Raw genomic sequence first — 110,483 nt, forward strand, 5'->3', positions numbered from 1 at the left:
CAAGAAATACAAATCCGGCGAGATTGTTTAAAAACATCAAATGATTTCCAAAGGCTACTGGGAGACATTAACTGGATTAGACCTCAGTTGCGGTTGACAACCGGTGAATTACAACCTTTGTTTAAAATGTTACGTGGGGAAGCTGATCCTACTTCTCCCCGCGAGATAACACGGGGAAGAGGCTTTGCTTGTATTTCTCCAGGTCCGGAAGAAAAACCTTTGTGAATTCCTGGTCGGTGTTAAACCATACCATGAACGACAGCCCACAGAAGAGAAGACATCTAGAGATACCCATCCACGCCCCTAGGGTGTGGAAAAGCTCTCACTTTCCGCAGCCGCAGAAGGACTGTCCACTTCAGACCCTGTTAAATGGATAAAGACTTTGGGTAGAGGGTTTTTGCTGGGGATATTGCTCTTCTGTTTATTGTTCTGTTTATTTTACATAGTCCTCAGATGTGGACAAATAGCCCTCCGACGGGCTGTAAGTGAAACAACTACACGTTCTGTGTTTCTCATGCTTCAAAAACAAAAAAGGGGGAGATGTAGTCACACAACAGCCTAGCCGACTGTCCCCCCATGTCTTTCCTTAAGGAAAGAAGAGTCTGTAAGACTGTGCCTTTCTGGGACTCTGTTCCATTCTTGTGTTTACACCTTATGTCTCTCTGTCTGGTCCCCCAAAAGATGGTTTGCAGCCAAAGACGGGTAAGATATCTCACGGGAGATACAACCTAAGCCAGGCGGAACCGAGTGGGGACCCCCAATGAGCTGCCTTAGAAGACCCAAAAAGGAGCCTTTCCTCCCCTTCCCCCTGCCTGGCAAAAGCCACTGCTGTCTCTGGCTTTCCTCTCTCACCTGATTGTGAGAGAAGTCATGAGGGCAATGAAGATCAGTTCTCTCCACTTATCTCAACAGAGCTGTTACAATATGAGTGACTTGACCCTGAGAAGGTAAGACATCATGGGACTTTATGCTTCGGCTGTTAACAGACAAAGGGTGATTGGAATAAACATTTTTTCTGCTATGAGGTATGAGTCTCACAGACCGTGTAAGAAAAAATGTTACTCTTGATCTTATCCAGTTTCATAAAGAGGTCTTGACACTGCGAGAGACCTCTCCTTTAAACACCGATATAGCTGATACTCTCAACAAACTTGTCTCTAGTTTTCACAATGTATTTCCATCATACTCTTCAATGCTTCGAATTATGGCCCCCCTTGTAATTCCGCTTGTTGTGATCCTCCTGATACTATGTTTCCTCCCCTGCATCACAAAAGCTGTGATGGGGATAGTCACAGATATTTATGGAGAAATTCACAAAATAAGGCTCCACATGGCTGATAGACCAAAAGCCACTGCCCCTGTCTAACCCCAAAGGAGATCGGTAGCCAATGACGGGTAATGATCAGTGGATGTCTTACGACCTAAGACAGGAGTCGATCGCTTTGCTGAAGGATATCCAATGACGGGTAAGTGAGAAGGTCTGTACTGACCACCTAAGCCACGCACGATCTCAAAAACTAAAAAAGGGGGAATTGTGGGGAGCTGGAGCATCAAGCGTTAAGAAAATGTAACTACAAGCAGAGGTTGGGAGGATGGCTGAGGGGAACTCCGCTAAGCATAAAGAACAAACAGACACCTGCTGTTCTGGGAATGGGACAATATCAAAAGGTCTAAAGACAGTCAGGGCCAAACTTTGGAAAAACGTAACTAATCTGTCCTTGCTGCCTCAGCCGCTTTATGTAACCTTCTTGTTTCTGTCTGTATAAAAGCATGCTGAAAAATCAAGCAGGCGCAGCAGTCTAGTCAGAACCGCTCGCCCTCCCGATCCCATCTTTGTCTCTTGTCCAATTTTTTCTCAATCCTCACTCCGCACTTCAGGAACCGTTCGTCTCGTCGGCAGGCTCCGACATGGTGGTCTCTCCTGGAGTCCGAGGGCGTGCGGGGTGTTGGGGTGCTGCTCCCTCCGTCCCCTGGTTTGTCCCGGCTCTTTTTCCCCTGTGTGTCGGGGCCACCGCGGCCGGCGGGAACGGAGGGCTCCTGGCTCTTGTGGGAGACGTGAGGGGGCGCGCGCGCGCGCGCGCGGGGGTGTGGGGCGAGGTGCCGGCCAGCAGAGACAGAGGCCTCCGGTGGGGCGGGGCGGGTGGGCATCCCGTTTGCCGGAGGACACGCCGATCCTGTGTCTCGGGGCCCAGGTGCAGGCACAGGGATGGTCGTCCCCTGGGCTCGGGCCGAGGTGCGAAGGACCGGCACGTCCTGGGATGGAGAAAGCCTGGTGGAGGCCAGCGCCGGCAGGCAGCCCTGGGCTTGGGCTTTGGGGGCGGCGGGGGCGGGGAGCGGGAGGGAGCGCGGCGATGGCAGCGGCGGCGGCGACCGCGGCTCGGTGAAGGGCTGCGGGCTGTCGGCCTGCGGGAGCGAAGAGGACTGAGAAGAGGGTGTGGGGGGGAGCCGGGGCCGACGGGCCTGGCGTGCGGCCCGGGCTGCGAGCTTGTAGTGCCGGGCGGCTGACCCGCCGCTGGCCAGGGGGACCTTCGGCGGGCTGGGCGGCTGCAGAGGGGCAAGGGGCGCCAGGGGTTCGGAGGGAGCCACGCCGGGGCGGCGGCGCAAAAGGAGAGGCGAGCAAAAGCCTACAGCACCCGGTATTCCCAGGCGGTCTCCCATCCAAGTACTAACCAGGCCCGACCCTGCTTAGCTTCCGAGATCAGACGAGATCGGGCGCGTTCAGGGTGGTATGGCCGTAGACGCTGGGACCCGGCTCCCGGCGCCCCAAGAGCCTGCTCCGGGCCTGCCTCGTGAGCGCGCGCCATGCAGCTGGGTCGCTCGGGTGGCGAGCATCTCCCTGCTGACCGGCTCCGCCAGCGCCTCACCTCCCGCCTGCTCCCCGCCTCCTCCGGACGAATCTGGCGCGCGAGGCCCCTTCGCGCCTTCCGTGGCTCCACGGGACTCTGCCATTACCCTGATGGTGACAGAAGTCGTGGAACTCTGGCATCCTGGGACTCCCCGGGACCCGACCGGAATACACCCCGCCCCGCTACCGCCACCAGGCCCACCCCGAACGCATCCCCAACGCTGGTCGCCAGCAGGCAGCCCTGTGTTTGGGAGTTGTGGGAGGAGCCCGCGGCAGCGGCGGCGAGGGCAGAGCTGGCGTCGACGGTGGGGAGAGCGGTGATGGCGGTGGCGGCGGCGGCGGCGGCGGCGGCGGTGGGGCGGGGAGCGGGAGGGAGCGCGGCGATGGCGGCGGTGGCCGCGAGCGAGGTGAAGGCGGCGGCGACGGGGGCGGGGGCGAGGGCAAGGGCAGCGCTGGCGGCAGTAGCGGGCAGCGCGGTGCTGGCGGCGACGGAGACCGCGGCTCAGCGAACGGGTGCGGCCTGACGGCCTGCGGGAGCGAAGAGGACTAAGAAGAGGGTATGAGGGGGAGCCCCGGCCGACAAGACTAGCGTGCGACCTGGACTGCCAGGTTGTACGTCCGGGCGGCGGACCCGCCGCTGGTCAGGTGGACCTTCGGCGGGCTGGGCGCCTGCAGAGGGGGAAGGGTCGCCAGGGGTTCGGAGGGAGCCACGTCGGGGCGGCGGCGCAAAAGGAGAGGCGAGCAAAAAGCCTACAGCACCCGGTATTCCCAGGCGGTCTCCCATCCAAGTACTAACCAGGCCCGACCCTGCTTAGCTTCCGAGATCAGACGAGATCGGGCGCCTTCAGGGTGGTATGGCCGTAGACGCTGGGACCCGGCTCCCGGCGCCCCAAGAGCCTGCTCCCGGCCTGCCTCGTGAGCGTGCGCCGTGCTGCTGGGCCGCTCGGGTGGCGAGCATCTCCCCGCTGGCCGGCTCCGCCGGCGCCGCGCTTCCCGCCTGTTCCCCGTCTCCTCCGGACGCCGCCGGCGTAGGCGGCGGGCTACTCTTGGCCGGCAGCGAGGCCCCTTCGCGCCACCCGTGGCTCCACGGGCCTCTGTCACTTCCCTGACGGTGACAGAAGTCTCGGCGCCCTGGCATCCTGGGACTCCCCGGGCCCCGAACGGCTTACACCCCGCCCCCCCACCCCAACCCCGCTCACCCCCACCCCCAGCCCCACCTCCCCAGACTCGCCTGGCTGCTCTGCGGTCCCCCGCTCATGGCAAGCGAGGGCGTCGCAGGGTCCTCTCAGGCCCCTCCGGCCCTAGGCACGCGCGGCCCTGGCCCTGGCACTGGCCGGCCCCACCGACTGGCCCAAAGCCACGGGGAGCCACCCGTGCCACCAGGGTGCAGCGGCTCCAGTCTGCCGTCACCCTTCGTCACACAGCCTTCCGTCTGGGCCCTCGCCCCTCGTCAGCGACCAGCGGCCCACCCGATCTCCGGTCCCTTCACTGGCTACACGTCACCTCGCCTGACCCAGGGAGGTGAGAGAGAGGATGAGAGAAGGCCAGAGACGGAGCAAGAGAGAGGCGGAGAGAGACAGACGGGGACTGTGGGGACAGAGTCCCAGAGAGCCGTTTCCAGGCCCTGGGCCTCGCGTGGAGGGGTGCTGCCTCGGGTGGTACACGGTCATCAGCTGTGACCGCTTGGCCGTCAGCTGTTGCCAGTTGGCCATGGGCCACCCGTACAGCGGCGGTGGCCAAGCTAGGAAGCGCGGATGGTGGACTGCAAATTGCAGAGGGGCGCGGATTGCAGTTGGCCGGCTTGGTGTGTCGGTCGGTTGGTGGGTCGGTTGGTTGGCAGAGAAGCGGCCGGCAGGTTGGGGATTGTGCGGCTCCGGCTTGCTGCGTCTCCGAGCCAGCCGCCCGTGAGAAATGGTGCTATGAGCCCCCTATCCATGGCTCCGTTGGTGTTTCTTCTTGGCCTGGCCATATCCTGCGTTCTTGTGCGGGCAGAGGGACTAGAGTCCCCGCAGGACAGGGACCGACAGACAGAACGGGAGGAGGAGGAGGAGGCAGCGCGATGGAAATATACACGTATATGTGCATGTATGTATCTAGACATACAGAGAGACTCGGACAGAGACAGAGAAAGAGGGGGCTGGCACGCGGGGAGAGAGCTCCTGAGCGAGAGCCACAGCCCAACAGGCATGTCACAGAGCCAGACGGACAGGGGGTGGAGGTTGAGGGGGAGGGACGCACAGGCTGGGACACGGACTGGGACGGACGCACTGAGGCTGTGTTGAGGTGGCAGCTTCTCCACCGGTGTGTGGTCGTGCCCGGGGCTGGGCTCCGCTAAGGAGGCAGTGCCCGGGCTTTGGCAGTCACCCTCGAAGCCCCCGGGGCGGGCCGCCAGGGTCTCCGGAGCACCGGTGCCGGTGGGCTCCGAGCCCCGCCCAGGGTCCCGCCCGCGGGAGGAGAGTGGCAGCCCTAGGCACCCTCGTTGTGAGGGTCGTGTGCCTGCGTGCCTGCTCTTCCCCTTGTGGTGGTGTGGGGAGCTGGAGCATCAAGGGTTAAGAAAATGTAGCTACAAGCAGAGGTTGGGAGGATGGCTGAGGGGAACTCCCATAAGCATAAAGAACAAACAGACACCTGCTGTTCTGGGAATGGGACAATATCAAAAGGTCTAAAGACAGTCAGGGCCAAACTTTGGAAAAACGTAACTAATCTGTACTTGCTGCCTCAGCCGCTTTATGTAACCTTCTTGTTTCTGTCTGTATAAAAGCATGCTGAAAAATCAAGCAGGCGCAGCAGTCTAGTCAGAACCGCTCGCCCTCCCGATCCCATCTTTGTCTCTTGTCCAATTTTTTCTCAATCCTCACTCCCCACTTCAGGAACCGTTCGTCTCGTCGGCAGGCTCCGACAAGTGGCGCCCGAACAGGGACCTGAATACTGGGGAATCAGTGAAGGACTCCGCTTGCAAATGAGACGCGTCGAATAAGGTTAGTGAAAGCGGTGAGATACCATAGTCGGGAGTAAAATAAAATGGGACAGGGTCACAGTAAAAGGCTGTTTACTCACATGTTAAGGAGCATGCTAAAAGCTAGAGGAGTTAAAACCAGTGAAGCACAGTTGCTTCGATTTTTAGAATTTGTAGTACAAATATGTCCCTGGTTCCCCCGAAGAAGGGACTTTAAACTTAGAAACTTGGGAAAAGGTGAGAGAGCGTTTACAGGGATATTATGATGCTCATGGACCCTCTGAAGTACCAGTAGATACTTTTTCCTTATGGAATTTGGTTAGGGATGTGATCGATCCTAGACACGAGGGAATCACATACTCTGAAAATGATCAACCCAAACTGGATCCCCCTTGGAAGCACAGGGGCAAAGATTACAAGCTGCACTCACTTCCCTCTCTGTTCAAATGCAATTAGTCCAGGCTCAACAGACTGGGCCTTTATTAGAATCTCAATCAGAATAGAAGCCTAGGTTACAATTAAGCTCTCCTCCAAGTGTAGTTGCAGGGCTAGATCCACTGCCCGAGGCCCCTATCAACAGATAAAAGATTCAAGCCGCCAAGCTGCTAGTACAGGAGCAACTTAAAAAGGGACACATTGCCCCCTCCAATTCTCCCGGGAATTCTCCCGTGTTTGTAATTAATTAAAAAAAAAAAAAAAAAATCTGGCAGATAGAGATTATTACAAGATTTACAAAAAGTTAATAAAACCATGAAATTAACGGGAGCCTTACAGACAGGCTTGCCCTGTCCTGCAGCCATACCAAAAAACACATATAAAATTGTTTTGGACTGCAAAGATTGTTTTTATACTATACCTTTAAATCCTGATGACTGCCCCAGATTTGCTTTCAGTGTTCCTTCCGTTAATTTACAAGAACCTTTTAAGAGATATCATTGGCTAGTGCTACCTCAGGGAATGGCTAGTAGCCCTACACTATGTCAAAAATTTGTATCAGCTGCAATAAAACCTACCCGAAGGACATTTCCAGATATTTACATCATCCACTACATGGATGACATACTTCTTGCCCACTCTTGTGAACCAAAGTTGCTTGCTGCTTTTGCTCATTTACAAAAAAAGCTCCACGATTATGGGCTAGTTATAGCCCCAGAAAAAATTCAGCAAGTGCCTCCTTACTCTTATCTGGGATATTGCTTAATGCCTCAGGCCGTTGTGCCTCAAGAAATACAAATCCGGCGAGATTGTTTAAAAACATCAAATGATTTCCAAAGGCTACTGGGAGACATTAACTGGATTAGACCTCAGTTGCGGTTGACAACCGGTGAATTACAACCTTTGTTTAAAATGTTACGTGGGGAAGCTGATCCTACTTCTCCCCGCGAGATAACACGGGGAAGAGGCTTTGCTTGTATTTCTCCAGGTCCGGAAGAAAAACCTTTGTGAATTCCTGGTCGGTGTTAAACCATACCATGAACGACAGCCCACAGAAGAGAAGACATCTAGAGATACCCATCCACGCCCCTAGGGTGTGGAAAAGCTCTCACTTTCCGCAGCCGCAGAAGGACTGTCCACTTCAGACCCTGTTAAATGGATAAAGACTTTGGGTAGAGGGTTTTTGCTGGGGATATTGCTCTTCTGTTTATTGTTCTGTTTATTTTACATAGTCCTCAGATGTGGACAAATAGCCCTCCGACGGGCTGTAAGTGAAACAACTACACGTTCTGTGTTTCTCATGCTTCAAAAACAAAAAAGGGGGAGATGTAGTCACACAACAGCCTAGCCGACTGTCCCCCCATGTCTTTCCTTAAGGAAAGAAGAGTCTGTAAGACTGTGCCTTTCTGGGACTCTGTTCCATTCTTGTGTTTACACCTTATGTCTCTCTGTCTGGTCCCCCAAAAGATGGTTTGCAGCCAAAGACGGGTAAGATATCTCACGGGAGATACAACCTAAGCCAGGCGGAACCGAGTGGGGACCCCCAATGAGCTGCCTTAGAAGACCCAAAAAGGAGCCTTTCCTCCCCTTCCCCCTGCCTGGCAAAAGCCACTGCTGTCTCTGGCTTTCCTCTCTCACCTGATTGTGAGAGAAGTCATGAGGGCAATGAAGATCAGTTCTCTCCACTTATCTCAACAGAGCTGTTACAATATGAGTGACTTGACCCTGAGAAGGTAAGACATCATGGGACTTTATGCTTCGGCTGTTAACAGACAAAGGGTGATTGGAATAAACATTTTTTCTGCTATGAGGTATGAGTCTCACAGACCGTGTAAGAAAAAATGTTACTCTTGATCTTATCCAGTTTCATAAAGAGGTCTTGACACTGCGAGAGACCTCTCCTTTAAACACCGATATAGCTGATACTCTCAACAAACTTGTCTCTAGTTTTCACAATGTATTTCCATCATACTCTTCAATGCTTCGAATTATGGCCCCCCTTGTAATTCCGCTTGTTGTGATCCTCCTGATACTATGTTTCCTCCCCTGCATCACAAAAGCTGTGATGGGGATAGTCACAGATATTTATGGAGAAATTCACAAAATAAGGCTCCACATGGCTGATAGACCAAAAGCCACTGCCCCTGTCTAACCCCAAAGGAGATCGGTAGCCAATGACGGGTAATGATCAGTGGATGTCTTACGACCTAAGACAGGAGTCGATCGCTTTGCTGAAGGATATCCAATGACGGGTAAGTGAGAAGGTCTGTACTGACCACCTAAGCCACGCACAATCTCAAAAACTAAAAAAGGGGGAATTGTGGGGAGCTGGAGCATCAAGCGTTAAGAAAATGTAACTACAAGCAGAGGTTGGGAGGATGGCTGAGGGGAACTCCGCTAAGCATAAAGAACAAACAGACACCTGCTGTTCTGGGAATGGGACAATATCAAAAGGTCTAAAGACAGTCAGGGCCAAACTTTGGAAAAACGTAACTAATCTGTCCTTGCTGCCTCAGCCGCTTTATGTAACCTTCTTGTTTCTGTCTGTATAAAAGCATGCTGAAAAATCAAGCAGGCGCAGCAGTCTAGTCAGAACCGCTCGCCCTCCCGATCCCATCTTTGTCTCTTGTCCAATTTTTTCTCAATCCTCACTCCGCACTTCAGGAACCGTTCGTCTCGTCGGCAGGCTCCGACATGGTGGTCTCTCCTGGAGTCCGAGGGCGTGCGGGGTGTTGGGGTGCTGCTCCCTCCGTCCCCTGGTTTGTCCCGGCTCTTTTTCCCCTGTGTGTCGGGGCCACCGCGGCCGGCGGGAACGGAGGGCTCCTGGCTCTTGTGGGAGACGTGAGGGGGCGCGCGCGCGCGCGCGCGGGGGTGTGGGGCGAGGTGCCGGCCAGCAGAGACAGAGGCCTCCGGTGGGGCGGGGCGGGTGGGCATCCCGTTTGCCGGAGGACACGCCGATCCTGTGTCTCGGGGCCCAGGTGCAGGCACAGGGATGGTCGTCCCCTGGGCTCGGGCCGAGGTGCGAAGGACCGGCACGTCCTGGGATGGAGAAAGCCTGGTGGAGGCCAGCGCCGGCAGGCAGCCCTGGGCTTGGGCTTTGGGGGCGGCGGGGGCGGGGAGCGGGAGGGAGCGCGGCGATGGCAGCGGCGGCGGCGACCGCGGCTCGGTGAAGGGCTGCGGGCTGTCGGCCTGCGGGAGCGAAGAGGACTGAGAAGAGGGTGTGGGGGGGAGCCGGGGCCGACGGGCCTGGCGTGCGGCCCGGGCTGCGAGCTTGTAGTGCCGGGCGGCTGACCCGCCGCTGGCCAGGGGGACCTTCGGCGGGCTGGGCGGCTGCAGAGGGGCAAGGGGCGCCAGGGGTTCGGAGGGAGCCACGCCGGGGCGGCGGCGCAAAAGGAGAGGCGAGCAAAAGCCTACAGCACCCGGTATTCCCAGGCGGTCTCCCATCCAAGTACTAACCAGGCCCGACCCTGCTTAGCTTCCGAGATCAGACGAGATCGGGCGCGTTCAGGGTGGTATGGCCGTAGACGCTGGGACCCGGCTCCCGGCGCCCCAAGAGCCTGCTCCGGGCCTGCCTCGTGAGCGCGCGCCATGCAGCTGGGTCGCTCGGGTGGCGAGCATCTCCCTGCTGACCGGCTCCGCCAGCGCCTCACCTCCCGCCTGCTCCCCGCCTCCTCCGGACGAATCTGGCGCGCGAGGCCCCTTCGCGCCTTCCGTGGCTCCACGGGACTCTGCCATTACCCTGATGGTGACAGAAGTCGTGGAACTCTGGCATCCTGGGACTCCCCGGGACCCGACCGGAATACACCCCGCCCCGCTACCGCCACCAGGCCCACCCCGAACGCATCCCCAACGCTGGTCGCCAGCAGGCAGCCCTGTGTTTGGGAGTTGTGGGAGGAGCCCGCGGCAGCGGCGGCGAGGGCAGAGCTGGCGTCGGCGGTGGGGAGCGCGGCGGTGGAGGCGGTGGCCGCGAGCGAGGTGAAGGCGGCGGCGACGGCGGCGGCGGCGGGGGCGAGGGCAGCGCTGGCGGCAGTAGCGGGCAGCGCGGTGCTGGCGGCGACGGCGACCGCGGCTCAGCGAACGGGTGCGGCCTGACGGCCTGCGGGAGCGAAGAGGACTAAGAAGAGGGTATGAGGGGGAGCCCCGGCCGACAAGACTAGCGTGCGACCTGGACTGCCAGGTTGTACGTCCGGGCGGCGGACCCGCCGCTGGTCAGGTGGACCTTCGGCGGGCTGGGCGCCTGCAGAGGGGGAAGGGTCGCCAGGGGTTCGGAGGGAGCCACGTCGGGGCGGCGGCGCAAAAGGAGAGGCGAGCAAAAAGCCTACAGCACCCGGTATTCCCAGGCGGTCTCCCATCCAAGTACTAACCAGGCCCGACCCTGCTTAGCTTCCGAGATCAGACGAGATCGGGCGCCTTCAGGGTGGTATGGCCGTAGACGCTGGGACCCGGCTCCCGGCGCCCCAAGAGCCTGCTCCCGGCCTGCCTCGTGAGCGTGCGCCGTGCTGCTGGGCCGCTCGGGTGGCGAGCATCTCCCCGCTGGCCGGCTCCGCCGGCGCCGCGCTTCCCGCCTGTTCCCCGTCTCCTCCGGACGCCGCCGGCGTAGGCGGCGGGCTACTCTTGGCCGGCAGCGAGGCCCCTTCGCGCCACCCGTGGCTCCACGGGCCTCTGTCACTTCCCTGACGGTGACAGAAGTCTCGGCGCCCTGGCATCCTGGGACTCCCCGGGCCCCGAACGGCTTACACCCCGCCCCCCCACCCCAACCCCGCTCACCCCCACCCCCAGCCCCACCTCCCCAGACTCGCCTGGCTGCTCTGCGGTCCCCCGCTCATGGCAAGCGAGGGCGTCGCAGGGTCCTCTCAGGCCCCTCCGGCCCTAGGCACGCGCGGCCCTGGCCCTGGCACTGGCCGGCCCCACCGACTGGCCCAAAGCCACGGGGAGCCACCCGTGCCACCAGGGTGCAGCGGCTCCAGTCTGCCGTCACCCTTCGTCACACAGCCTTCCGTCTGGGCCCTCGCCCCTCGTCAGCGACCAGCGGCCCACCCGATCTCCGGTCCCTTCACTGGCTACACGTCACCTCGCCTGACCCAGGGAGGTGAGAGAGAGGATGAGAGAAGGCCAGAGACGGAGCAAGAGAGAGGCGGAGAGAGACAGACGGGGACTGTGGGGACAGAGTCCCAGAGAGCCGTTTCCAGGCCCTGGGCCTCGCGTGGAGGGGTGCTGCCTCGGGTGGTGCACGGTCATCAGCTGTGACCGCTTGGCCGTCAGCTGTTGCCAGTTGGCCATGGGCCACCCGTACAGCGGCGGTGGCCAAGCTAGGAAGCGCGGATGGTGGACTGCAAATTGCAGAGGGGCGCGGATTGCAGTTGGCCGGCTTGGTGTGTCGGTCGGTTGGTGGGTCGGTTGGTTGGCAGAGAAGCGGCCGGCAGGTTGGGGATTGTGCGGCTCCGGCTTGCTGCGTCTCCGAGCCAGCCGCCCGTGAGAAATGGTGCTATGAGCCCCCTATCCATGGCTCCGTTGGTGTTTCTTCTTGGCCTGGCCATATCCTGCGTTCTTGTGCGGGCAGAGGGACTAGAGTCCCCGCAGGACAGGGACCGACAGACAGAACGGGAGGAGGAGGAGGAGGCAGCGCGATGGAAATATACACGTATATGTGCATGTATGTATCTAGACATACAGAGAGACTCGGACAGAGACAGAGAAAGAGGGGGCTGGCACGCGGGGAGAGAGCTCCTGAGCGAGAGCCACAGCCCAACAGGCATGTCACAGAGCCAGACGGACAGGGGGTGGAGGTTGAGGGGGAGGGACGCACAGGCTGGGACACGGACTGGGACGGACGCACTGAGGCTGTGTTGAGGTGGCAGCTTCTCCACCGGTGTGTGGTCGTGCCCGGGGCTGGGCTCCGCTAAGGAGGCAGTGCCCGGGCTTTGGCAGTCACCCTCGAAGCCCCCGGGGCGGGCCGCCAGGGTCTCCGGAGCACCGGTGCCGGTGGGCTCCGAGCCCCGCCCAGGGTCCCGCCCGCGGGAGGAGAGTGGCAGCCCTAGGCACCCTCGTTGTGAGGGTCGTGTGCCTGCGTGCCTGCTCTTCCCCTTGTGGTGGTGTGGGGAGCTGGAGCATCAAGGGTTAAGAAAATGTAGCTACAAGCAGAGGTTGGGAGGATGGCTGAGGGGAACTCCCATAAGCATAAAGAACAAACAGACACCTGCTGTTCTGGGAATGGGACAATATCAAAAGGTCTAAAGACAGTCAGGGCCAAACTTTGGAAAAAACGTAACTAATCTGTACTTGCTGCCTCAGCCGCTTTATGTAACCTTCTTGTTTCTGTCTGTATAAAAGCATGCTGAAAAATCAAGCAGGCGCAGCAGTCTAGTCAGAACCGCTCGCCCTCCCGATCCCATCTTTGTCTCTTGTCCAATTTTTTCTCAATCCTCACTCCCCACTTCAGGAACCGTTCGTCTCGTCGGCAGGCTCCGACAAGTGGCGCCCGAACAGGGACCTGAATACTGGGGAATCAGTGAAGGACTCCGCTTGCAAATGAGACGCGTCGAATAAGGTTAGTGAAAGCGGTGAGATACCATAGTCGGGAGTAAAATAAAATGGGACAGGGTCACAGTAAAAGGCTGTTTACTCACATGTTAAGGAGCATGCTAAAAGCTAGAGGAGTTAAAACCAGTGAAGCACAGTTGCTTCGATTTTTAGAATTTGTAGTACAAATATGTCCCTGGTTCCCCCGAAGAAGGGACTTTAAACTTAGAAACTTGGGAAAAGGTGAGAGAGCGTTTACAGGGATATTATGATGCTCATGGACCCTCTGAAGTACCAGTAGATACTTTTTCCTTATGGAATTTGGTTAGGGATGTGATCGATCCTAGACACGAGGGAATCACATACTCTGAAAATGATCAACCCAAACTGGATCCCCCTTGGAAGCACAGGGGCAAAGATTACAAGCTGCACTCACTTCCCTCTCTGTTCAAATGCAATTAGTCCAGGCTCAACAGACTGGGCCTTTATTAGAATCTCAATCAGAATAGAAGCCTAGGTTACAATTAAGCTCTCCTCCAAGTGTAGTTGCAGGGCTAGATCCACTGCCCGAGGCCCCTATCAACAGATAAAAGATTCAAGCCGCCAAGCTGCTAGTACAGGAGCAACTTAAAAAGGGACACATTGCCCCCTCCAATTCTCCCGGGAATTCTCCCGTGTTTGTAATTAATTAAAAAAAAAAAAAAAAAAATCTGGCAGATAGAGATTATTACAAGATTTACAAAAAGTTAATAAAACCATGAAATTAACGGGAGCCTTACAGACAGGCTTGCCCTGTCCTGCAGCCATACCAAAAAACACATATAAAATTGTTTTGGACTGCAAAGATTGTTTTTATACTATACCTTTAAATCCTGATGACTGCCCCAGATTTGCTTTCAGTGTTCCTTCCGTTAATTTACAAGAACCTTTTAAGAGATATCATTGGCTAGTGCTACCTCAGGGAATGGCTAGTAGCCCTACACTATGTCAAAAATTTGTATCAGCTGCAATAAAACCTACCCGAAGGACATTTCCAGATATTTACATCATCCACTACATGGATGACATACTTCTTGCCCACTCTTGTGAACCAAAGTTGCTTGCTGCTTTTGCTCATTTACAAAAAAAGCTCCACGATTATGGGCTAGTTATAGCCCCAGAAAAAATTCAGCAAGTGCCTCCTTACTCTTATCTGGGATATTGCTTAATGCCTCAGGCCGTTGTGCCTCAAGAAATACAAATCCGGCGAGATTGTTTAAAAACATCAAATGATTTCCAAAGGCTACTGGGAGACATTAACTGGATTAGACCTCAGTTGCGGTTGACAACCGGTGAATTACAACCTTTGTTTAAAATGTTACGTGGGGAAGCTGATCCTACTTCTCCCCGCGAGATAACACGGGGAAGAGGCTTTGCTTGTATTTCTCCAGGTCCGGAAGAAAAACCTTTGTGAATTCCTGGTCGGTGTTAAACCATACCATGAACGACAGCCCACAGAAGAGAAGACATCTAGAGATACCCATCCACGCCCCTAGGGTGTGGAAAAGCTCTCACTTTCCGCAGCCGCAGAAGGACTGTCCACTTCAGACCCTGTTAAATGGATAAAGACTTTGGGTAGAGGGTTTTTGCTGGGGATATTGCTCTTCTGTTTATTGTTCTGTTTATTTTACATAGTCCTCAGATGTGGACAAATAGCCCTCCGACGGGCTGTAAGTGAAACAACTACACGTTCTGTGTTTCTCATGCTTCAAAAACAAAAAAGGGGGAGATGTAGTCACACAACAGCCTAGCCGACTGTCCCCCCATGTCTTTCCTTAAGGAAAGAAGAGTCTGTAAGACTGTGCCTTTCTGGGACTCTGTTCCATTCTTGTGTTTACACCTTATGTCTCTCTGTCTGGTCCCCCAAAAGATGGTTTGCAGCCAAAGACGGGTAAGATATCTCACGGGAGATACAACCTAAGCCAGGCGGAACCGAGTGGGGACCCCCAATGAGCTGCCTTAGAAGACCCAAAAAGGAGCCTTTCCTCCCCTTCCCCCTGCCTGGCAAAAGCCACTGCTGTCTCTGGCTTTCCTCTCTCACCTGATTGTGAGAGAAGTCATGAGGGCAATGAAGATCAGTTCTCTCCACTTATCTCAACAGAGCTGTTACAATATGAGTGACTTGACCCTGAGAAGGTAAGACATCATGGGACTTTATGCTTCGGCTGTTAACAGACAAAGGGTGATTGGAATAAACATTTTTTCTGCTATGAGGTATGAGTCTCACAGACCGTGTAAGAAAAAATGTTACTCTTGATCTTATCCAGTTTCATAAAGAGGTCTTGACACTGCGAGAGACCTCTCCTTTAAACACCGATATAGCTGATACTCTCAACAAACTTGTCTCTAGTTTTCACAATGTATTTCCATCATACTCTTCAATGCTTCGAATTATGGCCCCCCTTGTAATTCCGCTTGTTGTGATCCTCCTGATACTATGTTTCCTCCCCTGCATCACAAAAGCTGTGATGGGGATAGTCACAGATATTTATGGAGAAATTCACAAAATAAGGCTCCACATGGCTGATAGACCAAAAGCCACTGCCCCTGTCTAACCCCAAAGGAGATCGGTAGCCAATGACGGGTAATGATCAGTGGATGTCTTACGACCTAAGACAGGAGTCGATCGCTTTGCTGAAGGATATCCAATGACGGGTAAGTGAGAAGGTCTGTACTGACCACCTAAGCCACGCACGATCTCAAAAACTAAAAAAGGGGGAATTGTGGGGAGCTGGAGCATCAAGCGTTAAGAAAATGTAACTACAAGCAGAGGTTGGGAGGATGGCTGAGGGGAACTCCGCTAAGCATAAAGAACAAACAGACACCTGCTGTTCTGGGAATGGGACAATATCAAAAGGTCTAAAGACAGTCAGGGCCAAACTTTGGAAAAACGTAACTAATCTGTCCTTGCTGCCTCAGCCGCTTTATGTAACCTTCTTGTTTCTGTCTGTATAAAAGCATGCTGAAAAATCAAGCAGGCGCAGCAGTCTAGTCAGAACCGCTCGCCCTCCCGATCCCATCTTTGTCTCTTGTCCAATTTTTTCTCAATCCTCACTCCGCACTTCAGGAACCGTTCGTCTCGTCGGCAGGCTCCGACATGGTGGTCTCTCCTGGAGTCCGAGGGCGTGCGGGGTGTTGGGGTGCTGCTCCCTCCGTCCCCTGGTTTGTCCCGGCTCTTTTTCCCCTGTGTGTCGGGGCCACCGCGGCCGGCGGGAACGGAGGGCTCCTGGCTCTTGTGGGAGACGTGAGGGGGCGCGCGCGCGCGCGCGCGCGGGGGTGTGGGGCGAGGTGCCGGCCAGCAGAGACAGAGGCCTCCGGTGGGGCGGGGCGGGTGGGCATCCCGTTTGCCGGAGGACACGCCGATCCTGTGTCTCGGGGCCCAGGTGCAGGCACAGGGATGGTCGTCCCCTGGGCTCGGGCCGAGGTGCGAAGGACCGGCACGTCCTGGGATGGAGAAAGCCTGGTGGAGGCCAGCGCCGGCAGGCAGCCCTGGGCTTGGGCTTTGGGGGCGGCGGGGGCGGGGAGCGGGAGGGAGCGCGGCGATGGCAGCGGCGGCGGCGACCGCGGCTCGGTGAAGGGCTGCGGGCTGTCGGCCTGCGGGAGCGAAGAGGACTGAGAAGAGGGTGTGGGGGGGAGCCGGGGCCGACGGGCCTGGCGTGCGGCCCGGGCTGCGAGCTTGTAGTGCCGGGCGGCTGACCCGCCGCTGGCCAGGGGGACCTTCGGCGGGCTGGGCGGCTGCAGAGGGGCAAGGGGCGCCAGGGGTTCGGAGGGAGCCACGCCGGGGCGGCGGCGCAAAAGGAGAGGCGAGCAAAAGCCTACAGCACCCGGTATTCCCAGGCGGTCTCCCATCCAAGTACTAACCAGGCCCGACCCTGCTTAGCTTCCGAGATCAGACGAGATCGGGCGCGTTCAGGGTGGTATGGCCGTAGACGCTGGGACCCGGCTCCCGGCGCCCCAAGAGCCTGCTCCGGGCCTGCCTCGTGAGCGCGCGCCATGCAGCTGGGTCGCTCGGGTGGCGAGCATCTCCCTGCTGACCGGCTCCGCCAGCGCCTCACCTCCCGCCTGCTCCCCGCCTCCTCCGGACGAATCTGGCGCGCGAGGCCCCTTCGCGCCTTCCGTGGCTCCACGGGACTCTGCCATTACCCTGATGGTGACAGAAGTCGTGGAACTCTGGCATCCTGGGACTCCCCGGGACCCGACCGGAATACACCCCGCCCCGCTACCGCCACCAGGCCCACCCCGAACGCATCCCCAACGCTGGTCGCCAGCAGGCAGCCCTGTGTTTGGGAGTTGTGGGAGGAGCCCGCGGCAGCGGCGGCGAGGGCAGAGCTGGCGTCGGCGGTGGGGAGCGCGGCGGTGGAGGCGGTGGCCGCGAGCGAGGTGAAGGCGGCGGCGACGGCGGCGGCGGGGGCGAGGGCAGCGCTGGCGGCAGTAGCGGGCAGCGCGGTGCTGGCGGCGACGGCGACCGCGGCTCAGCGAACGGGTGCGGCCTGACGGCCTGCGGGAGCGAAGAGGACTAAGAAGAGGGTATGGGGGGGAGCCCGGGCCGACAAGCCTAGCGTGCGACCCGGACTGCCAGGTTGTACGTCCGTGCGGCGGACCCGCCGCTGGTCAGGGGGACCTTCGTTGGGCTGGGCGGCTGCAGAGGGGCAAGGGGCGCCAGGGGTTCGGAGGGAGCCACGTCGGGGCGGCGGCGCAAAAGGAGAGGCGAGCAAAAAGCCTACAGCACCCGGTATTCCCAGGCGGTCTCCCATCCAAGTACTAACCAGGCCCGACCCTGCTTAGCTTCCGAGATCAGACGAGATCGGGCGCGTTCAGGGTGGTATGGCCGTAGACGCTGGGACCCGGCTCCCGGCGCCCCAAGAGCCTGCTCCCGGCCTGCCTCGTGAGCGTGCGCCGTGCTGCTGGGCCCCTCGGGTGGCGAGCATCTCCCCGCTGGCCGGCTCCGCCGGCGCCGCGCCTCCCGCCTGTTCCTCGCCTCCTCCGGACGCCGCCGGCGTGGGCGGCGGGCTACTCTTGGCCCGCAGCGAGGCCCCTTCGCGCCACCCGTGGCTCCACGGGCCTCTGTCACTTCCCTGACGGTGACAGAAGTCTCGGCGCCCTGGCATCCTGGGACTCCCCGGGCCCCGAACGGCTTACACCCCGCCCCCCCACCCCAACCCCGCTCACCCCCACCCCCAGCCCCACCTCCCCAGACCCGCCTGGCTGCTCTGCGGTCCCCCGCTCATGGCAAGCGAGGGCGTCGCAGGGTCCTCTCAGGCCCCTCCGGCCCTAGGCACGCGCGGCCCTGGCCCTGGCACTGGCCGGCCCCACCGACTGGCCCAAAGCCACGGGGAGCCACCCGTGCCACCAGGGTGCAGCGGCTCCAGTCTGCCGTCACCCTTCGTCACACAGCCTTCCGTCTGGGCCCTCGCCCCTCGTCAGCGACCAGCGGCCCACCCGATCTCCGGTCCCTTCACTGGCTACACGTCACCTCGCCTGACCCAGGGAGGTGAGAGAGAGGATGAGAGAAGGCCAGAGACGGAGCAAGAGAGAGGCGGAGAGAGACAGACGGGGACTGTGGGGACAGAGTCCCAGAGAGCCGTTTCCAGGCCCTGGGCCTCGCGTGGAGGGGTGCTGCCTCGGGTGGTGCACGGTCATCAGCTGTGACCGCTTGGCCGTCAGCTGTTGCCAGTTGGCCATGGGCCACCCGTACAGCGGCGGTGGCCAAGCTAGGAAGCGCGGATGGTGGACTGCAAATTGCAGAGGGGCGCGGATTGCAGTTGGCCGGCTTGGTGTGTCGGTCGGTTGGTGGGTCGGTTGGTTGGCAGAGAAGCGGCCGGCAGGTTGGGGATCGTGCGGCTCCGGCTTGCTGCGTCTCCGAGCCAGCCGCCCGTGAGAAATGGTGCTATGAGCCCCCTATCCATGGCTCCGTTGGTGTTTCTTCTTGGCCTGGCCATATCCTGCGTTCTTGTGCGGGCAGAGGGACTAGAGTCCCCGCAGGACAGGGACCGACAGACAGAACGGGAGGAGGAGGAGGAGGCAGCGCGATGGAAATATACACGTATATGTGCATGTATGTATCTAGACATACAGAGAGACTCGGACAGAGACAGAGAAAGAGGGGGCTGGCACGCGGGGAGAGAGCTCCTGAGCGAGAGCCACAGCCCAACAGGCATGTCACAGAGCCAGACGGACAGGGGGTGGAGGTTGAGGGGGAGGGACGCACAGGCTGGGACACGGACTGGGACGGACGCACTGAGGCTGTGTTGAGGTGGCAGCTTCTCCACCGGTGTGTGGTCGTGCCCGGGGCTGGGCTCCGCTAAGGAGGCAGTGCCCGGGCTTTGGCAGTCACCCTCGAAGCCCCCGGGGCGGGCCGCCAGGGTCTCCGGAGCACCGGTGCCGGTGGGCTCCGAGCCCCGCCCAGGGTCCCGCCCGCGGGAGGAGAGTGGCAGCCCTAGGCACCCTCGTTGTGAGGGTCGTGTGCCTGCGTGCCTGCTCTTCCCCTTGTGGTGGTGTGGGGAGCTGGAGCATCAAGGGTTAAGAAAATGTAGCTACAAGCAGAGGTTGGGAGGATGGCTGAGGGGAACTCCCATAAGCATAAAGAACAAACAGACACCTGCTGTTCTGGGAATGGGACAATATCAAAAGGTCTAAAGACAGTCAGGGCCAAACTTTGGAAAAAACGTAACTAATCTGTACTTGCTGCCTCAGCCGCTTTATGTAACCTTCTTGTTTCTGTCTGTATAAAAGCATGCTGAAAAATCAAGCAGGCGCAGCAGTCTAGTCAGAACCGCTCGCCCTCCCGATCCCATCTTTGTCTCTTGTCCAATTTTTTCTCAATCCTCACTCCCCACTTCAGGAACCGTTCGTCTCGTCGGCAGGCTCCGACAAGTGGCGCCCGAACAGGGACCTGAATACTGGGGAATCAGTGAAGGACTCCGCTTGCAAATGAGACGCGTCGAATAAGGTTAGTGAAAGCGGTGAGATACCATAGTCGGGAGTAAAATAAAATGGGACAGGGTCACAGTAAAAGGCTGTTTACTCACATGTTAAGGAGCATGCTAAAAGCTAGAGGAGTTAAAACCAGTGAAGCACAGTTGCTTCGATTTTTAGAATTTGTAGTACAAATATGTCCCTGGTTCCCCCGAAGAAGGGACTTTAAACTTAGAAACTTGGGAAAAGGTGAGAGAGCGTTTACAGGGATATTATGATGCTCATGGACCCTCTGAAGTACCAGTAGATACTTTTTCCTTATGGAATTTGGTTAGGGATGTGATCGATCCTAGACACGAGGGAATCACATACTCTGAAAATGATCAACCCAAACTGGATCCCCCTTGGAAGCACAGGGGCAAAGATTACAAGCTGCACTCACTTCCCTCTCTGTTCAAATGCAATTAGTCCAGGCTCAACAGACTGGGCCTTTATTAGAATCTCAATCAGAATAGAAGCCTAGGTTACAATTAAGCTCTCCTCCAAGTGTAGTTGCAGGGCTAGATCCACTGCCCGAGGCCCCTATCAACAGATAAAAGATTCAAGCCGCCAAGCTGCTAGTACAGGAGCAACTTAAAAAGGGACACATTGCCCCCTCCAATTCTCCCGGGAATTCTCCCGTGTTTGTAATTAATTAAAAAAAAAAAAAAAAAAATCTGGCAGATAGAGATTATTACAAGATTTACAAAAAGTTAATAAAACCATGAAATTAACGGGAGCCTTACAGACAGGCTTGCCCTGTCCTGCAGCCATACCAAAAAACACATATAAAATTGTTTTGGACTGCAAAGATTGTTTTTATACTATACCTTTAAATCCTGATGACTGCCCCAGATTTGCTTTCAGTGTTCCTTCCGTTAATTTACAAGAACCTTTTAAGAGATATCATTGGCTAGTGCTACCTCAGGGAATGGCTAGTAGCCCTACACTATGTCAAAAATTTGTATCAGCTGCAATAAAACCTACCCGAAGGACATTTCCAGATATTTACATCATCCACTACATGGATGACATACTTCTTGCCCACTCTTGTGAACCAAAGTTGCTTGCTGCTTTTGCTCATTTACAAAAAAAGCTCCACGATTATGGGCTAGTTATAGCCCCAGAAAAAATTCAGCAAGTGCCTCCTTACTCTTATCTGGGATATTGCTTAATGCCTCAGGCCGTTGTGCCTCAAGAAATACAAATCCGGCGAGATTGTTTAAAAACATCAAATGATTTCCAAAGGCTACTGGGAGACATTAACTGGATTAGACCTCAGTTGCGGTTGACAACCGGTGAATTACAACCTTTGTTTAAAATGTTACGTGGGGAAGCTGATCCTACTTCTCCCCGCGAGATAACACGGGGAAGAGGCTTTGCTTGTATTTCTCCAGGTCCGGAAGAAAAACCTTTGTGAATTCCTGGTCGGTGTTAAACCATACCATGAACGACAGCCCACAGAAGAGAAGACATCTAGAGATACCCATCCACGCCCCTAGGGTGTGGAAAAGCTCTCACTTTCCGCAGCCGCAGAAGGACTGTCCACTTCAGACCCTGTTAAATGGATAAAGACTTTGGGTAGAGGGTTTTTGCTGGGGATATTGCTCTTCTGTTTATTGTTCTGTTTATTTTACATAGTCCTCAGATGTGGACAAATAGCCCTCCGACGGGCTGTAAGTGAAACAACTACACGTTCTGTGTTTCTCATGCTTCAAAAACAAAAAAGGGGGAGATGTAGTCACACAACAGCCTAGCCGACTGTCCCCCCATGTCTTTCCTTAAGGAAAGAAGAGTCTGTAAGACTGTGCCTTTCTGGGACTCTGTTCCATTCTTGTGTTTACACCTTATGTCTCTCTGTCTGGTCCCCCAAAAGATGGTTTGCAGCCAAAGACGGGTAAGATATCTCACGGGAGATACAACCTAAGCCAGGCGGAACCGAGTGGGGACCCCCAATGAGCTGCCTTAGAAGACCCAAAAAGGAGCCTTTCCTCCCCTTCCCCCTGCCTGGCAAAAGCCACTGCTGTCTCTGGCTTTCCTCTCTCACCTGATTGTGAGAGAAGTCATGAGGGCAATGAAGATCAGTTCTCTCCACTTATCTCAACAGAGCTGTTACAATATGAGTGACTTGACCCTGAGAAGGTAAGACATCATGGGACTTTATGCTTCGGCTGTTAACAGACAAAGGGTGATTGGAATAAACATTTTTTCTGCTATGAGGTATGAGTCTCACAGACCGTGTAAGAAAAAAATGTTACTCTTGATCTTATCCAGTTTCATAAAGAGGTCTTGACACTGCGAGAGACCTCTCCTTTAAACACCGATATAGCTGATACTCTCAACAAACTTGTCTCTAGTTTTCACAATGTATTTCCATCATACTCTTCAATGCTTCGAATTATGGCCCCCCTTGTAATTCCGCTTGTTGTGATCCTCCTGATACTATGTTTCCTCCCCTGCATCACAAAAGCTGTGATGGGGATAGTCACAGATATTTATGGAGAAATTCACAAAATAAGGCTCCACATGGCTGATAGACCAAAAGCCACTGCCCCTGTCTAACCCCAAAGGAGATCGGTAGCCAATGACGGGTAATGATCAGTGGATGTCTTACGACCTAAGACAGGAGTCGATCGCTTTGCTGAAGGATATCCAATGACGGGTAAGTGAGAAGGTCTGTACTGACCACCTAAGCCACGCACGATCTCAAAAACTAAAAAAGGGGGAATTGTGGGGAGCTGGAGCATCAAGCGTTAAGAAAATGTAACTACAAGCAGAGGTTGGGAGGATGGCTGAGGGGAACTCCGCTAAGCATAAAGAACAAACAGACACCTGCTGTTCTGGGAATGGGACAATATCAAAAGGTCTAAAGACAGTCAGGGCCAAACTTTGGAAAAACGTAACTAATCTGTCCTTGCTGCCTCAGCCGCTTTATGTAACCTTCTTGTTTCTGTCTGTATAAAAGCATGCTGAAAAATCAAGCAGGCGCAGCAGTCTAGTCAGAACCGCTCGCCCTCCCGATCCCATCTTTGTCTCTTGTCCAATTTTTTCTCAATCCTCACTCCGCACTTCAGGAACCGTTCGTCTCGTCGGCAGGCTCCGACATGGTGGTCTCTCCTGGAGTCCGAGGGCGTGCGGGGTGTTGGGGTGCTGCTCCCTCCGTCCCCTGGTTTGTCCCGGCTCTTTTTCCCCTGTGTGTCGGGGCCACCGCGGCCGGCGGGAACGGAGGGCTCCTGGCTCTTGTGGGAGACGTGAGGGGGCGCGCGCGCGCGCGCGCGCGGGGGTGTGGGGCGAGGTGCCGGCCAGCAGAGACAGAGGCCTCCGGTGGGGCGGGGCGGGTGGGCATCCCGTTTGCCGGAGGACACGCCGATCCTGTGTCTCGGGGCCCAGGTGCAGGCACAGGGATGGTCGTCCCCTGGGCTCGGGCCGAGGTGCGAAGGACCGGCACGTCCTGGGATGGAGAAAGCCTGGTGGAGGCCAGCGCCGGCAGGCAGCCCTGGGCTTGGGCTTTGGGGGCGGCGGGGGCGGGGAGCGGGAGGGAGCGCGGCGATGGCAGCGGCGGCGGCGACCGCGGCTCGGTGAAGGGCTGCGGGCTGTCGGCCTGCGGGAGCGAAGAGGACTGAGAAGAGGGTGTGGGGGGGAGCCGGGGCCGACGGGCCTGGCGTGCGGCCCGGGCTGCGAGCTTGTAGTGCCGGGCGGCTGACCCGCCGCTGGCCAGGGGGACCTTCGGCGGGCTGGGCGGCTGCAGAGGGGCAAGGGGCGCCAGGGGTTCGGAGGGAGCCACGCCGGGGCGGCGGCGCAAAAGGAGAGGCGAGCAAAAGCCTACAGCACCCGGTATTCCCAGGCGGTCTCCCATCCAAGTACTAACCAGGCCCGACCCTGCTTAGCTTCCGAGATCAGACGAGATCGGGCGCGTTCAGGGTGGTATGGCCGTAGACGCTGGGACCCGGCTCCCGGCGCCCCAAGAGCCTGCTCCCGGCCTGCCTCGTGAGCGCGCGCCATGCAGCTGGGTCGCTCGGGTGGCGAGCATCTCCCTGCTGACCGGCTCCGCCAGCGCCTCACCTCCCGCCTGCTCCCCGCCTCCTCCGGACGAATCTGGCGCGCGAGGCCCCTTCGCGCCTTCCGTGGCTCCACGGGACTCTGCCATTACCCTGATGGTGACAGAAGTCGTGGAACTCTGGCATCCTGGGACTCCCCGGGACCCGACCGGAATACACCCCGCCCCGCTACCGCCACCAGGCCCACCCCGAACGCATCCCCAACGCTGGTCGCCAGCAGGCAGCCCTGTGTTTGGGAGTTGTGGGAGGAGCCCGCGGCAGCGGCGGCGAGGGCAGAGCTGGCGTCGGCGGTGGGGAGCGCGGCGGTGGAGGCGGTGGCCGCGAGCGAGGTGAAGGCGGCGGCGACGGCGGCGGCGGGGGCGAGGGCAGCGCTGGCGGCAGTAGCGGGCAGCGCGGTGCTGGCGGCGACGGCGACCGCGGCTCAGCGAACGGGTGCGGCCTGACGGCCTGCGGGAGCGAAGAGGACTAAGAAGAGGGTATGGGGGGGAGCCCGGGCCGACAAGCCTAGCGTGCGACCCGGACTGCCAGGTTGTACGTCCGTGCGGCGGACCCGCCGCTGGTCAGGGGGACCTTCGTTGGGCTGGGCGGCTGCAGAGGGGCAAGGGGCGCCAGGGGTTCGGAGGGAGCCACGTCGGGGCGGCGGCGCAAAAGGAGAGGCGAGCAAAAAGCCTACAGCACCCGGTATTCCCAGGCGGTCTCCCATCCAAGTACTAACCAGGCCCGACCCTGCTTAGCTTCCGAGATCAGACGAGATCGGGCGCGTTCAGGGTGGTATGGCCGTAGACGCTGGGACCCGGCTCCCGGCGCCCCAAGAGCCTGCTCCCGGCCTGCCTCGTGAGCGTGCGCCGTGCTGCTGGGCCCCTCGGGTGGCGAGCATCTCCCCGCTGGCCGGCTCCGCCGGCGCCGCGCCTCCCGCCTGTTCCTCGCCTCCTCCGGACGCCGCCGGCGTGGGCGGCGGGCTACTCTTGGCCCGCAGCGAGGCCCCTTCGCGCCACCCGTGGCTCCACGGGCCTCTGTCACTTCCCTGACGGTGACAGAAGTCTCGGCGCCCTGGCATCCTGGGACTCCCCGGGCCCCGAACGGCTTACACCCCGCCCCCCCACCCCAACCCCGCTCACCCCCACCCCCAGCCCCACCTCCCCAGACCCGCCTGGCTGCTCTGCGGTCCCCCGCTCATGGCAAGCGAGGGCGTCGCAGGGTCCTCTCAGGCCCCTCCGGCCCTAGGCACGCGCGGCCCTGGCCCTGGCACTGGCCGGCCCCACCGACTGGCCCAAAGCCACGGGGAGCCACCCGTGCCACCAGGGTGCAGCGGCTCCAGTCTGCCGTCACCCTTCGTCACACAGCCTTCCGTCTGGGCCCTCGCCCCTCGTCAGCGACCAGCGGCCCACCCGATCTCCGGTCCCTTCACTGGCTACACGTCACCTCGCCTGACCCAGGGAGGTGAGAGAGAGGATGAGAGAAGGCCAGAGACGGAGCAAGAGAGAGGCGGAGAGAGACAGACGGGGACTGTGGGGACAGAGTCCCAGAGAGCCGTTTCCAGGCCCTGGGCCTCGCGTGGAGGGGTGCTGCCTCGGGTGGTGCACGGTCATCAGCTGTGACCGCTTGGCCGTCAGCTGTTGCCAGTTGGCCATGGGCCACCCGTACAGCGGCGGTGGCCAAGCTAGGAAGCGCGGATGGTGGACTGCAAATTGCAGAGGGGCGCGGATTGCAGTTGGCCGGCTTGGTGTGTCGGTCGGTTGGTGGGTCGGTTGGTTGGCAGAGAAGCGGCCGGCAGGTTGGGGATCGTGCGGCTCCGGCTTGCTGCGTCTCCGAGCCAGCCGCCCGTGAGAAATGGTGCTATGAGCCCCCTATCCATGGCTCCGTTGGTGTTTCTTCTTGGCCTGGCCATATCCTGCGTTCTTGTGCGGGCAGAGGGACTAGAGTCCCCGCAGGACAGGGACCGACAGACAGAACGGGAGGAGGAGGAGGAGGCAGCGCGATGGAAATATACACGTATATGTGCATGTATGTATCTAGACATACAGAGAGACTCGGACAGAGACAGAGAAAGAGGGGGCTGGCACGCGGGGAGAGAGCTCCTGAGCGAGAGCCACAGCCCAACAGGCATGTCACAGAGCCAGACGGACAGGGGGTGGAGGTTGAGGGGGAGGGACGCACAGGCTGGGACACGGACTGGGACGGACGCACTGAGGCTGTGTTGAGGTGGCAGCTTCTCCACCGGTGTGTGGTCGTGCCCGGGGCTGGGCTCCGCTAAGGAGGCAGTGCCCGGGCTTTGGCAGTCACCCTCGAAGCCCCCGGGGCGGGCCGCCAGGGTCTCCGGAGCACCGGTGCCGGTGGGCTCCGAGCCCCGCCCAGGGTCCCGCCCGCGGGAGGAGAGTGGCAGCCCTAGGCACCCTCGTTGTGAGGGTCGTGTGCCTGCGTGCCTGCTCTTCCCCTTGTGGTGGTGTGGGGAGCTGGAGCATCAAGGGTTAAGAAAATGTAGCTACAAGCAGAGGTTGGGAGGATGGCTGAGGGGAACTCCCATAAGCATAAAGAACAAACAGACACCTGCTGTTCTGGGAATGGGACAATATCAAAAGGTCTAAAGACAGTCAGGGCCAAACTTTGGAAAAAACGTAACTAATCTGTACTTGCTGCCTCAGCCGCTTTATGTAACCTTCTTGTTTCTGTCTGTATAAAAGCATGCTGAAAAATCAAGCAGGCGCAGCAGTCTAGTCAGAACCGCTCGCCCTCCCGATCCCATCTTTGTCTCTTGTCCAATTTTTTCTCAATCCTCACTCCCCACTTCAGGAACCGTTCGTCTCGTCGGCAGGCTCCGACAAGTGGCGCCCGAACAGGGACCTGAATACTGGGGAATCAGTGAAGGACTCCGCTTGCAAATGAGACGCGTCGAATAAGGTTAGTGAAAGCGGTGAGATACCATAGTCGGGAGTAAAATAAAATGGGACAGGGTCACAGTAAAAGGCTGTTTACTCACATGTTAAGGAGCATGCTAAAAGCTAGAGGAGTTAAAACCAGTGAAGCACAGTTGCTTCGATTTTTAGAATTTGTAGTACAAATATGTCCCTGGTTCCCCCGAAGAAGGGACTTTAAACTTAGAAACTTGGGAAAAGGTGAGAGAGCGTTTACAGGGATATTATGATGCTCATGGACCCTCTGAAGTACCAGTAGATACTTTTTCCTTATGGAATTTGGTTAGGGATGTGATCGATCCTAGACACGAGGGAATCACATACTCTGAAAATGATCAACCCAAACTGGATCCCCCTTGGAAGCACAGGGGCAAAGATTACAAGCTGCACTCACTTCCCTCTCTGTTCAAATGCAATTAGTCCAGGCTCAACAGACTGGGCCTTTATTAGAATCTCAATCAGAATAGAAGCCTAGGTTACAATTAAGCTCTCCTCCAAGTGTAGTTGCAGGGCTAGATCCACTGCCCGAGGCCCCTATCAACAGATAAAAGATTCAAGCCGCCAAGCTGCTAGTACAGGAGCAACTTAAAAAGGGACACATTGCCCCCTCCAGTTCTCCCGGGAATTCTCCCGTGTTTGTAATTAATTAAAAAAAAAAAAAAAAAATCTGGCAGATAGAGATTATTACAAGATTTACAAAAAGTTAATAAAACCATGAAATTAACGGGAGCCTTACAGACAGGCTTGCCCTGTCCTGCAGCCATACCAAAAAACACATATAAAATTGTTTTGGACTGCAAAGATTGTTTTTATACTATACCTTTAAATCCTGATGACTGCCCCAGATTTGCTTTCAGTGTTCCTTCCGTTAATTTACAAGAACCTTTTAAGAGATATCATTGGCTAGTGCTACCTCAGGGAATGGCTAGTAGCCCTACACTATGTCAAAAATTTGTATCAGCTGCAATAAAACCTACCCGAAGGACATTTCCAGATATTTACATCATCCACTACATGGATGACATACTTCTTGCCCACTCTTGTGAACCAAAGTTGCTTGCTGCTTTTGCTCATTTACAAAAAAAGCTCCACGATTATGGGCTAGTTATAGCCCCAGAAAAAATTCAGCAAGTGCCTCCTTACTCTTATCTGGGATATTGCTTAATGCCTCAGGCCGTTGTGCCTCAAGAAATACAAATCCGGCGAGATTGTTTAAAAACATCAAATGATTTCCAAAGGCTACTGGGAGACATTAACTGGATTAGACCTCAGTTGCGGTTGACAACCGGTGAATTACAACCTTTGTTTAAAATGTTACGTGGGGAAGCTGATCCTACTTCTCCCCGCGAGATAACACGGGGAAGAGGCTTTGCTTGTATTTCTCCAGGTCCGGAAGAAAAACCTTTGTGAATTCCTGGTCGGTGTTAAACCATACCATGAACGACAGCCCACAGAAGAGAAGACATCTAGAGATACCCATCCACGCCCCTAGGGTGTGGAAAAGCTCTCACTTTCCGCAGCCGCAGAAGGACTGTCCACTTCAGACCCTGTTAAATGGATAAAGACTTTGGGTAGAGGGTTTTTGCTGGGGATATTGCTCTTCTGTTTATTGTTCTGTTTATTTTACATAGTCCTCAGATGTGGACAAATAGCCCTCCGACGGGCTGTAAGTGAAACAACTACACGTTCTGTGTTTCTCATGCTTCAAAAACAAAAAAGGGGGAGATGTAGTCACACAACAGCCTAGCCGACTGTCCCCCCATGTCTTTCCTTAAGGAAAGAAGAGTCTGTAAGACTGTGCCTTTCTGGGACTCTGTTCCATTCTTGTGTTTACACCTTATGTCTCTCTGTCTGGTCCCCCAAAAGATGGTTTGCAGCCAAAGACGGGTAAGATATCTCACGGGAGATACAACCTAAGCCAGGCGGAACCGAGTGGGGACCCCCAATGAGCTGCCTTAGAAGACCCAAAAAGGAGCCTTTCCTCCCCTTCCCCCTGCCTGGCAAAAGCCACTGCTGTCTCTGGCTTTCCTCTCTCACCTGATTGTGAGAGAAGTCATGAGGGCAATGAAGATCAGTTCTCTCCACTTATCTCAACAGAGCTGTTACAATATGAGTGACTTGACCCTGAGAAGGTAAGACATCATGGGACTTTATGCTTCGGCTGTTAACAGACAAAGGGTGATTGGAATAAACATTTTTTCTGCTATGAGGTATGAGTCTCACAGACCGTGTAAGAAAAAAATGTTACTCTTGATCTTATCCAGTTTCATAAAGAGGTCTTGACACTGCGAGAGACCTCTCCTTTAAACACCGATATAGCTGATACTCTCAACAAACTTGTCTCTAGTTTTCACAATGTATTTCCATCATACTCTTCAATGCTTCGAATTATGGCCCCCCTTGTAATTCCGCTTGTTGTGATCCTCCTGATACTATGTTTCCTCCCCTGCATCACAAAAGCTGTGATGGGGATAGTCACAGATATTTATGGAGAAATTCACAAAATAAGGCTCCACATGGCTGATAGACCAAAAGCCACTGCCCCTGTCTAACCCCAAAGGAGATCGGTAGCCAATGACGGGTAATGATCAGTGGATGTCTTACGACCTAAGACAGGAGTCGATCGCTTTGCTGAAGGATATCCAATGACGGGTAAGTGAGAAGGTCTGTACTGACCACCTAAGCCACGCACGATCTCAAAAACTAAAAAAGGGGGAATTGTGGGGAGCTGGAGCATCAAGCGTTAAGAAAATGTAACTACAAGCAGAGGTTGGGAGGATGGCTGAGGGGAACTCCGCTAAGCATAAAGAACAAACAGACACCTGCTGTTCTGGGAATGGGACAATATCAAAAGGTCTAAAGACAGTCAGGGCCAAACTTTGGAAAAACGTAACTAATCTGTCCTTGCTGCCTCAGCCGCTTTATGTAACCTTCTTGTTTCTGTCTGTATAAAAGCATGCTGAAAAATCAAGCAGGCGCAGCAGTCTAGTCAGAACCGCTCGCCCTCCCGATCCCATCTTTGTCTCTTGTCCAATTTTTTCTCAATCCTCACTCCGCACTTCAGGAACCGTTCGTCTCGTCGGCAGGCTCCGACATGGTGGTCTCTCCTGGAGTCCGAGGGCGTGCGGGGTGTTGGGGTGCTGCTCCCTCCGTCCCCTGGTTTGTCCCGGCTCTTTTTCCCCTGTGTGTCGGGGCCACCGCGGCCGGCGGGAACGGAGGGCTCCTGGCTCTTGTGGGAGACGTGAGGGGGCGCGCGCGCGCGCGCGCGGGGGTGTGGGGCGAGGTGCCGGCCAGCAGAGACAGAGGCCTCCGGTGGGGCGGGGCGGGTGGGCATCCCGTTTGCCGGAGGACACGCCGATCCTGTGTCTCGGGGCCCAGGTGCAGGCACAGGGATGGTCGTCCCCTGGGCTCGGGCCGAGGTGCGAAGGACCGGCACGTCCTGGGATGGAGAAAGCCTGGTGGAGGCCAGCGCCGGCAGGCAGCCCTGGGCTTGGGCTTTGGGGGCGGCGGGGGCGGGGAGCGGGAGGGAGCGCGGCGATGGCAGCGGCGGCGGCGACCGCGGCTCGGTGAAGGGCTGCGGGCTGTCGGCCTGCGGGAGCGAAGAGGACTGAGAAGAGGGTGTGGGGGGGAGCCGGGGCCGACGGGCCTGGCGTGCGGCCCGGGCTGCGAGCTTGTAGTGCCGGGCGGCTGACCCGCCGCTGGCCAGGGGGACCTTCGGCGGGCTGGGCGGCTGCAGAGGGGCAAGGGGCGCCAGGGGTTCGGAGGGAGCCACGCCGGGGCGGCGGCGCAAAAGGAGAGGCGAGCAAAAGCCTACAGCACCCGGTATTCCCAGGCGGTCTCCCATCCAAGTACTAACCAGGCCCGACCCTGCTTAGCTTCCGAGATCAGACGAGATCGGGCGCGTTCAGGGTGGTATGGCCGTAGACGCTGGGACCCGGCTCCCGGCGCCCCAAGAGCCTGCTCCCGGCCTGCCTCGTGAGCGCGCGCCATGCAGCTGGGTCGCTCGGGTGGCGAGCATCTCCCTGCTGACCGGCTCCGCCAGCGCCTCACCTCCCGCCTGCTCCCCGCCTCCTCCGGACGAATCTGGCGCGCGAGGCCCCTTCGCGCCTTCCGTGGCTCCACGGGACTCTGCCATTACCCTGATGGTGACAGAAGTCGTGGAACTCTGGCATCCTGGGACTCCCCGGGACCCGACCGGAATACACCCCGCCCCGCTACCGCCACCAGGCCCACCCCGAACGCATCCCCAACGCTGGTCGCCAGCAGGCAGCCCTGTGTTTGGGAGTTGTGGGAGGAGCCCGCGGCAGCGGCGGCGAGGGCAGAGCTGGCGTCGGCGGTGGGGAGCGCGGCGGTGGAGGCGGTGGCGGCGGCGGCGGCGGCGGCGGCGGCGGCGGCGGCGGCGGCGGCGGCAGCGGCGGGGCGGGGAGCGGGAGGGAGCGCGGCGATGGCGGCGGTGGCCGCGAGCGAGGTGAAGGCGGCGGCGACGGCGGCGGCGGCGGGGGCGAGGGCAGCGCTGGCGGCAGTAGCGGGCAGCGCGGTGCTGGCGGCGACGGCGACCGCGGCTCAGCGAACGGGTGCGGCCTGACGGCCTGCGGGAGCGAAGAGGACTAAGAAGAGGGTATGGGGGGGAGCCCGGGCCGACAAGCCTAGCGTGCGACCCGGACTGCCAGGTTGTACGTCCGTGCGGCGGACCCGCCGCTGGTCAGGGGGACCTTCGTTGGGCTGGGCGGCTGCAGAGGGGCAAGGGGCGCCAGGGGTTCGGAGGGAGCCACGTCGGGGCGGCGGCGCAAAAGGAGAGGCGAGCAAAAAGCCTACAGCACCCGGTATTCCCAGGCGGTCTCCCATCCAAGTACTAACCAGGCCCGACCCTGCTTAGCTTCCGAGATCAGACGAGATCGGGCGCGTTCAGGGTGGTATGGCCGTAGACGCTGGGACCCGGCTCCCGGCGCCCCAAGAGCCTGCTCCCGGCCTGCCTCGTGAGCGTGCGCCGTGCTGCTGGGCCCCTCGGGTGGCGAGCATCTCCCCGCTGGCCGGCTCCGCCGGCGCCGCGCCTCCCGCCTGTTCCTCGCCTCCTCCGGACGCCGCCGGCGTGGGCGGCGGGCTACTCTTGGCCCGCAGCGAGGCCCCTTCGCGCCACCCGTGGCTCCACGGGCCTCTGTCACTTCCCTGACGGTGACAGAAGTCTCGGCGCCCTGGCATCCTGGGACTCCCCGGGCCCCGAACGGCTTACACCCCGCCCCCCCACCCCAACCCCGCTCACCCCCACCCCCAGCCCCACCTCCCCAGACCCGCCTGGCTGCTCTGCGGTCCCCCGCTCATGGCAAGCGAGGGCGTCGCAGGGTCCTCTCAGGCCCCTCCGGCCCTAGGCACGCGCGGCCCTGGCCCTGGCACTGGCCGGCCCCACCGACTGGCCCAAAGCCACGGGGAGCCACCCGTGCCACCAGGGTGCAGCGGCTCCAGTCTGCCGTCACCCTTCGTCACACAGCCTTCCGTCTGGGCCCTCGCCCCTCGTCAGCGACCAGCGGCCCACCCGATCTCCGGTCCCTTCACTGGCTACACGTCACCTCGCCTGACCCAGGGAGGTGAGAGAGAGGATGAGAGAAGGCCAGAGACGGAGCAAGAGAGAGGCGGAGAGAGACAGACGGGGACTGTGGGGACAGAGTCCCAGAGAGCCGTTTCCAGGCCCTGGGCCTCGCGTGGAGGGGTGCTGCCTCGGGTGGTGCACGGTCATCAGCTGTGACCGCTTGGCCGTCAGCTGTTGCCAGTTGGCCATGGGCCACCCGTACAGCGGCGGTGGCCAAGCTAGGAAGCGCGGATGGTGGACTGCAAATTGCAGAGGGGCGCGGATTGCAGTTGGCCGGCTTGGTGTGTCGGTCGGTTGGTGGGTCGGTTGGTTGGCAGAGAAGCGGCCGGCAGGTTGGGGATCGTGCGGCTCCGGCTTGCTGCGTCTCCGAGCCAGCCGCCCGTGAGAAATGGTGCTATGAGCCCCCTATCCATGGCTCCGTTGGTGTTTCTTCTTGGCCTGGCCATATCCTGCGTTCTTGTGCGGGCAGAGGGACTAGAGTCCCCGCAGGACAGGGACCGACAGACAGAACGGGAGGAGGAGGAGGAGGCAGCGCGATGGAAATATACACGTATATGTGCATGTATGTATCTAGACATACAGAGAGACTCGGACAGAGACAGAGAAAGAGGGGGCTGGCACGCGGGGAGAGAGCTCCTGAGCGAGAGCCACAGCCCAACAGGCATGTCACAGAGCCAGACGGACAGGGGGTGGAGGTTGAGGGGGAGGGACGCACAGGCTGGGACACGGACTGGGACGGACGCACTGAGGCTGTGTTGAGGTGGCAGCTTCTCCACCGGTGTGTGGTCGTGCCCGGGGCTGGGCTCCGCTAAGGAGGCAGTGCCCGGGCTTTGGCAGTCACCCTCGAAGCCCCCGGGGCGGGCCGCCAGGGTCTCCGGAGCACCGGTGCCGGTGGGCTCCGAGCCCCGCCCAGGGTCCCGCCCGCGGGAGGAGAGTGGCAGCCCTAGGCACCCTCGTTGTGAGGGTCGTGTGCCTGCGTGCCTGCTCTTCCCCTTGTGGTGGTGTGGGGAGCTGGAGCATCAAGGGTTAAGAAAATGTAGCTACAAGCAGAGGTTGGGAGGATGGCTGAGGGGAACTCCCATAAGCATAAAGAACAAACAGACACCTGCTGTTCTGGGAATGGGACAATATCAAAAGGTCTAAAGACAGTCAGGGCCAAACTTTGGAAAAAACGTAACTAATCTGTACTTGCTGCCTCAGCCGCTTTATGTAACCTTCTTGTTTCTGTCTGTATAAAAGCATGCTGAAAAATCAAGCAGGCGCAGCAGTCTAGTCAGAACCGCTCGCCCTCCCGATCCCATCTTTGTCTCTTGTCCAATTTTTTCTCAATCCTCACTCCCCACTTCAGGAACCGTTCGTCTCGTCGGCAGGCTCCGACAAGTGGCGCCCGAACAGGGACCTGAATACTGGGGAATCAGTGAAGGACTCCGCTTGCAAATGAGACGCGTCGAATAAGGTTAGTGAAAGCGGTGAGATACCATAGTCGGGAGTAAAATAAAATGGGACAGGGTCACAGTAAAAGGCTGTTTACTCACATGTTAAGGAGCATGCTAAAAGCTAGAGGAGTTAAAACCAGTGAAGCACAGTTGCTTCGATTTTTAGAATTTGTAGTACAAATATGTCCCTGGTTCCCCCGAAGAAGGGACTTTAAACTTAGAAACTTGGGAAAAGGTGAGAGAGCGTTTACAGGGATATTATGATGCTCATGGACCCTCTGAAGTACCAGTAGATACTTTTTCCTTATGGAATTTGGTTAGGGATGTGATCGATCCTAGACACGAGGGAATCACATACTCTGAAAATGATCAACCCAAACTGGATCCCCCTTGGAAGCACAGGGGCAAAGATTACAAGCTGCACTCACTTCCCTCTCTGTTCAAATGCAATTAGTCCAGGCTCAACAGACTGGGCCTTTATTAGAATCTCAATCAGAATAGAAGCCTAGGTTACAATTAAGCTCTCCTCCAAGTGTAGTTGCAGGGCTAGATCCACTGCCCGAGGCCCCTATCAACAGATAAAAGATTCAAGCCGCCAAGCTGCTAGTACAGGAGCAACTTAAAAAGGGACACATTGCCCCCTCCAGTTCTCCCGGGAATTCTCCCGTGTTTGTAATTAATTAAAAAAAAAAAAAAAAAAATCTGGCAGATAGAGATTATTACAAGATTTACAAAAAGTTAATAAAACCATGAAATTAACGGGAGCCTTACAGACAGGCTTGCCCTGTCCTGCAGCCATACCAAAAAACACATATAAAATTGTTTTGGACTGCAAAGATTGTTTTTATACTATACCTTTAAATCCTGATGACTGCCCCAGATTTGCTTTCAGTGTTCCTTCCGTTAATTTACAAGAACCTTTTAAGAGATATCATTGGCTAGTGCTACCTCAGGGAATGGCTAGTAGCCCTACACTATGTCAAAAATTTGTATCAGCTGCAATAAAACCTACCCGAAGGACATTTCCAGATATTTACATCATCCACTACATGGATGACATACTTCTTGCCCACTCTTGTGAACCAAAGTTGCTTGCTGCTTTTGCTCATTTACAAAAAAAGCTCCACGATTATGGGCTAGTTATAGCCCCAGAAAAAATTCAGCAAGTGCCTCCTTACTCTTATCTGGGATATTGCTTAATGCCTCAGGCCGTTGTGCCTCAAGAAATACAAATCCGGCGAGATTGTTTAAAAACATCAAATGATTTCCAAAGGCTACTGGGAGACATTAACTGGATTAGACCTCAGTTGCGGTTGACAACCGGTGAATTACAACCTTTGTTTAAAATGTTACGTGGGGAAGCTGATCCTACTTCTCCCCGCGAGATAACACGGGGAAGAGGCTTTGCTTGTATTTCTCCAGGTCCGGAAGAAAAACCTTTGTGAATTCCTGGTCGGTGTTAAACCATACCATGAACGACAGCCCACAGAAGAGAAGACATCTAGAGATACCCATCCACGCCCCTAGGGTGTGGAAAAGCTCTCACTTTCCGCAGCCGCAGAAGGACTGTCCACTTCAGACCCTGTTAAATGGATAAAGACTTTGGGTAGAGGGTTTTTGCTGGGGATATTGCTCTTCTGTTTATTGTTCTGTTTATTTTACATAGTCCTCAGATGTGGACAAATAGCCCTCCGACGGGCTGTAAGTGAAACAACTACACGTTCTGTGTTTCTCATGCTTCAAAAACAAAAAAGGGGGAGATGTAGTCACACAACAGCCTAGCCGACTGTCCCCCCATGTCTTTCCTTAAGGAAAGAAGAGTCTGTAAGACTGTGCCTTTCTGGGACTCTGTTCCATTCTTGTGTTTACACCTTATGTCTCTCTGTCTGGTCCCCCAAAAGATGGTTTGCAGCCAAAGACGGGTAAGATATCTCACGGGAGATACAACCTAAGCCAGGCGGAACCGAGTGGGGACCCCCAATGAGCTGCCTTAGAAGACCCAAAAAGGAGCCTTTCCTCCCCTTCCCCCTGCCTGGCAAAAGCCACTGCTGTCTCTGGCTTTCCTCTCTCACCTGATTGTGAGAGAAGTCATGAGGGCAATGAAGATCAGTTCTCTCCACTTATCTCAACAGAGCTGTTACAATATGAGTGACTTGACCCTGAGAAGGTAAGACATCATGGGACTTTATGCTTCGGCTGTTAACAGACAAAGGGTGATTGGAATAAACATTTTTTCTGCTATGAGGTATGAGTCTCACAGACCGTGTAAGAAAAAAATGTTACTCTTGATCTTATCCAGTTTCATAAAGAGGTCTTGACACTGCGAGAGACCTCTCCTTTAAACACCGATATAGCTGATACTCTCAACAAACTTGTCTCTAGTTTTCACAATGTATTTCCATCATACTCTTCAATGCTTCGAATTATGGCCCCCCTTGTAATTCCGCTTGTTGTGATCCTCCTGATACTATGTTTCCTCCCCTGCATCACAAAAGCTGTGATGGGGATAGTCACAGATATTTATGGAGAAATTCACAAAATAAGGCTCCACATGGCTGATAGACCAAAAGCCACTGCCCCTGTCTAACCCCAAAGGAGATCGGTAGCCAATGACGGGTAATGATCAGTGGATGTCTTACGACCTAAGACAGGAGTCGATCGCTTTGCTGAAGGATATCCAATGACGGGTAAGTGAGAAGGTCTGTACTGACCACCTAAGCCACGCACGATCTCAAAAACTAAAAAAGGGGGAATTGTGGGGAGCTGGAGCATCAAGCGTTAAGAAAATGTAACTACAAGCAGAGGTTGGGAGGATGGCTGAGGGGAACTCCGCTAAGCATAAAGAACAAACAGACACCTGCTGTTCTGGGAATGGGACAATATCAAAAGGTCTAAAGACAGTCAGGGCCAAACTTTGGAAAAACGTAACTAATCTGTCCTTGCTGCCTCAGCCGCTTTATGTAACCTTCTTGTTTCTGTCTGTATAAAAGCATGCTGAAAAATCAAGCAGGCGCAGCAGTCTAGTCAGAACCGCTCGCCCTCCCGATCCCATCTTTGTCTCTTGTCCAATTTTTTCTCAATCCTCACTCCGCACTTCAGGAACCGTTCGTCTCGTCGGCAGGCTCCGACATGGTGGTCTCTCCTGGAGTCCGAGGGCGTGCGGGGTGTTGGGGTGCTGCTCCCTCCGTCCCCTGGTTTGTCCCGGCTCTTTTTCCCCTGTGTGTCGGGGCCACCGCGGCCGGCGGGAACGGAGGGCTCCTGGCTCTTGTGGGAGACGTGAGGGGGCGCGCGCGCGCGGGGGTGTGGGGCGAGGTGCCGGCCAGCAGAGACAGAGGCCTCCGGTGGGGCGGGGCGGGTGGGCATCCCGTTTGCCGGAGGACACGCCGATCCTGTGTCTCGGGGCCCAGGTGCAGGCACAGGGATGGTCGTCCCCTGGGCTCGGGCCGAGGTGCGAAGGACCGGCACGTCCTGGGATGGAGAAAGCCTGGTGGAGGCCAGCGCCGGCAGGCAGCCCTGGGCTTGGGCTTTGGGGGCGGCGGGGGCGGGGAGCGGGAGGGAGCGCGGCGATGGCAGCGGCGGCGGCGACCGCGGCTCGGTGAAGGGCTGCGGGCTGTCGGCCTGCGGGAGCGAAGAGGACTGAGAAGAGGGTGTGGGGGGGAGCCGGGGCCGACGGGCCTGGCGTGCGGCCCGGGCTGCGAGCTTGTAGTGCCGGGCGGCTGACCCGCCGCTGGCCAGGGGGACCTTCGGCGGGCTGGGCGGCTGCAGAGGGGCAAGGGGCGCCAGGGGTTCGGAGGGAGCCACGCCGGGGCGGCGGCGCAAAAGGAGAGGCGAGCAAAAGCCTACAGCACCCGGTATTCCCAGGCGGTCTCCCATCCAAGTACTAACCAGGCCCGACCCTGCTTAGCTTCCGAGATCAGACGAGATCGGGCGCGTTCAGGGTGGTATGGCCGTAGACGCTGGGACCCGGCTCCCGGCGCCCCAAGAGCCTGCTCCCGGCCTGCCTCGTGAGCGCGCGCCATGCAGCTGGGTCGCTCGGGTGGCGAGCATCTCCCTGCTGACCGGCTCCGCCAGCGCCTCACCTCCCGCCTGCTCCCCGCCTCCTCCGGACGAATCTGGCGCGCGAGGCCCCTTCGCGCCTTCCGTGGCTCCACGGGACTCTGCCATTACCCTGATGGTGACAGAAGTCGTGGAACTCTGGCATCCTGGGACTCCCCGGGACCCGACCGGAATACACCCCGCCCCGCTACCGCCACCAGGCCCACCCCGAACGCATCCCCAACGCTGGTCGCCAGCAGGCAGCCCTGTGTTTGGGAGTTGTGGGAGGAGCCCGCGGCAGCGGCGGCGAGGGCAGAGCTGGCGTCGGCGGTGGGGAGCGCGGCGGTGGAGGCGGTGGCGGCGGCGGCGGCGGCGGCGGCGGCGGCGGCGGCGGCGGCGGCGGCGGCGGCAGCGGCGGGGCGGGGAGCGGGAGGGAGCGCGGCGATGGCGGCGGTGGCCGCGAGCGAGGTGAAGGCGGCGGCGACGGCGGCGGCGGCGGGGGCGAGGGCAGCGCTGGCGGCAGTAGCGGGCAGCGCGGTGCTGGCGGCGACGGCGACCGCGGCTCAGCGAACGGGTGCGGCCTGACGGCCTGCGGGAGCGAAGAGGACTAAGAAGAGGGTATGGGGGGGAGCCCGGGCCGACAAGCCTAGCGTGCGACCCGGACTGCCAGGTTGTACGTCCGTGCGGCGGACCCGCCGCTGGTCAGGGGGACCTTCGTTGGGCTGGGCGGCTGCAGAGGGGCAAGGGGCGCCAGGGGTTCGGAGGGAGCCACGTCGGGGCGGCGGCGCAAAAGGAGAGGCGAGCAAAAAGCCTACAGCACCCGGTATTCCCAGGCGGTCTCCCATCCAAGTACTAACCAGGCCCGACCCTGCTTAGCTTCCGAGATCAGACGAGATCGGGCGCGTTCAGGGTGGTATGGCCGTAGACGCTGGGACCCGGCTCCCGGCGCCCCAAGAGCCTGCTCCCGGCCTGCCTCGTGAGCGTGCGCCGTGCTGCTGGGCCCCTCGGGTGGCGAGCATCTCCCCGCTGGCCGGCTCCGCCGGCGCCGCGCCTCCCGCCTGTTCCTCGCCTCCTCCGGACGCCGCCGGCGTGGGCGGCGGGCTACTCTTGGCCCGCAGCGAGGCCCCTTCGCGCCACCCGTGGCTCCACGGGCCTCTGTCACTTCCCTGACGGTGACAGAAGTCTCGGCGCCCTGGCATCCTGGGACTCCCCGGGCCCCGAACGGCTTACACCCCGCCCCCCCACCCCAACCCCGCTCACCCCCACCCCCAGCCCCACCTCCCCAGACCCGCCTGGCTGCTCTGCGGTCCCCCGCTCATGGCAAGCGAGGGCGTCGCAGGGTCCTCTCAGGCCCCTCCGGCCCTAGGCACGCGCGGCCCTGGCCCTGGCACTGGCCGGCCCCACCGACTGGCCCAAAGCCACGGGGAGCCACCCGTGCCACCAGGGTGCAGCGGCTCCAGTCTGCCGTCACCCTTCGTCACACAGCCTTCCGTCTGGGCCCTCGCCCCTCGTCAGCGACCAGCGGCCCACCCGATCTCCGGTCCCTTCACTGGCTACACGTCACCTCGCCTGACCCAGGGAGGTGAGAGAGAGGATGAGAGAAGGCCAGAGACGGAGCAAGAGAGAGGCGGAGAGAGACAGACGGGGACTGTGGGGACAGAGTCCCAGAGAGCCGTTTCCAGGCCCTGGGCCTCGCGTGGAGGGGTGCTGCCTCGGGTGGTGCACGGTCATCAGCTGTGACCGCTTGGCCGTCAGCTGTTGCCAGTTGGCCATGGGCCACCCGTACAGCGGCGGTGGCCAAGCTAGGAAGCGCGGATGGTGGACTGCAAATTGCAGAGGGGCGCGGATTGCAGTTGGCCGGCTTGGTGTGTCGGTCGGTTGGTGGGTCGGTTGGTTGGCAGAGAAGCGGCCGGCAGGTTGGGGATCGTGCGGCTCCGGCTTGCTGCGTCTCCGAGCCAGCCGCCCGTGAGAAATGGTGCTATGAGCCCCCTATCCATGGCTCCGTTGGTGTTTCTTCTTGGCCTGGCCATATCCTGCGTTCTTGTGCGGGCAGAGGGACTAGAGTCCCCGCAGGACAGGGACCGACAGACAGAACGGGAGGAGGAGGAGGAGGCAGCGCGATGGAAATATACACGTATATGTGCATGTATGTATCTAGACATACAGAGAGACTCGGACAGAGACAGAGAAAGAGGGGGCTGGCACGCGGGGAGAGAGCTCCTGAGCGAGAGCCACAGCCCAACAGGCATGTCACAGAGCCAGACGGACAGGGGGTGGAGGTTGAGGGGGAGGGACGCACAGGCTGGGACACGGACTGGGACGGACGCACTGAGGCTGTGTTGAGGTGGCAGCTTCTCCACCGGTGTGTGGTCGTGCCCGGGGCTGGGCTCCGCTAAGGAGGCAGTGCCCGGGCTTTGGCAGTCACCCTCGAAGCCCCCGGGGCGGGCCGCCAGGGTCTCCGGAGCACCGGTGCCGGTGGGCTCCGAGCCCCGCCCAGGGTCCCGCCCGCGGGAGGAGAGTGGCAGCCCTAGGCACCCTCGTTGTGAGGGTCGTGTGCCTGCGTGCCTGCTCTTCCCCTTGTGGTGGTGTGGGGAGCTGGAGCATCAAGGGTTAAGAAAATGTAGCTACAAGCAGAGGTTGGGAGGATGGCTGAGGGGAACTCCCATAAGCATAAAGAACAAACAGACACCTGCTGTTCTGGGAATGGGACAATATCAAAAGGTCTAAAGACAGTCAGGGCCAAACTTTGGAAAAAACGTAACTAATCTGTACTTGCTGCCTCAGCCGCTTTATGTAACCTTCTTGTTTCTGTCTGTATAAAAGCATGCTGAAAAATCAAGCAGGCGCAGCAGTCTAGTCAGAACCGCTCGCCCTCCCGATCCCATCTTTGTCTCTTGTCCAATTTTTTCTCAATCCTCACTCCCCACTTCAGGAACCGTTCGTCTCGTCGGCAGGCTCCGACAAGTGGCGCCCGAACAGGGACCTGAATACTGGGGAATCAGTGAAGGACTCCGCTTGCAAATGAGACGCGTCGAATAAGGTTAGTGAAAGCGGTGAGATACCATAGTCGGGAGTAAAATAAATTGGGACAGGGTCACAGTAAAAGGCTGTTTACTCACATGTTAAGGAGCATGCTAAAAGCTAGAGGAGTTAAAACCAGTGAAGCACAGTTGCTTCGATTTTTAGAATTTGTAGTACAAATATGTCCCTGGTTCCCCCGAAGAAGGGACTTTAAACTTAGAAACTTGGGAAAAGGTGAGAGAGCGTTTACAGGGATATTATGATGCTCATGGACCCTCTGAAGTACCAGTAGATACTTTTTCCTTATGGAATTTGGTTAGGGATGTGATCGATCCTAGACACGAGGGAATCACATACTCTGAAAATGATCAACCCAAACTGGATCCCCCTTGGAAGCAGAGGGGCAAAGATTACAAGCTGCACTCACTTCCCTCTCTGTTCAAATGCAATTAGTCCAGGCTCAACAGACTGGGCCTTTATTAGAATCTCAATCAGAATAGAAGCCTAGGTTACAATTAAGCTCTCCTCCAAGTGTAGTTGCAGGGCTAGATCCACTGCCCGAGGCCCCTATCAACAGATAAAAGATTCAAGCCGCCAAGCTGCTAGTACAGGAGCAACTTAAAAAGGGACACATTGCCCCCTCCAGTTCTCCCGGGAATTCTCCCGTGTTTGTAATTAATTAAAAAAAAAAAAAAAAAATCTGGCAGATAGAGATTATTACAAGATTTACAAAAAGTTAATAAAACCATGAAATTAACGGGAGCCTTACAGACAGGCTTGCCCTGTCCTGCAGCCATACCAAAAAACACATATAAAATTGTTTTGGACTGCAAAGATTGTTTTTATACTATACCTTTAAATCCTGATGACTGCCCCAGATTTGCTTTCAGTGTTCCTTCCGTTAATTTACAAGAACCTTTTAAGAGATATCATTGGCTAGTGCTACCTCAGGGAATGGCTAGTAGCCCTACACTATGTCAAAAATTTGTATCAGCTGCAATAAAACCTACCCGAAGGACATTTCCAGATATTTACATCATCCACTACATGGATGACATACTTCTTGCCCACTCTTGTGAACCAAAGTTGCTTGCTGCTTTTGCTCATTTACAAAAAAAGCTCCACGATTATGGGCTAGTTATAGCCCCAGAAAAAATTCAGCAAGTGCCTCCTTACTCTTATCTGGGATATTGCTTAATGCCTCAGGCCGTTGTGCCTCAAGAAATACAAATCCGGCGAGATTGTTTAAAAACATCAAATGATTTCCAAAGGCTACTGGGAGACATTAACTGGATTAGACCTCAGTTGCGGTTGACAACCGGTGAATTACAACCTTTGTTTAAAATGTTACGTGGGGAAGCTGATCCTACTTCTCCCCGCGAGATAACACGGGGAAGAGGCTTTGCTTGTATTTCTCCAGGTCCGGAAGAAAAACCTTTGTGAATTCCTGGTCGGTGTTAAACCATACCATGAACGACAGCCCACAGAAGAGAAGACATCTAGAGATACCCATCCACGCCCCTAGGGTGTGGAAAAGCTCTCACTTTCCGCAGCCGCAGAAGGACTGTCCACTTCAGACCCTGTTAAATGGATAAAGACTTTGGGTAGAGGGTTTTTGCTGGGGATATTGCTCTTCTGTTTATTGTTCTGTTTATTTTACATAGTCCTCAGATGTGGACAAATAGCCCTCCGACGGGCTGTAAGTGAAACAACTACACGTTCTGTGTTTCTCATGCTTCAAAAACAAAAAAGGGGGAGATGTAGTCACACAACAGCCTAGCCGACTGTCCCCCCATGTCTTTCCTTAAGGAAAGAAGAGTCTGTAAGACTGTGCCTTTCTGGGACTCTGTTCCATTCTTGTGTTTACACCTTATGTCTCTCTGTCTGGTCCCCCAAAAGATGGTTTGCAGCCAAAGACGGGTAAGATATCTCACGGGAGATACAACCTAAGCCAGGCGGAACCGAGTGGGGACCCCCAATGAGCTGCCTTAGAAGACCCAAAAAGGAGCCTTTCCTCCCCTTCCCCCTGCCTGGCAAAAGCCACTGCTGTCTCTGGCTTTCCTCTCTCACCTGATTGTGAGAGAAGTCATGAGGGCAATGAAGATCAGTTCTCTCCACTTATCTCAACAGAGCTGTTACAATATGAGTGACTTGACCCTGAGAAGGTAAGACATCATGGGACTTTATGCTTCGGCTGTTAACAGACAAAGGGTGATTGGAATAAACATTTTTTCTGCTATGAGGTATGAGTCTCACAGACCGTGTAAGAAAAAAATGTTACTCTTGATCTTATCCAGTTTCATAAAGAGGTCTTGACACTGCGAGAGACCTCTCCTTTAAACACCGATATAGCTGATACTCTCAACAAACTTGTCTCTAGTTTTCACAATGTATTTCCATCATACTCTTCAATGCTTCGAATTATGGCCCCCCTTGTAATTCCGCTTGTTGTGATCCTCCTGATACTATGTTTCCTCCCCTGCATCACAAAAGCTGTGATGGGGATAGTCACAGATATTTATGGAGAAATTCACAAAATAAGGCTCCACATGGCTGATAGACCAAAAGCCACTGCCCCTGTCTAACCCCAAAGGAGATCGGTAGCCAATGACGGGTAATGATCAGTGGATGTCTTACGACCTAAGACAGGAGTCGATCGCTTTGCTGAAGGATATCCAATGACGGGTAAGTGAGAAGGTCTGTACTGACCACCTAAGCCACGCACGATCTCAAAAACTAAAAAAGGGGGAATTGTGGGGAGCTGGAGCATCAAGCGTTAAGAAAATGTAACTACAAGCAGAGGTTGGGAGGATGGCTGAGGGGAACTCCGCTAAGCATAAAGAACAAACAGACACCTGCTGTTCTGGGAATGGGACAATATCAAAAGGTCTAAAGACAGTCAGGGCCAAACTTTGGAAAAACGTAACTAATCTGTCCTTGCTGCCTCAGCCGCTTTATGTAACCTTCTTGTTTCTGTCTGTATAAAAGCATGCTGAAAAATCAAGCAGGCGCAGCAGTCTAGTCAGAACCGCTCGCCCTCCCGATCCCATCTTTGTCTCTTGTCCAATTTTTTCTCAATCCTCACTCCGCACTTCAGGAACCGTTCGTCTCGTCGGCAGGCTCCGACATGGTGGTCTCTCCTGGAGTCCGAGGGCGTGCGGGGTGTTGGGGTGCTGCTCCCTCCGTCCCCTGGTTTGTCCCGGCTCTTTTTCCCCTGTGTGTCGGGGCCACCGCGGCCGGCGGGAACGGAGGGCTCCTGGCTCTTGTGGGAGACGTGAGGGGGCGCGCGCGCGCGCGCGCGGGGGTGTGGGGCGAGGTGCCGGCCAGCAGAGACAGAGGCCTCCGGTGGGGCGGGGCGGGTGGGCATCCCGTTTGCCGGAGGACACGCCGATCCTGTGTCTCGGGGCCCAGGTGCAGGCACAGGGATGGTCGTCCCCTGGGCTCGGGCCGAGGTGCGAAGGACCGGCACGTCCTGGGATGGAGAAAGCCTGGTGGAGGCCAGCGCCGGCAGGCAGCCCTGGGCTTGGGCTTTGGGGGCGGCGGGGGCGGGGAGCGGGAGGGAGCGCGGCGATGGCAGCGGCGGCGGCGACCGCGGCTCGGTGAAGGGCTGCGGGCTGTCGGCCTGCGGGAGCGAAGAGGACTGAGAAGAGGGTGTGGGGGGGAGCCGGGGCCGACGGGCCTGGCGTGCGGCCCGGGCTGCGAGCTTGTAGTGCCGGGCGGCTGACCCGCCGCTGGCCAGGGGGACCTTCGGCGGGCTGGGCGGCTGCAGAGGGGCAAGGGGCGCCAGGGGTTCGGAGGGAGCCACGCCGGGGCGGCGGCGCAAAAGGAGAGGCGAGCAAAAGCCTACAGCACCCGGTATTCCCAGGCGGTCTCCCATCCAAGTACTAACCAGGCCCGACCCTGCTTAGCTTCCGAGATCAGACGAGATCGGGCGCGTTCAGGGTGGTATGGCCGTAGACGCTGGGACCCGGCTCCCGGCGCCCCAAGAGCCTGCTCCCGGCCTGCCTCGTGAGCGCGCGCCATGCAGCTGGGTCGCTCGGGTGGCGAGCATCTCCCTGCTGACCGGCTCCGCCAGCGCCTCACCTCCCGCCTGCTCCCCGCCTCCTCCGGACGAATCTGGCGCGCGAGGCCCCTTCGCGCCTTCCGTGGCTCCACGGGACTCTGCCATTACCCTGATGGTGACAGAAGTCGTGGAACTCTGGCATCCTGGGACTCCCCGGGACCCGACCGGAATACACCCCGCCCCGCTACCGCCACCAGGCCCACCCCGAACGCATCCCCAACGCTGGTCGCCAGCAGGCAGCCCTGTGTTTGGGAGTTGTGGGAGGAGCCCGCGGCAGCGGCGGCGAGGGCAGAGCTGGCGTCGGCGGTGGGGAGCGCGGCGGTGGAGGCGGTGGCGGCGGCGGCGGCGGCGGCGGCGGCGGCGGCGGCGGCGGCGGCGGCAGCGGCGGGGCGGGGAGCGGGAGGGAGCGCGGCGATGGCGGCGGTGGCCGCGAGCGAGGTGAAGGCGGCGGCGACGGCGGCGGCGGCGGGGGCGAGGGCAGCGCTGGCGGCAGTAGCGGGCAGCGCGGTGCTGGCGGCGACGGCGACCGCGGCTCAGCGAACGGGTGCGGCCTGACGGCCTGCGGGAGCGAAGAGGACTAAGAAGAGGGTATGGGGGGGAGCCCGGGCCGACAAGCCTAGCGTGCGACCCGGACTGCCAGGTTGTACGTCCGTGCGGCGGACCCGCCGCTGGTCAGGGGGACCTTCGTTGGGCTGGGCGGCTGCAGAGGGGCAAGGGGCGCCAGGGGTTCGGAGGGAGCCACGTCGGGGCGGCGGCGCAAAAGGAGAGGCGAGCAAAAAGCCTACAGCACCCGGTATTCCCAGGCGGTCTCCCATCCAAGTACTAACCAGGCCCGACCCTGCTTAGCTTCCGAGATCAGACGAGATCGGGCGCGTTCAGGGTGGTATGGCCGTAGACGCTGGGACCCGGCTCCCGGCGCCCCAAGAGCCTGCTCCCGGCCTGCCTCGTGAGCGTGCGCCGTGCTGCTGGGCCCCTCGGGTGGCGAGCATCTCCCCGCTGGCCGGCTCCGCCGGCGCCGCGCCTCCCGCCTGTTCCTCGCCTCCTCCGGACGCCGCCGGCGTGGGCGGCGGGCTACTCTTGGCCCGCAGCGAGGCCCCTTCGCGCCACCCGTGGCTCCACGGGCCTCTGTCACTTCCCTGACGGTGACAGAAGTCTCGGCGCCCTGGCATCCTGGGACTCCCCGGGCCCCGAACGGCTTACACCCCGCCCCCCCACCCCAACCCCGCTCACCCCCACCCCCAGCCCCACCTCCCCAGACCCGCCTGGCTGCTCTGCGGTCCCCCGCTCATGGCAAGCGAGGGCGTCGCAGGGTCCTCTCAGGCCCCTCCGGCCCTAGGCACGCGCGGCCCTGGCCCTGGCACTGGCCGGCCCCACCGACTGGCCCAAAGCCACGGGGAGCCACCCGTGCCACCAGGGTGCAGCGGCTCCAGTCTGCCGTCACCCTTCGTCACACAGCCTTCCGTCTGGGCCCTCGCCCCTCGTCAGCGACCAGCGGCCCACCCGATCTCCGGTCCCTTCACTGGCTACACGTCACCTCGCCTGACCCAGGGAGGTGAGAGAGAGGATGAGAGAAGGCCAGAGACGGAGCAAGAGAGAGGCGGAGAGAGACAGACGGGGACTGTGGGGACAGAGTCCCAGAGAGCCGTTTCCAGGCCCTGGGCCTCGCGTGGAGGGGTGCTGCCTCGGGTGGTGCACGGTCATCAGCTGTGACCGCTTGGCCGTCAGCTGTTGCCAGTTGGCCATGGGCCACCCGTACAGCGGCGGTGGCCAAGCTAGGAAGCGCGGATGGTGGACTGCAAATTGCAGAGGGGCGCGGATTGCAGTTGGCCGGCTTGGTGTGTCGGTCGGTTGGTGGGTCGGTTGGTTGGCAGAGAAGCGGCCGGCAGGTTGGGGATCGTGCGGCTCCGGCTTGCTGCGTCTCCGAGCCAGCCGCCCGTGAGAAATGGTGCTATGAGCCCCCTATCCATGGCTCCGTTGGTGTTTCTTCTTGGCCTGGCCATATCCTGCGTTCTTGTGCGGGCAGAGGGACTAGAGTCCCCGCAGGACAGGGACCGACAGACAGAACGGGAGGAGGAGGAGGAGGCAGCGCGATGGAAATATACACGTATATGTGCATGTATGTATCTAGACATACAGAGAGACTCGGACAGAGACAGAGAAAGAGGGGGCTGGCACGCGGGGAGAGAGCTCCTGAGCGAGAGCCACAGCCCAACAGGCATGTCACAGAGCCAGACGGACAGGGGGTGGAGGTTGAGGGGGAGGGACGCACAGGCTGGGACACGGACTGGGACGGACGCACTGAGGCTGTGTTGAGGTGGCAGCTTCTCCACCGGTGTGTGGTCGTGCCCGGGGCTGGGCTCCGCTAAGGAGGCAGTGCCCGGGCTTTGGCAGTCACCCTCGAAGCCCCCGGGGCGGGCCGCCAGGGTCTCCGGAGCACCGGTGCCGGTGGGCTCCGAGCCCCGCCCAGGGTCCCGCCCGCGGGAGGAGAGTGGCAGCCCTAGGCACCCTCGTTGTGAGGGTCGTGTGCCTGCGTGCCTGCTCTTCCCCTTGTGGTGGTGTGGGGAGCTGGAGCATCAAGGGTTAAGAAAATGTAGCTACAAGCAGAGGTTGGGAGGATGGCTGAGGGGAACTCCCATAAGCATAAAGAACAAACAGACACCTGCTGTTCTGGGAATGGGACAATATCAAAAGGTCTAAAGACAGTCAGGGCCAAACTTTGGAAAAAACGTAACTAATCTGTACTTGCTGCCTCAGCCGCTTTATGTAACCTTCTTGTTTCTGTCTGTATAAAAGCATGCTGAAAAATCAAGCAGGCGCAGCAGTCTAGTCAGAACCGCTCGCCCTCCCGATCCCATCTTTGTCTCTTGTCCAATTTTTTCTCAATCCTCACTCCCCACTTCAGGAACCGTTCGTCTCGTCGGCAGGCTCCGACAAGTGGCGCCCGAACAGGGACCTGAATACTGGGGAATCAGTGAAGGACTCCGCTTGCAAATGAGACGCGTCGAATAAGGTTAGTGAAAGCGGTGAGATACCATAGTCGGGAGTAAAATAAAATGGGACAGGGTCACAGTAAAAGGCTGTTTACTCACATGTTAAGGAGCATGCTAAAAGCTAGAGGAGTTAAAACCAGTGAAGCACAGTTGCTTCGATTTTTAGAATTTGTAGTACAAATATGTCCCTGGTTCCCCCGAAGAAGGGACTTTAAACTTAGAAACTTGGGAAAAGGTGAGAGAGCGTTTACAGGGATATTATGATGCTCATGGACCCTCTGAAGTACCAGTAGATACTTTTTCCTTATGGAATTTGGTTAGGGATGTGATCGATCCTAGACACGAGGGAATCACATACTCTGAAAATGATCAACCCAAACTGGATCCCCCTTGGAAGCACAGGGGCAAAGATTACAAGCTGCACTCACTTCCCTCTCTGTTCAAATGCAATTAGTCCAGGCTCAACAGACTGGGCCTTTATTAGAATCTCAATCAGAATAGAAGCCTAGGTTACAATTAAGCTCTCCTCCAAGTGTAGTTGCAGGGCTAGATCCACTGCCCGAGGCCCCTATCAACAGATAAAAGATTCAAGCCGCCAAGCTGCTAGTACAGGAGCAACTTAAAAAGGGACACATTGCCCCCTCCAGTTCTCCCGGGAATTCTCCCGTGTTTGTAATTAATTAAAAAAAAAAAAAAAAAATCTGGCAGATAGAGATTATTACAAGATTTACAAAAAGTTAATAAAACCATGAAATTAACGGGAGCCTTACAGACAGGCTTGCCCTGTCCTGCAGCCATACCAAAAAACACATATAAAATTGTTTTGGACTGCAAAGATTGTTTTTATACTATACCTTTAAATCCTGATGACTGCCCCAGATTTGCTTTCAGTGTTCCTTCCGTTAATTTACAAGAACCTTTTAAGAGATATCATTGGCTAGTGCTACCTCAGGGAATGGCTAGTAGCCCTACACTATGTCAAAAATTTGTATCAGCTGCAATAAAACCTACCCGAAGGACATTTCCAGATATTTACATCATCCACTACATGGATGACATACTTCTTGCCCACTCTTGTGAACCAAAGTTGCTTGCTGCTTTTGCTCATTTACAAAAAAAGCTCCACGATTATGGGCTAGTTATAGCCCCAGAAAAAATTCAGCAAGTGCCTCCTTACTCTTATCTGGGATATTGCTTAATGCCTCAGGCCGTTGTGCCTCAAGAAATACAAATCCGGCGAGATTGTTTAAAAACATCAAATGATTTCCAAAGGCTACTGGGAGACATTAACTGGATTAGACCTCAGTTGCGGTTGACAACCGGTGAATTACAACCTTTGTTTAAAATGTTACGTGGGGAAGCTGATCCTACTTCTCCCCGCGAGATAACACGGGGAAGAGGCTTTGCTTGTATTTCTCCAGGTCCGGAAGAAAAACCTTTGTGAATTCCTGGTCGGTGTTAAACCATACCATGAACGACAGCCCACAGAAGAGAAGACATCTAGAGATACCCATCCACGCCCCTAGGGTGTGGAAAAGCTCTCACTTTCCGCAGCCGCAGAAGGACTGTCCACTTCAGACCCTGTTAAATGGATAAAGACTTTGGGTAGAGGGTTTTTGCTGGGGATATTGCTCTTCTGTTTATTGTTCTGTTTATTTTACATAGTCCTCAGATGTGGACAAATAGCCCTCCGACGGGCTGTAAGTGAAACAACTACACGTTCTGTGTTTCTCATGCTTCAAAAACAAAAAAGGGGGAGATGTAGTCACACAACAGCCTAGCCGACTGTCCCCCCATGTCTTTCCTTAAGGAAAGAAGAGTCTGTAAGACTGTGCCTTTCTGGGACTCTGTTCCATTCTTGTGTTTACACCTTATGTCTCTCTGTCTGGTCCCCCAAAAGATGGTTTGCAGCCAAAGACGGGTAAGATATCTCACGGGAGATACAACCTAAGCCAGGCGGAACCGAGTGGGGACCCCCAATGAGCTGCCTTAGAAGACCCAAAAAGGAGCCTTTCCTCCCCTTCCCCCTGCCTGGCAAAAGCCACTGCTGTCTCTGGCTTTCCTCTCTCACCTGATTGTGAGAGAAGTCATGAGGGCAATGAAGATCAGTTCTCTCCACTTATCTCAACAGAGCTGTTACAATATGAGTGACTTGACCCTGAGAAGGTAAGACATCATGGGACTTTATGCTTCGGCTGTTAACAGACAAAGGGTGATTGGAATAAACATTTTTTCTGCTATGAGGTATGAGTCTCACAGACCGTGTAAGAAAAAAATGTTACTCTTGATCTTATCCAGTTTCATAAAGAGGTCTTGACACTGCGAGAGACCTCTCCTTTAAACACCGATATAGCTGATACTCTCAACAAACTTGTCTCTAGTTTTCACAATGTATTTCCATCATACTCTTCAATGCTTCGAATTATGGCCCCCCTTGTAATTCCGCTTGTTGTGATCCTCCTGATACTATGTTTCCTCCCCTGCATCACAAAAGCTGTGATGGGGATAGTCACAGATATTTATGGAGAAATTCACAAAATAAGGCTCCACATGGCTGATAGACCAAAAGCCACTGCCCCTGTCTAACCCCAAAGGAGATCGGTAGCCAATGACGGGTAATGATCAGTGGATGTCTTACGACCTAAGACAGGAGTCGATCGCTTTGCTGAAGGATATCCAATGACGGGTAAGTGAGAAGGTCTGTACTGACCACCTAAGCCACGCACGATCTCAAAAACTAAAAAAGGGGGAATTGTGGGGAGCTGGAGCATCAAGCGTTAAGAAAATGTAACTACAAGCAGAGGTTGGGAGGATGGCTGAGGGGAACTCCGCTAAGCATAAAGAACAAACAGACACCTGCTGTTCTGGGAATGGGACAATATCAAAAGGTCTAAAGACAGTCAGGGCCAAACTTTGGAAAAACGTAACTAATCTGTCCTTGCTGCCTCAGCCGCTTTATGTAACCTTCTTGTTTCTGTCTGTATAAAAGCATGCTGAAAAATCAAGCAGGCGCAGCAGTCTAGTCAGAACCGCTCGCCCTCCCGATCCCATCTTTGTCTCTTGTCCAATTTTTTCTCAATCCTCACTCCGCACTTCAGGAACCGTTCGTCTCGTCGGCAGGCTCCGACATGGTGGTCTCTCCTGGAGTCCGAGGGCGTGCGGGGTGTTGGGGTGCTGCTCCCTCCGTCCCCTGGTTTGTCCCGGCTCTTTTTCCCCTGTGTGTCGGGGCCACCGCGGCCGGCGGGAACGGAGGGCTCCTGGCTCTTGTGGGAGACGTGAGGGGGCGCGCGCGCGCGCGCGCGGGGGTGTGGGGCGAGGTGCCGGCCAGCAGAGACAGAGGCCTCCGGTGGGGCGGGGCGGGTGGGCATCCCGTTTGCCGGAGGACACGCCGATCCTGTGTCTCGGGGCCCAGGTGCAGGCACAGGGATGGTCGTCCCCTGGGCTCGGGCCGAGGTGCGAAGGACCGGCACGTCCTGGGATGGAGAAAGCCTGGTGGAGGCCAGCGCCGGCAGGCAGCCCTGGGCTTGGGCTTTGGGGGCGGCGGGGGCGGGGAGCGGGAGGGAGCGCGGCGATGGCAGCGGCGGCGGCGACCGCGGCTCGGTGAAGGGCTGCGGGCTGTCGGCCTGCGGGAGCGAAGAGGACTGAGAAGAGGGTGTGGGGGGGAGCCGGGGCCGACGGGCCTGGCGTGCGGCCCGGGCTGCGAGCTTGTAGTGCCGGGCGGCTGACCCGCCGCTGGCCAGGGGGACCTTCGGCGGGCTGGGCGGCTGCAGAGGGGCAAGGGGCGCCAGGGGTTCGGAGGGAGCCACGCCGGGGCGGCGGCGCAAAAGGAGAGGCGAGCAAAAGCCTACAGCACCCGGTATTCCCAGGCGGTCTCCCATCCAAGTACTAACCAGGCCCGACCCTGCTTAGCTTCCGAGATCAGACGAGATCGGGCGCGTTCAGGGTGGTATGGCCGTAGACGCTGGGACCCGGCTCCCGGCGCCCCAAGAGCCTGCTCCCGGCCTGCCTCGTGAGCGCGCGCCATGCAGCTGGGTCGCTCGGGTGGCGAGCATCTCCCTGCTGACCGGCTCCGCCAGCGCCTCACCTCCCGCCTGCTCCCCGCCTCCTCCGGACGAATCTGGCGCGCGAGGCCCCTTCGCGCCTTCCGTGGCTCCACGGGACTCTGCCATTACCCTGATGGTGACAGAAGTCGTGGAACTCTGGCATCCTGGGACTCCCCGGGACCCGACCGGAATACACCCCGCCCCGCTACCGCCACCAGGCCCACCCCGAACGCATCCCCAACGCTGGTCGCCAGCAGGCAGCCCTGTGTTTGGGAGTTGTGGGAGGAGCCCGCGGCAGCGGCGGCGAGGGCAGAGCTGGCGTCGGCGGTGGGGAGCGCGGCGGTGGAGGCGGTGGCGGCGGCGGCGGCGGCGGCGGCGGCGGCGGCGGCGGCGGCGGCGGCGGCGGCAGCGGCGGGGCGGGGAGCGGGAGGGAGCGCGGCGATGGCGGCGGTGGCCGCGAGCGAGGTGAAGGCGGCGGCGACGGCGGCGGCGGCGGGGGCGAGGGCAGCGCTGGCGGCAGTAGCGGGCAGCGCGGTGCTGGCGGCGACGGCGACCGCGGCTCAGCGAACGGGTGCGGCCTGACGGCCTGCGGGAGCGAAGAGGACTAAGAAGAGGGTATGGGGGGGAGCCCGGGCCGACAAGCCTAGCGTGCGACCCGGACTGCCAGGTTGTACGTCCGTGCGGCGGACCCGCCGCTGGTCAGGGGGACCTTCGTTGGGCTGGGCGGCTGCAGAGGGGCAAGGGGCGCCAGGGGTTCGGAGGGAGCCACGTCGGGGCGGCGGCGCAAAAGGAGAGGCGAGCAAAAAGCCTACAGCACCCGGTATTCCCAGGCGGTCTCCCATCCAAGTACTAACCAGGCCCGACCCTGCTTAGCTTCCGAGATCAGACGAGATCGGGCGCGTTCAGGGTGGTATGGCCGTAGACGCTGGGACCCGGCTCCCGGCGCCCCAAGAGCCTGCTCCCGGCCTGCCTCGTGAGCGTGCGCCGTGCTGCTGGGCCCCTCGGGTGGCGAGCATCTCCCCGCTGGCCGGCTCCGCCGGCGCCGCGCCTCCCGCCTGTTCCTCGCCTCCTCCGGACGCCGCCGGCGTGGGCGGCGGGCTACTCTTGGCCCGCAGCGAGGCCCCTTCGCGCCACCCGTGGCTCCACGGGCCTCTGTCACTTCCCTGACGGTGACAGAAGTCTCGGCGCCCTGGCATCCTGGGACTCCCCGGGCCCCGAACGGCTTACACCCCGCCCCCCCACCCCAACCCCGCTCACCCCCACCCCCAGCCCCACCTCCCCAGACCCGCCTGGCTGCTCTGCGGTCCCCCGCTCATGGCAAGCGAGGGCGTCGCAGGGTCCTCTCAGGCCCCTCCGGCCCTAGGCACGCGCGGCCCTGGCCCTGGCACTGGCCGGCCCCACCGACTGGCCCAAAGCCACGGGGAGCCACCCGTGCCACCAGGGTGCAGCGGCTCCAGTCTGCCGTCACCCTTCGTCACACAGCCTTCCGTCTGGGCCCTCGCCCCTCGTCAGCGACCAGCGGCCCACCCGATCTCCGGTCCCTTCACTGGCTACACGTCACCTCGCCTGACCCAGGGAGGTGAGAGAGAGGATGAGAGAAGGCCAGAGACGGAGCAAGAGAGAGGCGGAGAGAGACAGACGGGGACTGTGGGGACAGAGTCCCAGAGAGCCGTTTCCAGGCCCTGGGCCTCGCGTGGAGGGGTGCTGCCTCGGGTGGTGCACGGTCATCAGCTGTGACCGCTTGGCCGTCAGCTGTTGCCAGTTGGCCATGGGCCACCCGTACAGCGGCGGTGGCCAAGCTAGGAAGCGCGGATGGTGGACTGCAAATTGCAGAGGGGCGCGGATTGCAGTTGGCCGGCTTGGTGTGTCGGTCGGTTGGTGGGTCGGTTGGTTGGCAGAGAAGCGGCCGGCAGGTTGGGGATCGTGCGGCTCCGGCTTGCTGCGTCTCCGAGCCAGCCGCCCGTGAGAAATGGTGCTATGAGCCCCCTATCCATGGCTCCGTTGGTGTTTCTTCTTGGCCTGGCCATATCCTGCGTTCTTGTGCGGGCAGAGGGACTAGAGTCCCCGCAGGACAGGGACCGACAGACAGAACGGGAGGAGGAGGAGGAGGCAGCGCGATGGAAATATACACGTATATGTGCATGTATGTATCTAGACATACAGAGAGACTCGGACAGAGACAGAGAAAGAGGGGGCTGGCACGCGGGGAGAGAGCTCCTGAGCGAGAGCCACAGCCCAACAGGCATGTCACAGAGCCAGACGGACAGGGGGTGGAGGTTGAGGGGGAGGGACGCACAGGCTGGGACACGGACTGGGACGGACGCACTGAGGCTGTGTTGAGGTGGCAGCTTCTCCACCGGTGTGTGGTCGTGCCCGGGGCTGGGCTCCGCTAAGGAGGCAGTGCCCGGGCTTTGGCAGTCACCCTCGAAGCCCCCGGGGCGGGCCGCCAGGGTCTCCGGAGCACCGGTGCCGGTGGGCTCCGAGCCCCGCCCAGGGTCCCGCCCGCGGGAGGAGAGTGGCAGCCCTAGGCACCCTCGTTGTGAGGGTCGTGTGCCTGCGTGCCTGCTCTTCCCCTTGTGGTGGTGTGGGGAGCTGGAGCATCAAGGGTTAAGAAAATGTAGCTACAAGCAGAGGTTGGGAGGATGGCTGAGGGGAACTCCGATAAGCATAAAGAACAAACAGACACCTGCTGTTCTGGGAATGGGACAATATCAAAAGGTCTAAAGACAGTCAGGGCCAAACTTTGGAAAAAACGTAACTAATCTGTACTTGCTGCCTCAGCCGCTTTATGTAACCTTCTTGTTTCTGTCTGTATAAAAGCATGCTGAAAAATCAAGCAGGCGCAGCAGTCTAGTCAGAACCGCTCGCCCTCCCGATCCCATCTTTGTCTCTTGTCCAATTTTTTCTCAATCCTCACTCCCCACTTCAGGAACCGTTCGTCTCGTCGGCAGGCTCCGACAAGTGGCGCCCGAACAGGGACCTGAATACTGGGGAATCAGTGAAGGACTCCGCTTGCAAATGAGACGCGTCGAATAAGGTTAGTGAAAGCGGTGAGATACCATAGTCGGGAGTAAAATAAAATGGGACAGGGTCACAGTAAAAGGCTGTTTACTCACATGTTAAGGAGCATGCTAAAAGCTAGAGGAGTTAAAACCAGTGAAGCACAGTTGCTTCGATTTTTAGAATTTGTAGTACAAATATGTCCCTGGTTCCCCCGAAGAAGGGACTTTAAACTTAGAAACTTGGGAAAAGGTGAGAGAGCGTTTACAGGGATATTATGATGCTCATGGACCCTCTGAAGTACCAGTAGATACTTTTTCCTTATGGAATTTGGTTAGGGATGTGATCGATCCTAGACACGAGGGAATCACATACTCTGAAAATGATCAACCCAAACTGGATCCCCCTTGGAAGCAGAGGGGCAAAGATTACAAGCTGCACTCACTTCCCTCTCTGTTCAAATGCAATTAGTCCAGGCTCAACAGACTGGGCCTTTATTAGAATCTCAATCAGAATAGAAGCCTAGGTTACAATTAAGCTCTCCTCCAAGTGTAGTTGCAGGGCTAGATCCACTGCCCGAGGCCCCTATCAACAGATAAAAGATTCAAGCCGCCAAGCTGCTAGTACAGGAGCAACTTAAAAAGGGACACATTGCCCCCTCCAGTTCTCCCGGGAATTCTCCCGTGTTTGTAATTAATTAAAAAAAAAAAAAAAAAAATCTGGCAGATAGAGATTATTACAAGATTTACAAAAAGTTAATAAAACCATGAAATTAACGGGAGCCTTACAGACAGGCTTGCCCTGTCCTGCAGCCATACCAAAAAACACATATAAAATTGTTTTGGACTGCAAAGATTGTTTTTATACTATACCTTTAAATCCTGATGACTGCCCCAGATTTGCTTTCAGTGTTCCTTCCGTTAATTTACAAGAACCTTTTAAGAGATATCATTGGCTAGTGCTACCTCAGGGAATGGCTAGTAGCCCTACACTATGTCAAAAATTTGTATCAGCTGCAATAAAACCTACCCGAAGGACATTTCCAGATATTTACATCATCCACTACATGGATGACATACTTCTTGCCCACTCTTGTGAACCAAAGTTGCTTGCTGCTTTTGCTCATTTACAAAAAAAGCTCCACGATTATGGGCTAGTTATAGCCCCAGAAAAAATTCAGCAAGTGCCTCCTTACTCTTATCTGGGATATTGCTTAATGCCTCAGGCCGTTGTGCCTCAAGAAATACAAATCCGGCGAGATTGTTTAAAAACATCAAATGATTTCCAAAGGCTACTGGGAGACATTAACTGGATTAGACCTCAGTTGCGGTTGACAACCGGTGAATTACAACCTTTGTTTAAAATGTTACGTGGGGAAGCTGATCCTACTTCTCCCCGCGAGATAACACGGGGAAGAGGCTTTGCTTGTATTTCTCCAGGTCCGGAAGAAAAACCTTTGTGAATTCCTGGTCGGTGTTAAACCATACCATGAACGACAGCCCACAGAAGAGAAGACATCTAGAGATACCCATCCACGCCCCTAGGGTGTGGAAAAGCTCTCACTTTCCGCAGCCGCAGAAGGACTGTCCACTTCAGACCCTGTTAAATGGATAAAGACTTTGGGTAGAGGGTTTTTGCTGGGGATATTGCTCTTCTGTTTATTGTTCTGTTTATTTTACATAGTCCTCAGATGTGGACAAATAGCCCTCCGACGGGCTGTAAGTGAAACAACTACACGTTCTGTGTTTCTCATGCTTCAAAAACAAAAAAGGGGGAGATGTAGTCACACAACAGCCTAGCCGACTGTCCCCCCATGTCTTTCCTTAAGGAAAGAAGAGTCTGTAAGACTGTGCCTTTCTGGGACTCTGTTCCATTCTTGTGTTTACACCTTATGTCTCTCTGTCTGGTCCCCCAAAAGATGGTTTGCAGCCAAAGACGGGTAAGATATCTCACGGGAGATACAACCTAAGCCAGGCGGAACCGAGTGGGGACCCCCAATGAGCTGCCTTAGAAGACCCAAAAAGGAGCCTTTCCTCCCCTTCCCCCTGCCTGGCAAAAGCCACTGCTGTCTCTGGCTTTCCTCTCTCACCTGATTGTGAGAGAAGTCATGAGGGCAATGAAGATCAGTTCTCTCCACTTATCTCAACAGAGCTGTTACAATATGAGTGACTTGACCCTGAGAAGGTAAGACATCATGGGACTTTATGCTTCGGCTGTTAACAGACAAAGGGTGATTGGAATAAACATTTTTTCTGCTATGAGGTATGAGTCTCACAGACCGTGTAAGAAAAAAATGTTACTCTTGATCTTATCCAGTTTCATAAAGAGGTCTTGACACTGCGAGAGACCTCTCCTTTAAACACCGATATAGCTGATACTCTCAACAAACTTGTCTCTAGTTTTCACAATGTATTTCCATCATACTCTTCAATGCTTCGAATTATGGCCCCCCTTGTAATTCCGCTTGTTGTGATCCTCCTGATACTATGTTTCCTCCCCTGCATCACAAAAGCTGTGATGGGGATAGTCACAGATATTTATGGAGAAATTCACAAAATAAGGCTCCACATGGCTGATAGACCAAAAGCCACTGCCCCTGTCTAACCCCAAAGGAGATCGGTAGCCAATGACGGGTAATGATCAGTGGATGTCTTACGACCTAAGACAGGAGTCGATCGCTTTGCTGAAGGATATCCAATGACGGGTAAGTGAGAAGGTCTGTACTGACCACCTAAGCCACGCACGATCTCAAAAACTAAAAAAGGGGGAATTGTGGGGAGCTGGAGCATCAAGCGTTAAGAAAATGTAACTACAAGCAGAGGTTGGGAGGATGGCTGAGGGGAACTCCGCTAAGCATAAAGAACAAACAGACACCTGCTGTTCTGGGAATGGGACAATATCAAAAGGTCTAAAGACAGTCAGGGCCAAACTTTGGAAAAACGTAACTAATCTGTCCTTGCTGCCTCAGCCGCTTTATGTAACCTTCTTGTTTCTGTCTGTATAAAAGCATGCTGAAAAATCAAGCAGGCGCAGCAGTCTAGTCAGAACCGCTCGCCCTCCCGATCCCATCTTTGTCTCTTGTCCAATTTTTTCTCAATCCTCACTCCGCACTTCAGGAACCGTTCGTCTCGTCGGCAGGCTCCGACATGGTGGTCTCTCCTGGAGTCCGAGGGCGTGCGGGGTGTTGGGGTGCTGCTCCCTCCGTCCCCTGGTTTGTCCCGGCTCTTTTTCCCCTGTGTGTCGGGGCCACCGCGGCCGGCGGGAACGGAGGGCTCCTGGCTCTTGTGGGAGACGTGAGGGGGCGCGCGCGCGCGCGCGCGGGGGTGTGGGGCGAGGTGCCGGCCAGCAGAGACAGAGGCCTCCGGTGGGGCGGGGCGGGTGGGCATCCCGTTTGCCGGAGGACACGCCGATCCTGTGTCTCGGGGCCCAGGTGCAGGCACAGGGATGGTCGTCCCCTGGGCTCGGGCCGAGGTGCGAAGGACCGGCACGTCCTGGGATGGAGAAAGCCTGGTGGAGGCCAGCGCCGGCAGGCAGCCCTGGGCTTGGGCTTTGGGGGCGGCGGGGGCGGGGAGCGGGAGGGAGCGCGGCGATGGCAGCGGCGGCGGCGACCGCGGCTCGGTGAAGGGCTGCGGGCTGTCGGCCTGCGGGAGCGAAGAGGACTGAGAAGAGGGTGTGGGGGGGAGCCGGGGCCGACGGGCCTGGCGTGCGGCCCGGGCTGCGAGCTTGTAGTGCCGGGCGGCTGACCCGCCGCTGGCCAGGGGGACCTTCGGCGGGCTGGGCGGCTGCAGAGGGGCAAGGGGCGCCAGGGGTTCGGAGGGAGCCACGCCGGGGCGGCGGCGCAAAAGGAGAGGCGAGCAAAAGCCTACAGCACCCGGTATTCCCAGGCGGTCTCCCATCCAAGTACTAACCAGGCCCGACCCTGCTTAGCTTCCGAGATCAGACGAGATCGGGCGCGTTCAGGGTGGTATGGCCGTAGACGCTGGGACCCGGCTCCCGGCGCCCCAAGAGCCTGCTCCGGGCCTGCCTCGTGAGCGCGCGCCATGCAGCTGGGTCGCTCGGGTGGCGAGCATCTCCCTGCTGACCGGCTCCGCCAGCGCCTCACCTCCCGCCTGCTCCCCGCCTCCTCCGGACGAATCTGGCGCGCGAGGCCCCTTCGCGCCTTCCGTGGCTCCACGGGACTCTGCCATTACCCTGATGGTGACAGAAGTCGTGGAACTCTGGCATCCTGGGACTCCCCGGGACCCGACCGGAATACACCCCGCCCCGCTACCGCCACCAGGCCCACCCCGAACGCATCCCCAACGCTGGTCGCCAGCAGGCAGCCCTGTGTTTGGGAGTTGTGGGAGGAGCCCGCGGCAGCGGCGGCGAGGGCAGAGCTGGCGTCGGCGGTGGGGAGCGCGGCGGTGGAGGCGGTGGCGGCGGCGGCGGCGGCGGCGGCGGCGGCGGCGGCGGCAGCGGCGGGGCGGGGAGCGGGAGGGAGCGCGGCGATGGCGGCGGTGGCCGCGAGCGAGGTGAAGGCGGCGGCGACGGCGGCGGCGGCGGGGGCGAGGGCAGCGCTGGCGGCAGTAGCGGGCAGCGCGGTGCTGGCGGCGACGGCGACCGCGGCTCAGCGAACGGGTGCGGCCTGACGGCCTGCGGGAGCGAAGAGGACTAAGAAGAGGGTATGGGGGGGAGCCCGGGCCGACAAGCCTAGCGTGCGACCCGGACTGCCAGGTTGTACGTCCGTGCGGCGGACCCGCCGCTGGTCAGGGGGACCTTCGTTGGGCTGGGCGGCTGCAGAGGGGCAAGGGGCGCCAGGGGTTCGGAGGGAGCCACGTCGGGGCGGCGGCGCAAAAGGAGAGGCGAGCAAAAAGCCTACAGCACCCGGTATTCCCAGGCGGTCTCCCATCCAAGTACTAACCAGGCCCGACCCTGCTTAGCTTCCGAGATCAGACGAGATCGGGCGCGTTCAGGGTGGTATGGCCGTAGACGCTGGGACCCGGCTCCCGGCGCCCCAAGAGCCTGCTCCCGGCCTGCCTCGTGAGCGTGCGCCGTGCTGCTGGGCCCCTCGGGTGGCGAGCATCTCCCCGCTGGCCGGCTCCGCCGGCGCCGCGCCTCCCGCCTGTTCCTCGCCTCCTCCGGACGCCGCCGGCGTGGGCGGCGGGCTACTCTTGGCCCGCAGCGAGGCCCCTTCGCGCCACCCGTGGCTCCACGGGCCTCTGTCACTTCCCTGACGGTGACAGAAGTCTCGGCGCCCTGGCATCCTGGGACTCCCCGGGCCCCGAACGGCTTACACCCCGCCCCCCCACCCCAACCCCGCTCACCCCCACCCCCAGCCCCACCTCCCCAGACCCGCCTGGCTGCTCTGCGGTCCCCCGCTCATGGCAAGCGAGGGCGTCGCAGGGTCCTCTCAGGCCCCTCCGGCCCTAGGCACGCGCGGCCCTGGCCCTGGCACTGGCCGGCCCCACCGACTGGCCCAAAGCCACGGGGAGCCACCCGTGCCACCAGGGTGCAGCGGCTCCAGTCTGCCGTCACCCTTCGTCACACAGCCTTCCGTCTGGGCCCTCGCCCCTCGTCAGCGACCAGCGGCCCACCCGATCTCCGGTCCCTTCACTGGCTACACGTCACCTCGCCTGACCCAGGGAGGTGAGAGAGAGGATGAGAGAAGGCCAGAGACGGAGCAAGAGAGAGGCGGAGAGAGACAGACGGGGACTGTGGGGACAGAGTCCCAGAGAGCCGTTTCCAGGCCCTGGGCCTCGCGTGGAGGGGTGCTGCCTCGGGTGGTGCACGGTCATCAGCTGTGACCGCTTGGCCGTCAGCTGTTGCCAGTTGGCCATGGGCCACCCGTACAGCGGCGGTGGCCAAGCTAGGAAGCGCGGATGGTGGACTGCAAATTGCAGAGGGGCGCGGATTGCAGTTGGCCGGCTTGGTGTGTCGGTCGGTTGGTGGGTCGGTTGGTTGGCAGAGAAGCGGCCGGCAGGTTGGGGATCGTGCGGCTCCGGCTTGCTGCGTCTCCGAGCCAGCCGCCCGTGAGAAATGGTGCTATGAGCCCCCTATCCATGGCTCCGTTGGTGTTTCTTCTTGGCCTGGCCATATCCTGCGTTCTTGTGCGGGCAGAGGGACTAGAGTCCCCGCAGGACAGGGACCGACAGACAGAACGGGAGGAGGAGGAGGAGGCAGCGCGATGGAAATATACACGTATATGTGCATGTATGTATCTAGACATACAGAGAGACTCGGACAGAGACAGAGAAAGAGGGGGCTGGCACGCGGGGAGAGAGCTCCTGAGCGAGAGCCACAGCCCAACAGGCATGTCACAGAGCCAGACGGACAGGGGGTGGAGGTTGAGGGGGAGGGACGCACAGGCTGGGACACGGACTGGGACGGACGCACTGAGGCTGTGTTGAGGTGGCAGCTTCTCCACCGGTGTGTGGTCGTGCCCGGGGCTGGGCTCCGCTAAGGAGGCAGTGCCCGGGCTTTGGCAGTCACCCTCGAAGCCCCCGGGGCGGGCCGCCAGGGTCTCCGGAGCACCGGTGCCGGTGGGCTCCGAGCCCCGCCCAGGGTCCCGCCCGCGGGAGGAGAGTGGCAGCCCTAGGCACCCTCGTTGTGAGGGTCGTGTGCCTGCGTGCCTGCTCTTCCCCTTGTGGTGGTGTGGGGAGCTGGAGCATCAAGGGTTAAGAAAATGTAGCTACAAGCAGAGGTTGGGAGGATGGCTGAGGGGAACTCCCATAAGCATAAAGAACAAACAGACACCTGCTGTTCTGGGAATGGGACAATATCAAAAGGTCTAAAGACAGTCAGGGCCAAACTTTGGAAAAAACGTAACTAATCTGTACTTGCTGCCTCAGCCGCTTTATGTAACCTTCTTGTTTCTGTCTGTATAAAAGCATGCTGAAAAATCAAGCAGGCGCAGCAGTCTAGTCAGAACCGCTCGCCCTCCCGATCCCATCTTTGTCTCTTGTCCAATTTTTTCTCAATCCTCACTCCCCACTTCAGGAACCGTTCGTCTCGTCGGCAGGCTCCGACAAGTGGCGCCCGAACAGGGACCTGAATACTGGGGAATCAGTGAAGGACTCCGCTTGCAAATGAGACGCGTCGAATAAGGTTAGTGAAAGCGGTGAGATACCATAGTCGGGAGTAAAATAAATTGGGACAGGGTCACAGTAAAAGGCTGTTTACTCACATGTTAAGGAGCATGCTAAAAGCTAGAGGAGTTAAAACCAGTGAAGCACAGTTGCTTCGATTTTTAGAATTTGTAGTACAAATATGTCCCTGGTTCCCCCGAAGAAGGGACTTTAAACTTAGAAACTTGGGAAAAGGTGAGAGAGCGTTTACAGGGATATTATGATGCTCATGGACCCTCTGAAGTACCAGTAGATACTTTTTCCTTATGGAATTTGGTTAGGGATGTGATCGATCCTAGACACGAGGGAATCACATACTCTGAAAATGATCAACCCAAACTGGATCCCCCTTGGAAGCAGAGGGGCAAAGATTACAAGCTGCACTCACTTCCCTCTCTGTTCAAATGCAATTAGTCCAGGCTCAACAGACTGGGCCTTTATTAGAATCTCAATCAGAATAGAAGCCTAGGTTACAATTAAGCTCTCCTCCAAGTGTAGTTGCAGGGCTAGATCCACTGCCCGAGGCCCCTATCAACAGATAAAAGATTCAAGCCGCCAAGCTGCTAGTACAGGAGCAACTTAAAAAGGGACACATTGCCCCCTCCAGTTCTCCCGGGAATTCTCCCGTGTTTGTAATTAATTAAAAAAAAAAAAAAAAAAATCTGGCAGATAGAGATTATTACAAGATTTACAAAAAGTTAATAAAACCATGAAATTAACGGGAGCCTTACAGACAGGCTTGCCCTGTCCTGCAGCCATACCAAAAAACACATATAAAATTGTTTTGGACTGCAAAGATTGTTTTTATACTATACCTTTAAATCCTGATGACTGCCCCAGATTTGCTTTCAGTGTTCCTTCCGTTAATTTACAAGAACCTTTTAAGAGATATCATTGGCTAGTGCTACCTCAGGGAATGGCTAGTAGCCCTACACTATGTCAAAAATTTGTATCAGCTGCAATAAAACCTACCCGAAGGACATTTCCAGATATTTACATCATCCACTACATGGATGACATACTTCTTGCCCACTCTTGTGAACCAAAGTTGCTTGCTGCTTTTGCTCATTTACAAAAAAAGCTCCACGATTATGGGCTAGTTATAGCCCCAGAAAAAATTCAGCAAGTGCCTCCTTACTCTTATCTGGGATATTGCTTAATGCCTCAGGCCGTTGTGCCTCAAGAAATACAAATCCGGCGAGATTGTTTAAAAACATCAAATGATTTCCAAAGGCTACTGGGAGACATTAACTGGATTAGACCTCAGTTGCGGTTGACAACCGGTGAATTACAACCTTTGTTTAAAATGTTACGTGGGGAAGCTGATCCTACTTCTCCCCGCGAGATAACACGGGGAAGAGGCTTTGCTTGTATTTCTCCAGGTCCGGAAGAAAAACCTTTGTGAATTCCTGGTCGGTGTTAAACCATACCATGAACGACAGCCCACAGAAGAGAAGACATCTAGAGATACCCATCCACGCCCCTAGGGTGTGGAAAAGCTCTCACTTTCCGCAGCCGCAGAAGGACTGTCCACTTCAGACCCTGTTAAATGGATAAAGACTTTGGGTAGAGGGTTTTTGCTGGGGATATTGCTCTTCTGTTTATTGTTCTGTTTATTTTACATAGTCCTCAGATGTGGACAAATAGCCCTCCGACGGGCTGTAAGTGAAACAACTACACGTTCTGTGTTTCTCATGCTTCAAAAACAAAAAAGGGGGAGATGTAGTCACACAACAGCCTAGCCGACTGTCCCCCCATGTCTTTCCTTAAGGAAAGAAGAGTCTGTAAGACTGTGCCTTTCTGGGACTCTGTTCCATTCTTGTGTTTACACCTTATGTCTCTCTGTCTGGTCCCCCAAAAGATGGTTTGCAGCCAAAGACGGGTAAGATATCTCACGGGAGATACAACCTAAGCCAGGCGGAACCGAGTGGGGACCCCCAATGAGCTGCCTTAGAAGACCCAAAAAGGAGCCTTTCCTCCCCTTCCCCCTGCCTGGCAAAAGCCACTGCTGTCTCTGGCTTTCCTCTCTCACCTGATTGTGAGAGAAGTCATGAGGGCAATGAAGATCAGTTCTCTCCACTTATCTCAACAGAGCTGTTACAATATGAGTGACTTGACCCTGAGAAGGTAAGACATCATGGGACTTTATGCTTCGGCTGTTAACAGACAAAGGGTGATTGGAATAAACATTTTTTCTGCTATGAGGTATGAGTCTCACAGACCGTGTAAGAAAAAAATGTTACTCTTGATCTTATCCAGTTTCATAAAGAGGTCTTGACACTGCGAGAGACCTCTCCTTTAAACACCGATATAGCTGATACTCTCAACAAACTTGTCTCTAGTTTTCACAATGTATTTCCATCATACTCTTCAATGCTTCGAATTATGGCCCCCCTTGTAATTCCGCTTGTTGTGATCCTCCTGATACTATGTTTCCTCCCCTGCATCACAAAAGCTGTGATGGGGATAGTCACAGATATTTATGGAGAAATTCACAAAATAAGGCTCCACATGGCTGATAGACCAAAAGCCACTGCCCCTGTCTAACCCCAAAGGAGATCGGTAGCCAATGACGGGTAATGATCAGTGGATGTCTTACGACCTAAGACAGGAGTCGATCGCTTTGCTGAAGGATATCCAATGACGGGTAAGTGAGAAGGTCTGTACTGACCACCTAAGCCACGCACGATCTCAAAAACTAAAAAAGGGGGAATTGTGGGGAGCTGGAGCATCAAGCGTTAAGAAAATGTAACTACAAGCAGAGGTTGGGAGGATGGCTGAGGGGAACTCCGCTAAGCATAAAGAACAAACAGACACCTGCTGTTCTGGGAATGGGACAATATCAAAAGGTCTAAAGACAGTCAGGGCCAAACTTTGGAAAAACGTAACTAATCTGTCCTTGCTGCCTCAGCCGCTTTATGTAACCTTCTTGTTTCTGTCTGTATAAAAGCATGCTGAAAAATCAAGCAGGCGCAGCAGTCTAGTCAGAACCGCTCGCCCTCCCGATCCCATCTTTGTCTCTTGTCCAATTTTTTCTCAATCCTCACTCCGCACTTCAGGAACCGTTCGTCTCGTCGGCAGGCTCCGACATGGTGGTCTCTCCTGGAGTCCGAGGGCGTGCGGGGTGTTGGGGTGCTGCTCCCTCCGTCCCCTGGTTTGTCCCGGCTCTTTTTCCCCTGTGTGTCGGGGCCACCGCGGCCGGCGGGAACGGAGGGCTCCTGGCTCTTGTGGGAGACGTGAGGGGGCGCGCGCGCGCGCGCGCGGGGGTGTGGGGCGAGGTGCCGGCCAGCAGAGACAGAGGCCTCCGGTGGGGCGGGGCGGGTGGGCATCCCGTTTGCCGGAGGACACGCCGATCCTGTGTCTCGGGGCCCAGGTGCAGGCACAGGGATGGTCGTCCCCTGGGCTCGGGCCGAGGTGCGAAGGACCGGCACGTCCTGGGATGGAGAAAGCCTGGTGGAGGCCAGCGCCGGCAGGCAGCCCTGGGCTTGGGCTTTGGGGGCGGCGGGGGCGGGGAGCGGGAGGGAGCGCGGCGATGGCAGCGGCGGCGGCGACCGCGGCTCGGTGAAGGGCTGCGGGCTGTCGGCCTGCGGGAGCGAAGAGGACTGAGAAGAGGGTGTGGGGGGGAGCCGGGGCCGACGGGCCTGGCGTGCGGCCCGGGCTGCGAGCTTGTAGTGCCGGGCGGCTGACCCGCCGCTGGCCAGGGGGACCTTCGGCGGGCTGGGCGGCTGCAGAGGGGCAAGGGGCGCCAGGGGTTCGGAGGGAGCCACGCCGGGGCGGCGGCGCAAAAGGAGAGGCGAGCAAAAGCCTACAGCACCCGGTATTCCCAGGCGGTCTCCCATCCAAGTACTAACCAGGCCCGACCCTGCTTAGCTTCCGAGATCAGACGAGATCGGGCGCGTTCAGGGTGGTATGGCCGTAGACGCTGGGACCCGGCTCCCGGCGCCCCAAGAGCCTGCTCCCGGCCTGCCTCGTGAGCGCGCGCCATGCAGCTGGGTCGCTCGGGTGGCGAGCATCTCCCTGCTGACCGGCTCCGCCAGCGCCTCACCTCCCGCCTGCTCCCCGCCTCCTCCGGACGAATCTGGCGCGCGAGGCCCCTTCGCGCCTTCCGTGGCTCCACGGGACTCTGCCATTACCCTGATGGTGACAGAAGTCGTGGAACTCTGGCATCCTGGGACTCCCCGGGACCCGACCGGAATACACCCCGCCCCGCTACCGCCACCAGGCCCACCCCGAACGCATCCCCAACGCTGGTCGCCAGCAGGCAGCCCTGTGTTTGGGAGTTGTGGGAGGAGCCCGCGGCAGCGGCGGCGAGGGCAGAGCTGGCGTCGGCGGTGGGGAGCGCGGCGGTGGAGGCGGTGGCGGCGGCGGCGGCGGCGGCGGCGGCGGCGGCGGCGGCGGCGGCGGCGGCAGCGGCGGGGCGGGGAGCGGGAGGGAGCGCGGCGATGGCGGCGGTGGCCGCGAGCGAGGTGAAGGCGGCGGCGACGGCGGCGGCGGCGGGGGCGAGGGCAGCGCTGGCGGCAGTAGCGGGCAGCGCGGTGCTGGCGGCGACGGCGACCGCGGCTCAGCGAACGGGTGCGGCCTGACGGCCTGCGGGAGCGAAGAGGACTAAGAAGAGGGTATGGGGGGGAGCCCGGGCCGACAAGCCTAGCGTGCGACCCGGACTGCCAGGTTGTACGTCCGTGCGGCGGACCCGCCGCTGGTCAGGGGGACCTTCGTTGGGCTGGGCGGCTGCAGAGGGGCAAGGGGCGCCAGGGGTTCGGAGGGAGCCACGTCGGGGCGGCGGCGCAAAAGGAGAGGCGAGCAAAAAGCCTACAGCACCCGGTATTCCCAGGCGGTCTCCCATCCAAGTACTAACCAGGCCCGACCCTGCTTAGCTTCCGAGATCAGACGAGATCGGGCGCGTTCAGGGTGGTATGGCCGTAGACGCTGGGACCCGGCTCCCGGCGCCCCAAGAGCCTGCTCCCGGCCTGCCTCGTGAGCGTGCGCCGTGCTGCTGGGCCCCTCGGGTGGCGAGCATCTCCCCGCTGGCCGGCTCCGCCGGCGCCGCGCCTCCCGCCTGTTCCTCGCCTCCTCCGGACGCCGCCGGCGTGGGCGGCGGGCTACTCTTGGCCCGCAGCGAGGCCCCTTCGCGCCACCCGTGGCTCCACGGGCCTCTGTCACTTCCCTGACGGTGACAGAAGTCTCGGCGCCCTGGCATCCTGGGACTCCCCGGGCCCCGAACGGCTTACACCCCGCCCCCCCACCCCAACCCCGCTCACCCCCACCCCCAGCCCCACCTCCCCAGACCCGCCTGGCTGCTCTGCGGTCCCCCGCTCATGGCAAGCGAGGGCGTCGCAGGGTCCTCTCAGGCCCCTCCGGCCCTAGGCACGCGCGGCCCTGGCCCTGGCACTGGCCGGCCCCACCGACTGGCCCAAAGCCACGGGGAGCCACCCGTGCCACCAGGGTGCAGCGGCTCCAGTCTGCCGTCACCCTTCGTCACACAGCCTTCCGTCTGGGCCCTCGCCCCTCGTCAGCGACCAGCGGCCCACCCGATCTCCGGTCCCTTCACTGGCTACACGTCACCTCGCCTGACCCAGGGAGGTGAGAGAGAGGATGAGAGAAGGCCAGAGACGGAGCAAGAGAGAGGCGGAGAGAGACAGACGGGGACTGTGGGGACAGAGTCCCAGAGAGCCGTTTCCAGGCCCTGGGCCTCGCGTGGAGGGGTGCTGCCTCGGGTGGTGCACGGTCATCAGCTGTGACCGCTTGGCCGTCAGCTGTTGCCAGTTGGCCATGGGCCACCCGTACAGCGGCGGTGGCCAAGCTAGGAAGCGCGGATGGTGGACTGCAAATTGCAGAGGGGCGCGGATTGCAGTTGGCCGGCTTGGTGTGTCGGTCGGTTGGTGGGTCGGTTGGTTGGCAGAGAAGCGGCCGGCAGGTTGGGGATCGTGCGGCTCCGGCTTGCTGCGTCTCCGAGCCAGCCGCCCGTGAGAAATGGTGCTATGAGCCCCCTATCCATGGCTCCGTTGGTGTTTCTTCTTGGCCTGGCCATATCCTGCGTTCTTGTGCGGGCAGAGGGACTAGAGTCCCCGCAGGACAGGGACCGACAGACAGAACGGGAGGAGGAGGAGGAGGCAGCGCGATGGAAATATACACGTATATGTGCATGTATGTATCTAGACATACAGAGAGACTCGGACAGAGACAGAGAAAGAGGGGGCTGGCACGCGGGGAGAGAGCTCCTGAGCGAGAGCCACAGCCCAACAGGCATGTCACAGAGCCAGACGGACAGGGGGTGGAGGTTGAGGGGGAGGGACGCACAGGCTGGGACACGGACTGGGACGGACGCACTGAGGCTGTGTTGAGGTGGCAGCTTCTCCACCGGTGTGTGGTCGTGCCCGGGGCTGGGCTCCGCTAAGGAGGCAGTGCCCGGGCTTTGGCAGTCACCCTCGAAGCCCCCGGGGCGGGCCGCCAGGGTCTCCGGAGCACCGGTGCCGGTGGGCTCCGAGCCCCGCCCAGGGTCCCGCCCGCGGGAGGAGAGTGGCAGCCCTAGGCACCCTCGTTGTGAGGGTCGTGTGCCTGCGTGCCTGCTCTTCCCCTTGTGGTGGTGTGGGGAGCTGGAGCATCAAGGGTTAAGAAAATGTAGCTACAAGCAGAGGTTGGGAGGATGGCTGAGGGGAACTCCCATAAGCATAAAGAACAAACAGACACCTGCTGTTCTGGGAATGGGACAATATCAAAAGGTCTAAAGACAGTCAGGGCCAAACTTTGGAAAAAACGTAACTAATCTGTACTTGCTGCCTCAGCCGCTTTATGTAACCTTCTTGTTTCTGTCTGTATAAAAGCATGCTGAAAAATCAAGCAGGCGCAGCAGTCTAGTCAGAACCGCTCGCCCTCCCGATCCCATCTTTGTCTCTTGTCCAATTTTTTCTCAATCCTCACTCCCCACTTCAGGAACCGTTCGTCTCGTCGGCAGGCTCCGACAAGTGGCGCCCGAACAGGGACCTGAATACTGGGGAATCAGTGAAGGACTCCGCTTGCAAATGAGACGCGTCGAATAAGGTTAGTGAAAGCGGTGAGATACCATAGTCGGGAGTAAAATAAAATGGGACAGGGTCACAGTAAAAGGCTGTTTACTCACATGTTAAGGAGCATGCTAAAAGCTAGAGGAGTTAAAACCAGTGAAGCACAGTTGCTTCGATTTTTAGAATTTGTAGTACAAATATGTCCCTGGTTCCCCCGAAGAAGGGACTTTAAACTTAGAAACTTGGGAAAAGGTGAGAGAGCGTTTACAGGGATATTATGATGCTCATGGACCCTCTGAAGTACCAGTAGATACTTTTTCCTTATGGAATTTGGTTAGGGATGTGATCGATCCTAGACACGAGGGAATCACATACTCTGAAAATGATCAACCCAAACTGGATCCCCCTTGGAAGCAGAGGGGCAAAGATTACAAGCTGCACTCACTTCCCTCTCTGTTCAAATGCAATTAGTCCAGGCTCAACAGACTGGGCCTTTATTAGAATCTCAATCAGAATAGAAGCCTAGGTTACAATTAAGCTCTCCTCCAAGTGTAGTTGCAGGGCTAGATCCACTGCCCGAGGCCCCTATCAACAGATAAAAGATTCAAGCCGCCAAGCTGCTAGTACAGGAGCAACTTAAAAAGGGACACATTGCCCCCTCCAGTTCTCCCGGGAATTCTCCCGTGTTTGTAATTAATTAAAAAAAAAAAAAAAAATCTGGCAGATAGAGATTATTACAAGATTTACAAAAAGTTAATAAAACCATGAAATTAACGGGAGCCTTACAGACAGGCTTGCCCTGTCCTGCAGCCATACCAAAAAACACATATAAAATTGTTTTGGACTGCAAAGATTGTTTTTATACTATACCTTTAAATCCTGATGACTGCCCCAGATTTGCTTTCAGTGTTCCTTCCGTTAATTTACAAGAACCTTTTAAGAGATATCATTGGCTAGTGCTACCTCAGGGAATGGCTAGTAGCCCTACACTATGTCAAAAATTTGTATCAGCTGCAATAAAACCTACCCGAAGGACATTTCCAGATATTTACATCATCCACTACATGGATGACATACTTCTTGCCCACTCTTGTGAACCAAAGTTGCTTGCTGCTTTTGCTCATTTACAAAAAAAGCTCCACGATTATGGGCTAGTTATAGCCCCAGAAAAAATTCAGCAAGTGCCTCCTTACTCTTATCTGGGATATTGCTTAATGCCTCAGGCCGTTGTGCCTCAAGAAATACAAATCCGGCGAGATTGTTTAAAAACATCAAATGATTTCCAAAGGCTACTGGGAGACATTAACTGGATTAGACCTCAGTTGCGGTTGACAACCGGTGAATTACAACCTTTGTTTAAAATGTTACGTGGGGAAGCTGATCCTACTTCTCCCCGCGAGATAACACGGGGAAGAGGCTTTGCTTGTATTTCTCCAGGTCCGGAAGTAAAACCTTTGTGAATTCCTGGTCGGTGTTAAACCATACCATGAACGACAGCCCACAGAAGAGAAGACATCTAGAGATACCCATCCACGCCCCTAGGGTGTGGAAAAGCTCTCACTTTCCGCAGCCGCAGAAGGACTGTCCACTTCAGACCCTGTTAAATGGATAAAGACTTTGGGTAGAGGGTTTTTGCTGGGGATATTGCTCTTCTGTTTATTGTTCTGTTTATTTTACATAGTCCTCAGATGTGGACAAATAGCCCTCCGACGGGCTGTAAGTGAAACAACTACACGTTCTGTGTTTCTCATGCTTCAAAAACAAAAAAGGGGGAGATGTAGTCACACAACAGCCTAGCCGACTGTCCCCCCATGTCTTTCCTTAAGGAAAGAAGAGTCTGTAAGACTGTGCCTTTCTGGGACTCTGTTCCATTCTTGTGTTTACACCTTATGTCTCTCTGTCTGGTCCCCCAAAAGATGGTTTGCAGCCAAAGACGGGTAAGATATCTCACGGGAGATACAACCTAAGCCAGGCGGAACCGAGTGGGGACCCCCAATGAGCTGCCTTAGAAGACCCAAAAAGGAGCCTTTCCTCCCCTTCCCCCTGCCTGGCAAAAGCCACTGCTGTCTCTGGCTTTCCTCTCTCACCTGATTGTGAGAGAAGTCATGAGGGCAATGAAGATCAGTTCTCTCCACTTATCTCAACAGAGCTGTTACAATATGAGTGACTTGACCCTGAGAAGGTAAGACATCATGGGACTTTATGCTTCGGCTGTTAACAGACAAAGGGTGATTGGAATAAACATTTTTTCTGCTATGAGGTATGAGTCTCACAGACCGTGTAAGAAAAAAATGTTACTCTTGATCTTATCCAGTTTCATAAAGAGGTCTTGACACTGCGAGAGACCTCTCCTTTAAACACCGATATAGCTGATACTCTCAACAAACTTGTCTCTAGTTTTCACAATGTATTTCCATCATACTCTTCAATGCTTCGAATTATGGCCCCCCTTGTAATTCCGCTTGTTGTGATCCTCCTGATACTATGTTTCCTCCCCTGCATCACAAAAGCTGTGATGGGGATAGTCACAGATATTTATGGAGAAATTCACAAAATAAGGCTCCACATGGCTGATAGACCAAAAGCCACTGCCCCTGTCTAACCCCAAAGGAGATCGGTAGCCAATGACGGGTAATGATCAGTGGATGTCTTACGACCTAAGACAGGAGTCGATCGCTTTGCTGAAGGATATCCAATGACGGGTAAGTGAGAAGGTCTGTACTGACCACCTAAGCCACGCACGATCTCAAAAACTAAAAAAGGGGGAATTGTGGGGAGCTGGAGCATCAAGCGTTAAGAAAATGTAACTACAAGCAGAGGTTGGGAGGATGGCTGAGGGGAACTCCGCTAAGCATAAAGAACAAACAGACACCTGCTGTTCTGGGAATGGGACAATATCAAAAGGTCTAAAGACAGTCAGGGCCAAACTTTGGAAAAACGTAACTAATCTGTCCTTGCTGCCTCAGCCGCTTTATGTAACCTTCTTGTTTCTGTCTGTATAAAAGCATGCTGAAAAATCAAGCAGGCGCAGCAGTCTAGTCAGAACCGCTCGCCCTCCCGATCCCATCTTTGTCTCTTGTCCAATTTTTTCTCAATCCTCACTCCGCACTTCAGGAACCGTTCGTCTCGTCGGCAGGCTCCGACATGGTGGTCTCTCCTGGAGTCCGAGGGCGTGCGGGGTGTTGGGGTGCTGCTCCCTCCGTCCCCTGGTTTGTCCCGGCTCTTTTTCCCCTGTGTGTCGGGGCCACCGCGGCCGGCGGGAACGGAGGGCTCCTGGCTCTTGTGGGAGACGTGAGGGGGCGCGCGCGCGCGCGCGCGGGGGTGTGGGGCGAGGTGCCGGCCAGCAGAGACAGAGGCCTCCGGTGGGGCGGGGCGGGTGGGCATCCCGTTTGCCGGAGGACACGCCGATCCTGTGTCTCGGGGCCCAGGTGCAGGCACAGGGATGGTCGTCCCCTGGGCTCGGGCCGAGGTGCGAAGGACCGGCACGTCCTGGGATGGAGAAAGCCTGGTGGAGGCCAGCGCCGGCAGGCAGCCCTGGGCTTGGGCTTTGGGGGCGGCGGGGGCGGGGAGCGGGAGGGAGCGCGGCGATGGCAGCGGCGGCGGCGACCGCGGCTCGGTGAAGGGCTGCGGGCTGTCGGCCTGCGGGAGCGAAGAGGACTGAGAAGAGGGTGTGGGGGGGAGCCGGGGCCGACGGGCCTGGCGTGCGGCCCGGGCTGCGAGCTTGTAGTGCCGGGCGGCTGACCCGCCGCTGGCCAGGGGGACCTTCGGCGGGCTGGGCGGCTGCAGAGGGGCAAGGGGCGCCAGGGGTTCGGAGGGAGCCACGCCGGGGCGGCGGCGCAAAAGGAGAGGCGAGCAAAAGCCTACAGCACCCGGTATTCCCAGGCGGTCTCCCATCCAAGTACTAACCAGGCCCGACCCTGCTTAGCTTCCGAGATCAGACGAGATCGGGCGCGTTCAGGGTGGTATGGCCGTAGACGCTGGGACCCGGCTCCCGGCGCCCCAAGAGCCTGCTCCCGGCCTGCCTCGTGAGCGCGCGCCATGCAGCTGGGTCGCTCGGGTGGCGAGCATCTCCCTGCTGACCGGCTCCGCCAGCGCCTCACCTCCCGCCTGCTCCCCGCCTCCTCCGGACGAATCTGGCGCGCGAGGCCCCTTCGCGCCTTCCGTGGCTCCACGGGACTCTGCCATTACCCTGATGGTGACAGAAGTCGTGGAACTCTGGCATCCTGGGACTCCCCGGGACCCGACCGGAATACACCCCGCCCCGCTACCGCCACCAGGCCCACCCCGAACGCATCCCCAACGCTGGTCGCCAGCAGGCAGCCCTGTGTTTGGGAGTTGTGGGAGGAGCCCGCGGCAGCGGCGGCGAGGGCAGAGCTGGCGTCGGCGGTGGGGAGCGCGGCGGTGGAGGCGGTGGCGGCGGCGGCGGCGGCGGCGGCGGCGGCGGCGGCGGCGGCGGCGGCGGCGGCAGCGGCGGGGCGGGGAGCGGGAGGGAGCGCGGCGATGGCGGCGGTGGCCGCGAGCGAGGTGAAGGCGGCGGCGACGGCGGCGGCGGCGGGGGCGAGGGCAGCGCTGGCGGCAGTAGCGGGCAGCGCGGTGCTGGCGGCGACGGCGACCGCGGCTCAGCGAACGGGTGCGGCCTGACGGCCTGCGGGAGCGAAGAGGACTAAGAAGAGGGTATGGGGGGGAGCCCGGGCCGACAAGCCTAGCGTGCGACCCGGACTGCCAGGTTGTACGTCCGTGCGGCGGACCCGCCGCTGGTCAGGGGGACCTTCGTTGGGCTGGGCGGCTGCAGAGGGGCAAGGGGCGCCAGGGGTTCGGAGGGAGCCACGTCGGGGCGGCGGCGCAAAAGGAGAGGCGAGCAAAAAGCCTACAGCACCCGGTATTCCCAGGCGGTCTCCCATCCAAGTACTAACCAGGCCCGACCCTGCTTAGCTTCCGAGATCAGACGAGATCGGGCGCGTTCAGGGTGGTATGGCCGTAGACGCTGGGACCGGGCTCCCGGCGCCCCAAGAGCCTGCTCCCGGCCTGCCTCGTGAGCGTGCGCCGTGCTGCTGGGCCCCTCGGGTGGCGAGCATCTCCCCGCTGGCCGGCTCCGCCGGCGCCGCGCCTCCCGCCTGTTCCTCGCCTCCTCCGGACGCCGCCGGCGTGGGCGGCGGGCTACTCTTGGCCCGCAGCGAGGCCCCTTCGCGCCACCCGTGGCTCCACGGGCCTCTGTCACTTCCCTGACGGTGACAGAAGTCTCGGCGCCCTGGCATCCTGGGACTCCCCGGGCCCCGAACGGCTTACACCCCGCCCCCCCACCCCAACCCCGCTCACCCCCACCCCCAGCCCCACCTCCCCAGACCCGCCTGGCTGCTCTGCGGTCCCCCGCTCATGGCAAGCGAGGGCGTCGCAGGGTCCTCTCAGGCCCCTCCGGCCCTAGGCACGCGCGGCCCTGGCCCTGGCACTGGCCGGCCCCACCGACTGGCCCAAAGCCACGGGGAGCCACCCGTGCCACCAGGGTGCAGCGGCTCCAGTCTGCCGTCACCCTTCGTCACACAGCCTTCCGTCTGGGCCCTCGCCCCTCGTCAGCGACCAGCGGCCCACCCGATCTCCGGTCCCTTCACTGGCTACACGTCACCTCGCCTGACCCAGGGAGGTGAGAGAGAGGATGAGAGAAGGCCAGAGACGGAGCAAGAGAGAGGCGGAGAGAGACAGACGGGGACTGTGGGGACAGAGTCCCAGAGAGCCGTTTCCAGGCCCTGGGCCTCGCGTGGAGGGGTGCTGCCTCGGGTGGTGCACGGTCATCAGCTGTGACCGCTTGGCCGTCAGCTGTTGCCAGTTGGCCATGGGCCACCCGTACAGCGGCGGTGGCCAAGCTAGGAAGCGCGGATGGTGGACTGCAAATTGCAGAGGGGCGCGGATTGCAGTTGGCCGGCTTGGTGTGTCGGTCGGTTGGTGGGTCGGTTGGTTGGCAGAGAAGCGGCCGGCAGGTTGGGGATCGTGCGGCTCCGGCTTGCTGCGTCTCCGAGCCAGCCGCCCGTGAGAAATGGTGCTATGAGCCCCCTATCCATGGCTCCGTTGGTGTTTCTTCTTGGCCTGGCCATATCCTGCGTTCTTGTGCGGGCAGAGGGACTAGAGTCCCCGCAGGACAGGGACCGACAGACAGAACGGGAGGAGGAGGAGGAGGCAGCGCGATGGAAATATACACGTATATGTGCATGTATGTATCTAGACATACAGAGAGACTCGGACAGAGACAGAGAAAGAGGGGGCTGGCACGCGGGGAGAGAGCTCCTGAGCGAGAGCCACAGCCCAACAGGCATGTCACAGAGCCAGACGGACAGGGGGTGGAGGTTGAGGGGGAGGGATGCACAGGCTGGGACACGGACTGGGACGGACGCACTGAGGCTGTGTTGAGGTGGCAGCTTCTCCACCGGTGTGTGGTCGTGCCCGGGGCTGGGCTCCGCTAAGGAGGCAGTGACCGGGCTTTGGCAGTCACCCTCGAAGCCCCCGGGGCGGGCCGCCAGGGTCTCCGGAGCACCGGTGCCGGTGGGCTCCGAGCCCCGCCCAGGGTCCCGCCCGCGGGAGGAGAGTGGCAGCCCTAGGCACCCTCGTTGTGAGGGTCGTGTGCCTGCGTGCCTGCTCTTCCCCTTGTGGTGGTGTGGGGAGCTGGAGCATCAAGGGTTAAGAAAATGTAGCTACAAGCAGAGGTTGGGAGGATGGCTGAGGGGAACTCCCATAAGCATAAAGAACAAACAGACACCTGCTGTTCTGGGAATGGGACAATATCAAAAGGTCTAAAGACAGTCAGGGCCAAACTTTGGAAAAAACGTAACTAATCTGTACTTGCTGCCTCAGCCGCTTTATGTAACCTTCTTGTTTCTGTCTGTATAAAAGCATGCTGAAAAATCAAGCAGGCGCAGCAGTCTAGTCAGAACCGCTCGCCCTCCCGATCCCATCTTTGTCTCTTGTCCATTTTTTTCTCAATCCTCACTCCCCACTTCAGGAACCGTTCGTCTCGTCGGCAGGCTCCGACAAGTGGCGCCCGAACAGGGACCTGAATACTGGGGAATCAGTGAAGGACTCCGCTTGCAAATGAGACGCGTCGAATAAGGTTAGTGAAAGCGGTGAGATACCATAGTCGGGAGTAAAATAAAATGGGACAGGGTCACAGTAAAAGGCTGTTTACTCACATGTTAAGGAGCATGCTAAAAGCTAGAGGAGTTAAAACCAGTGAAGCACAGTTGCTTCGATTTTTAGAATTTGTAGTACAAATATGTCCCTGGTTCCCCCGAAGAAGGGACTTTAAACTTAGAAACTTGGGAAAAGGTGAGAGAGCGTTTACAGGGATATTATGATGCTCATGGACCCTCTGAAGTACCAGTAGATACTTTTTCCTTATGGAATTTGGTTAGGGATGTGATCGATCCTAGACACGAGGGAATCACATACTCTGAAAATGATCAACCCAAACTGGATCCCCCTTGGAAGCAGAGGGGCAAAGATTACAAGCTGCACTCACTTCCCTCTCTGTTCAAATGCAATTAGTCCAGGCTCAACAGACTGGGCCTTTATTAGAATCTCAATCAGAATAGAAGCCTAGGTTACAATTAAGCTCTCCTCCAAGTGTAGTTGCAGGGCTAGATCCACTGCCCGAGGCCCCTATCAACAGATAAAAGATTCAAGCCGCCAAGCTGCTAGTACAGGAGCAACTTAAAAAGGGACACATTGCCCCCTCCAATTCTCCCGGGAATTCTCCCGTGTTTGTAATTAATTAAAAAAAAAAAAAAAAATCTGGCAGATAGAGATTATTACAAGATTTACAAAAAGTTAATAAAACCATGAAATTAACGGGAGCCTTACAGACAGGCTTGCCCTGTCCTGCAGCCATACCAAAAAACACATATAAAATTGTTTTGGACTGCAAAGATTGTTTTTATACTATACCTTTAAATCCTGATGACTGCCCCAGATTTGCTTTCAGTGTTCCTTCCGTTAATTTACAAGAACCTTTTAAGAGATATCATTGGCTAGTGCTACCTCAGGGAATGGCTAGTAGCCCTACACTATGTCAAAAATTTGTATCAGCTGCAATAAAACCTACCCGAAGGACATTTCCAGATATTTACATCATCCACTACATGGATGACATACTTCTTGCCCACTCTTGTGAACCAAAGTTGCTTGCTGCTTTTGCTCATTTACAAAAAAAGCTCCACGATTATGGGCTAGTTATAGCCCCAGAAAAAATTCAGCAAGTGCCTCCTTACTCTTATCTGGGATATTGCTTAATGCCTCAGGCCGTTGTGCCTCAAGAAATACAAATCCGGCGAGATTGTTTAAAAACATCAAATGATTTCCAAAGGCTACTGGGAGACATTAACTGGATTAGACCTCAGTTGCGGTTGACAACCGGTGAATTACAACCTTTGTTTAAAATGTTACGTGGGGAAGCTGATCCTACTTCTCCCCGCGAGATAACACGGGGAAGAGGCTTTGCTTGTATTTCTCCAGGTCCGGAAGTAAAACCTTTGTGAATTCCTGGTCGGTGTTAAACCATACCATGAACGACAGCCCACAGAAGAGAAGACATCTAGAGATACCCATCCACGCCCCTAGGGTGTGGAAAAGCTCTCACTTTCCGCAGCCGCAGAAGGACTGTCCACTTCAGACCCTGTTAAATGGATAAAGACTTTGGGTAGAGGGTTTTTGCTGGGGATATTGCTCTTCTGTTTATTGTTCTGTTTATTTTACATAGTCCTCAGATGTGGACAAATAGCCCTCCGACGGGCTGTAAGTGAAACAACTACACGTTCTGTGTTTCTCATGCTTCAAAAACAAAAAAGGGGGAGATGTAGTCACACAACAGCCTAGCCGACTGTCCCCCCATGTCTTTCCTTAAGGAAAGAAGAGTCTGTAAGACTGTGCCTTTCTGGGACTCTGTTCCATTCTTGTGTTTACACCTTATGTCTCTCTGTCTGGTCCCCCAAAAGATGGTTTGCAGCCAAAGACGGGTAAGATATCTCACGGGAGATACAACCTAAGCCAGGCGGAACCGAGTGGGGACCCCCAATGAGCTGCCTTAGAAGACCCAAAAAGGAGCCTTTCCTCCCCTTCCCCCTGCCTGGCAAAAGCCACTGCTGTCTCTGGCTTTCCTCTCTCACCTGATTGTGAGAGAAGTCATGAGGGCAATGAAGATCAGTTCTCTCCACTTATCTCAACAGAGCTGTTACAATATGAGTGACTTGACCCTGAGAAGGTAAGACATCATGGGACTTTATGCTTCGGCTGTTAACAGACAAAGGGTGATTGGAATAAACATTTTTTCTGCTATGAGGTATGAGTCTCACAGACCGTGTAAGAAAAAAATGTTACTCTTGATCTTATCCAGTTTCATAAAGAGGTCTTGACACTGCGAGAGACCTCTCCTTTAAACACCGATATAGCTGATACTCTCAACAAACTTGTCTCTAGTTTTCACAATGTATTTCCATCATACTCTTCAATGCTTCGAATTATGGCCCCCCTTGTAATTCCGCTTGTTGTGATCCTCCTGATACTATGTTTCCTCCCCTGCATCACAAAAGCTGTGATGGGGATAGTCACAGATATTTATGGAGAAATTCACAAAATAAGGCTCCACATGGCTGATAGACCAAAAGCCACTGCCCCTGTCTAACCCCAAAGGAGATCGGTAGCCAATGACGGGTAATGATCAGTGGATGTCTTACGACCTAAGACAGGAGTCGATCGCTTTGCTGAAGGATATCCAATGACGGGTAAGTGAGAAGGTCTGTACTGACCACCTAAGCCACGCACGATCTCAAAAACTAAAAAAGGGGGAATTGTGGGGAGCTGGAGCATCAAGCGTTAAGAAAATGTAACTACAAGCAGAGGTTGGGAGGATGGCTGAGGGGAACTCCGCTAAGCATAAAGAACAAACAGACACCTGCTGTTCTGGGAATGGGACAATATCAAAAGGTCTAAAGACAGTCAGGGCCAAACTTTGGAAAAACGTAACTAATCTGTCCTTGCTGCCTCAGCCGCTTTATGTAACCTTCTTGTTTCTGTCTGTATAAAAGCATGCTGAAAAATCAAGCAGGCGCAGCAGTCTAGTCAGAACCGCTCGCCCTCCCGATCCCATCTTTGTCTCTTGTCCAATTTTTTCTCAATCCTCACTCCGCACTTCAGGAACCGTTCGTCTCGTCGGCAGGCTCCGACATGGTGGTCTCTCCTGGAGTCCGAGGGCGTGCGGGGTGTTGGGGTGCTGCTCCCTCCGTCCCCTGGTTTGTCCCGGCTCTTTTTCCCCTGTGTGTCGGGGCCACCGCGGCCGGCGGGAACGGAGGGCTCCTGGCTCTTGTGGGAGACGTGAGGGGGCGCGCGCGCGCGCGCGCGGGGGTGTGGGGCGAGGTGCCGGCCAGCAGAGACAGAGGCCTCCGGTGGGGCGGGGCGGGTGGGCATCCCGTTTGCCGGAGGACACGCCGATCCTGTGTCTCGGGGCCCAGGTGCAGGCACAGGGATGGTCGTCCCCTGGGCTCGGGCCGAGGTGCGAAGGACCGGCACGTCCTGGGATGGAGAAAGCCTGGTGGAGGCCAGCGCCGGCAGGCAGCCCTGGGCTTGGGCTTTGGGGGCGGCGGGGGCGGGGAGCGGGAGGGAGCGCGGCGATGGCAGCGGCGGCGGCGACCGCGGCTCGGTGAAGGGCTGCGGGCTGTCGGCCTGCGGGAGCGAAGAGGACTGAGAAGAGGGTGTGGGGGGGAGCCGGGGCCGACGGGCCTGGCGTGCGGCCCGGGCTGCGAGCTTGTAGTGCCGGGCGGCTGACCCGCCGCTGGCCAGGGGGACCTTCGGCGGGCTGGGCGGCTGCAGAGGGGCAAGGGGCGCCAGGGGTTCGGAGGGAGCCACGCCGGGGCGGCGGCGCAAAAGGAGAGGCGAGCAAAAGCCTACAGCACCCGGTATTCCCAGGCGGTCTCCCATCCAAGTACTAACCAGGCCCGACCCTGCTTAGCTTCCGAGATCAGACGAGATCGGGCGCGTTCAGGGTGGTATGGCCGTAGACGCTGGGACCCGGCTCCCGGCGCCCCAAGAGCCTGCTCCGGGCCTGCCTCGTGAGCGCGCGCCATGCAGCTGGGTCGCTCGGGTGGCGAGCATCTCCCTGCTGACCGGCTCCGCCAGCGCCTCACCTCCCGCCTGCTCCCCGCCTCCTCCGGACGAATCTGGCGCGCGAGGCCCCTTCGCGCCTTCCGTGGCTCCACGGGACTCTGCCATTACCCTGATGGTGACAGAAGTCGTGGAACTCTGGCATCCTGGGACTCCCCGGGACCCGACCGGAATACACCCCGCCCCGCTACCGCCACCAGGCCCACCCCGAACGCATCCCCAACGCTGGTCGCCAGCAGGCAGCCCTGTGTTTGGGAGTTGTGGGAGGAGCCCGCGGCAGCGGCGGCGAGGGCAGAGCTGGCGTCGGCGGTGGGGAGCGCGGCGGTGGAGGCGGTGGCGGCGGCGGCGGCGGCGGCGGCGGCGGCGGCGGCGGCGGCGGCGGCGGCAGCGGCGGGGCGGGGAGCGGGAGGGAGCGCGGCGATGGCGGCGGTGGCCGCGAGCGAGGTGAAGGCGGCGGCGACGGCGGCGGCGGCGGGGGCGAGGGCAGCGCTGGCGGCAGTAGCGGGCAGCGCGGTGCTGGCGGCGACGGCGACCGCGGCTCAGCGAACGGGTGCGGCCTGACGGCCTGCGGGAGCGAAGAGGACTAAGAAGAGGGTATGGGGGGGAGCCCGGGCCGACAAGCCTAGCGTGCGACCCGGACTGCCAGGTTGTACGTCCGTGCGGCGGACCCGCCGCTGGTCAGGGGGACCTTCGTTGGGCTGGGCGGCTGCAGAGGGGCAAGGGGCGCCAGGGGTTCGGAGGGAGCCACGTCGGGGCGGCGGCGCAAAAGGAGAGGCGAGCAAAAAGCCTACAGCACCCGGTATTCCCAGGCGGTCTCCCATCCAAGTACTAACCAGGCCCGACCCTGCTTAGCTTCCGAGATCAGACGAGATCGGGCGCGTTCAGGGTGGTATGGCCGTAGACGCTGGGACCGGGCTCCCGGCGCCCCAAGAGCCTGCTCCCGGCCTGCCTCGTGAGCGTGCGCCGTGCTGCTGGGCCCCTCGGGTGGCGAGCATCTCCCCGCTGGCCGGCTCCGCCGGCGCCGCGCCTCCCGCCTGTTCCTCGCCTCCTCCGGACGCCGCCGGCGTGGGCGGCGGGCTACTCTTGGCCCGCAGCGAGGCCCCTTCGCACCACCCGTGGCTCCACGGGCCTCTGTCACTTCCCTGACGGTGACAGAAGTCTCGGCGCCCTGGCATCCTGGGACTCCCCGGGCCCCGAACGGCTTACACCCCGCCCCCCCACCCCAACCCCGCTCACCCCCACCCCCAGCCCCACCTCCCCAGACCCGCCTGGCTGCTCTGCGGTCCCCCGCTCATGGCAAGCGAGGGCGTCGCAGGGTCCTCTCAGGCCCCTCCGGCCCTAGGCACGCGCGGCCCTGGCCCTGGCACTGGCCGGCCCCACCGACTGGCCCAAAGCCACGGGGAGCCACCCGTGCCACCAGGGTGCAGCGGCTCCAGTCTGCCGTCACCCTTCGTCACACAGCCTTCCGTCTGGGCCCTCGCCCCTCGTCAGCGACCAGCGGCCCACCCGATCTCCGGTCCCTTCACTGGCTACACGTCACCTCGCCTGACCCAGGGAGGTGAGAGAGAGGATGAGAGAAGGCCAGAGACGGAGCAAGAGAGAGGCGGAGAGAGACAGACGGGGACTGTGGGGACAGAGTCCCAGAGAGCCGTTTCCAGGCCCTGGGCCTCGCGTGGAGGGGTGCTGCCTCGGGTGGTGCACGGTCATCAGCTGTGACCGCTTGGCCGTCAGCTGTTGCCAGTTGGCCATGGGCCACCCGTACAGCGGCGGTGGCCAAGCTAGGAAGCGCGGATGGTGGACTGCAAATTGCAGAGGGGCGCGGATTGCAGTTGGCCGGCTTGGTGTGTCGGTCGGTTGGTGGGTCGGTTGGTTGGCAGAGAAGCGGCCGGCAGGTTGGGGATCGTGCGGCTCCGGCTTGCTGCGTCTCCGAGCCAGCCGCCCGTGAGAAATGGTGCTATGAGCCCCCTATCCATGGCTCCGTTGGTGTTTCTTCTTGGCCTGGCCATATCCTGCGTTCTTGTGCGGGCAGAGGGACTAGAGTCCCCGCAGGACAGGGACCGACAGATAGAAAGGGAACTAGATATCAATTACAAAAAACGTAAAAAAAAAACAAAAACAAAAAAAAACTGGGAGTGGTCGGATGTCTCAGGTGGTTAGATCGTGAGCTCTGAACAACAGGGTTGCCGGTTCGATTCCCGCATGAGTCAGTGACCTGAGCCTTCCACAACTAGATTGATGAACAACAATTTGGAGCTGATGACCCTGATGCTGTTCCCCAATATTCCCCAATAAAACCATTAAAAATAATAATAAGAAGAAAACTGAGTAACATGCTTCTACCCTGTTTTCCCAAAAATAAGACCTAGCTGGAAAGTGAGCTCTAATGCATCTTTTGGAGCAAAAATTAATATGACACCTGGTATTATATATTATATTATATTATATTATATTATATTATATTATATTATATTATATTATATTATATTATATTATATTGTTTTATATTATATTATATTATATTATATTATATTATATTATATTATATTATATTATATTATATTATATTCCTGGTCTTATAGTAAAATAAGACTCGGCCTTATATTAATTTTTGCTCCAAAAGACACTTTAGAGCTAATTGTCCAGCTAGGTTTTATTTTTGTGGAAACAGGGTAAATGAGTCAACAATGAGATCCAGGAAGGAATAAAAAAAATTACCTTGAGCCAAATGAAAATGCAACCACAATGATCCTTATTGGCACACAGTGAAAGCAGTTCTAAAACGGGAAATTCATAGTAACACAGCCCTCAAGAAACAAGAATATTCTCAAATAAACAACCTAATCTTAAACCTGAGGGTCCTAGAAGAAGAGCACCAAACAAAGCCCATAGTGATAGTGAGTAGAAGGAGTGGAAGACCAGAATGGAAATAAATGAAGTGGAGGCTAATAAATAATTCAAAAGGACAATGAAACCAAGAGATGGTTCTTTGGAAGGACAAACAAAACTGGTAAAACCTTTAACCAGACTGATTAAGAAAAAAGAGAGCTCTGATAAATATGAGAAATGAACAGAGAAAAGTGATGATATCACAGACATATAAAGGATTATAAGAAAATACTACAAAAATTACATGCCAAAAAATTGGACAACTTGGAAGAAATGGATAAATTCCTAGAAACATACAATATGCCAAGACTGATTCAATAAAAAACAGAAAATCTGAACAGACTGATAACTACTAATTACATTAAATCAGTAATTGAAAAACTCCCAACAAACCAAAGTTCTCAATCAGATGGCATCACAGGTGAATTTTAACAAACATTCAAGGAAGAATTAATACCTATGCTTCACAAACTATTCCCAAAAAATGGAAGAGGAGGGAACATTTGCAAGCTAATTTTACGAAGCCAGAATTGCTCTGATACCAAATCCAGCCAAAGACATCACACACACAAAAAAGAAAATTATAGGCCAGTATCCCTGATGATCATAGAGGCAAAAATACTCAACAAAGTATAAGCTAACTGAATTCAGCAATATATTAAAATGATCATACATCATGATCAGGTGGGATTTATTCCTGTTGTGCAAGGTGGGTTCAATTTCTGCAAATCATTTAACATGATACATCACATAAACAAAACGAAGGATAAAAAAATGTGATCATGTCAATAGATGCAGAAAAAGCATTTGACTACATTCAACATCCATTTATGATAAAAACTCACAACAAAATGGGAATAGAGGGAACACTCCTCAACATAATCAAGGCCATATATGACAAACCCACAGCTAACATCATACTCAATAGGAAATGGCTAAAAGCATTCTCCTTAAGATCAGGAACAAGATAAGGATGGCGACTTTCCCCACTTCTATTCAACAGAATATTGGCATCCCCAGCCACAGCAATTAGATAAGAAAAAAAAAAAAGAAAGCATCCAAATTGGTAAGGAAGAAATAAAATTGTCATTATTTGCAGATGAAATGATACTATATAGATAGAGAGAACCTTAAAGAGCTTACAAAAAAACGGGAAAAAGAAGTCATCAAAATGGCGGCGTGAGGTGAGTCTCTGTAAATCTCCCCTGGAATTTACAACTAATCGAACAACTAAACTCCAGAAAGGACTCCGTGCACAGCAGACAGGCAAGGCAAAGAGGCCCACTACTGAATTCACCTAAAGGTGGGTAAATCGCACGAGCCGGGGAGGAGGGAATGGAGAAGTGCAGGGACGGAGCCGCGTGGGCGCAGGACGCAGACCTAGCTCAGTGCTCCGAGCTCGCTACATCCCGGAACTACTGCAGCTGCGGGAGAGGGAAGAACTCAGTCTGCTAGGGCTCTGTTTATGGCCCACAGAGCTGAGGGGACAGCATATAACATGGCTGAACCCAACGCTCACGGCAGAGACCTCGGAGCAAAGACTGAGGGAAGAAGGCTGAAAATGGTGGTTTAAGTCCTCTCTGCCGCAGAGAATGGAAGTCATAGGCATTCAGCCTAGCGACCCCTCCCTACCCTCCCAGAGCTCACCGCACCCCCACCTGCCAGTGCAAGAAACGGAACAGTAGCAGTATCTGATCAATAGAACAGAGCATTTGCTGAGAACTGTGGTCCGCAGTCACTGATTTGCAGCCCAACTAGTTCCGGCAAAGAGGAGGGAGCTGTGAAAGCAGGACTGGCTATGGAGGTGGTCGCCATTGCTCTGGGCCACCTCTTACAACCCAGCCTGCCCCTGTCCTCACCTATCTGGGCGGACCCCTGCAGGAGTGAACAGAGCTGCTGAAACACATGGGCTCTGAATCTGGTGCAGGAAGAGCTTTGGAACTTCAAAAGCTCTCTGCATACCCACACAGACACTGCGCCCTGTGACCCGGGTGAACTGTCAACAGAGGAGAAGCCAATCTCCCAAGGAATCCATCCATTGTGTGCGAAGCTGGAATAGTGCAGAGAAAACATAGCACTATAGTGTCAGAGAGAAAAAGGCTGCAGTCGGAGACAAAATATAACATTCTACCAACAAGTACTGGAAAACAAAAGAAAGACCTCTTCCTATCAACCTGTTGCAAAAGCCACTCCTGTAGATGTCTAGGAAGAGAAATAATATGTGACGGGCCAGCCGCCACGAGTCGATCAGTACCTGAATGGGGGAGTGGGAATGAAATAAAAGACACACACAAATGCTAATGCGGCCGGTCTTCAGTCATGCTGAAGCCCTGAGTTTATTATCTCTAACCAATATATACAATTTGAGTACGTGCAGTTAAACGAAGAAGATATGCATTATCTCAGTGAAAGTAAATCTTTCCAGCCTCAACCTTACTTTGACATAGAAGATACAAGGTCACTGAAACTCACAAAAGTAAATATCTCAAGGAGACAGAACCTACCAATTGTCCAGAAAGCCCTTAGTTTTCTGTGTCTGGGAACTGGCCGTTTTCACCACATTCCTCAGCAGCCGTTAGGCGCTTCTCAGATAAGGCAGAGACAATGTTATGGGGGCAGAAACCGAGCCAACTGCAAGGTTCAGGGCTGCAAGAAACCATGGCTCCCCACAATAATAAATTGCCATGAATAACCAAGGCAACAAGACAGCTCAGAAAGAAAGTGAAAAATCTCCAGAAAAGGAACTTAAAGATTTAGGAATATGTGACTTAAATGACAGAGAATTCAAGATTGCAGTTCTTAAAAAACTCAACAAGATGCAAGAAAATACAGAAAGGCAGTTTAATGAACTCAGAAACACAATCAACAAACAGCATGAGCATTTTACGAAACAGACTGAAATTTTTAAAAAGAACCTAATAGAATTTCTGGAGATTAAGAACTCAGTAGAAGAAATTAAGAATGAAATAGCCAGCTTAAGTAGTAGAGTTGACCAGATGGAGGAAAGAATCAGTGACATCGAAGATAGAAACCTGGAAATGACATGGATGGAAGAAGAAAGAGACTTGAGACTTAAAAGAAATGAAAGAACTCTACAAGAACTTTCTGACTCCATCAGAATGAGCAATATAAGAATAATGGGCATACCAGAAGGAGAAGAAAGAGAGAAGGGAACAGAGAATATATTCAAATAAATAGTCGATGAGAACTTCCCAAAATTGTGGAAAGAACTGGATCCTCAAATCCAAGAAGCAAATAGAACACCTAATTACCTCAACCCCAGCAGGCCTTCTCCAAGGCACATTGTATTGAAGCTGTCAAAAATCAACAACAAAGAAAAAGTCCTCAAGACAGCCCGGGAAAAGAAGACAGTAACCTACAAAAGAAAGCTCATTAAAATATCATCAGATTTCTCAGCAGAAACTCTACAAGCCAGGAAGGAGTGGAACCAAATATTCAAACTATTGAAAGAGAGACATTATGAGGCAAGAATAATATACCCAGCAAAGATATCCTTCAGATATGAAGGCGGAATAAAGACCTTTCCAGACATACAGAAGCTGAGGGAATTTTCTAATACCCGACCTGCACTACAAGAAATACTAAAGGAGACTATTCGACTACCATCAACAGTGACAATTTATGGTAACCAAAACATAAAAAGGGGGAGAGTAAAGGCCTGAACCGGAATATGGGAATGGAGAAAGTAAGCATGCTGAAGAAAATGGAATACTATAAATATCAGACTTTCTTTTACATAAACTTAATGGTAACCACTCAAAAAAATGCAAACTGAAATACATATGGTAATAAAAGAAGAATCAGAGGGGAAAATAATAGAATACCACCACACAGAAATGATAGGCAACAATAAAAAGTCAAAGAAACAATGGAGCCACAGCCTTACCAGAAAACTAAATATAGAATGAGAGGAAATCCTCACATATCAATAATCACCCTGAATATAAATGGACTGAATTCACCAATAAAAAGGCACAAAATAGCAGATTGGATCAAAAAACTAAACCCAACCACATGCTGTCTCCAAGAGACACATCTCAGCTACAAGGACAAGCATAGACTCAGAGTGAAAGGGTGGAAATTGACACTCCAAGCAAATGGTATCCAGAGAAAATCAGGTGTAGTCATACTGATATCAGATAAAACTGACTTCAGGGTAAAAAAGTTAACAAGAGACAAAGATGGACATTTCATAATGGTAAAAGGGACGATACAACAAGTAGACATAACAGTCATCAATATTTATGCCCCCAATCAGGGAGTACAGAAATATACCAAGCAACTAGTAACAGAACTAAAGGAAAAAATAGACCAAAACATAATTATACTAGGCGACCTAAGTACATCATTGACAGCTATGGATAGATCATCCAAATAGAAAATAAATAACAAAATAGCAGCCCTAAATGACACATTAGATGAAATAGACATAATTGACATTTATAGAGCACTTCATCCTATAACATTAGACTATACAGTTTTTTCTAATGTACATGGAACATTCTCAAGGATAGACCATATATTGGGACATAAAAGTAGCCTCAGCAAATTTAAGAAGATTGAAGTCATACCAAGCATATTCTCTGATCACAAGGCTTTGAAATTGGATATCAACTGCAAAAGGAAAGCAGGAAAAACCAAAAATACATGGAGATTGAACAACACACTTTTAAAGATTGATGGGTCAAAGAAGAAATAAGAGGAGAGATCAAAAGATACATAGAAACAAATGAAAATGACAATACATCCTACCAAAATATTTGGGATGCAGCAAAAGCAGTTTTAAGAGGGAAATTTATATCATTACAGGCCTATCTCGAGAAACAAGAGAAATGCCAAATAAATAACCTCACGTTACACCTTAGAGAACTAGAAAAAGAAGAACAAATGAAACCCAAGGTCAGCAGAAGAAAGGAAATAATAAAAATCAGAGCAGAACTAAATGAAATAGAGAACAAAAAGACAATAGAAAAAATTAATGTGAAAAAGAGCTGGTTCTTTGAAAAGATTAACAAAATTGACATACCCTTGGCTAGACTCACTATGATAAACAGAGAAAAGACACTAATAAACAAAATCAGAAATGAAAGAGGGAAAGTTATCACAGGTGCCACAGAAATACAAAGGATCATCCAAGAATACTATGAAGGACTATATGCCACCAAATTCAATAACCTAGAAGAAATGGACAAGTTCTTACCAGTTCTTCATGGTTCAGCCTAGGAAGGCTATATGTTTCTAAGAACTTGTCCATTTCTTCCAGGTTATTGAATTTGTGGCATATAGTCCTTCATAGTATTCTTGGAAGATCCTTTGTGTTTCTGTGGCATCTGTTATAACTTCCCCTTTTTCATTTCTGGGGAACAGAGAGGGGTCGCTCCCCAGCAAGCACGACATGAGGTCTGCATTAAGTCTGTAGCTGGGAGGACATGAGGTGAAGCACGCAGTAAAGGATGCGTATAATTCTGTAGCTCAGGGACAGGAACTGGCCTGTTCCACAGTCTGAAACAGGGGACACTCTTCCTTGGAAGAAATTGTAGACACAGGGAATGGAGAGGGGATGCCCTTCTCCCCCGTATCCTGCTCTGTGTTTTCTCATAGATGCATAACCAGAACTCTGTCTGTCAGGAATCCCCCCTCGGCTGTATTCTACTACATTGGAACAAGTTTGACCTGAGACAATAAGAAGAAGAGGATCATCTTCCTCTACAATATGGCTGGGCCGCAATATAAATTAGGGGGCAGGGATAGAGAAAGCTGGCCTGAAAATAGCAGTCTAAACTATAATACCATCTTACAATGGACCTCTTCTATCGCAAACTAGAAAAATGACAAAAGTGCCATATGTTCATGCCTTTATGTCCCTCAGAGGTGACTCAGACCTCTGTCACTCTGGTAAGACAGACCCTTCAGTTCTACCATGTTAACTCATCCACCCAGAGGTCCTGATCTTGGGGACAGCCCAACACATGTCCTCGGAACCCCTCCCCCTAAGGGACCACAGGAGATGGCATCTCCTAACTACCTCTCCTCAGACCCACAAGGACCTTTGCTTCCATGCCAGGGTCCCCTTGTGCTCCAAAGATCTGCCTCCTCCAGGAGGTAAGGGGAGGCCTAACAGGCAGCTCTAGGAGGGTGCAGGTTCCCTTCTCCATCCAGGACCTCCTCCAAATAAAGACAGGCTTAGGGAGCTACTCTGACAACCCTGAAAAATGTATAAAGGGGTTTCAGAGGCTCTCTCTTACTTTTGAGCTCACCTGGAAAAACGTTCATGCCATCATAGTGCATATTCTCTCTGAAGTAGAAAGGAAGATGATTATAGAGGCTGCCACCTGCTATGCGGATGGTCTCTATCTGACTGACCCTAATTATCCAACAGGGGCCATGGCTATACCTAACGCTGACCCCTACTGGGTCTATAACTCCCCAGAAGGTGCTTGCCAATGAAATCATCTAGTTCTTTGTTTAACTGAGGGCATGAGACAAAGTAAGTTTAAGCCAACTAATTACCACAAGCTAAGTACTATTGACCAGAGCCCCTCTGAGAATCCCACAGTTTTACTTGAGTGACTCAGGGAAGCTCTCAATAAATATACAATACAGATCCTGATTCTCCTGAGGGGGAGTCAATGCTCAAAGAATGGTTCATTACTCAGTCTGCCCCAAACATAGGGAGGAAGTTACAGAAACTAGCACTAGGGCCCAGCACTCAGCTGGGGGAGCTCCTTAAGATGGCCTCCTCGGTCTTTTATAGTCGGGACCAAGAGGAGAAGGACAAGGTAAGAGAGAGAGCACAGGAGACAGAAAGGCAAAGGATTACTAAGAGATGGGCTCAATTATTGGCTGATTTACAAGTCTGAGAGCCAACTCTGGCTCACCCAAGGAAGGAAACCCCAGGAGAGGACAACAACCGTGGAAAGACAAGCCACTGGTAACGCAAATTCCCAGAGGAGAGAAAGCCATGAATACCATGCCCCAGCTGCAAGAAGTTTGGCCACTGGGAAAAGGTTTCCCAGAGGACAGAAGGGCCACCTGGTCGGATCCCCAACCCATCATGGTCTTGAACGGAAAAAGCCCAAAGCTTCCCCTGGTTCATAGAATTGCCATTGAGGAGATGAAGCCTAGGGTGACCTTGAATGTGGCTGGTAGGACCGTAAATTTTCTACTTGATTCAGGAGGGGCCTATTCCATGCTGAACTCTTGCTCTGGTGCTCTCTCTCTCTCAAATCCTGCCAAATATTGAGGGTAGAGAGATAGCCCATGACCTGGAAGTTTACTCCTCCTCTATGCTGTTCATGCGGAAAGGCTCTATTTTCTCTCTTCTGGGCAAGGATGTTCTCCAGAGAGTGGGAGCACATCTAATGTTTGGAAGCCCTCTCCCTCATAAACTTATATTACTCTCTGAAAAGGGAACCTCTATCCCTAAAAAACCCAAATGGTTGGACCTAGTAAACCCAGAGGTTTGAGCAACAGAAATCCTAGGATGTGTCAAAAAATGCTACTCCAGCTAAAATTCTACTTAAAGATCTCTCCTTTTACCTCCACCAGAGACAATATTCACTGAAACCCGAAGCAAAAGATGGCCTACGACCCCTTATTAACAGATTTCTCAAGTACAGTTTGTGAAAGCCAGTCTCCTCTCCCTGCAACACACCAATCCTTGTTATATAAAAAAAAGTTTGGGCAAATATAGATTAGTCCAAGATCTAAGGATCATTAATGAAACAGCAATTCCCTCCACCCTGCAGGTCCAAGCCCATATACAAACCTCAAGTAGATATCTCCAGAGATAAAATAGTTAAAATCCTAGATGTAAAGGACACCTTCTTTTGTATACCCCTCAATCCTTCCTGTCAGTTCCTATTTGTCTTTGAACGGGACAGGGCTAGCATTGTCAGCAGCTCACTTGGATTGTCCTCCCACAAGGCTTTTGGGAGAGCCCACAGCTTTTTGCTCAGGCTTTAGCTAGGGACCTAGCCTGCCTGTCCCTTGAGTAAGGAGCACTTATTCAGTATGTAGATGATTTACTCATTTGCTCCCCTAATCAAGAATTAGCACAACTGCATGCAATGCAGACCTTAAACTTTGTAGCTGAACTAGGCTGTAAGGTCTCTGAACCAAATGCCCAGCTAGTCAGTCCAATACCCAGGACTAATCCTTACCCTAGGAGAACAAAGGTTATCCCCTGACAGGGCCAGGGCAACTACTCAGCTCTCCTCTCCTATGACCAAGAGGCAGCCCAGAACCTTCCTTGGAATCTTGTTACTGTAGACTCTAGCTAATAGAATCTGGGCTCAGGGTGCAGCCTCTATATGAAACCCTCAAAGAGATTGAGGAAAAAGGTCCCCTTGTTTGGAGGCCAGAACAACAAGCCTTCAGCAATTGAAGAAAGACCTTCCTCAGGCCCTGGCCTGAGGGCTGCCTCAGCTCACAAAACTGTACCAGCTATACATCACAGAAAATCATGGTGTAGCACTAGGGGTATTAACCCAACAGTTGGGCTGCACTCACGCCCAGTCGGATATTTAAGAGATCAGACCTGGTAGCACAGGGCTGGCCAGGTTGCCTCCGAGCAGTAGCAGCAACTGCTCTTCTAGCACATGAGGCTTCTAAAATCCCTAGGACAGTCCTTAGAGGTTTTCACCTCCCACTTAGGGGGCTACCTTACAGGCCTTCAAGGGTCCCCCTTGGATGACAGATAGCAGGATATTAAAATATCAGGTCCTGCTGTTAGAAAATCCTGACATTGCTGCCCAAATGTGCACTGCCCTTCACCCTGCCACCTTACTACCTTGCCCAGAGGAGGGCACCCCAATACACTCCTGCGAGGAAACCATCAACCTGACTTATGCTAGAAAGAAAGACTTAAAAGACCAGACACTAAAAAACCCTGATGAAACTTGGTTTACTGATGGTAGCAGCTCTGTAAGGGAAGAAATCAGGCATTCAGAATATGCCATAGTCACCTCATTGGAAACCAGAAACCAAAATGATGAGGCCAAAAAAAGGGTTAATAAAAGTGAGCCTGAAAGGGGACTGCCCAGGCCTGCATCCCCTCCCCAGGAACTGCCCAGGCTCATCCCCTAGCAATAAATCAAAGGTGCCAAAACACTCCTAAAAAGAGGAGATAAGACCCAACTGATATCAACTGGTTCCTCACACATTTGCAAACTCTTAAAACCTGTCCGTTACTTGAACTCTAGCCTCATTATAATACAATTAAAATAAAATGCAGAGGGTAAGGTGGGTGGAGGGTGGGAGGTGAGGGTAAGGGGGATCAAATACATGGTGATGGAAGGAGAACTGACTCAGGGTGGTGAACACACAATGGGATTTATAGATGATGTAATACAGAATTGTACACCTGAAATCTATGTAGTTTTACTAACAATTGTCACCCCAATAAATTAAAAAAATAAATTAAAAAAAAAATAAAAGAAAATAAAATGAACATTAGGGCTTGTCCTCCCCCCCTCCATAGATTTTTCTGTATGCATTCTGGGTAAGAGCATGTGCAGAAAGAATCTAGTTATATAACCAACATATGTCAATCAAATCACCCCAGTCTATACATCACATCTGCTATAAAGAAATTTACCTACGCTTTCCTATGTAAGAAAAAGCTAACCTGAAGTTAGGTGCAGTTGTCTGCCCCAGTAACTTCTGTACTGGCATCTTTCTCTTTAACTTTTTGAGGCTGTGAATTCCTTCACCTTTTGTGAATGATCAGGGGTTAATTCCAGTGACACAACACAAAGATTTCCGCCCAGGGCCTTGGCTCATTTAGCTGAACTAATCACCCTAACTAGGACTTTACAATTAGGAATAGACAAACGGATTTTTATCTATACAGATTCTAAATGTGATTTCTTAGTTCTCCATGTTGGAAATAAGAGGCATTCCTCAATGCCAGACACTCCTATAAAACACAAACCTCAGATATTATCTTTCCTAGGGGTCGTACACTTGCCTAAGGAGGTTGCAGTAATCCATTGCCGGGACATCAAAAGGGATGAGATGAAATAACTCAGTGAAATCATCAGGCAGGTCAGGTGGTCAAGGCCACCATTATCTCTAAATAGAAATTATGGGGGCTTTCATCCCTTGTTTATCAAGCACACTCTTTCCTCGTTATATACCTCAGAGGATAAAAACTGTGCCACTCAAAGAGGATGCACTCTTAACTCTCAGGGATGGCATGAGCTAAACCAATGGCTGCCCATTGCCCAGTCTCTCCAATGGAAAGTCATTAAAGAACGCCATCATTTTTGTCACTTTGGGTGGGATAATAGAAACTGTTTACTACAAAAGGCATATATAAGAATTAACCAGGTATGTCATGTCTGTCTGCTTTGTACTTACAACAGCCCCTAGGGGACTACGACTCATCCGCTTATACAACCCATTCAGCCTCAGGAAAGCTATCAGGAGAGGATTGGCAACTAGATTTTACCCAATTGCTCACATGCAGAGGATTTAAATACCTCTTGGTACTTATTGATACCTTCACCAAGTAGGTAGAGGCATTCCCCACCCAGACAGAGAGGACCCAAGAGGTTTCCAAACAACTGCTAAAGTAAGTCATTCCTAGGTTTGGCCTACCCCAGTCCTTACAAAGTGACAATGGGCCTTCTCTTACCTCACATATTATCCAACAGTTAGTTAAGGCCCTTGGGATAAGATACTTTTTACATTTTTCATGGACACTTCAGAGGCCTGGCAAAGTAGAAAGAGCAAACCACATCCTTAAGAACATCCTAAGGAAGCTCTGTCAAGAAACCTTTCAACCATGGCTTGACCTCATGCCAATAGCTCTGTTGTTCAAATATGCCTGCAGGCTTCCCTATAGCTCAGCCCTTATGAGGCTCTATATGGGAGGGCCTTCCTCTCATCTGACATACTTTTAGATTTAGAGGCTACAAACCTCCTTCAATATGTCACCTTTCTAGAGCCGTTCCAGGAAGCCCTCAGAGCCTATGAACAAAAGGGTCTCTGCCCTCGCCTACAGGGAAGAAGCCACCCTCACCAACACAGTAACTTCCTGGCAGCCAGATCTTATCAGATCTTGGAAAGATGGTGCCCCACATCCCAAATAATCCCCAGTTGGAAGGGCCCCTTCACAGTATTACTTTCTACCCCTATAGCTGTCAAGGTACCAGGAGTCTGTACCTGGATCCATCACTCCCAGATAAAACCCTGGAGAGGAGATGTAGGAGAAGATGTGCCAACTGGATCCCAGTGCTCTTGGGAGACACTAGAAGACCTCAAATTATTTTAAAAGAAGTTATCACTAAGTACCAATATCTAACTCCTGATTATTAAATATATTAATTTAATTGTCCTTTACTGTTTAATTTTCTTCTTAGCCCTTATTCTTCTCTTCACCTGTGTCCCTCCCAGTACCCCACTAAAAATCGTTCCTTATACCGTCTAAATCTTCAACATGATATTAGTTCTCTTAGTTCTATTACATTCCCAGCCTCTTCTGGGGGAACAGGAGATTAACATGCTTGTAAACTTTCCCAACAATATTGCAAAGGGCAATGGCCTCTCTGACTGCTGGACATGTCATAGACATCCCCTAAGCCACCATCATATGCTTCAGTCTCAGCCGAGCAGCCTTAACCTCAGCCTCACCTTTAAGCAGGGGCCCCCCAGTGATTTCCCCTCAATCTCACTCCTCTATGTCAGAGTGGATCTAACCGCCAGAAATGTTAGCTCCATACACCTCACCCCCTATTCAACCACAGCACTAAAACCAGAGTTAAATACTTAAACTGCACTTCCATGGAAAGTCCACATAAAAAATAAAGCTTTTTTTTTTTTTTTAGAAAAAGCAGTTACTATTCTGCCAACAACTCTTATATCTACGTCAAAACATTTGACATCCCCAGGAAGCCCCACTACACTCCGAATACTGTCTTCTGGTGCCCAGCCAACCACCCCTTAGTCAGGGAACCAAGCCAGGGCCACAGGAACCAATGTGCATGTTGACAAGTGTTTGAAAAGGAATTTTGGTGACTTTACTACTTATCTCCTAAGACAGGGAAGACAATGTGGGGCCTGAGGACCGGGATCTCGGGGAAGCCTCTCATCTCCTCAGTGCCTCATAGAACCCCTTGGGGTCCAAGTCTAGCTCATGGTTTGACTCCTGTTCTCCACACTGAGCTTGTGCTCCCTCGGGATACTTACTCCTCTGTGGTCCTCCCAACTACACACTGTCCAGCGAGGGGTCTCCCAGTGGGTTCTATCACCTACCTCTCATAGCTTAGCCTACCCTTGTATTGAAACTCTCAGTTTAAATGTCAGTGTACTTTACAGTCTGGGTCCAAAGGCTGTCTCAATCACTATTCACATCACTCACTCCTGAGCCAAACGGGCCATAGGGCTTACTCTGGCTAGTATTGGGGTGCCATTGCTCTAGCAGCCCCTTGGGGAGGGTTTGCCTATCATGAAGAGACTGGATGTACCCTATCGTAAACCACAGGAGATGCCCTTCAACAACTCCAATGCTCATTTGATTTACTCATGAATGACGACTTTGATAACTGGTTAGCTCTTGACTATCTGATAGCCGAACAAGTGGGTGTATGCACAGTTATTAACAAGAATTGCTGCACCTATATAAATACCACCAGTCAAGTAGGGAAAGATATTTAAAATATATATAGTCAGACAGAATGGCTTCATAATTTTGAAAAGGAAAGTCCAATGGCTGAATCCACCTGGGATGCGTAAAACACATTCTACCTTCCATAATTTGGTTTCAACCCTTACTAGGGGCTTTAGTTTGTATATTGCTTCTACTACTATTTGGCCCATGTCTTTTTAATCTACTTGTCAAGTTTGTCCTCTCCAGGTTACAGAAGTTCCACTTAAAACTGATGATTCTTCAAAAATTCCAACCTGTTCCTCTAGAAATACGAGCCCCTATTTGCCAAAAACACAGGGACGACACCTCCTTCATCCTGACAGAGAGCAAGAGAATAGGACCCTAACTACAACATCACCCCCCTCAGCAGAAAATAGATACAGAAGAGACACACTCTCCCTATTCTAAAAGATTTCAGGCTCTCAAACTCTTGAGTAGGGAACGATAGGGTAGGTAGAAAAATAGAAATGAGCAGGAGAAAGAGGGAACTAGCTCTGGTTAGGAGGCTCCTTGCAGCTGCTTCAACTGGGATCACAGACCTTTTCCTCTGCAGGATATTGACAACAAAGTTGGGCATGAACACCTTGCTTAGAAGGATATTGAGAACAAGACACAATTACTATTTAGCCCCCCCGTTAGTGAGCTTTCCTAAGAAATTATGATAAGATGGCAAGCTTGCGCATGCCCATAAATCAAGAAAATATGTAACTAGAAGAGGGAAATTCTGGAAAGGTAGGGGAAACATCCCACTTAACAAACAGAGTGTACATCCTGCTTCCCAGGACCATACATTATAGTTTTTACCTTTTTTGAATGGACTTCTTAAATAAATCAGAAAAAATAGAGAGGTTCATGCTTACACCCTGAAAAACAACCTTGAGAACAAAAAGGGAGGATACTACGTGTTAGCAGACAGAGAGGTAGATAATATAGAGGAAGAGGTGAAGACAATTCTACCCATAGTGATAAAGTATTCACACAACCTAAGGAGAGGCTCTGTCCCTGTCTTGGGTCAGCCCGCTCCATGTCTTTGAGTAGACTCACTTTTACTAATGAACTATTTGTTGCCCTATGCTGCACAAACTCTGTCTCTTGACAGAATTCTTTCCTTTAAGAAGAAAAGAATCTAGGAAAACTTCATTCTTGGTAACAATATTAATAAATATGATTCTTCATAATGAAATGCATCAACTTCTGGAAGATCTACATAATTCAGTGAACCCATAATTTCCAATTAAGCAATGCATGGTGTTACAAAATTATGCATGATAAAATGATTGACAGTGCAAAATAGACCAATAGATTTTAATGTAATAGAGTAAAAAAGCATATCTGTGTAAAAATAACTAAATAAATAAGCCAATAAATAAATCAATGAATTAATAAATTAAATAATAACCTCAAACAAGATTGGAATGGGGAGGGCATATAAAGGGAGCTCTCACTGTTACATGGATGGCAAAGCCCTAGCAAAAGAACTCCTTGGTTATCACAGTCCTCCAAAGTCCTGTATAAAAGATCTTCCTCGGCCTTCTGCTGGGGACTTGCAGCGTGGCTCCCACTATGTGTGAATACGGCTTCTGCATTAACAAAATCTCTCTTTTCCCCAAAACCCTTCTTGTTGGAGGAATATATAGTGAACTTTTTGTTTAAGGTCAATACCTGTAAGATTTTTAGATTATGCACTACAACTCAGTTATCCCTGTTCAGCTTGTCCTCTTTAGAGAGGAATATCTATGATTATCTGATAAGTATATTAAAGTACCCTGCCCTTTTCCAACTACATATCTATGTGTAGCCTGACTTCCTTTATATACTTCCACAAAGACAACACCAGCAGATTGAATGCAGAGGGAAATATTAGAATCCAGCTATTGAATGCAGAGGCAAATATTTTCTATAAAGCCAGAATTTTAAAATTTCCCCTGCAACCCACAAAAAGTGTAAAATGCTACTTACTCCTTGCTAATTTTCTGGGAAAACTGTTTTATAAAACTGTCATTTATGTTTTGACCTACAAAAACGTAAGATAAAAATTTGTGTTGCTTTAAGTCATCGTATGTAATTTGTTCCAGCAGCATAGAAAACAGAAACTGTATGAGAACCTAGGATGTGATAGGTGTTTAACAGATTGATGGACGAAGGATGCTAACTCTACATTTCAGTCTGAACGTTTTAGATTTTTTCTTTCCACATTAATCTTTTTATCTATCTAATATTCATTTTAAATGTATTGTGAGATAGCAATCTTTTCAACAAAAATCAACCAAGTGAAACTGTCAATTCCAAGAAAACAAGTGACAGTAATTTTCTTGCAATAAAAAAGGAGCATTTTCTTTTTTAATTGGGTTGTTTCTTTTGTTGTTGTTGTTGAGTTGCATGAGTTCTTATATATTTTGGATATTAGTCTCTTATCAGAGTTATTATTTGCCAAAATCTTCTCTCATTCAGTTGGTTGCCTCTTTATTTTGTCTATGGTTTCTTTTGCTGTGCAGAAGCTTTTTAGTTTGATATAGTTCCATTCATTTATTTTAGCTTTTACTTCCCTTGCCTTTGAGGTCAAATTCATAAAATCCTCTTTGAACCCAAGGTCCATAAGTTTAGTACCTATGTTTTCCTCTATGCAGTTTATTGTTTCAGGTCTTATGTTTAGGTCTTTGATCCATTTTGAGTTAATTTTGGTACATAGTGACAGATAGCAGTCTACTTTCATTCTTTTGCATGTGGCTTTCTCCCAGCACCATTTGCTGAACGGGCTTTCTTTTCTCCATTGTATGTTTTGGCTCCTTTGGTGAAAATTATCTCTTCATATTTATGTGGGTTAATTTTCTGGGTTTTCAAATCTATTCCATTGGTCTGTATGTCTGTTTTTCTGCCAGTACCATGCTGTTTTGATTACCTGAATAGACATTTCTCCAAAGAGGACATACAGATGATCAATGGACATATGAAAAGATGCTCAACATCACTAATAATCAGAGAAATACAACTAAAAACCACAATGAGGTATCACCTTACATCGGTTAGAATGGCTGTCATTAACAAGACTAATAATAAGTGTTAGAAAGGCTATGGAGAAAATGGAACCTTCATACACTGATGATGGGAATGCAGATTGGTGCAGCCACTATGAAAGGCAGTGTGGAGGTTCCTCAAAAAATTACAAATAAAATCACCATATGACCCAGCAATCCCTCTCCTGGGTATATATCAAAATAACCTAAAAACATTTATCTGTAAAGATATATGTGCTCCGATATTCATTGCAGCTTTATTTATGGTGGTCAAGACATGGAAACAACCAATATGTCTTACAATAGATGATTAGATAAAAAAGATGTAGTATATATACATGAGGTCTGACAATTAAGTTCACGAACTCATCCTAGAAAAAGTGCTACACACTTCATTGCTGAATATCACTACAGTCATCTTCGAAGTACTCCCCTTGGGAAGCTATGCAACAATGCCAGCACCTAGTCCACCCTTCAAAGCAATTTTGGAACTCTTTTTCTGGAATGGCCCCAGAACTGTCATCATGCAAGGTATGGCAATTAAGTTCACCAACTTGCCACCATGCGCTTATATTGGCAGCTGTCATGCAGGGTGTCATGCGAGGTCTCTGGTCCCGCTCCCCACATAAGAACACAGAATGTGGTGAGGACAAAAAGGAACATCCACGGAGCCATAGATAAGGGAGTCATACCACTATATTCTCGCTGACAGCATCCGCCTTTCTGCAATCCGCAATCTACAATCCGCTCTTGCTAGCCCAGCCACCATCTTCTTGCTAGCCCCCCATTTCCTGCTGGCATACCCACAGCAGTTATATTAGTGGCCAATGGCTCACTGGTTACAGCTGACAGCCAACTAGCCACAGCTGATAGCCATCCAATCACAGTTGATGGCCATTTGCTACCTGAGCCAGCACCTTTCCACATGAGGCCAAGAACCTGGAAACTGCACTCCTGGCTCTGTCCCCACAGCAGCACTGTACAAACAGCTCAGTAAGGTTTCATAACCTTGGTATATCAGTTTCTCACAGCTGTGTTCATGGCCACATGTGGCGGTGTCTTGCTGAGTGGCATTTATTGTTGTTGTTGTTTCTGTGCCTGTGGGGACAGAGTCCCAGAGAGCAGTTTCCAGGCTCTCCGCCTCACAGTGGGGAGGTGCTGGCTCGGGTGGTGAATGAGCATCGACTGTGATTGGTTGGTTGTCAGCTGTAACTGGTTAGCCAATTGGCTACTGATGTAACTGCCAGGACTGCACTAATTGGTTGGCTGGTTGGCAGGCAGAGAAGTGAATGGTGGACTGAAGATCGTGTGGATCCTATTTCATGAGTCTCTACTGGCCGCCAGCGAGAATATAGTGGTATGACTCCCCTATCTATGGCTCCCTGGGCATTCCTTTTTGGCCTCACCATATCCTGCATTCTTATGTGGGGAGCGGTGTGGGGAGCCATGGTTACAGGAAACTCTGAGCTTTACAGAATGGCTCGGTTTATGCTACCTGTTTCCTCCCCCTAAGGCAATTGTCTCTGCCTGCACCTGAGGGGAGCTTGAGCTTGTAAGCTGCTGAGGAATTTGGTGGGAGCGGCCAGTTCCCGGACACAGAAGGCTGATGCCTATCAGGGCAATTGATAAGATAATTACTTGTGAGAGTTTCGGTGAATGTTGTATCCTCTATGTGAAAGTTAAAGAATTTACATTTGTTATGTTAATACATACTTGCACGTGCTCAAACTGCTTATATGGGTGCAGTAAAATAAACTTAGTGTCTTCAGGATCACTGAAGTCCGCGATCGCCATCATATGTGAGAGTGTCTTTTATTCATTCCCACTCCCCCATTCGGGAACCTATCGACTTGTGGCGGCTGGCCCGTCACACTTGGCGCCCAACGTGGGGCCTGAATATGGGGGTAACAGTGAGGAACACCGCGTGGAAGGGCCCGGCTCGTATAAGAGCTAATTTCAGTGGATGCACGGTGAGTAAGACACGATCCCCTCGGTCGAATGAATGTGTGAATGATTGATAGTTCCACGAATTTTTGTCACGGAGCTTGATTGGGCCCCAATCCAGAAGGGCACCTGATTGTTTCTTTGTTTGAAAGAAGGACCGAGTTAGGGAAAAGGATGGGTCACGCCAGCAGCAAGGACCTGTATGTTAGAGGACTTAAGAAATTGCTTGCCACCCGTGGCAGTCAGGTGAGCAGAGAACAGTTAGATAAGTTTTTAGAATTTGTAAAAGAAGTTTGTCCGTGGTTTCCTGAAGAAGGAACGGTCAGCCTGGAAACCTGGCAGAAAGTGGGAGAACAATTAAAGGATTTTTACACTGTCCACGGGCCTCAGCAGGTTCCGATTGAAACATTTGGACTGTGGACTTTGATCCGGGACTGTTTGAACTTTAAACATGAGGAATGCAAATTAGAGAAAGTGAAACAAGCCGGCGATGAGGAGGGAGGGGGCGCAAAGTTGTTAGAGGGAGTTCTTAAGGTTAATAAAGAGCCTGTTTATCAGGAAACTCCGGTCGAGCACCGGGAAGATTTAAAACCTCAGGATCAGGAAAAATTAGAAGATGAGGCAGCCAAATATGATAGGGACAAAAACCCTCCTTTAGTGGCTGTGGCTCGGGAGGACGAGCAACTTGCAGATACTGCACTTTCTCTTGCAGATCAAATAAAAAAGATTCAGGGACAGTTGATAGAACTTAAAGTTGCTGTAGACGGAGGAAATTGTCCTCGGGGTAAAGATCCCCCCATAGTTGATCCCTCTGCACCACCTCCTGAGGAGTCCTGTAGGTGGGGACCTCCGCTGCAGTCCCCAGTTTGGGACATGCCTGCAGAGCCTTCGCCAAGTTATGTTAAGCCAGGATCGGACTCTGTTGTACTATCCCCTCTTCAAATAGCTTATGAATAGGCTCACAAGCAAGGGGAATCTACAGAGCAGTTTGGCGTATATCCTATTTTTGAAAGATATGATCAGGCAGGACGTAGGGTTAGGGATTGGAGGCCTTTCCAGTGGAAGCAGATAAAAGAATTGAAAGAGGCTTGTGTGCAGTATGGACCTATTGCCCCTTTCACCATGGCAATTTTGGATGTTCTGTCTACTGAAGCCACCCCTCCAGAGGATTGGAAGCTTATTGCTCATGCTTGCCTTTTGGGAGGCGATTATCTCTTATGGAGATCTGAGTTTTATGAAAACTGCAAAAAGAAAGCTAATCAGAACAATTTGAGGCGAGTTCCCATCACTTTTGAGATGTTGGCCGGTGAAGGCATTTATGCTGAAATAAGAAACCAAATGGGCTTTGCGGCAGGAGCTTATGCTCAGACTTCTGCCACTGCAAAGGAAGCCTGGCGTATGCTACCAGACACTTCCCGCAAAGAGGAACATGTATCTCAGATAAGGCAGGGAGCAGATGAGCCTTTTCAAGAATTTGTGTCTCGCCTCAATATAGCCGCGGGGCGGATTTTTGGGCCATCCGCTGCTACTCAGTCTTTTATAATGCAGCTTGCTTATGAAAATGCTAATTCTGCATGCCAAGCTGCTATTAGACAATTTAGAAAAAAGGGAACATTGTCTGACTATATTCGTTTGTGTTCTGACGTAGGATCCTCTTTTACCCAAGGCATAGCCATAGCGGCAGCTATACAGGGAAAGCCTATGAAAGAAGTATTGTATCAACAGGCAAGACTCAATTCAGGGAGTCACCCTGGAATTCACCCATTTTTGTAATTAAGAAAAAATCGGGGAAATGGAGATTGTTGCAGGATTTGAGAAAAGTAAATGAAACTATGGAAGTTATGGGTGCTCTCCAGCCAGGATTACCTCATCCTTCTGCTATTACAAAGGATACTTATAAAATAGTGCTAGATCTAAAAGATTGCTTTTATAATATACCACTCCATCCCCAAGATTGTAAGAGATTTGCTTTTAGTATTCCTAGTCCAAACTTCCAAAAACCTATGAAAAGATATCAATGGCGAGTCCTCCCCCAAGGTATGGCTAATAGCCCCACCTTGTGTCAGAAGTTTGTTAGTGAAGCAATTGATAACACCAGAAAACAGTTTCCTTCTGTGTATATCATTCATTATATGGATGACATCTTATTGGCTTGTAAGAAAGAAGGAATGTTGTTAGCTTGCTTTGCAGATATGAAAAAGAACCTTCTAGCCTCAGGTCTTATTATTGCACCTGAGAAAGTACAGAGAAGTGAGCCTTATTCTTACTTGGGATTTCAGTTATTTGCTCAGTATTTCACTCCACAAAAAATAGAGCTTAGGAAAGATCATCTTAAATCTCTTACTGATTTTCAGAAACTGTTGGGAGATATTAATTGGCTGCGCCCTTCTTTGGGACTAACTACTGGAGATCTTAAACCACTGTTTGAAATTTTAAAAGGAGATTGTGATCCGACCTCGCCCAGGTCTCTTACTGAGCCTGCACGGAAGGCTCTTTCTAAGGTTGAGGAAGCCATTCAGCAACAGCATGTTTCTTTTTTAGATTATTCTAAACCTCTATATGTGTATGTTTTAGACACCAAGCATACACCCACAGCAGTGTTGTGGCAAGAAGGGCCACTTAGATGGATACACCTCCATGTGGCTGCACAAAAAAATCTTACACCTTATTATGAATTTGTGGCCAGTTTAATTCAGGAGAGCCGCTTGGAAGCTCGAAAATATTATGGAAAGGAGCCAGATTCTATTGTTATTCCTTTTACAAAAGCACAGATTCAAGGCCTGATGCAGTTTACTAACAGTTTTCCTGTTGCATTGGCTCATTTTGTGGGAACTTTAGATAATCATTATCCTAAGCATAAATTGCTTCAATTTTTTCAACGTCATGATCCAATCTTCCCTTCAATAGTATCACATGCTCCTCTTCCTGCTGTACCTAATGTTTTTACTGATGGATCTAGCAATGGTGTAGCTGTCTATGCACTCAATGAAAAGGTTATCAAGAGAGTGCAGACACCTTCAGCCTCAGCTCAAATAGTTGAGCTTCGAGCAGTTCATATGGTATTTCTTGATTTTGCTTCCCAGTCTTTTAATTTATTCTCTGACAGCCATTATGTAGTTCGTGCCATCCAAAATTTAAAAACAGTACCTTTTATTAGCACCAGCAATCCTGTTATTCAGGATCTATTTCTTCAGATACAGCAGGCCATTCAGCTGCGCTGTAAAAAATTTTACATTGGCCATATTAGAGCTCACTCTAATCTTCCAGGCCCTTTAACCTCAGGAAATCAAATTGCAGACTCTGCCACTCAGCTCGTTGCCTTGACTCAAATGGAAAAGGCACAAAAGGCTCATAGCCTCCACCATCAAAATAGCCAGAGCTTGAGATTGCAGTATAATATAACCAGAGAAGCAGCACATCAGATAGTAAAACAGTGTCCGGACTGTTCACATCTCCAGCCTGTGCCTCATTATGGAGTCAACCCTCGAGGCTTACATCCTAATGACTTATGGCAAATGGATGTGACTCATATACCTGAATTTGGAAAGTTAAAATATGTTCATGTCTCCATCGATACGTTTTCCGGATTTGTTGTGGCAACAGTTCAGACAGGTGAAGCCACATTTCATGTTATTAGACATTGTCTTGCTGCATTTGCCATGATTGGAACTCCTAAAAAACTTAAAACAGATAATGGCTCAGGTTATACCAGCAAAAAATTTGCTCTATTTTGCCAGCAATTTTCGATCAATCATGTTACTGACATTCCTTACAATCCCCAAGGACAAGGGATTGTTGAGCGTACTCATGGTACATTAAAAGTTAATTTACAAAAAATAAAAAAGGGGGAGTTATATCCCCTGACGCCTCATAATTATTTGTCTCATTCTCTCTTTATTCAAAATTTTTTGACCTTGGATGCCCATGGCAAGAGTTCTGCAGAGCGCTTTTGGCATCCTTCTACTGCCCCTCAGGCTTTGGTCAAATGGAAAGACCCACTTACGGGCTCTTGGCAAGGCCCAGATCCAGTCCTCATATGGGGACGAGGACATGTATGTGTTTTTCCACAGGATGCAGAAGGCCCTCGGTGGCTGCCAGAAAGATTGGTGCGACATGTGGACCCTCAGCCCATTGATGATGCTACTGATGCTTTGCCAAGCGGAACCTGACCAGACGTATTGGGCCTATGTACCTGATCCACCAATCCTCCACCCCGCTGTGTGGGACGGTCCTGAGATTCCAGTCTATGTTAATGATACTCAGGCCTTAGGATTGCCCTCTGATGGACACATAAAACAACAACTAGAGAAGAATTTCACTTATAATGGTATAGGAACAGGTTTGCCTATTTGTATTGCAAATAATAGGTCAACATCTGGGTGCTTGCGTAGTTCTCCTGTCACTATGCACATTAATGACTCTTTAGTTGGATGGACTGTTCGTCTTAATATGCTAGGTGATTGGTCAGGAGGACGCAGAATAAATCTGCCCGTCCCTCCATCACATCCATCTTGCAATAAAAGATTGAAATTAAATATTGAGACTGTCCCATGGAGAGACTGTCCTGGCAATGATCCTGTTCGTTATGACATTCCTGGAACAGGCAGATACATCATTAACTGGTCAAGAAGTAACCAGTCAGGATGGGCCCGAGAACTGACTTCTGGACTTTGGACTTCTGATACACAGTATCAGCAAAATTCATTATGGAGACTTATGGGAGTAATAGGTGAAGTTGTTCAAATAGTTGAGTTCTGTAAATCAGGCACTCCCTGCAGTCATGTGAGTGTCTTGAAAGATGGGACTAGAGATTGGACTACTGTTGCTAAGACTGTTAATATATCTGCTTGTGTTCCTTCTCCTTATGCACTGTTGATTGGAAATCTTAATGTACACTTTATAGGAAATCAATTTAGTGTATCCTGTAGTAATTGTTCTTTAGCAAATTGTATTTCTTGGGTACCATTAGGAACTCATGTTATGATGCTTAAACAGCCATCTTTTGTTATGCTTCCTATTAATATTTCTGGACCTTGGTATGCTGAAAGAAGTTTGCAGGTTTTTAAAGAAATTGAGTATGCTTTGAGTAGGCCAAAGCGGTTTATTGGGCTTCTGTGTCTGTTCGGTTCTGTGCCTACTCCCCATCCTCATTAGATGTTTCATCAGCAGGATGTTAGACTTACGAGCTGACATCCATCAGCTTGAGCTTAAGGCAAGTCTTAAGACTCTCACCCCTGTGCATTTATGAGGGACGGGTTAGTCAACGACGGGTAAATACTTGGGAGCCGCTTCAACACCTAAGACAGGGCTTGTATGATAAAATATAAGTACCAAAGACGGGTAAGTTGAGGCAGGCGTCCTGGGATGCCTAAGACAGGCGCCGTCACCTCGCCATCCTGACTGGATGGATTTTGTTCATATAAAATAAAAAAGGGGGAGATGTGGGGAGCCATGGTTACAGGAAACTCTGAGCTTTACAGAATGGCTCGGTTTATGCTACCTGTTTCCTCCCCCTAAGGCAATTGTCTCTGCCTGCACCTGAGGGGAGCTTGAGCTTGTAAGCTGCTGAGGAATTTGGTGGGAGCGGCCAGTTCCCGGACACAGAAGGCTGATGCCTATCAGGGCAATTGATAAGATAATTACTTGTGAGAGTTTCGGTGAATGTTGTATCCTCTATGTGAAAGTTAAAGAATTTACATTTGTTATGTTAATACATACTTGCACGTGCTCAAACTGCTTATATGGGTGCAGTAAAATAAACTTAGTGTCTTCAGGATCACTGAAGTCCGCGATCGCCATCATATGTGAGAGTGTCTTTTATTCATTCCCACTCCCCCATTCGGGAACCTATCGACTTGTGGCGGCTGGCCCGTCACAGAGCGGGAACAGAGGTCCCGCATGAGTCCCTTCATGACAGTGCCATCGCAAGAATGTCTGAACTTGAATTAGAGCAATGAACAAACATTAAATTTCTTGTTAAACTTAGCAAGAGTGGAAGTGAAATCAGGGACATGTTAGTCCAAGTTTATGATGATAATGCCATGAAGAAAATGGCAGTGTACAAATGGGTTAAATGTTTTTCTCAGGGGAGAGAATGTGTCACTGATGAAGAGATGTCCGGGCGACCAGTAATGAGCAGAACTAATGAAAACATGACAAAAATTTGTCAAATTGTGTGTCAAAATTGTCGGCTGACTGTGAGAAGCATAGCAGACCAAGTAAACATCAATAGTGAAACAGTTAGGAAAATCTTAACTGAAAATCTTGGCATGAGAAAGGTGTGTGCAAAAATGGTCCCGAAAGAACTCACTGATGAACAAAAGCAAAGGAGAGTCGAAGTTTGCCAAGACCTTTTAGAGAAGCAAGACAATGTTTCGGGCCATGTTATCACTGGTGATGAAACATGGATGTACCAATACGACCCTGAAACAGAGCGTCAAAGTGCACAATGAAAGTCAGCTAATTCTCCATGACCAAAAAAGTTCTGTCAGTCCAAATCAAGAGTCAAAATGATGTTGCTAACCTTTTTTGATATTAGAGGGATTATTCATTATGAATTTGTACCAACTGGACAGTTAACCAAGTTTACTATTTGGAAGTGCTGAAAAGGCTACGTGTCATGTGGTGGTCACAGACATAGAAACAGACTCATAGATACAGAGAACATTTGATGGACACCAGATGGAAGGGAGCTTTGGGTGTGTGTGAAAAATGTGAATGGATTAAGAAGTACAAATTAGCAGTTACAAAATAGTCATGGGGATATAAAGTATAACATAAGGAATATTCAATAATATATATTTTTTAAATATTGTTTTATTACTACCAGAAGGAGTGGGCTGCATGGGGTAGTGGGTGTGCTGGGCTCAGGGTGTGTGTGGTCTGTGAGGAGTGATGATAATCAGGAGGCTGGAAGGAAAGGTGTGGGTCTGGAGGCCAGCTCCAAGGGTTCCTCAGATATACTTCTGTGAACCAGAAAGGAGTTATGGCAAGTTATCACCATGCTATCTATAAGATTAAGGAATTGTTGAAAATCTAGCTGTCCATCACAATTGATGTCCAGTTTCCTCATCATGTGGTCAAGGACACTGGAGTCCTTCTGGTTCTTTGTGAAGGTACCCAGTTCTGTATATATGAAGCTTAGCAACTCATTCTTGGAGAGCTAGGACTTGTTACCATCCTTCCAGCATACCGTGTTTTCCTGAAAATAAGACCTAGCTGGACCATCAGCTCTAATGCGTCTTTTGGAGCAAAAATTAGTATCAGACCAGGTATTATATTATATTATATTATATTATATTATATTATATTATATTATATTATATTATATTATATTATATTATACCGGGACTTATATAATATAAAACCTGACCTCATGTTATAGTAAAATAAGACCGGGTCTTATATTAATTTTTGCTCCAAAAGACGCATTACAGCTGAAGGTCTGATGAGGTCTTATTTTGGGGGAAATACGGTACTTCTGGAAAACAGCAATCAGAGACTTGATGCACCACTCGGTTTCTGTAGGGCCTTTTTGCCATGTTGGAGTGGAACGAGGCAGAGAGGCTGTGAGTGGGGAGTGGCGAAGCAAGGCCTTGGGCATTCATCCTCAGTCAGCTGTGGCCCCAGGCCCATTGCTCCCCCAGGACTGGCCTGCACCTGAAGGCTGCACAATCTTTGTCCCCACCCCCACCGTATCCTGGTCCCCAGCAAAGGCCTTGGATGCTCACCCTCAGCCAGTCGGTGGCCCCAGGCCCATGGCTCCCCCAGGACTGGACAGCACCTGAAGGCTGCACAAACCTCATCCCCACTCGTACCCACTCCTGGTCCACCACAAAGGCCTTGGGCACTCACCCTCAGCCAGTCGGTGGCCCCAGGCCCACGGCTCCCCCAGCACTGGCCTGCACCTTAAGGCTGCACAAACCTCGTCCCCACCTCCACCCTCCTCTGGTCTGCAGTGCAGGCCTTGGGCACTCACCCTCAGCTACTCGGTGACCCCAGTCCCTTGACTGCCCCAGGACTGGCCGGCACTTGAAGAGTGCACAAACCTTGTTCCCACCCCCACTCGCATCAAGTCCCCCACGCAGGCATTGGCCACTCAACCTCAGCCAGGCGGTGGCCCAGGCCCATGGGTCCCCCAGCACTGGCCAGCACCTGAAGGCTGCACAAACCTCGTCCCAACCCCCACATGCTCCTGGTCCCCCATGCAGGCATTGGGCACTCACCCTCAGCCAGGCGGTTGCCCCAGTCCCAAGTCTGCCACAGCACTGGCCTGCACCTGAAGGCTGCACAAACCTCATCCCCACCCCTACCCGCTCCTGGCCCCCTCTAAGGCCTTGTGCAATCACCCTCATTCAGGCTGTGGCCTTAGGCCCATGGCTCCCCCAGCACTGGCCTGCACCTGAAGGCTGCACAAACCTCGTCCCCACCCCCACCTGCTCCTGGTCCCCACAGCAGGCCTTGAGCACTCACCCTCAGCCAGGCGGTGGCCCAGGCCTGTGGCTGTCCCAGTACTGGCCAGCAATTGAAGGCTGCACAAACCTCATCCCCACCCCCACCCACTCCTGGTCCACTGCGCAGGCCTTGCGCACTCACCCTCAGCCAGGTGGTTGCCCCAGGTCCAAGGCTGTCACAGCACTGGCCTGCTCTTGAATGCTGCACAAACCTCGTCCCCACCCCTACAATTCCACTCTTATACCATTTGCAATGATATAGATGGACCCTGAGACATTATGCTAGGTGACGTAAGTCAGTGGAAGAAAGACAAATACCATATGGTCTCACTTGTGCGTGGACTCTAAAGATCTGAACAAAATGGTTTCAGAGATATAGAGAAAAAATTGATGGTGGCTAGAAGGGTTAGGGTGGGGATGAAGCAGAAGGGAAAGAGATTAGATAGCATGAATTGGTAACTACAATATTGACATGGGGATTGAAAGACAATTTGGGGAATACAATCAATAATGTAAAGCTTTCTTAGAGCTTCAGATGTGAACATGTCTTATAAGGGAGACCACTTCATGGACGGTGTAGATGCTTGACCACTGCACTGTACACCTGAAGTTTAAGAATAACATTTTATGTCAACTATAATTTAATATATATAGTCACAGGATGTGGAGTATAGAATAGGGAATGGAGTCAATGGAATAGTAATAAATGTCAGAGGGACACAGATCGGAGGAGGAGGTGTAATGTCTAACTATTGCATTGTTTTGTACACCTGAAACAAAAAATAAAAATAAACAATAAAAAATGACCAGGAAACATAAATGTTTCAAATCAATTCAAGACATGAAGCAATTAAGACACTCATGATAGAGAACTTCCAGAACTTCTTCAGAAAGTAGTAAGTAGAACAGGATAACTGTGTTGCAAGCAATGGAGAGTATTTAAAGGGGAATAATGGCAATGTGTTTTTTACTGTAATAACTTTTTAAAATTTAAACATTCAAGAGAAAGAAAGAAAGAAAGAAGGAAGGAAGGAAGGAAGGAAGGAAGGAAGGAAGGAAGGAAGGAAGGAAGGAAAGAAAGAAAGAAAGAAAGAAAGAAAGAAAGAAAAAGAAATCCATACCTGAATGGTCATTTAATTCATTAAAATGTAAGCAAGAACTCACACTAGGGTACAGTTTATTTAATAAATGGGGCTTGGAAAATGGGGCAAATGTATGCAAAAAACATGGAGACAGGACCACCTCCTTATGCCATATACAAGAATAAACACAAAATGAATTAAAAACTTATATGTAAGTCCTGAAATCATAAAAATCGTAGAAGAAAATATAGGAAGTACACTCTCTGACATCACCCTTAGTAATATTTTTCTGATATGTCTC

The 110,483-nt window shown here is 53.9% G+C and overlaps 24 non-coding genes across 24 annotated transcripts; all 24 read right to left on the reverse strand.

The window, feature by feature from the left end:
* Positions 1-2,621: 2,621 nt before the first annotated feature.
* Positions 2,622-2,740, reverse strand: LOC148757766 (5S ribosomal RNA). The gene has a single exon (XR_016021837.1). It is a non-coding gene; the product is annotated as a 5S ribosomal RNA (ribosomal RNA).
* An 852-nt stretch (positions 2,741-3,592) lies between these two features.
* Positions 3,593-3,711, reverse strand: LOC148757767 (5S ribosomal RNA). Its single transcript, XR_016021828.1, has one exon. It is a non-coding gene; the product is annotated as a 5S ribosomal RNA (ribosomal RNA).
* A 5,932-nt stretch (positions 3,712-9,643) lies between these two features.
* Positions 9,644-9,762, reverse strand: LOC148757768 (5S ribosomal RNA). Its single transcript, XR_016021838.1, has one exon. It is a non-coding gene; the product is annotated as a 5S ribosomal RNA (ribosomal RNA).
* A 789-nt stretch (positions 9,763-10,551) lies between these two features.
* On the reverse strand, positions 10,552-10,670 carry LOC141568764 (5S ribosomal RNA). Its single transcript, XR_012491961.2, has one exon. It is a non-coding gene; the product is annotated as a 5S ribosomal RNA (ribosomal RNA).
* A 5,936-nt stretch (positions 10,671-16,606) lies between these two features.
* On the reverse strand, positions 16,607-16,725 carry LOC148757769 (5S ribosomal RNA). Its single transcript, XR_016021839.1, has one exon. It is a non-coding gene; the product is annotated as a 5S ribosomal RNA (ribosomal RNA).
* A 786-nt stretch (positions 16,726-17,511) lies between these two features.
* On the reverse strand, positions 17,512-17,630 carry LOC148757770 (5S ribosomal RNA). The gene has a single exon (XR_016021840.1). It is a non-coding gene; the product is annotated as a 5S ribosomal RNA (ribosomal RNA).
* A 5,937-nt stretch (positions 17,631-23,567) lies between these two features.
* LOC148757771 (5S ribosomal RNA) lies at positions 23,568-23,686 on the reverse strand. Its single transcript, XR_016021841.1, has one exon. It is a non-coding gene; the product is annotated as a 5S ribosomal RNA (ribosomal RNA).
* A 786-nt stretch (positions 23,687-24,472) lies between these two features.
* On the reverse strand, positions 24,473-24,591 carry LOC148757772 (5S ribosomal RNA). The gene has a single exon (XR_016021842.1). It is a non-coding gene; the product is annotated as a 5S ribosomal RNA (ribosomal RNA).
* Positions 24,592-30,525: 5,934 nt separating this feature from the next.
* On the reverse strand, positions 30,526-30,644 carry LOC148757773 (5S ribosomal RNA). The gene has a single exon (XR_016021843.1). It is a non-coding gene; the product is annotated as a 5S ribosomal RNA (ribosomal RNA).
* Positions 30,645-31,526: 882 nt separating this feature from the next.
* On the reverse strand, positions 31,527-31,645 carry LOC141568703 (5S ribosomal RNA). The gene has a single exon (XR_012491928.1). It is a non-coding gene; the product is annotated as a 5S ribosomal RNA (ribosomal RNA).
* Positions 31,646-37,574: 5,929 nt separating this feature from the next.
* Positions 37,575-37,693, reverse strand: LOC148757774 (5S ribosomal RNA). Its single transcript, XR_016021844.1, has one exon. It is a non-coding gene; the product is annotated as a 5S ribosomal RNA (ribosomal RNA).
* An 888-nt stretch (positions 37,694-38,581) lies between these two features.
* Positions 38,582-38,700, reverse strand: LOC148757775 (5S ribosomal RNA). Its single transcript, XR_016021845.1, has one exon. It is a non-coding gene; the product is annotated as a 5S ribosomal RNA (ribosomal RNA).
* A 5,934-nt stretch (positions 38,701-44,634) lies between these two features.
* LOC148757776 (5S ribosomal RNA) lies at positions 44,635-44,753 on the reverse strand. The gene has a single exon (XR_016021846.1). It is a non-coding gene; the product is annotated as a 5S ribosomal RNA (ribosomal RNA).
* Positions 44,754-45,635: 882 nt separating this feature from the next.
* On the reverse strand, positions 45,636-45,754 carry LOC148757777 (5S ribosomal RNA). Its single transcript, XR_016021847.1, has one exon. It is a non-coding gene; the product is annotated as a 5S ribosomal RNA (ribosomal RNA).
* A 5,934-nt stretch (positions 45,755-51,688) lies between these two features.
* LOC148757778 (5S ribosomal RNA) lies at positions 51,689-51,807 on the reverse strand. The gene has a single exon (XR_016021848.1). It is a non-coding gene; the product is annotated as a 5S ribosomal RNA (ribosomal RNA).
* Positions 51,808-52,695: 888 nt separating this feature from the next.
* Positions 52,696-52,814, reverse strand: LOC148757779 (5S ribosomal RNA). Its single transcript, XR_016021849.1, has one exon. It is a non-coding gene; the product is annotated as a 5S ribosomal RNA (ribosomal RNA).
* Positions 52,815-58,749: 5,935 nt separating this feature from the next.
* Positions 58,750-58,868, reverse strand: LOC148757780 (5S ribosomal RNA). The gene has a single exon (XR_016021850.1). It is a non-coding gene; the product is annotated as a 5S ribosomal RNA (ribosomal RNA).
* Positions 58,869-59,741: 873 nt separating this feature from the next.
* Positions 59,742-59,860, reverse strand: LOC141568730 (5S ribosomal RNA). The gene has a single exon (XR_012491950.2). It is a non-coding gene; the product is annotated as a 5S ribosomal RNA (ribosomal RNA).
* A 5,935-nt stretch (positions 59,861-65,795) lies between these two features.
* Positions 65,796-65,914, reverse strand: LOC141568720 (5S ribosomal RNA). The gene has a single exon (XR_012491940.2). It is a non-coding gene; the product is annotated as a 5S ribosomal RNA (ribosomal RNA).
* An 885-nt stretch (positions 65,915-66,799) lies between these two features.
* Positions 66,800-66,918, reverse strand: LOC141568734 (5S ribosomal RNA). The gene has a single exon (XR_016021851.1). It is a non-coding gene; the product is annotated as a 5S ribosomal RNA (ribosomal RNA).
* Positions 66,919-72,851: 5,933 nt separating this feature from the next.
* LOC148757781 (5S ribosomal RNA) lies at positions 72,852-72,970 on the reverse strand. Its single transcript, XR_016021852.1, has one exon. It is a non-coding gene; the product is annotated as a 5S ribosomal RNA (ribosomal RNA).
* Positions 72,971-73,858: 888 nt separating this feature from the next.
* LOC148757782 (5S ribosomal RNA) lies at positions 73,859-73,977 on the reverse strand. Its single transcript, XR_016021853.1, has one exon. It is a non-coding gene; the product is annotated as a 5S ribosomal RNA (ribosomal RNA).
* A 5,933-nt stretch (positions 73,978-79,910) lies between these two features.
* Positions 79,911-80,029, reverse strand: LOC148757783 (5S ribosomal RNA). Its single transcript, XR_016021854.1, has one exon. It is a non-coding gene; the product is annotated as a 5S ribosomal RNA (ribosomal RNA).
* Positions 80,030-80,914: 885 nt separating this feature from the next.
* On the reverse strand, positions 80,915-81,033 carry LOC148757784 (5S ribosomal RNA). Its single transcript, XR_016021855.1, has one exon. It is a non-coding gene; the product is annotated as a 5S ribosomal RNA (ribosomal RNA).
* Between the last annotated feature and the right edge of the window lie 29,450 nt (positions 81,034-110,483).

This window comes from Rhinolophus sinicus, chromosome 7 (genome assembly GCF_057876585.1).
Source record: "Rhinolophus sinicus isolate RSI-liver-muscle chromosome 7, RSI-T2T, whole genome shotgun sequence".
Taxonomy (NCBI): Eukaryota; Metazoa; Chordata; class Mammalia; order Chiroptera; family Rhinolophidae; genus Rhinolophus; species Rhinolophus sinicus.